This window comes from Punica granatum, chromosome 2, assembly GCF_007655135.1.
Source record: "Punica granatum isolate Tunisia-2019 chromosome 2, ASM765513v2, whole genome shotgun sequence".
Lineage (NCBI taxonomy): Eukaryota > Viridiplantae > Streptophyta > Magnoliopsida > Myrtales > Lythraceae > Punica > Punica granatum.
In genome coordinates, this window is record NC_045128.1 from 26,850,267 (window position 1) to 26,965,949 (window position 115,683).

At 37.6% G+C, this 115,683-nt stretch overlaps 6 protein-coding genes and 1 pseudogene across 11 annotated transcripts; 2 read left to right on the forward strand and 5 right to left on the reverse strand.

The window, feature by feature from the left end:
• Positions 1 to 23,568: 23,568 nt before the first annotated feature.
• Positions 23,569 to 26,357, forward strand: LOC116197137 (protein PLANT CADMIUM RESISTANCE 3-like). Its single transcript, XM_031527174.1, has 4 exons — positions 23,569 to 23,817; positions 25,349 to 25,420; positions 25,643 to 25,855; positions 26,053 to 26,357. Exons 1-4 carry the CDS (start codon positions 23,655 to 23,657, stop codon positions 26,136 to 26,138), a joined length of 534 nt encoding a protein of 177 aa, XP_031383034.1. The 5' UTR covers positions 23,569 to 23,654; the 3' UTR covers positions 26,139 to 26,357.
• Positions 26,358 to 29,411: 3,054 nt separating this feature from the next.
• Positions 29,412 to 33,983, reverse strand: LOC116197189 (glucan endo-1,3-beta-glucosidase 3). Of its 2 annotated transcripts, XM_031527242.1 has the most exons (5): positions 33,568 to 33,702; positions 32,105 to 32,231; positions 30,344 to 31,597; positions 29,991 to 30,018; positions 29,412 to 29,855 (listed from the first exon to the last, which is right to left on the reverse strand). In XM_031527242.1, the coding sequence occupies exons 3-5, from the start codon at positions 31,554 to 31,556 to the stop codon at positions 29,699 to 29,701; spliced, it is 1,398 nt and encodes a 465-aa protein (XP_031383102.1). In that variant the 5' UTR covers positions 31,557 to 31,597; positions 32,105 to 32,231; positions 33,568 to 33,702; the 3' UTR covers positions 29,412 to 29,698. The 2 variants fall into 2 exon arrangements, with proteins under 2 accessions (XP_031383102.1, XP_031383100.1); XM_031527240.1 differs by lacking the exon at positions 32,105 to 32,231 and having other exon boundaries at positions 33,568 to 33,983.
• A 10,036-nt stretch (positions 33,984 to 44,019) lies between these two features.
• On the reverse strand, positions 44,020 to 47,451 carry LOC116196403 (plant UBX domain-containing protein 2). The gene is made up of 3 exons (XM_031526095.1): positions 46,330 to 47,451; positions 45,403 to 45,681; positions 44,020 to 44,562 (listed from the first exon to the last, which is right to left on the reverse strand). Exons 1-3 carry the CDS (start codon positions 47,248 to 47,250, stop codon positions 44,329 to 44,331), a joined length of 1,434 nt encoding a protein of 477 aa, XP_031381955.1. The 5' UTR covers positions 47,251 to 47,451; the 3' UTR covers positions 44,020 to 44,328.
• A 5,868-nt stretch (positions 47,452 to 53,319) lies between these two features.
• LOC116193838 lies at positions 53,320 to 54,447 on the reverse strand. The gene is made up of 3 exons (XM_031522590.1): positions 53,959 to 54,447; positions 53,699 to 53,910; positions 53,320 to 53,569 (listed from the first exon to the last, which is right to left on the reverse strand). Exons 1-3 carry the CDS (start codon positions 54,445 to 54,447, stop codon positions 53,320 to 53,322), a joined length of 951 nt encoding a protein of 316 aa, XP_031378450.1.
• A 1,949-nt stretch (positions 54,448 to 56,396) lies between these two features.
• LOC116193839 lies at positions 56,397 to 59,413 on the forward strand (annotated as a pseudogene).
• An 11,905-nt stretch (positions 59,414 to 71,318) lies between these two features.
• Positions 71,319 to 73,421, reverse strand: LOC116197821 (plasmodesmata-located protein 6). Its single transcript, XM_031528072.1, has 4 exons — positions 72,830 to 73,421; positions 72,340 to 72,617; positions 71,846 to 71,965; positions 71,319 to 71,568 (listed from the first exon to the last, which is right to left on the reverse strand). The coding sequence occupies exons 1-4, from the start codon at positions 73,285 to 73,287 to the stop codon at positions 71,558 to 71,560; spliced, it is 867 nt and encodes a 288-aa protein (XP_031383932.1). The 5' UTR covers positions 73,288 to 73,421; the 3' UTR covers positions 71,319 to 71,557.
• A 20,799-nt stretch (positions 73,422 to 94,220) lies between these two features.
• On the reverse strand, positions 94,221 to 100,566 carry LOC116195992 (probable peroxygenase 4). 5 transcript variants are annotated; one of them, XM_031525481.1, is made up of 6 exons: positions 100,328 to 100,566; positions 100,090 to 100,245; positions 99,738 to 99,823; positions 95,072 to 95,172; positions 94,755 to 94,880; positions 94,221 to 94,582 (listed from the first exon to the last, which is right to left on the reverse strand). In XM_031525481.1, exons 2-6 carry the CDS (start codon positions 100,190 to 100,192, stop codon positions 94,432 to 94,434), a joined length of 567 nt encoding a protein of 188 aa, XP_031381341.1. In that variant the 5' UTR covers positions 100,193 to 100,245; positions 100,328 to 100,566; the 3' UTR covers positions 94,221 to 94,431. The 5 variants fall into 5 exon arrangements, with proteins under 5 accessions (XP_031381341.1, XP_031381342.1, XP_031381340.1 ...); XM_031525482.1 differs by having other exon boundaries at positions 100,090 to 100,255; XM_031525480.1 differs by having other exon boundaries at positions 95,072 to 95,166; positions 100,090 to 100,203; positions 100,328 to 100,565.
• Between the last annotated feature and the right edge of the window lie 15,117 nt (positions 100,567 to 115,683).

Below are 115,683 nucleotides of genomic sequence, written 5' to 3' on the forward strand. Positions count from 1 at the left end.
TTGCAAAATCTAATGGAAGATGAAAACTGCCATATATTTGGATCGAGATTGAGGGCCCATCTCGTATGGAGTCCAGAATCAGAAATAGAGTCGGAATTGGAATGAGACGGAATGAGGCGAAATAGGAAGCGGAATGACTGATTTCAGTTTCTGTTTAGCTTAGCATGGAATCAGAATTCAATTTCTTTGTGAAAGTTTGGTTTAATACTTATTCGGAATGAACTTCCGTATTTGAAGTTTTATTTATAGTAATCTGTAGCAATGAATGATTATCGTCAAAGTACGATAAGTGAAACTTGATACCGATGAGGCCAAAAAAGACAATCGGATGATACAAACTTGGGAAGTGTTCTACAATAAAATATCCTTAAAAAATGTTTTTTTTGGTAGGAAAAAGTAGTAATTTTTAATTTTGGCGTATATGTGCATTTATATAATATACATATATAGTATACATATATACTGTGTATAATATAGATGTATATAATACGTATGTAAATTATGAAGAAGAAAAAAAAAACTCAGAGCTGTAAGAAAGACAAAAAAAAAAAAATATAGCCAAAAGGTAGTTCCAGGGCCCATTCCCTGTGAGACCGAGGAATCCGATTCCCTTTAAAAAAAAATTCACAATCGGGATGAAGCATGCCGATTTCGATTCCCTCACATTTTTACGAACCAAACGGGGCCAAAACTACATGATTTTTGATAAACTTTCTAAACCAATTCCTTGATCTAGAAATTTATCAAATCACCTGATTCTTTAACTAAAGTAAAATACTCTTATCAGTCAGAGCATGCGATAGATGGAATTTATAGCTTGATGGTCGTTAATTGTGCAAATCATCGGCCATAATTTATAAGTTAGTAGTTTAAGAATTTATTATCACCAAATGATTTACTTTATCAAAAGTTTCTCATGTTATAACCGCTATACAGTTTCCTAAACTCCAGCTTATTCGTCACTCTCTCCAAATGATCCCTTTGCTTCAGCCTTAAGGACACACAGGCGTGTAATTTCGTTCCCCCTCAATGCTTTCCGGTATCTGAATGCATAATAAACTCGACTAAGCCAAATCAAACCAGATCAACCTACTAAGTAGTAAAACTCTCATAATCGTGTACACTCACGAGACTCAAACTCACGACGTACATGCACCTCAATTCCCTATCTGCGCATCTCTTCACACACTTGACTCATTATTATTATTATTATTATTATTATTATTATTATTTGTGTGTTTAAATACCATTTATTATGAACCGAAGAGATCATAGAATAAAGCGCTCTACTTACCTTGCATCCTGAAAGCAATGACATGCTCAGGGAATATGTGAGTGATCTTCTTTTCATCCCAAATCACATATCGATTAGGCAAAATAGGATTATCAAGTCCTGTGCCATATTCATCACTCCAAGGCCTTGATTGCGTACTGCCAGGAAAAATAACGTCGACCTTGCCCAATATGATACGGCAGAACAGCATATAGCGCACTCCATCGTCATGAACATCACACTCTCCTGCACTAAGAACCCAAAAAATAATTATAAGATCTAAGTTTATACACATTTTATCTTCAATAACTGACTGAAGAATTAGGGAAAAAAAGAAGCAAACCAGATATATGGCTGGTTCAATGCAGCCAAGTGGACTCCATGGCTATAAGCAGTCTGCTCGACCTTCCCCGGGAACACATTAACCATAGTCATAGAACTATCTATCAAGTCACCATTGGATGCGAGCCAACCATATCGAAGGATTGCATTCCCCGTTGCGTTCGTCACTATCTGCACTTGTTGCTCAAATATACTGGCTCACACATTAGCCACCTCCCCAACCATGGGCCAGATGTTGAGAATCTCAACGTCGGCATGCTTACGCATTTCGACGAGGAACACAGTCCTCATGTAGCTATAGTCCATTAAAGGTCGTGCTTGACCTTGACTGGGCTCACTAGGATTGATGTTCCATGGCATGAACGATGTTATGAAGTCATAGTAAGGGAAGAAGTAACATCCATTCATATCAATCCAAGCAATCGGCTTAATCGAGCCCGTCTTGAAGTTGTAGAAGATCATGGCAAAGAAGTCCAAGAGGAAGTTTTCATCTCCAAGGGACATTTCAAACCTGCCACAGTTTAAAGCAGCTGGGCAACCCAGACCACAGTAGGAGAGAATTTGCTTCTTATCGTAGTATAGGATCTGACTAGGAGGATTGGTTTGGAAGAAGTTGTCGTAAGGCCGGGGCTGGAAGTAGAATACCGATGATGACCCTGCACGGGAGGAGCTGGCAGAGGTGTGATCAACAGCAGCCTTTCCTTTGTCCATTAGAGTTGTAGAGTAGAGTCTGAAGCAAAAGCAAAAATTTACTTTAAATTTTCAGGACATTTCATACAAAATATGTAACTTGGAAAAAAAAATTTGTGGGATAATGTTGAGAAGTAAATGATTATCTTTATCCATATCTTGAGACCAATTATTTTACCAAACATGGAATCAATACTACCTACAATATATAAACTCTAAGACACAAAATGTCGGAACTTCCTTTTGATGACCAACAGCTATAGAAATATTCTTGATTTTTCGTTTAATTTGGTTTTAACTAACTTATTGTTAATAAAGTATCCACTAAAAATTACGACATGTTTCTATGCATTACAATAATATGTACGTACTATAAATTAAATATTTAACAAAAATTTTCAATCGGTAGAAACACTATATTGACCATACACGACTGTTATGTATGTACAATTTAGTATTTTACTCAATGTTTGGATCGATTATTGGTTGCTGCAACATTATTTGCGCACGTAGAAAGATGCTAGGGGATTTCCTGGAGAAAAAGAAAATGTTCCGAAGTTAGAAAAACTTATTGATGTATGATAGTTTTATGGATAAATAGATACACCATGTAAACGTTAATCCTTTATAGATGAGAATCTGTTTTTCAATCACATAATAATCCATTTTGTTCCTCCAGTGCAAACTCACGATGTCCCTATTAATTAATCTCATGTGATGCACACCTATTTTTTTAATAATATGCATTTTTTTACAAGCTTTTAAAATCTCTCCGTCATCCTTCACAATTTTTGATATTTTACTTTGTTATTAAGCAACCATATTGAATGTTTCTTTGCTAATAACTTTCTGTATCGGTGATCAACTAACTGTTGTAGTTTCCTAGGACTACTACCGAAATTTTATAGCATCGTTACCGGATTCACGGTATTAAATGCTTAACCACACGAAGTTTGCAAAAGTGCTTTCTCGTTAATTGGTGGATTTAATGGTGAGAAAAAAATAATAGTCTTGAAATATTTTCCAACTGGACTTTTTGCTGCCTAAATCTCCCTAAAAAACTTATTATCCAAATGTTTGATAATTCGGTATTTCAGATGTAATCTCGCAATCAAATTGAACAAATGAAAATAATTGAAGAGAGGGAAAATTTTTGATAAAAATGAAAAGGATTTCCAATATTATTCAGATCCTAACAAAATCAAATCGCAGGTCAGATTTACCTATTGATCAACAGTTTTAAGGACTGCGGTTGAATTCCTGGCGTGGACTAGCTAGCAAGTGGAGAGTAAAGAAGGTTATGAGAAAGAGGAGCTTAGGTTGTTTTCTGTGAAGGGGAATTAGGGAGGAGGATAGCCCTCGTATTTATACAGTTAAGTTTACGTATAGGCGGTTTTAAAGTTGTTAAGTTGGCGCCTCCCGCAAAAAAAAAAAATGTTAAGTTGGCTATACTTGCCATGCTTGTCCATTCCATATATATTCTTTACAGATGTGTTTCCCTTTGATCGATTCCGAGCATCTGCAGTCTCTTCGCCGACATAATTAAGAAGCTTTTACTCTAGCTCCATCTGGAAAATGGCATTTTTAGGATGCCTTTGTCGTCCGATGCTAAACAACTAACTTATTTAGAGAATCGCATTGTTTCCACACTTGTTTGATATAACATTTTATCTTCGCCGTAAAAGTCCAGTTTACTTGTTCAGTTCGGCCCTTGATTATTATATATATATATATATATATATTGGTAGATAGTTTGGCCCTTATATCCAACTCGATATATTCTACTGCGTTATATAAGATGTATACGGGAAAAGAATAATTGTAACAACTTCCATGCCATAAAGTTCGATTGGGCAACTCCTGCCGGACGTGTTAGTCAAACTATAATTATCATTGTTACAAAAGGATAAAAAAAGAGGGGGTGGGGGCGGCTGCAGCAAGTAACTTATTATGTATTTCCAACAACATCAATAATAAAAAATTTAAAAATAAAGTTTAATGTGATAGTGACCGATTTAATTTTATCATACTTACAATATTATAGGACTGCTCTCATAACTACATATTGATACATATAAATATATGTCTCTGTGCGTGTGTGTTTGAGCTTTTAGATAATGCAGATTTTAACGACAATTTTTCTTTTATCGTCACTTTCTTTCCTTGATTTTTTTTTCTGTATGTACTCTAGTATTCAGAAACCTAATTAGCACTGACTAATGCAGTTCGAGTTAAGTTGGCCCAGTAACGGATAAAACTCTCCCAATCAAAGATTTACTCCATTTATGATACTTGACCATGAGACATTGCTTAAAGGAAATAAGTATCGAACCACTTGAACCAACCCTTGTTGATTTTCCGTGATTATTTAATATCGAATTTATTAGTGAGGACACGTATCATCCTTACCTATTGACTGAAACTAATCAGTGCTGGAAGGTCAAGTTACATTGATAACAGAAAAGCTTCCATTTTAATTCTGTATTTTACTCAATTGCATGGTATATGTGATAGTATTTCTCACCAAGCAATTATTTCTCAGTTGCCCAACGACATTTTTTGAAAAAAATTCATAAAAATAACCCTTTATGTTATTGTGAGAACATACAGACATTTCAAAATTCTCGATGGATAAACATATGACTATGAAGATCTTATCTGATTACCTATTTATCACTAAAAAAAAACACCTACTATATATGATGAATTCCCTACTATGAGCTCTTACCATATGGGAAAATTTTCAATTCTCTAAATTGGCGATAATGGTTCAAAATCCATATGACAACTAGGTGGATGCATGTCGTTAAACAAGAAAAGAGTTTTAGTGCAATGACTTGGCAAGCTAAATTACATCTAGCTGTATATAGCATATATTTTACATTTTTGCCATATATAATTTTATCAAAATTTTGGTTCAAATTCCATGCCAAAATAACCAAGAACTTATCGGTGAAATATTTATCCAACAATTTTATTTAAAGTTTTGCTAAATCCACCTAATAATTCTTCTAAAAATCTTCCTAATTACTCATAATGGTATGGCTTGAAATTTCATAAACAATCAAGGACAATTTATTATGTGTAAGTGTTAGAAGGATGACCAAACACACCTGTTAGGATTATGTAGCATTTTTCTATTATTTATCCATCAATTGGGTTAAGCAAGTTGGTTAAACATATGTTTTTTTTTTCTCTTTTTGGTTAAACATATTGTTGTTGAAGCATACAAATTCTATTTTTCAGAGAGCGTCGGGGAGAGAGTAGATTCGACTGAGGTTGCCCCCGCCAATCTGCACCACCCCCGACTGTGGGATCAGCAACCGGTGGGGGAGCCCCCAACTGGGTCTACCCCCTCCCATTCTCCCTCTCTATTCAAAAACATAGAGGGAAAATGGGAGGGGGCAGACTCGGTTGGGGGGCTCCCCCACCAGTCGCCGACCCCCAATCATGGTCGTCGAAGCCCGACGACCACGACTGGGGGGAAATGACCGGCGAGGATCCCCTAGCTGGGTCTATCCCGTTAAACTTAAAAAATTAAAATAAACTAAAACGACATTGTCGTTTTGTTTTTTATTCAAAATATTATTTTAACGTTGTTTTGTCCATGTAAGCTGCTACATTATCATTTCGTTAAAAAATTTAACGTATGGACTAAATGGGTAGATGCAATGGAAACATTTGGAGCAAATTAATGACAAAAATATTCAAGGGACAAAAGTGTTGGCAAATTGAAAGTTGAAGGCAATGCGATCCAAGAGAAAGCGTGGCCTAAAGCAGAAACGTAAAATGAGGCCCTCTATTTATTCAGTAAAATTCATATAGTCTTATGTAAAATTTATTTTTCTAACTTTTTTTTAGATGCAAAATTACTTATGAAATCCTTATAACCAATTTCGTGTAATATTTATTTTTCAATTGATAATAAAGCTAATTCACCTAATTTTTCTTAAGAAATTATAAATCTTTGGTAAGATTTGATTAATTTGAATTTGACTTTGGTTGCCTGGATTAATGAATAGTGTCGTTAGAATGACAATACGAAAAGATAATTAACAAAGGTAACCAAGTAATTTGAAATTGAATTTGGGTCATGTGTGTACGGACTCGAATTTCGTCTCGTCGGGGCCGGCATGCGTGCGCTATCGCACAGCTTGGGAGTGTCCACCTTCTCATGGGGACGTGTGACGGACACGCATGAGAATAAGTCGTCACTTACTATTTTACGACTTGAAAATCGAGGGCCAGCAAGTTATTCGGGCCTAGGAGTATGGGGTACACCTAGTTGCTAAGGCATTGGTCTTGCGGAACCAAAAATTCCAGATCCGGGGTTCTATTATATGCGGGCCTATATCCCGCACGCCCTTTCGGTACTCTGTTTGTCTAGGGTTTACCATTTTATTTCATTTACCGCGTGAATTAGATTGCACACTCCTTACCCGTTTTGACACCGTAACTTCGATAGAACACTCAGACCATCTACTCACCGACTCGGGTCCTTACAACGACTGAATGAAAATACATAAAGACATCCTTACAATGTGCTCTCGAATAAATACAAAGTACAGACGCGATACAGTATATGGACCCGATCAATTTGCATTAGGCCAAATATTCCACTTCATGCTCACGACATGATTTTGAATGACCGAAACCGAAATGAAGGCAACGCGAGCTTAGAGAGCTAGGGGTCGGATCCAACCAAATCGACGGATAACTAAAGAGTCGTTTGACTCTCATGATAGCCATGGGATCGGTCGAGCTCCCGAGTCATGTCCGACCACGACTTACCTACCTAATCTGAGTCGTCTTTCACATAGACACTACTGGGAGCGAAATAATAAGTCGAAGCAAGACTCGATTCCGCACTCAGATTGTGCGCACTCGGTATGCATGGGCGTTGGACCCATGATCGACGGTGAGTGACGTTGGACCCCATGTGCATCGTATCTTCTGGACTAGGGCTCGAGCCGCAATAAAACAGGCAAAAACAGATAAAAACAGACAAAAATGACAAAATCAGATAAAAACAGATGAATACAGACAAATTGTGTATTAAGCGCCATGTTTCCGTGATTAGCTAATTATGGACCGGGGTTGCTTGGCAGACAATTTTCTAGCCTAAATGGACAAAAAAAAAATGTTTGCATGCGGTACTAATTCAACTAAAGATGCATGGGTTTATTTTATATTGTTTTGTCTGGGTGACACTACGGCTTTAACAGATTATGACATAAACATATTTTTTGTCTAAAAACCCAAAATCTATCCATTTTTGCCTAATTGCCCACATTTGATTATGCCAAGTGTATGATTAGTCAAACTTCGCATTTTATTACACATAAACTCGTTTTGAGTGCCCAGAGCTACGCTAGGATAATGGAAACACTTCAGTCAAATGAAGTGAGCAATGTAGATAAATTTGCGCCTGCACAGGCTACCCGTCTCCACCTGTTGCCCAAAATGTTTCGATTATCCTAGCCCTAGAATTGTCGATAAGTTAAGAACATATGATATTGCCCTTGTACTGAAAATGATTTTGAAAAAAGTGAGACTACGCGATGCGGGCCACCTCGGCTTGTAGCCGATATCAACCGATTCCCTAGGTCCCCTAGGGTTATGTGAGAACCCCAAAGGGGACCAAAGGAATGGTTGGTATGCCCGGAAGTGGTCCGAAGAGAACTCCCGTATCTCGACCCAAGCCGCCTGAAGTCAGGCAAATGCTGAGTCAAAACATGCGAGTTTTCCCCGGATATCCATGTTACATCGGACCACGCGCCTCAATAATTTACAAAATTTGAGTCAGAAAAGGGCAAGATTACCCGTTCTTAACCTATCGACGTGTTTACCGATTTTTGGCCAATTTATGTATTTTTCTTAAAATTGAATGATTTACTTAGCCAAGTTACGCATCCTTTTCACCGTATGTGAAGTTCTTTTAGTGATTTTTGCCCTATGCCATGAAGATTACAGGTTCACGAAGTGATTGGTGACACAATGACCAAAACGGGTCTGCGAAGGCCCAAAATGCCCGGTCACTGATGGTCGATACGCTCTTGGATCCTCGTGGCCCCGCGATAGTCATTGATACCCAAATTCATGTACCATAACCAACACGTTTGACATGCAATTTATCACCCGATTAATGCCGAAAGGGAAAATACGATTGGACACAATCCGATAACCGACTTTAAACAAAACTAGGAGGCCATGCTTGACCCGAGGCGGGCCAAGAGACACTCGACCACCATCTCTTGAAGATGGCTGTGAGGCCTTTGAGCACGAACATGGTCTCGCATGGTCTTCTAGTCCCGTTTTTTGCCACTCCTCGCATGCTCACACATCAAACACAATAATAGCACGTATTTTACAAAACCTATACCGACATTCTCTTAAGAACACGACAAACACTCAAGCATGCATAAAATACAATATTTAATGGAATCGATAAAACAGCACCTGCTCAGGAAATGAGATCATGTAAAAAAAAAAGGGAAATGATTGATATCGAAGAGGAGAAGGGTTGGAAGTGAGAAACCGTTTAGGGACTCAAGTAAAAAGGATTGGAGATCTTATTTAACCTTGGAAACTTTGAAGGAAAATATCCAAGGACTGAATTAAACAATTCCAAGAAACTAGGACTGATTTGGAAATTCGGTTAAAGTTACAGGGACTGATTTGGAACAGCTCAAGATGTCAGGGACAACTTTGAAGATGTCAGAATTTGGCCAGGGACCAAACTGGATTTATTAGGAAAGTTAGGGACTGAATTGAACATCAGTGAAAAGTTCCCTGGACTGATCTGAATTGTCAAGGTTCAGTGACTGAACTAAAAATGCTCAAAATGGCCTAAAATTCAACTAAAACAAATATGAAATTTTCGAGCTGATTTGAAAACGGTGAAAAGAATTGTAAGACTGAACTAAAATAGGTTAAAAACTTTATAAAATCGAGTTCGAAAAGATCACGGTTTGCAAGACCCACTTTTCTACTCATTCTCCGAGTTATCCTACAAACACATCAAGGGGAATCTAAGGTTGAGAATTTTATACCTTCCCGGGCTATTGTTGAGAGGCAACGCGTGAGGCTCCGGGTTATCCACGAACGATGTCAGGAACGGGCTTTCAAAGGGCTCCCCATAGCTGAAAAAAGAAAAAGAAAAAGAAAAAAGAAACAATAAACATAACGCAACGGGAAAAGGAAAAGGGTGACAAACAACAAAGAAAGAAAATGAGAAAAGAGTTAAGAGCTGGGGCTTAGCTCGGAGAAGGGGCTGAGCAGCAGTGGTATTAACTCGGGGAAGAATTGCAAAGTGGAACAGCGGTTCAGAGAGTTGAGCTGAAGTGTTCAAGTTAGCTTGGGATATTGCACGGCTGAAACTGGGGTAAAGGGGGCAGAAAGCAGGAGACAGCTATGGGGAAGAATGAACAGCAGTGGCTGTGATTGGAAGGAGGCTATGAAATGAGCGGAAAGGCTGGTTTTGGGCGACGGAAAAGGAGTAAGAGGAAGCAGCAGCATCCTGATGGCGTGAGGATCATGGATGCATGAAAAGTGAAGGGAAAGATGGTGTGGACTGCTGGCGGCGTTGGTTGCTCGAGGAGAGGTTAAGGATGGAGAAGAGCAAGTTGGTGGTGATCTTTGCTTGAGCCAATGAGGAATTGGTCGAAGGCCGTGAAGGAGGGGGGAACTCTGGTCTGTCTGTGATAATTTGTTGCTGCCATGTCCAGACCAGAGAGCCCAGAGAAGAGGAGAAAATGAGAGAAGTTGAGTGTGGAAGCTGCCGTGTGTAAGTGATAACGGAAGATTTGTCCATGAAATGGGTACAATTTAGACTTGGTTTTATGTTGTTTTCATGGTATCTGATACTTGGATGACGTTTCTAGGAAAATTTGGCTGAGAAAAGAGTTGGAGGCAATTTGATGCATGTTTGAGATGAATTGCAGACCATTGAAGTGTTAAGATAGAACTTGCAAGGATACAAGGACTTCAGATCAGTTGTGCACCAGACTGCACGACCTAAACAAGAGGGAGTTCAGAATCAATCCCCGATTTATTTGCAAATCCAAAAAATTCTCCTTCAGTTACAATGGAAGTTTTTAGAAAATCTTTAAAAATAGGCTCATTATTGTTTCCTATTTTTGAGGAAGATATATAAACCTAAGGATCATCTATGTTTAGGTTTTTTAAGTTTTTTGGAGAGGAGAAACAGGGAAAGGAGGCAGGCGGCTACGGAGTGTTCTTCCAACGATCGTCAGTTTTCATGGATTCCTGCATAGCCATGTGTGGCTAATTCATTTCGTTCGACTTGAGAACGGAAACCTCACGTTTGGTTGTGAGGAGCCGGTTTTAATATTTCGATTTCAACACTTATTCAATCTTGAATATTATCGTTACAAGTATTCTCTCACGATCGTGAATAGAATATTTGTAAGTTAGCTTATCGACGACTACTATGGTGTTTGTAGAAATTGATTTGAAGCAAGACTAATTAGGAACGAATGGTAGTTGCAGCCCTAATTGGTTAGAGAATGATAGAACGAGTCAATTAATTGAAAAATCGATTAATCGCTCAGGTTAAGGCATCACTGTGCTTCAAGCCGTTGCTTAGTTAATTAGGGAATCGGTCGATACCTCGTTAACTGGTTTATGAACTTACTAGTTAGACGGTGTTTTGACTAGTTAGAATTTAGATGCTAGTTGATTCCTTGCGGTCACGGGAACTCGACTCTTAGCTGCTGAAATTTACATTTTGATGCTTTTATGATTAACCAAACGCTAGGTAGTTTTCGAACTCAAGTTATATATCTCTTGGTTATTGATTACTCACTCTCCTCTTCACTTTTAAATTGTTTTTGCTGCAATTTAATTTCTTGATTATCAAAATTCCCCTTTTGTTACTTTTGCTAGCTCATTAGTTTAGAGAATTCCTTAACTTCCTTTGAGATTTCGACTAGGCTCTCACCCTTTTCTTACTACAAGTTTTGGGGAAATCGATTTTATTTTGGGGGCTTCGACAGGCCGTGCCAAAATTTGGTGCCGTTGCCAGGGAGGCAATTTAACTCTCTTAACTGTTGAGCTAATGTATGCCCCGTTCTTCTCGTACAGGTGAACTTATCTTTGATTCAGAGATCGAGAAGACTGCAAGGGCAAATCGGAAAGCCAAAAGGCTAGCCGACAGGCTAGTGGAGCTAACCTCTTCTTCCAGCAATAGTGAGAGTGAAGAAGAACAAGAATTGACTCCAACCACAATGGCTAGAGAACGAACATGGAGGGAGCTAGCAGCTCCCCACTTGAACCAGCAACCATTGTGTATTACATACCAAGAAATAGAGACCACCTTCAAGCTGAAATCAGGGCTGATACACCTTCTACCTACCTTCCACGAACTTTCAAGAGAGGACCCACACAGGTATCTCAAGGAGTTCCACACCGTGTGCTCCACTATGAAACCCTGAGGGGTGACAGAGGAGCAGATTAAGATGAGAGCCTTTCATTTTTCTTTAGCTGACAAGGCCAAGGATTGGCTCTATTACTTACCGCCGGGGTCCATCTCTACATGGAACGATTTGAAGAGACAATTTATCAAAAAATTCTTCCCAGCTTCGAGGCTAGTAACCATCAAAAAGCAAATCGATGTCATTCAACAATTCTTTGGCGAGACGCTATATGAATATTGGGAGCGGTTTAATCAACTCTGCGAGAGCTGCCCTAATCATCAGATCTCAGACCAGCTCCTGCTCCGGTATTTCTATGAGGTTTTGCTCCCTATGGATAGAACCTTATTAGAGGCAGCAAGTGGAGGAGCGTTAGAGGATAAAATGTTGCATGAAGCTCGAGATTTAATCTCTAGAATGGCAGCTCATTCTCAAAAATTTGAAGGTAGACAAGATTCAGTTCCCAGTAGAGTGAACGAGGTGGGAAGCTCGAGCCTAGAGGGCCAGATATCAGAATTAGCAACTTTGATGAAGCAAGTGGTATTGGGCCAAGTATAGAACACCAAGAAATGTGGCATATGCTTCCTCCAAGGCCACGCCATCGACACTTGCCCACAGTTACAGGATGAACCCCAATCCGCAAGCAAATTCCATTAGCGGGTTCTTAAATCCGCAAAGGTGGTACGATCCATACTCCAATCAGTACAATTCGGGATGGAGAGATCGCCCCAATTTGAGATATGGACAGCAGAATCAGCAACCACCACCACAGGCTTTCAGATATAAGAAACTCGATCTTCCACATAACCAAGAATCGGACTCTTAGACATCATTGGAAGATCTCGTCAAGAGCTTAGCAATTAGCACCCTTTCATTTCAAAAAGAGGCAAGGGCGAGCATTCAAAATCTGGAAAATCAAATGTCTCAACTCGCCACCACCGTAAGCAAACTAGAAGGTGCGAAAGGGAAGCTACCATCCCAAACGGAAATAAGCTCAAGGGAGAATGCAAGTGCAGTCACACTAAGGAGTGGGAAGGTGTTAGAACCTGCAGTTCCTTCTCAAAATCGGGCACAAGACAAAATTGATGAGGGTGAAACAAGGAAAGAGAAGACACCCCGACGAGACGAAGGAAGACAACATTAACACTCCCATCCAAAAGATAGTCATTCCTCCACCATTCCTAGGTCGATTCACGAAAGCTAAGAAAGAGGAAGCGGAACAAGAAATTCTCGAGACCTTCCGAAAGGTAGAAGTGAACATTCCTCTATTCGACGCAATCAAGCAAGTGCCCAGATATGCTAAGTTCCTCAAGGAACTATGCACTAACAAGACGAAGCTAAGTAAGGGCGAAAAAATAAGTATGGGGGAGAATGCATCGGCCGTCATCCAAAGGAAATTGCCACAGAAGTGCAAGGATCCATGTATGTTTACCATTCCATGCACTATATGTGAGAAAAGAATTGAAAAGGCCATGCTAGATCTAGGTGTATCCATAAATGTCATGCATTTATCCATTTACAAGACTTTGAATTTAAGGCCTTTGAAGGACACTAGAATTATCATTTAGCTTACTGATAAGTCTAATTCATACCCTGAGGGAATGGTTGAAGATGTGTTAATTAAGGTAAATGAATTCATCTTTCCCGTAGACTTTTATATCATTGACATGGGTGACAAGCACAATTCTAACTCGTCACACATTTTGCTTGGAAGGCCATTCATGAAAACGGCTCGAACAAAAATCGATGTGCATAATGGGACACTTTCTTTAGAATTTGATGGAAAAACCATTGCATTCAACATATTCGATGCTATCAGACATCCGGATACTTTGGAATCTATATCTTGTGTTGATGTAATTGATTTGTTTGTTCGAGATGTGGCAGAACAAATTTTTGTGCAGCGTGAGGTCGATTGGGCAATCCAACAAAGCAAGGATGACTATGATACCCAATGGGAAGAAGATGGAAGAGCAAAGGATTCGATTCGGCCCTAAAACTCACTTATAGACGTGTCGAGACGATTTAAAAGTTCAGTTTTACCGTTACCAACCTCCACTGATCGCATTCTCCCTTCTATTTTGCAGGCTCCTAAGTTAAAATTGAAGAGGCTTCCAGAGAACTTGAAGTACATTTACTTGGGTGAAGAAGAGACCTTACCAGTCATCATCTCAAAGGAACTAACAAGGGTGCAAGAAGAACAACTAATTCAGGTTTTGAGGGAGAACCAAACAGCCATTGGATGGACACTCGTAGACATCAAAGGCATAAGTCCCTCTGTGTGTATGCACAAATCTTATTGGAAAAAGATGCACAGCTGAAGCGAGACCCACAGAGGAAGCTTAATCCAGCGATGAAGGAAGTCGTTATGAAGGAAATACTGAAGCTCCTGGACTTAGGAATTATCTATCCCATATCAGACAGCCAATGGGTAAGCCCGATACATGTGGTTCATAAGAAAACAAGACTCACCTTGGTGAAAAACGAGCGAGATGAGCTGGTTTCGACAAGAGTACAAAACGGATGGCGAATGTGCATCGACTATCGCAAACTTAATGTGGCTACCAAGAAAGATCACTTTCCTTTGCCTTTTATCCATCAGATGCTTGAAAGACTCGCTGGTAAGTCATACTTCTGTTTTCTCGATGGGTATTCGAGATATTACCAAATAGTGGTAGCACCAGAAAACCAAGAGAAAACGACTTTTACTTGCCCATTCGGTACTTTTGCTTATCGTCGTATGTCTTTTGGATTGTGTGATGCCCCTGGAACATTTCAACGTTGCATGATGAGTATTTTTTCTGACATGATAGAAAACTGCATAGAAGTGTTCATGGATGATTTTACCGTCTATGGTGATTCTTTTGATCGCTGTTTAGCTAACTTGTCCAAGGTCTTGCACCGTTGTATTGAGTCGAACCTAGTACTTAACTATGAGAAATGTCATTTTATGGTGACTCACGGTATAGTTCTAGGTCATATGATATCTTCTAGAGGCATTGAAGTTGATAAATCCAAGGTTGATCTAATTTTAAATCTGCTATACCCATCTAACATTCGAGACATTCGAAGTTTTCTTGGCCATGTAGGTTTCTATCGGCGATTTATAAAGGATTTTTCAAAATTAGCTCAACCATTGTGCCATTTACTTCAGAAGAACACTGATTTTGTATTTGGAAAGAATTGCAAGGAAGCATTCGATAAGCTCAAGGAGCTCCTTACACCAGCTCCAATCATCCAGCCACCTGACTGGAAGCTCCCTTTCGAAATCATGACTGATACAAGCGACTACGCTATAGGAGCTGTTTTAGGGAAACGAATGGATAAACGCAGCCATGTGATCTATTATGCCTCCAAAACCTTGGATGCAGCGCAGCGCAACTACTCAATCACAGAGAATGAGTTTTTGGCCATTGTATTTGCATTATAAAAGTTTCGATCATATTTGTTGGGATCAAAAATTGTTGTGTTTACTGATCATGCTGCACTTAAGTTCTTATTGGCCAAGAAAGAGTCCAAACTTCGGTTAATTCGTTGGATCCTTTTACTGCAGGAATTTGACTTAGAGATCAAGGATAGGAAAGGATCTGAGAACTCCGTGGCAGACCACTTGAGCCGACTTGTGCGAGATGAGGAACCCCTCCCTATCTCCGACTCCTTCCCAGATGAACACCTCTTTCACGTGCAAGGAGAAGAATCCTGGTATGCTGATTTGGTGAACTTCATTGTAACAAGTACATTTCCCCCTGGATGAACTAAGACAAGACAGAACAAGCTGCGTAGTGACTCTAGATATTACATATGGGATGAACCATATTTATGGAAGTTGTGTAGAGATCAAGTCATACGTCGTTGTGTTCCCAACAATGAGATTCATTCCATCCTAGCACATTGTCATTCATATGCATGTGGTGGGCATTTTGGGCCCAAGAGAACAGCTAGGAAAATTATGGATAGTGGATTCTATTGGGAAACGTTGTTCCGTGATGCACATGAATTTTGTAAGGGTTGTGAAAGGTGTCAAAGAGTCGGGAATATATCTCGTAGGAACGAGATGCCTCAAGTGCCCATGCTATTTTGTGAAGTTTTCGACGTTTGGGGCATGAATTTCATGGGACCTTTTCCTAGTTCATTTGGTTTTAACTACATTTTGCTTGCCGTTGATTATGTCTTTAAATGGGTTGAAGCAAAAGCTACTTGGACTAACGATGCTAAAGTTGTTGTAGGATTCTTGAAATCTAACATCTTCAGCGGGTTTGGAATTCCACGAGCCATCATAAGCGATCAAGGAACCCACTTTTGCAATCGCTCCGTCGAAGCATTGATGAAGAAGTATGGAGTCCATCACCATGTAGCCACCACGTACCATCCTCAGTTCAATGGCCAAGTCGAGGTGTCCAACCGGAAAGTTAAGAGCATTTTAGAGAAGACGGTCAACCCATCAAGGAAGGATTAGAGTTTGAGATTGGATGATGCACTTTGGGTCTACAGAACTGCGTAAAAAACTCCAATAAGTGTGTCACCGTACCATTTGATTTTTGGGAAGCTTTGTTATTTACCGGTTGAAATTGAGCACAGAGCCTTTTGGACGGTCAAACAATGCAATATGGATTTGAGGCGTTCTGGTGAGGAAAGAAAATTCCAGTTGCAAGAACTGGAGAAAATCTGCCTTGAGGCATACGACAATGTGGCCATATATAAGGAACGCACTAAATTACTTCATGACAAAGTACTCTTTCGGAAGGATTTTTCCATTGGCCAAAAGGTATTACTCTTTGATTCAAGATTGAAACTCATGCCCGATAAGTTACGTTCCCGGTGAAAAGGTCCTTTCGTGGTTTATAATGTGTTATCTAATGGGGTTATTGAAATTCAAAACTTGGAGATGAACCAAATTTTCAAGGTGAATGGACATTGGTTGAAACCTTTGTTGAGAATTTTGCAGTGTCTCTATTGAAGAAGTACGTTTATCGCACCCCATCTACATGGATTAGCAGGTCAACGGCATCGTCGAGCTAACGACATTAAACTAGCGCTAATTGAGAGGCAACCTGATCTTGAACTTTTCATTTTATTTTAGTTTCCCTTATTTTATTTTTATTTTTTATTCTTTATTCTTTTTTACGCTGACACATTGTACTAAGCGGGTCTCATACCGTTCTCTAGGAACACAGTCCACTTGCTACCTTTTCACCACTGCTGCAGTATCAAACTACTGCGCCTAACTCTCCGGCTACCCATGGCGATCCAGCACAAGCCGCACCTGGACCGCTACGAGAAAGAACATAGGCACCAAGGTCGGATGTTGGAACGCATCCTAGCTCATCATGACCATCCCTATTACCATCACCATAGCCCCACCAGCCGTAGGGGAGTCTCGTTCCTCTCTCTTTTACTTTGTGTCTCTCATTATGTTTTATAGTTTGTGTTTGCATCTTACATATTTTATTGTATTGTCCACATGGAGGACCATGTGAGTCTTAAGTGTGGGGGTTTTAATTCTATGTGCATATCACTTACATCTCATCGAATGTCTCATTGACATTCACATGTTGCATTTTAGATAGTTGCATACTCATGACATTTGCATGATAGAAACCCTCATATGATTGGCAAGATTATACATGTTTGAGTGAGGTTAGCTAAGTCATGTGAGAGATGAATTGCCTAAGGGAATTAGCCCATAGCTCGAGTTGTGAATCGCGGTACCGAAGCGTGTTGATACAATAGATCAATAAATACCTGTGTGAGGTCTTGGGCCTATGATTGATACACCTCTCTATCAATCATTTTTTTTTCTTGAGTGTGTCATTTCATGATTAAGTACTCCAGAACTTGCTTGGAATCTTATTGAAATTTGTTTAGTTGCAAGCATGGAAGTGATGAAGGCATAGGATTATCGATTGAGCCAAACAACCTACCCATCATGTTTATCCCCTTAGTGACCCCCTTTGAGCCTTGATGACGTGAGCCTTTCCTTTCTTCATCCATATTGCATTATCCCAAACTATGCACAAGACGTTTTTTTTTAGATACACCATGTTCCCTTTTCCTTCATGATCATAAGGAAAGTCGAGCATTTAGCTTAGATGAATGGAGGAAATGAGTGTGTATATTTCGTGTGCGGGAACAATGGGATGAGGTTATTTATTCAAAAAAAAAGAAAAGAAAGAAGAAAAAAAGTGCTCATCCATGTCGGTATTAATTGACATCATCATGGGTTATGGAATATGAGGAGAAATGTGTTGATTTGTTTGAATCGTGTTCTAGTGGTCTAAATGCTCTACTTTTATTATGATTCTTTTGTGCTTGCATGAACCCGAATTTTTCCACCTTTTTGTCCAAGCTACATTACAACTCGGAAAAAGTCCTTCAGATTCATGCCTTGCAATTTATTTATAGTGGAGATGAGATGTAAAGGCAAGCTTATGGTAGTGCATTCTCATGAAATTGGATTTGAGTGACAAACACATAGCCTAAACACTTGAGAGAGAGTGCATACATATCCCTGGTGAGCATTTTACTGTGTCAACATGTTAGGCAACGTTTTCTTGAGTAAGAGGAAAGTTCGTGTATGCAATTCTGTGCTCTCAAATGATTTAGTTGTACACTCATTTGGGTATGTATCATTCTGTTAATACTGGGGAGCTAGATTTTTCTTTGATGTCTTGCTTGAGGACGAGCAATGTTTAAATGTGGGGGAATTTGATAGCGGAAGATTTGTCCATGAAATGGGTACAATTTAGACTTGGTTTTATGTTGTTTTCATGGTATCTGATACTTGGATGACGTTTCTAGAAAAATTTGGGCGAGAAAAGAGTTGGAGGCAATTTGATGCATGTTCGGGATGAATTGCAGACCATTGAAGTGTCAAGATGAAACTTGCAAGGATACAAGGACTTCAGATCAGTTGTGCACCAGACTGCTCGACCTATCCGAGAGGGAGTTCAGAATCAATCTCCGATTTATTTGCAAATCCTAATATTCCCCTTCAGTTACAATGGAAGTTTTTAGAAAATCTTTAACGATAGGCTCATTATTATTTCCTATTTTTGAGGGAGATATATAAACCTAAGGGTTATCAAGGTTTAGGTTTTTTAAGTTTTTTGGAGAGGAGAAACTGGGAAAGGAGGTAGGCAGCTACAAAGTGTTCTTCCAACGATCGTCAGTTTTCATGGATTCATGCATAGCCATGTGTGGCTAATTCGTTTCGTTTGACTTGAGAACGGAAACCTCACGGTTTGGTTGTGAGGAGTGGGTTTTAATATTTCGATTTCAGCACTTATTCATTCTTGAATATTATCGTTACAAGTATTCTCTCACGGTCGTGAATAGGATATTTATAAGTTAGCTTATCGACGACTACTACGGTGTTTGTAGAAATTAATTCGAAGCAAGACTAATTAGAAACGAATGGTAGTTGCTACCCTAATTGGTTAGATAATGATAGGACGAGTCAATAAATTGACAAATCGATTAATCGTTCGGATTAAGGCATCACTGTGCTTCAAGCCATTGCTTAGTTAATTAGGAAATCGGTCGATACCTTGTTAACTGGTTGATGAACTTACTAGTTAGACGGTGTTTTGACTAGTTAGAATTTAGATACTAGTTGATTTCTCGTGGTCGCGGGATCTCAACTCTTAGCTGTTGAAATTTACATTTTGATGCTTTTATGATCAACCAAACGCTAGGTGATTTTCAAACTCAAGTCATACGTCTCCCGATTATTGATTACTCACTCTCCTTTGCATTTTTAAATTGTTTTTGCTGCAATTTAATTTCTTGATTATCAAAATTCCCCTTTTGTTACTTTTGCTAGCTCATTGGTTTAGAGAATCCCTTAATCTCCTTTAGGATTTCGACTCGACTCTCACCCTTTTCTTACTATAAGTTTTGAGGAAATCGATTTTATTTTGAGGGTTTCGACATGCCGTGCCAATAAGGAGTTGACAATGAGAGAAACCTTCGGTGAGAACTGAAAGTTTTTTTTTCTTTTTTTGAGCTGTGAGTGAGCTCAGGAGTGAGCTGAGGGGAAAGGAAATTGATGAACTGAGCTGAGAGGGAAAACATGAGCTGAGGGGAAAAAAAATCCATTTGATTTACTGAGCGCAGGGGGGAAAACGGGAGCTCAGGGAAAGGGTTGTGTCAGTTGTTCTGTCCTTTTTTGCCCTTTTTTTTTCTGTTCGTCCCTCTCCTACTGTCTGTGTCCTTGGTGTGCCCGAGGATGAGGACCCGATATAGAGAGAGAGAGAACCGTGTGGGAAGAGGGAGCCAAAGCTGCCGCTGTTGACGATGGCTGGTTGCGTGGAAATCTTCGTGAAAGGGGATGGGCTCTCTGTTTTTGCTGCAGCTGACGAAAAAAGAAAAAGGAAACGACAGGTTGGATCAGTTGAAAATGAAGAAGGAGCAAGCTGCAGAAGAAACAAAGAAGAAGAAAATAGAAAAAGAAAAGACAAGGAAAGAAAATCGGAGAAATGGAGGAAACGGTCAACCATTCCTGCCCCCTCTGCCCCGAGTTTTCTTTTCTCTTTTTTTTTTCTTTTTTTAATTACTCGTGCGGGCATCTTGGGGTGAATTTCGATTTCTCGGGATCTGTTGACAATTCTGGAATGAAAACTTCGAAATTGAGAAATTCAAAAAATAATTGGCTATGTGAGAATTCCAATTCGTATCGACGGGGATCGACTCTGGATAAAAGTTGACATCGAGCCTTCGCGACGCGTAGATCGTAATTATTCGATTATTTTCGAAATTCAATCTTTTCAATAGATATCCGAAAATATTCAAGGACTACCGTTGTGTTAAAAAAAATTCGAAGATCGACATTATGCAGAAAAATACTTTTTAATATTGAGTATCGTCCTGAATTTTGAAGAAAGTCGAAATTAATGCATGTGGAGCTTGAAATTCTTGTCTTTTCAATCGATTATTTTAAAAATAACCACCATTGCATTCAAAAAAATTCAGGGATCAATATTATGCAGAAAAATATTTTTTCTATCCCTAATATAATTTTGAATTTTGAAAGATGAAAATTGATGCACGCGAAACCCGAGAACATCCCGTAGAGTATTTTCTGAAAGATATAAATTTTGAAATTAACTTAAGGAAATGTTCCGATTTCAAAAGCCGTGAATATTCGAGCAATTAGCCAAAAATACTTCCCCTTAATGAATGACGGAAACGACGATTTTGTCCCTAGAAGCTGGTGAGCCAAAATGGAGTGCTGACAATGTGGATTAATCGGAGTTCAACTAGGTTTTCGAATACAAGGGTGCGCACCCAAAAAAAATCAAGTAACGCAATTTTATTTTACAGATACAACAGTGAAAGATTAGACTTGCTACAATGGTGTATATACATCTAGAGTGTTGCATTCTGAATTTTGCCGCCTTCTTTTTTTTTCGCTGGGTAGGATTTTGCCTTCTTAGTATACGAATATGATAGCGACAAATTGATTCCTCACGTCGCATTCAGATATTCTCGAAGATCGGGGTCGAAGTTTCCGAAATGTTTCCCTCATGAACCAAAATTGAACGTTGAATTAATTAGGCGGCGGCTGAATTTAGAGGTAAGGTGTGCTCTAAAATTCCAAAACTATTCTTTAATTTGTAAGGTGTGCTGTAAGGTGTTTTGCAAAAGTAATTTTTATAATTATTATTAATTTTTTGCCTTTTTTCATCTATTTTAACTTGAACGGTTATCTGACGATGACAAGTGCTTACTGATATACCTTTCGCCCGAAGGAACGATTTGTTCTAGAGCCCCTGTTGTGTATTCAATTGCTTAAACCAAATGTTGGTCATAAACAAGGTACAAGCTTGTAAATAATTTAATATACTCAGTTATTTTCAACACAGTTCAGCTAAAAATATATTATTTGGTATTAATTCCAAGGAAGAAATCATTAAAACAAACAATTTTTTTTCTTTTTACATATATAAAAGTAGGATAGAATGGGAATAAAATCCTATGCCTGCTGTTTGATGGCGCAGATATAGGATATGATTTATGAGGGAAGCGGGATAGACATTAAAATCTGAATATTCAATATCCTCATTAAGTGTTGGGCGTATGCTAACTATTGAGACTTGGATTTGAGATATAAAGGAGAAAGGACGAGCCTGCTCACTAAATAAATTAAAAGAATTTATCAAAATAAATGATATAATGTATGAAAATATTAGAAAAGAGGAAAAGAGTCGAAGAGCAACTACTGGGGAGGGGGTTGGTCGCCTTATGCCGACGAACACCTGCCTAGGAATCATTCACCCCTCTCCGCTCCTCGAAGAGACAATGAGGGAAGAGGGGGCGATGGTGGTCTACGCCAGTCACCACCAACCCAATTAAAGCTGCCGATCTAAGGCCCTACAGCCGACCTGGCTAGAAAGTGGTCGTCGGTGTAGGGCAACCACCTATCCCTCTCCTCTCTTCTTTATACAAAATGGCAATTCCGTAAAATAAAAACAAGAATACGGGCATTTCCGTCGCTGAGCGTAAGCTATTGTCCTAATTCATGATATATAGACCAACTCCCTGGCCCTTCTAGGATTAGTTGCTTAATGATATGTTCAGCCAAATCCAATCCTTATATCTGGTTACCACCAAATGCCGGATAAGGATTTCGAAAACTTTATTCTAATTCATATTTAGTCTACCAAACATAGCTATGAGTGAGTACTTTCAATCCTTATAATGTGTTTGAACATGCAAAATAAAGAGTAGGAAATCACCATGTAATGACACGTATACTCTCATATTTTTTAAATATAGTAAATTTGATTGCTTAACAGTTCACATGGAAATTTAACAGGAACCGAAATTGCTGCATGGAGCTTCGTAAAGAATATGGCTAACTACAGGGGTTATTGGTATATATAGAAGTTAAAAAATATATAATTAATTATCATTTTGGTTTATTAAAATTTTGTGTTCTCACCAAAAATTTAAAAAGGAAAAACAAAACAAAAGGATGAAGTCTATTACTTGGATCCAAGCAATTAGTATGATTAGAACATACATTATCAAAAAACATACCACAAAGTCTCTTTCAAACTGCAATTTATAACCTTTATTATATATGGACACTACCCAAATTCCCATATTATTACCCAAAATCTGGTCCCAGAGGCGGTAGGATAGCAATGTGGGCAATTTGATATGTCCATCAACCTCCATCAAGTGAAAGTTACAGGAAGCCGACGTGCCAATGAAAATGCATACGATATGTTAGGAAGTCCATATGCGTGTTATATTTATGCTTGCTCAATAAATTACTTATGTTAATGAATCAATAGGGATAAATAATGATAATCACTATCATACAAATTCCTGATTCGTGAGATGATTTGTCCATTAAATGCGCAAATGATAGCATGAGCCTACATAGCGACACATAAACAAAAATTTAAACTGATGAGTGATAGTACTCAACTTTCTTATAAATCCAATAGTTTCTCCTTATTTTTCTAATGTGAGTCTATGGCCTATGGGCTCCTTAACATTATCAACCATCGAAGTGGTAATCATTTTTCTCGGCCTTAGCTGTGCACTGTCCGGTTCATTGTAGACGAAGTACCTTAACCTAATTTATTCATTTCACTTCGGACCTATATTAATCATCCTCGGTTGAAAAGAACATGATGTAATTAATGAACAATAATCAAGACCAAACATGACGACAGAAATTCAAACTTGTTATAAATTATAATATTATTATGACTCTTAAATTTCAAAGCCTTTTAATTTTCAAAGCCTTTTAATTTTCAAAGGCTTTTGCTTAGCTTTTTCACTCATGATAAATAGCCCATGAGCCTCCCGATTTCCCTCCGAACACACTTGAATTGTGCTATAAGCCTATAACCACCCATTTCCTATTGTTGCAATATAGGTTTGGATCCAATTCAGAAATCATGAATTCCTCATCAACCCATCCAAATGGGCAAGGAAGTTACATAGATCGGCCAGCCATACATGTACAGGAGAACTCCTCCTCCGTTTACTCCGACAATGCCAAGTATAATACGGTCCCTTGGTCAATCGGGCTCTTCGGCTGCTGCTCGGACATTAATATCTGTAAGTTCAATTCTCTTTGCTTCCAGCTTTAGTACAGACGGCAGGAGGATTTCTAGTCTTAATATCGAGATGATATTGTGTGTAATGGGTATATCACGTAACACTGTTGAATCTTATTGAAAGTATATATACATGCCATACCGTCTTATTGAATCTTTTTAATTAAGATCAGTCGGAATTTCTTGAGACGCATTATTGGGAAATTATTTAAAAGAAAAAAAGTGAATTAGAGGGGAATGCAGGAGGGAGCGGCATGAGAAGATATATAAGTCACCTGATCAGTATGCTAAACATACAAAAAAAAATTTGATTTTCTACTAATGTATTACTATTATGATCTAAATATTTTTCGATCTTTCATAATTCTATTTTTACCATTTTGACGTATCTAAACATATTTTAGTTTCTATCTTTCTATATCACTAGATCATTTTGTCCTTTAATTAATGTATTAAGACAAAGTTTATCTATTTTCATATGTTTTTCAGTTATAAGAGAAGTCAATGCGCATAGTACAAGAATATGAAAAGTTAAATAAATGAACACGAGTAATCCCACAAATGAGAATTAAAACTAAACTTCTTGATTCCAAAGCAAAGACGTGTACTACTATATTACTCCCGCTCTCCACTTTCATATATTTAGATTATTTCTTTCATTTCCAATGAATTTAGATTTTTTTTTTCATATTTGAAATCCATTGCTTCAGTATATCTAGATAGATTTGAACCATTTTGACATCACATTATTTCCATTTGCGTTGTAATAGTTGATTTTTAAGAAATTTGTTAGTATTATCAAGAGAAAAAACCACTTTTGGTTCTCCATTAATTTAATAATAAAAAAACTGTAGGTTCTATATGTTTGTTTTTTGTTTATGCATTTCTATTTTATTCAAAGAATGTTTAGAATAGAGAAAGGGGGTTTGGTGCAATCTCACGCGCTCGTCGTTTGATAATCTAGAGATTCAAAATTCAATTCTCCTAATGGAACTGCTTATCACACATCTACCTTGTTATTAAATTTTTAATATGCCTCTATCGTTTTATTAAGTTTTAAATTTCTTTATATTAAATCGATATGGCTCTTTTGTAAGAAAAAGAAAAAGGACAAAAGTAAAAGAATATTCAGAATAGTATATAATAATGTAATTATCTTGACGTGCAAAAGCCACCTGATGGTTTTCACTAGTTTTATTAGACTCCATTCAAATCCTTGACCATGTATCCTCTCAGATCTCATTTCCTTGGTCTTCCATCTTGTCCATATGAAACAAAATTTTCTAACTAACCTTTAGATTTTCAATTAAATTATGTATTGTTTGGCTGACCACAGCATACATGAGTAGAAAAACCAAGAACGCGTGCATCCTAAGCTAGTAAACATGCAAATCCAAGAAATCAAAGTAAACACGATAGAAGTTTCATTTTTTTCTCACATGCAGCAGTAATTACACGCCATCATGTCATGTTTTGATTAGCAAATGTTGATACCGATTTAACTGACGACTTTCTTGTTCATACAACTGCAGGTTGCTTGTCATGTTGGTGCCCATGCATCCTGTTCGGGCGTATTGTAGACATAGTTGACAAGGGAAATACTTGTGAGTTTAAAACCATTAATCAGTGAAGTTATCTAGAAATATCCAGTAACAATCAATCAAAAAGTTTAACTTCGTTAATTACAGAGATTTATTATTTGTAAATCTGCAATATCCAATATGTAATTATATATATATATGTGTGTGTGTGTGTGTGTGTGTGCATGCATATATATTATAATGTTGTATGGATGGTTTGATTGAACTTTGTTTGGTGGGTTGTAGCAAGCACAGCAAGTGGAGCCATTTACACGGTAATTGCATCTCTGTTGGGCTGTGGCTGCTTGTACTCTTACCGCTACCGTGCTAAAATGAGGGAGCAGTTCCACTTGAAGGAGAGTCCTTGCGGGGATTGCTGTGTCCACTTCTGTTGCGAGAACTGTGCGCTAGCTCAGGAGTACCGTGAACTCGAGCATCGTGGATTCGACATGTCTCTGGGTACAGCACATTTGATTACTTTGTCTTTTTTTCTTTTCCGAGCATCGTGAATTCATCAGTGACTTTTGGGGACATCTTGGTCCACCCGTTAACATATATAAGTCGTGAAAATCGTAAAATTTTGGTTATGGAAACAGCTCTAGCCGTTGTCTAATCTTCTTTGGCTTATTTCAATTTTGTTTGGAAATAATTGATAGGTTGGGAAGGAAACATGGAGAAGCAAAGCCATGGAGTGCAAATGACTTTGGCGCCGCCAGCGTTTGAAGGAGGCATGAGTCGTTAGATTGGGAATATATACCAAATTTTGCATTGAAATACAAAACGAAGATTACGAGTGTGTAGCAATTTAGTAAATTACATTGGAATAATGCCATTTGGGATTTAATACCAAATAAACTTTATCACTTTGTATGTTTTTATAGTGATTATTGGTTCATACCAACAGAGCACTGTAATGAATTCAAGAATAAAGTATTCATAAAAAAAAAAAAGAATTCAAGAATAAAGTAGTCGATGATTCCATTGCATCGATTTCGTGTTGAAGTGTAATTGTGATATATATGTTATCTATTATATATCTATGATATATATGATATATATATAATATCACACAAACAATTGAAACATCTATTATATCTAATATATATATATAATATGTAATAGCGAAACGAAAAAAAAAAGGTTAAATGAGATTATGCCATGTGTCATCCCAAGATTAATAAGATGGTGCAATGTGTCAAGCCCTTAACTTTATAGCATTGCTTTACCTACAAGGAAGAAGATAATCAAAGATGACTAAAAGGAAGCAAAAGTGTATTTAATCAGAGATGGTCAATGTTTACGTGGCAATTCTTCCTCGCACAATAATGCTTATGTGGTAGCTCATCGCACGAACAAAAAGCTCTCATAAGAGTAGTTTGAATTATTTAATATATATATATATATATACAAATATAAATAGATGTAGATTAGTTAAAGATTATTTAACTAGGTTGTGCTAACTGAACCTCCAGTAGCATCAACAACATATCGGGTAGAGAGCGGCGATATCTTATTCTTTTTATTTCTAAAAGTAGTTTATTAGTCAAGTGATGGAGCATTTAAATTTATGTAAAGTACTTATGTACGTAAAATTATTTTTTCATACTTTTGAAAAAAATTATTGCTTATTTATGTAAAAGTATTTTTTCATACATGCAAACCGAAATTAAAGGGGCTAAGCTTAGATTGATCCAAACTTGTTGCAGCAGATCTAGATTAACCTCTATAACTTTTGACATATACATTTCAGTTTTGCCAGTTTAAATTTATATTGTAATATAAACTAATTACCTTAATTTTGATTAAAATAATTTTATTAATTTAATTACGTAATATTATTAATAAAATATATAAATGATTCTTTTTTGAGTTAATAAAGTACTTATTTATGTAAATAAAGTACTTAATTTTGATTAAAAGTAATTTTAGTAATTTCATTTTATCGTCAATTTAAAAATTACTGAAAACTTAATTTTACAATCATAATCTAACTAATATTTTTAAAGGTCCAATTATACAATAAAATATACTATTTTTTCATGTAATAATCCAGCGTAGCGCTCGGGTGGTATTGCTATTATATCTATATCTATATCTATAAACCGAAAGCATCTTGGAAGCTCCCACAAATAGTACGTTTGTTTTTCATACCCTCAAGTTTTTATTTTATTTTTTTAAAAAAAATGCGAATAAAGACATTTCTTAACTATGAAGTAAGTAGTAGTAGTAGTAGTAGTAGTAGTATCATAAAATTATAATATAATATAATATAATATAATTGTTTTTAATTCAATCTTATAGGCCGATTTATAAAGTATTTAAATATAGATTATTACTTATGGAATTTAAATAAACCAATAATATTGTGGATAAAATGCATCAATATAATGGCATAGTAAGGTTCGGTGGAAATATACATCATATATTTTTAATAAGGATATTGAATTGTCAAAAATTTTATATATTTTATAATAATTGTATTAAATTGAAGTAGAATTCAACTATGAAACAAGTAATATTTTTTTTCATTATATATACATATATACTGTGCTTGATTTTATTTATTAATTTCTCTGTGCATTGCATCGGCAATCCTACTAGTATATATATATATATATATATATACATCATCATACAAACAATTCAAACTGGTCCGAGGAGGCCACGTGTACCTTATACTCATATTTTTGCTTGATTATAACAATTATAGTTGTTATTTTTAAAATTTCCTACAATCTTTTACTTTTTTCATTTTGGTCCTTACGACCTTACACATTCTGTAATAGCCATTCTATATACATAGGTACATATATATAATAGCCCTACCACCCGCGCGGCCGCGAGATTACTCACATAACCACATTGTCTCCCCCTTTCCATGCATGTCCTCCAGAACTACATTAAAAACTATTGTCAAAATCTTCATATAAACTTTAATGTGCGCAAGTTGTTTTTCCTCCACATCTATGTAGGTCAAATATCGTCACAATTTTGGGGGACATTTATGGAACGGAAGAATAAAAAATGGAGAATTCTAAAACAAAATGAACTCATATGAAGAAGTTATGAAGTTTTTAGACTAGTTTGAAAGACATAAAATGGAAGAAGAAAAAATAAGAGGAGGAAAAAAGTAGATTACTCGAAATCAAGAGGTCACCGATTTGGACTTCCCTGGCAATTTATTTCCTTTCTCCTATTAGGCATAACCTCCCTTACCAAAAGGGAAAAGAAGAAGAAGAAGAAGAAGAAGTAGTGATTTATTTAGTTTTTTAAATGAATGTCATCTTCCGACGCATATATTCAAATTAATTCAATCTCATATAGAAATATTTGGGTCCTCCTGAATATCTAGTACCTATAGTTTGAGGGGGCTGCATGAGCTCCAGTATCGATGGGATTCTACGAACCATATGAAGTATATCGCAAAATCAGATGATCAACTACAATATATGTTCTATGTTACAAAATCGAAAAGAAGTCTCTATGATCAACAAAAATTAGCCATGATATCAGGAAGTGGAGAATCTACCTATATATCACAAAGAACTAATGGCATAACTAGGTTAGATAAATGAGAGACCACAACGTAACCTCTGTTCTTTGTTTTATTTTTCTTTTTCTTTTTTTTTCTATTTGTTTCTTTTGTTCATGTTTCCTATTAATTTGGATGAAAAATAAAAAGTAACGGCAAGGATAAGGCACATTTTCCTTCGAGGATAGTTAAGGGGTAAATATCCTTGAGAAATAGTTTAGGGTACAAATTTTTTTCACCCTCATAGTTTAAGGACATGGTAATTTTCCCTATTTTTATCGTGTAAAGTACTCCTAGCTTGATTAAGTGAATTGTCCAGCTTACTCGAATGGATAGAATGAAATATTTACCCAATATATATATATATATATATTTTCATGAGTCGAAACGGTCATATTCACTCCGAAGCATTTACAATGATTCTCAACTCTATATGACAAAGCATGACAGCCCATCTTAACTTGGCAAACGCAAGACATGAGATTTTGAATTGAAATGGAATCGGTCGACTCCCCCAACAAGAGAATCCTACACCAACAAATTCATTTCATGATTTGTTTGTACAAAGACCCAACACCAAAAAAGTAAAAAAAAAAAAATGCCTTTGCTACGCACACATGGTCATGTCCTGAAGCAAGCTTGCAGACCCTCTTAACTCTACTCTCCCGAGTAACAAAATTGGCCCATTGTCAGCTTCCCTCGAGACGAATAAAATGTTTAGAGATGTCTAAACGAAATAACAATTACACAAAACCCGACAAGCCATTGTTCTACAAGAACACCAAAGCTAGTAGCAATACACCGACAATCATGGAGCCTGTGATTGAACCGGTATCATACAAGTATAGTCCTGCACATCCAGAACTCGTGGAATTGGAAGACGGAGCTAGCACTGTGCCGTTTACCAAGCTGCTGTTTCTCCCGCCACTACAGCCACAAATATGAACAGAAATTTGTTATCCTCAAATTGTTCGAGTTTATATTTTTTAAGATCAAAATCGATAATCAAACTGAAGCAAAGAAGTAATGGATCGCTTTATTACAAAAGTTCAAATACTGTACCTTCCGGGAAATACACAGGAACCATGACCTGCAGCAAGAACAGGGAACCTGGTCAATCAAACTGGACCAAAAAAAGTGACGTGCCTGTTCGTGGTGAGTCAAAAATTTTTAATAAACAGTCAGGAAATTCTGTATATATTTCTCAGAAAACATGCCAAAGCAAGATTATTGATTGCGATGTGTTTCTGAAGAAGATAGAAATTTCATGCATCTCTTATGCAATGTAAAAGACTAAAAGAAAGATAAGCAAGGAAATCAGGGTGTCCTCAACAACTTTGATACTGAAAAAGCTCATCTTAGCATTAAAATAAAACGAGCTGCATCATATAACATGTTAGAGAATAGTAGCATACTCGGATCAGTCGTAGTGACACTGGCAACTCCTTTAAAATCACAGCTCCCTGGAGACTTAGACATCTGCTGGTAGTAAGAGTTGAAAGCATAGGTAGCATGAGACGCCACAGTGTCTGGCTCGTAACAGGCCTGTCCCTGCAACAGGGGCGAGCAATCCACCTTCCCTGGCCCACACGCCCAGTCCAGTGCTGCCTGCAGCATCTTCTTGTCTGCACCTTCCTTGGCTACACAGAATGTTTGATTCGTCGTGTCATTCGCCAACACTGTCCCAGCTCCCGTCAAATGAAGGATATAAACCGGTTCTCCATTGGAATCAAAGAGCCCCCAGTTCTTCTCTGAAACTGGACCAGGTCTGACGTCCTCGTTGTAGAGCTCGTAAATGTAGGTACTCACAGCAACCCCAGGGTGCTTCGGGGTCCCCGTGTTGTTAAGTACATGCTTGATCAAGTTACTGTTGTAGGTGTTGGCATTGTCAAGGTTTGCATCTCGCTCGGAAGAGTCCCCCTTTGATGGCCAACCCGACTCAGTCACAACGATAGGCACATTGGTGAAATTAAGGTCAGACATGGCAAAATATGCTGCATCCACAACAGCATCAAAGACATTCGTGTAATGTAGGAGCGTGTTGGAGTCCACCGCTTCCTTATTGGGAGGTAGGGGACGAAATAGCGCATAGTCTAAAGGAATCACGTTGTTCGATTGCATGTAATCATAGTAGGGGTAAACGTTGAGCATGAGGTATGAACCAGTCGATTGGAGGAACTTGAGGAGCGGAACCATGACAGGATCCCATGTGCGGTTGAAGAAGGCCTGTGAGGGAGGGAATGAGTCGATGATGATGGAGGAAGAGTGCGGGCTTGAGACTTTGATCTGGGAGTGGAGGTTTGCGGCCACAAGAGCAGAATGGATGAAATTCATGGCCGAGACAAGTACAGGGGCTGCGTTGGGGAGGGTCGTCAGGACCTCAGATCCGACAGCAATGGCAGTGATGTTGGTAGCAGGAACATGAGCCACCACATTGCGGGCAACCCAGTTGGCAGCAGTAGCGTTGGACTGGCCGATTCCTAGGAGCTGGTCATTCGGGACAGAAACAGTCACCTTGATGCCTGTGCCAGCGAGAGCGAGAAGGAGGGCCCGGTCAGCGTCATAGAGGCGTACGTGGTGGATGTTCTGGGCCTTTAAGAGGGCCACCACTTGGGTCGGGCTTGGCATGTCAGAGAGGTCTGTCCCTATATTCACGCCAACAAAGGGGCCTACAGATGATGGACAGCATGAGGGTCAGTGAAACTGCCATTCAATAGAACAGTAAGGCTTTTTTGTACAGATTTCGCTTCCTAATTGTTTCATTTACCACACATGACATGAGAAAATGATTTCTAACAAGGCCAAAGAAGGGTTCTTAAAATAACACAGACACGAGGCAAATAGCAGTTGGAAAACACTTGTGCCTTCTTCTGAATACATCTAATAGCAGAAGCTAACTCACACAGGGACAGAAATTGTCTCTTCCATCTAAAGGTCTAACGAAATGTCGCAATAAATATGTACGAGCATTAATTGGAACTGGCAAATCAATCAATTTTGTTTTCCATTTCAAATTCAAAGAGTATCAACATTACTACTGAAGACCAAGTCAATATTAAAGACAATAATCCTTTCTTCAGCTTTATATCAGGACACATCATCATCACAATCTGTCCAATTTCCTATATAGTTTCCTGGAAGATTTTATGGTCCGGCACCCAGACAGTCCCTTGTACCTCCAGACCATCAGATCTGCAGCCCCACATCCCAGTGCAGATCTCATGACTCTTGATGCATAATATTACAAGGGGCAATCCAAGGGACGAGCTGCATAGCTTTCCTAGTTGCCCTTACACAAACCGCCTGTAGTTAAAAGCTAATCATCTTAAGAAATTAAAGACCAAAGGCCCATTAACATCTTTCTACAACGAATTAGAAGGCGCATCAGCATCAGCAACAGCATCATGTTTTAAGGAGAATGCGGCTCTAAAGTGAAAATATAACCTATATACTAAGAGTAGTGTACAATATCTCACTAAAAGCTGGAGAGAGATGGAGAGATTTACAAGTAAGTGCAAGGATTAATAAATTCAATCAAGGCAGGTAGGTGAGGAATCAGGAGCTTCTCTGCCACCTCTGTCATGCATGTTTATGACTTCTTTTGGCAAACATTTTGAATCACAGCACCGACAATTAATTTATCTAAAAACCCAGCAGGGCTGACATAATTTATTCAAACCTTCTTCAAACACATGATAGAGAAATGAATTTCAGCACATATTATCACCATTGCAGCAAATACCCTTTGTATATAAAAATGTGTATTATTGTCTGAAAGCAAAGGAAACGGCCTAAAAACCCATCAAGTTGCATGACAATCAGATCTAACTTTTGGATGAAATAATATGGAAGACAAAAGTGGTGGGGATGTGGGTGTACAACAGGCATGTGGGCATAATGGAGGTCCATTTTTATTCTCTAGAATCATCTAAGTAGATTCGGACGAACCCTGGTGGCCCATTTGATTCTTCTACCACAAACTATTAGACTGCAGAAAAATCAGTGGACCGAAGTAGACTGGACGAAGTCGATAGTTACAATTTTTGATTCATCCGGCAGATTAGTGGCAGAAACACCGCTGCATATTACCGGAAATAAATCTAATTTTCTGGATCCACTCCATCACCATCCATGTTTGCCAAATGCAATCTCAAAGTGAAGGGTAATTTGGTCCTACCATGGTAATGTCAGGGCGGCACATTTATTTTAATTTGAGATTTTCAAGGACTGTAAAATGAGCTGGGAAGCAATAGCGAGGGGGATGGCTCCAATCAAAGGCCAGGTCAGAGTTTCTCTTCTAACAATGGCTTTACATCGGAGGAAAGGGACAACCCATCTCCCTCACTCTCTCTCTCTCTCTCTCTCTCTCTCTGACCTAATGGGTGGCAAGATTGAGACTTGAACAAGTCCCTAAATCTACTTCGCCTATACATTTCCATCTATGGAAGAATCACCACTGAGCATCCAAACCATCGGACAACACCCAAGCAAACACTTAAAGAGGAAGAAAATACAACGGGCAGGCGATTATACAGGCAAAAAATGCCAAAGTAATGAGCTTTCGTGGTTGAATCGACAGAAAAGCAGGAAAGATACGAGAACCAGAAAGGAAAAGCCATTGTCAATTAAGACCACCGACCTTCATCAGTAGAGGCAAGAGAAGCTCCCGTGAACAGAAGCAGAAGCAGAGAAGCCATGGAATCTGCCCAGCGGGACCTCAGTCTCCCGAAACCACACAAACCCATTTGCAGGAGCCCGAGCCGGAGAGAGGAAGCTCACTCAAAAATAGAAATCCAAGAAAAGGGTGGGAAAGATTGATAGTAAAGAAAGAGCATAGGAGCTTCCGAGGGGAAAGTGGTAAAAGTGAAAAAAGGGAGCTGCTTTTGAGGAGAAGAATGCAGAGGAGGAGGGGGTCCTTCTCTGGTCTAGTGGGGAAGACTAGGACTGAGAGGAGGAGGAGCTGAGAGGGTAGTGATGCTGTGATTGCAGCAGCGGCAGAGGAAGACAGAGGAGAAGTGAAAGGACGGTTTAGATGTGAAAAGAGAAGGGTTTTATAGGAGAGGAGTGGAGACCACCACTGGGGCCATGGTCTTTCGCTTTTTGTCCGAAAGCAGCCATTTTGTTCCTAGTTAAGGAAGAAAGCGAACCCAGTTTGTTTGGCTTTTGCTTTCACCTGCTCATTCAATTTTAAGCTGTTACAAAACATTTTTTTCCCCCCAAATTTCACCAGAAAAGGATTAATTTCAATTTCAATAAACTCTTTATAGTTTGAGGGCGATCACAAGTTGCTCCCTATGGTTTCACTCGTCTCAATGTACTCCCTATGAATCGGCAAACCATCTTTTAACGTGGAACATGATATATTTAATAAAAGGTATGAGTAATCTCACTCAAGTATCGAACATGAAACCTCTTGATTAACAGGAGGGTGCATGCGTCACTACGCTACACTCTGTTTAACGGAATATTTGCAATTTAAATGACTCTTTAAGAGGGACATAATTGAATCAAAAAATATTTTTTTTTGAAAAGGAAATTATCTAGCAAAGGGGAGCGAAAAGAAATTATCTACCTTGAAACGATCTTTCGAACATAATTTCTCTGGCTCTACCATAGCCGAAAGATAACAATGTTATTCTACATTGTTCTTCTCTACTGCAACTCATGTAAGTAACAAAAAAATGCAGGCCACATACGTTAAATTGTTATTACGCCACTGTTAAGAGTCGTGTGAATTGCACATGACCATAGTTCCTTCTAAACTATTAACAGTGTTAGATATTTGAAGTGAACTGACATGATTTACAACTCTTGAGGAGTATTTTGAGACAAATGAAACCACAAGGAGTATTTTGAGATTGCTCTCAAATTACAGGAGTGTATTAAAATTAACCCAAAAATGTCATTTTTTTCTAATTTAAGAACAAAGGAGAAAATGCATGCATCATTATAATATATAAAAATCAAAATTCGCAAGATGGACACTCTATCTAAGCTCGATCTTAAAAATCTTAGCTCCATGACCATTTTTCTTATAGTTTCAATGAACGTATTTTGCCGCATTTTTCAATTGCATCAAGTTCCACGGATTATTTCTAATTAGTCCATATTATTGGTACATATAAGTTAATAACGAAGATTCTTTCTTAAAAAATGAAAAATATTCCTTGATAATTGTAAAGGGTATTTCAAGATAAGAATTTTTCTAGGGTTATTTATTTATATATCCATAAATTTAATTTGAGTGACATATATTTTAAATTATTTTAAAAAAATAATCTATCAATTTTAATTATAAAGTAAAACAATATAGTATTGTTATACTTTTAATCTTATTAATTTATAAATCTTGGAAATAAAATTCAGCTTTATATATCACAAAATTTCCTATGCAATGCACCAATTAACTCTTAGTTTTGTAATAACTTATCTATATGGAAAAAGTGGTTACTTAGTCCTCTATTGGGAGAAAATATTAGATGACCATTAATTTATTCTTATACCACAATGTGGTGAAAAATAACATAAAATTCCTGGTCATGTAAATTTATGATCTAATATTCATGTGGTAATAAGCACATTCAAAAAATTGATTGCAACTATGTTTATATTTTTACACGTGACGTAAGGAGGGAAGATCACGAAAAAAATATATCCTATTTTTGGAGCTTTTATATTTTATAGTGTTTTCCCCTTTTCCGTTAATTCATTTTCATCTTGAATCTTTGCACTTTGCTTGTTTTTCTAGTTCTGTATTTTTGTCATAATTTTCCCTTCAGAAAAATGTGAGTTGGATAGTCCCACGTCATGGAAAAACTAAAATCAAATGACTGAGGAAACAAAATTGGACAATGGGATGACTTGTAATCAATTTTTCAGCTCCAATATAGTTAACGTCGTCAATCGAACTGATGAAATAAAATTCGATTTAGATTGCACCCATTTTTAGAAGTGTAAATTGAACTTTTTTTGTAATTTTATTTTAAACAAAATATTTAAGAAAAACAAAAGTTAAAGGAAGAAGGACGCATGCAGTGCACTACTCAAGCAACATCAAGCTAAAAACACCCAATAAATTTATCCAGCAACAACTTTTTTTTTTTGATAAGCAAAAGAGTAACTTTAATAAGAAGTGTTTACAATAGTAGTAAGGTTCGGATATCCTTCAAAAGTACAAAGAGATTGAAAATTTGATCTTATGCCGAATTGGCTTAGATCATGAGCGAGAGAGTTATCCGACCTAGGTATATAAGAGCACAGCCATTCAAAAAAAATATTAAAGGATGAAATAATATCCGACACTATATTCCTAATCTCCCAAAGCGAAGTATGGGGATGCAAAATTGATTTAACTAGAAGCAAGGCATCGCAACGTATCCAGATCTTCATGAAACCTCTATCAGCAGCTATGGTCAAGGCAAGAAGCACTGCTCTGGCTTCTGCCTGAAGTGGTGTCCCTTCGTTGGAGATCTAGAACTATGACAAAGAGGGCGCGCAGTGTGGCTGGTGAAGCACTCCCGAGAGACATGATCCGTTACAGTTCCAGGCCGCATCTGAACTAATGATGTGTCAATCTGGTCCAGTGGGCATTTTCGATACTTCAAGTTGTAGGGATGCTTCAGGATGGTAGGTCTCTCGATCTTGCGTGACTCGGCTCTTCTTGCTATGCTCCATGAAGTTGCTCTTGATGATCTTAATGATCTCGTGGAGATCCGCTTATTTACCTGCATGTAAGACATTATTCCGTGAGTTCCACAGTTGATAAATGATGATTGCTGCATATAAGGAGAAGTTAGCCCTATCAGCGACGTTAGTGATCAAGGAGTGTGGGGGGCAAGCAGCAAAGTTAGCTAAGTCCTTAGCATTGGTGGATGGGAAGAAATTGATTGAAGGTCCCAAGGTGATTCCCTCCAGGCAACATGATAAAAGAGACAATCATCGTAGAGATGCTCTAAATTATCGGAGCTGGTTTGGCAAAGTGGGCACGGAGTGCCTGCTTCACTAAACCAGGGGAGGCATTCACTGGCTATTCTCTAGAGATGGAGTTTGAACCGTTCATATACTTTCAACTTCCATATGGCTTTCCAAATAATTCCATTGTGTTCTTGGAATCTCCGCTGCTAATCAATGAGATAAAAGGATTTGACCGAGTGCTTCCCTGAAGTGTTTGGGGTCCTTTCTGTTGAGTCTTCAAGATCTTCTTGAGCCAGGTGGATTTTGAGAATGTTCTAGACTGTGCTTTGCTCAAAGAGATTTGTTAAAAGAGGAATGTCCATCTTTTGGGATGGAAAAACATTAGGTCGCATACCTTCAACCCAGGACTTGGTTCTATATTAGATCTAGGAGAAGGTTTATGATCTTGCGTACCTGGGATCCAAGGATCATGCTATGCTGAGATCGATGAACCATTACCTACTGAGAAGCATGTACTTACTCGAATGGTGTCTTTGCACCACTGAAGACCTTTCCAGACTGAAGAGGGAGAGGAGCGGTTGGATGAATTAAGAAAGTTTTCATATTTTGCTTTTACCACTCTTCCTGCGAGGCTGTTATTGGCTTTGGTAAGTGCCCAAGCTGTTTGGAAAGCATCGCTTTATTGGAATCTTCTGCTCTATAGAAGCCTAGGCCTCCTTTTGCTCTCGGTTGACAGATGTTATCCCAGCTTTTTGGAGCAAAGTAGCTGCCTTCCTCCTTGTTTACACCCCACCAAAATCTCCTTGTCACTTTGTCTATTGCGCTGAGAGTGGATTTTAGCAGTCGAAATAGTGACATTGTATAAATTGGGGTGTTGTTGATCACTGGATTTATCAAGGTGGCTCTGCCTGCCCAAGAGAGAAGTTTAGCCTTCCATGAAGCCAGCTTGCTTTTGATCTTGTCGATGAGAAATTGGAAGGATTCTTTTCTTCTGTGCTTGATGAAGAGAGGATTTCCCAGGTACTTGGAATTGTCTTTAAGCTTTCTGATGCCGAGGATGGATTCTGAAATCCTTCTCATTTCTACCGTGGTATTTTTGGAGAAGAATAGGCCTGATTTGGTGGAGTTGACTTCTTGACCCGACCAAGAACAGAATTTGTCAAGAATGCTTTTAACATTCTTAATGTTTGCTTCAGTAGCTCTTGAGAGAATGAGGAGGTCATCAGCAAACATCAGGTGGGAGATTTGTGGTCCACCTCTACTTATTTGGATGCCCTTGATGTCTCTGTTGGATTTTGCCCTATAAAGTACACGGGAAAGGATTTCCATAGATACTACGAAGAGATAAGGTAAAATTGGGTCACCCTGTCGAATACCTCTGGATGGAGAGAAGTGACCGTGAAGTGATCCATTGAGCAATATGGAGAATGTGGTCGTGGAGATACACTGATAGATCCATGATATGAAGATTTGGTGGAACCCTAGGCTTTCTAAGATTTTGATGATGAAGCTCCATTCTAGGTTATCGAAAGCCTTCGTAAAATCTATTTTCATTTCGAACCATCCTTTACGGGCCTTCGTTTTCCTCATAATATGAAGAATCTCCTGGGCTAGAAGTCCATTCTCATTTATCAATCTCCCTTCAATGAATGCGGTTTGGTTCGGAGAGATGATCCTTTCAAGAAGTGGTTTAAGCCTGTTTGCAATGATCTTCAATATAACTTTATAGCACACATTGCATAAGCTAATGGGTCTAACGTCTTTAAAGGTGAAGGCCCCTTGACATTTAGGAACGAGGCAGATGAAAGTGTTGTTCCATTCTTGGAGAATAAAACCCGAATTGAAGAAGCTCTTGACGGTAGAAATTAGAAGAGGCTTCATAGTATCTCCATAGTGTTTGTAAAAAAGGGAAGGTATTCCATCTGGACTCGGTGATTTGAGGTTTGGAATTGAATTTAGGGCCATTAGGATTTCCTTATCGTCAGGAGTTTGAATTAGTCTTTCATTCTTGGAATCTGTGATGGTTGCATTGACTAGTTCTTCCATGTCTTCTGGGATGTCTAGGTGAAAAGAGCTGAAGAGTTGTTGGAAGTTCCTTAGGAAATAGTCGCCTATTCCATCGCGTTCATGACACCATTCCCTGCTGTCTTCTTTGATGGAAGCTATATGATTAGCCCTCTGGCGGATGACCGTAGAGATGTGGAAGAATTTAGAGTTCTTGTCTCCGTCTTTCAGCCATAACTCCCTCGATTTCTACCTCCATATGATTTCCTTCGGCATAAGGTTTTCCTCAAGATCTGTAAATGAGCTTTTGTTCTTGTTCCTTGATCTCAGAAGTGAAGGGTTTCCCTTAGATTTTATCAAGATTATCCATGATTTCTGCTATATTCGAATCACAGAGACCAAAGACTTCTTTGTTCCATTTCCTGGGGTCTTTTTTTACCGATTTAATCTTAGAGGAGAATTGATAAGCTTTAGAACCATACACTATGGTGTTCCAGGCATTTTTAACTATCTCTTTGCTAGAGTGATCTTTCTGGTCCAAGCTTCTTCAAAACGGAAAGGCCAAGGTTTATGGGTAGACTCCATCCACAATTTGACCAAGATAGGATTATGATCCGATCGAACTTGTGGAAGGTGAAGGACTCCCGCCTTAGGGTAGGTCGTTCTCCATTCATTGAAGTCCCCTACAACTAATCAAAGTCGGTTTATAGTATTAGCAATATCAATTAATTCAGACCAGAAAGCCGTTTTTGCATTAGTGTAGGGGGCCGTAAACTGCAGTGAGATTCCAAGGGGCAGGCAGAATATAATGCTCAATGGTAGCATGGATAAAATATGGGGAAGATTTTTCGATAGTTACCTGGAGTTCGGAGTTCGGAGTTCCATAGTAGACAGAAACCACCAGCTGAGTTGGAGGAATCAACGGTAAAGATGCCTTCTAGGTTGCAACTCTTTGCGATCTTTCTGCAATGGCTGGAGTTGGACTTAGTTTCAAACAAAAAAATTATGCTTGGATTATGTTTTCGAACGAGGAGACGAAGAGCTCGAACTGTCGGTTCTCCCCTTATGCCCCGATAGTTCCATGCCAGTAGACTCATGGCTATCTTGGGGGCTTGATAAGGCCCGCCTCCTTGGTCATTTGGATGTCTTTGGGGATCGATTCGTCTTCCATCTCATGAGCTTCGTAACTAGCATCCGAATTCCCTTGGTTCAGATATATAGTCGCTGAGGGGTGAAGGTGAGATGATGCCTCCCATTCTACGCTAGCTGAGCGACGCGCGTTCCAATCTTCTTGCACTGCTTGTCCTACTTTGTTAAAAATTCTAGTGTATGGGCCAGAAATCTGGATGAATTCTTCCATGGAAAAATCATTTTTCCTCTTCCTGGTGATCAGGGTAGCATCGTCTAGGTCCATAAAATTTTCGTGAAGGAGCTGAGGAGGTCGGGCGAAGAATCAGGAGCCAATTGGGTCGATATTGAGAGGGCTCGACTTTTGGGCTGGGTCTCGGCCTTGCTCACTGGTCCATTCAATTTCAATATTGCAGTAATGGGCTGGACTCGATTTTTTCTTGGGCTTGGTCTGTTGCTTCAGTGGGCTGGGCGTCTTTCCGGGACTTGATTGGAAGTGGGGTTCGACCTGTGCTTGTTCTTCTATGAGGCCCGAGTAAATAGTATTTGTGAAGATGGGCTGGATTTTGGAGGCTTGGCTATTCTTTCTGGGTGATGGGCAGAAGTCCGAGCGGTGCAGGAAGTCGAGTTCCCTGCTGTGATCTGCTCGACGAGGGTTTCCAACGGTCGGCTGTTCGACATCCACCGTGGCTGTGCTGTCAACGTCTTGCGTCAGAGGCGAATTGGCATCTGTTAAGGCTGGGTGGTTGTCGCCATCGAAAACTGGCGATTTTTGGGGATTCGCGAGTTCCCCGATGAGCTGGAGAAGGGGAATGCAATTCTGGGGGATGTGTAATTGATTTCGGTAGTGATGAATGTTGCGATACTGGAAGCTGTTCAGCCATTTGAGGTGGGAGGAGGTCAGATTGGTTGTCGAAACGGAGCCACGGACCATAGAGGTTTGGGGGTGCTGGCGACTCAGAGTCATAGTGGCTTTGTTCATGATCGATTGTCCCGCAATCGTAGCAGAACGTTTTCAGATGCTCATACTTGAAGAATACCCAGGTAGCAGGCCCTGATCTTCTGTTGATGAATCGTCCTGGGTAAAGGGATTTGGTGACTAAAATTTTGACTAGGGCGCGCGGGGTCACGTACCATTTCGGTAAGGATGGAGAGTCTTTCCAATCGATCTGTAGCGCCTTTCCCGCCTTCCCTACAAGCTTATTGATGTTGTCTGTTGATAGCATTTTAGGCGAGACTCCTCTGATTTGAATCTAGAAATCAACACTGTCAAATCTGATTTCTTCAAGGGAGAGACGTTTGTCCCAGCGAGAGATCATCATATGCGCGCCTTGTACAGCCAGGCACGTTCTTTCTCCATATATTTCATGTCTCGTTCGTCCTTGAACAGGCAGATCAGGATATCATCTAAGTATTTATTAGGCGCAATGCTGACTCCCTTTTTCGTGTTCCATGCTTGTAGGAGGCGGGGAATGATAGCCTTTGGCGATGGAGGTTTGAATCCGAAGGGTTTTATGAGGAGGGTCAGGGGGATAATTTCCTGGGTTTCTTCATCATTGGTCCGCAGGTCTAGAGCAGGTTGTCTATGAGTCATGGAGGTTTGGGAAGTGAACATCTCTGCTAGGGAGTTGTCAAGATCAGCTGATTCCATGGCTGGTGGTGGGGTATCCTGAGGTTTCAGAGGGGTAATGGGGGGTGTAAGGGGTTTTTGAGAGTGTTTGCTTTTGAAATTTTGCGAAGATGGTGGGGTATATGCAAAGTAGGAGATGATGATCATAAATGCTAATTGAAGCAAGTATCGAATGTTGGGGGATAAATTTATGGTGTAGTAGTTCTGAGATTTGCTCCCAGCTGCAAATTTGATTTGGTTTGAGTCAGAATTGATGCGGAGAGTAAATGCATGAAGAGATGGATATCTGTTCTTGGTGCAGGAGGGGTGATCAGCTTCCTGACCGCGGTGGTTGTGGGGAGTAAGTGATGTCGGTAAGCGTTGCATTTTTGGAGAGGGGATCTGATGTTTTTCCATTGAAGAGTAAGAAGATCACCAACAACGAAGAACGAAGCAGCATAGGGGGATCATAGAAGAGGAGAAAGGAACTTCCAACAAAGGGAAGGTTAGAGAGAGAGGCTCTCAACAAGGAGAGAGAAGGACGCCAACATTCCAGCAATAACTAAACAAAATCCAAATAGCAATGCTACTCCAAATATTGCTCTTTTGGTATATCTAAATGTAATTACTCTTTAACTTCTTAAAAAAAACTATTAAAACAATTTTAAAAAATGGGTTATGACGTATAAAGGCACAACCTTTGTTCGAATTCCTAATTTTAGCAGGATCTTTTAGAAATTACACAGAAAGATATGACATTTCGTTCTACTTTCAAATCTAACCCAACCTTTGTTTGAATTTTCAATTCTAACACAACAAGTCGAAAATAGTACAAAAAGACTCAACCGTTCGTTTTAATCTCAAATCTAGCATGATAAGTGGACCCCACATATTTTTTTAATTCCAAATATTTTCACTTATTGAATAATGATGTGGCATCGTTAATGCCTAGTCGGCCGCTGCTGTTAAAATTAACGGAAAATTTAGCGGTGTGCTAGATTTGATATTAAAATGAAAGGTCGTGTTAGACTTGAACCTAAAACAAAAAATTGTGCCTTTTATATAATTTTCTGAAAGGTCATGCTAAAATTGAAAATTTAAGTAAATGTCGTGCCTTTTTACGTGATTAACCCTATTTTTATTTAACAGTAGTCAAATAATACCAATTTAGTCTAAATAGGAGCAGGAAAATTGACAATAACGTCATTCTGGTTACCACTTTCTGTGAAATGGACAATCCAACTCATCAATTTAATATAAAGTTCGATGAAACAAAACACAGACTACGATACATGAGGGTTAAATAAAAAAAAACTATACTCTGATTCCTATATATATATATATATAGTGGTCAGAAATTAAAGTATGGATTTTTGATGTTATTTTGTTTATAACCATTTTTAATTTCTGTTAATGTTACCTCTATGAAAATAGAGTATTCAATACCTTTTATGCGCTTATTTAGAATTAAATTATCGAGTTTAGATTAATTTTAGTAGGATTATAGATTAATTAGTATTCATAAGCATTTTGATAGGATTTCAGAGTTTTAAGTGCTTTTTGGTGTTTTTAGGTATTTTGAGAGTTAGTTCATGAATTGAGATTTTGTAACCTCTAAGTTTTTTGTGTTTTAAACAGGATAAACTGAAGCTAAATGGTGCAAATTGCATATTAATGGAAAGCCCATCGAGCCAGGAGCGTAACGGTTTGAACAATTCATCAATCGGAGCCCAAACAAAGCAGATATGACCAAATGAAGTTTGATGTGCAGTGCAGAAAACAGAAATCCGCGGCTGTAGCCGTGAAACAGAGCGCTACCGGCTACAACCCTCCAGATCAGTTGATCCAACCATATTTACTTCACTTTGAAGTTCTACGTGGGCCCTAAGAATTTTTAGAAGAGGAAGTCAGTAGAAAACCCTCCAGATCAGTTGATCCGACCATATTTACTTCACTTTGAAGTTCTACGTGGGCCCTAAGAATTTTTAGAAGAGGAAGTCAGTAGAAAGATGTTTTGATTTCTCTTATAGGTGATGGATATCTTTGGAGATGTGGGATTCTATTATAAATAATTTTAGAGTTCAGTTGAATTGAATTTTAATTTTAATTGAATCGTAATGATTGTGTTATTGAATTATGAGAAAAAATATAAAAAAGTAATTAATAGTTAAGAGAATTTAATAATAAAAATTGAATTGAATATAATTGAAGTGTATATGAATTTATCTATGGATCTCACCTTTTTTTTTTAAGAGTTAATTTTTATTATGCATAAAGTTAAAATTAAAATTAAAATTTTAAAATTCGATTGCGAAATGAAACGTAGTATTAAATTAGGAAATTTTATTTGGATATCTTGAACAGGATTTTGGACATGAATATATAGCAGATCAGGGCTGGAAAAGAAACGGCAGAAGATACAGAGGAGAAGGGAGAGACGCGAATTTGGGAAGCCACCACTACCACCCTCACCGACCTTTTTCCTTCGACTGCAGATGATCTCCTTTACAACCAAACACAAATTCACAACAATATCAATGAATGAAACCTCCAAGAAAATGCATGTTACATTCTACAAATTGTGGGTGGAGACGTGAGAGCTTCTGGATAGGACCGAATGTACAGTTATGAAAACCCACGAACTATTGTACACAACTTTTCTCAAGGCTTGATATATCGGAAACAAATTGGACAACAAACACCATCTAAAACCCCCACAACGAGTAAGACAACACAATGAGCAAATCATTGAAGCGGTTCGCTGATCTCGAGAAGCTCATTGACGAGCCCGGTGAAGACAACAGAATCAGTTTCGATGGGCTTGAACTTGATGAGTGCAGAAGGGACCAAATCTTCATCCTCAAGGGTCGAGGCTTTCTCTCCAGGGGCAGGTGAGTGTGGGACCACACGCCGTTTGAACCCCACAGGATTCAACAGCTCAAACTCGAGGCTCGGTTCTTTCAGTGCTGAACTCACGAACTGCAGGAGGAAGAAGAAGAAGAAAGGTGCAGATATCTCCATTTTTATGTTCATTAATAAGCAAATGAGAGCAGGAATGAGTGCAAGACACCACATTCTTCAACATATAACAGGTGTACATGCATCGACTAAGAATGCACATTCTTTGACATTCTTCTACCCCTTCCCGGGAGGACTACAGACAGGATCTATCTCAACATGCTTCCGATGCTATTGAAGTGAAAAAAATGAAAAGCAAAATACCCGTTTCCGAGTCCCAAACACCTCTTCAAATTTTATGGAACTATTAAGAAATGCACCCTGTTTGCCCTGATAAGTAACACCCAATCTAATTAAACAAAACACAATGCAGCTATACAGAACAAAGTATACTTCTAATTCATTCAGAAAAGATAACAAGTCACCCATTCATTTCAGTTTAGAAGCTAAATGGCCGATTGGAACCTCTGGAATTGTAAATTCTAAAATCAAACCTACTATTGTGAGGACCCCTGATCAGACAAAACCACACAAGATGTGCGAGAGAATGAGAGAGACATGAGAACAGTTTCCAATTAAGGGCAACTAAAGCTGCTGATGAACTGGAAAGCCTAAGCAGAGTCATACAATTTCCTAAATTTTAAGATTACCTTACCAAATATACCTAGAAGCACTGTTATCATAAGTCAGGTTCTTTTTAAACAAGGGAAAAGCGCCAAGTTTGGATCTTCACCCAAAATAGGAAGGAATACACAAGCGAGAATTATCAAACAGTGTCTCCCCACCTAATGTCTTGTACCACAAAAAATGGTTCCAATGCAGGAATTACACCACCAGACAAGAAAAGCCTTTAGAACTGACCTCGTATAGAGAACCAGTTGACTCCCAAGGAGCAAAGATACCCTGAAGTACTACCCCATCAGGGAATTGAATCCGAATAACTGTTCTGTTATACCTCTTCCGAGCAGCCTTTGCCTGCTTTTCCTTAAAGGACTTAGGAATCAGAAGTTGGGATTCTGCATTTTTCTTCCTCCTCATTTCGGCTTCTCTTCTCACCTCTTCCGCTGAGAGATTATAAAAAGAATCCGGCAACTCTATTCTCGCAGCTACGCTTTCGGGAACAGAAAAATACACCCGAACCTGACTCAATAGTAAAAGAATGCATATTAGAAAAACTAAGCTACCGATAGTATTAGAAAAAGACATGATGGTCAGGCTACAGGTGGAGTGAACCAATTGATGGAATTCAACACCTTGAAGGACCTAGTTTGCAACCGTAAACAAAAAGCAGAATACAGTCTAGCAGCACTTCCTTGGAGGATGTTCTTTGAGCCAAACAGCAACCAGTAAAATTGGTGATGGTCAAAAGTTGAAACAGCGAGCAAATTCTCAAAGGGTACTTTCCAGGCTGCTGCTCAATTTCGAGTTTTTCTTCATTGGCAAGCATTTAATTTTGCAGGAAATCTTACTCAAATAGTAAAATATTTTCTCAATTTTGGCAGACAAATTTCAGAAACTTAGTATTAGTTCCTCCTATCTCCTGCAAAGTTCGATTACTGCATATCTCAGACACCTCTTACTTCTCTTCAAATTATTGAAGCGACATCCTCTTTCTTATTGCCTAGTATTTAACTGATATATCATACAATAACTCCAAAATATTCCAAGTACTTTATCCCCATTCAAGAATTGCCAAATCCATTCCAGTAAGCACCATAGTATACGATGAGAAAAAGATTCGTATGAAGTAAGGAACATTATCGGAGAACAAGTATCCGAGCAACTGACCTGCCTATCAATCTTCTTGGGTTCCGCTACTTCATTAGCAACCTTGGAAGAAGCTACATCTACGATTTTCTTGCCTTCTTCTACTCCTATCTTCTTCGGCTCCAGTAAGGCCACTGCCTTTCTGATCAAACCCAAGCCCTCCTCTCCTGGAACCTCCATCACGGCCCACATCTCGCCGTCCTCTTCTTTCAACTCGAAACCGACAAACTCCAACAGCTCAACTCCTCCTGCAACCTCCCCGACTGCCTCCCGAATTTTCGGATTTCCCATCCTTATCCTCCTGAACTTCGCATTGCCGGGTTCCCTCACTATGTTCCTGAGCAACTTAATCAGGATCTCCACCGAACTCTCCGGCAGCTTCGCAGACAGGTACACGCCGACTCGTTCCTCCAATTGACTCCCCCCATCCGAATCACCACTGGACGGCCCCCGAATACCGCCGATTTCACTAGTGTTCTCGGCTGAACCGCTGCCAACGCAGTGGTCCACATGCTCGGAGACCTCTTCCTCGGACTTGAACGTCTGGTTGCAAATCGGGCACTCGACCAGATTCAGGGAGTACCCGTTCTGGGATCTCTTCCCGGAAGTAATGAGAGAGTCGAAAGGATCGAACCCATCTGCAGGCTTCTGACCGGGTTCCCGATTCTTGGGAGACTCGGGTTTCGGCCGATCGGGAACGTCGGGCTTCCGGGGCTGAGCGGCCTTAGTGGAATTAGCTGAGGGAGGAGCAGGGGAAGGGTTCGGCCTCGGAGAGGGGGCCGTTGAAGGGCGGTAGTTGAAGGGATTGGTGGGCTCCGACGAAGAAGAAGAAGCGGAGCCCAAGACCCGGCCTTGGCCCTTGAACTTGCCGGAAGAAGAAGAGGAAAAGGGATTGTTGACTTTCTTCATGAACCCTTTAACTTTATCTTTCATGTCATCCATCGCCGAATGACTTTCTGAACTTTCGGAAAAAGTATGGCTTTTGTTGGGAGTGTTCCCCTATGGATTAAAGCGAAGGGTTCCGATCAGCAGAGCCACAGTTGGACGTTTCCGCGGGATTTTGAGGGAGCGGGCGGCATCGGAGACTGCGTGCCTTTGTTGGAGACGAGAAATTTCGATCCCAGGGGGGCGAAGACGACGACGACGAAGAAGGGGACAAATTTAATCAGGCTCATCTTTAATTTGGCCACTGAGGTTTCTTCTCTTTTCGTTTTGATCCCCATAGTTGCGGTTATCTCAGTACACTGTCCCAAAGTTCTTAGCAAATATCGGTTGATCTTCAACTCGGAGACATCCGATAAAATTGGAACGATGCAGAAAAGATCAGCATGGTCTCTCTGGAAGAACGATGCTGTAGTGCAGAACAGAACGATGCTACGTCAATTGGGGCCCCAAATCAGACATGTCTTATCTCGAACCGGCTATAATTGCTCCCCATCATGCCAACGCAATGCTACACATACAAGACGTGATGAGTATAAAAGAGCATGTTCTAGTAAACTTCATGCATGTTTCCCAACAAATGAGGTGGTAGCCGTCGATAATTGCTCTCCCTGTGATTTCATCTCCTTGTTGAAACACAGAGCTCAACTGCTCCTGAGTGGGGGAAATCTGTAAATGGGAGATGAAGACACAGTAGAAGACATGGGCACAATATTTTTGACGAACCAGATTAATAAATAATTACGTTTCACATTGCGATATGACTCGGTCCAATTTAGCCAATCATCATTAATATATAATTACCTCATTGCATTTCTTTATTGCGCCAAGTTACTGTTCTAAAGATATAATGTGAAAAACCCCTTAGGATTTTGAAAGGAAAAGAATTTCTTACCAAAATCAAAGTGGTAGCTGAACGCTGAAGGTTGTATAACTATTCAATGCTCTAATAAGTGATCAATTGAATTAGGGGTTAGTTACACTGAGGAATGAACTGTGAAATGTCGCATCGAATTAACTGTTAGTTACACTGAAAGATATATATAAACTTAAGATGTGAAAATTTGTGACATTAAGATCTTCGATTAGTCAGAACTCATTGGACACCAAGATCCCCTGAAAAAAGAAGAAGAAGAAGAAGAAGAAGAAGATATTCATTTCCTTTTTATTGAAACATCGAAGATATTATTGTCCTTTTTCGGCAAATCATATGAGACTAGTTAAATGATAGAATGATAAACATGGACATACTTAAATGACGGTCCCCAATTCGAGTCTTGTGAATTGAGAAAATTCACAACTCGGAGAATTTTATCTCTTAATGGACCAACCTAATTTGAACCTGAATTAGTTAGAACCGTCGGATTTGATATGTTATACACCGAAAAGTGACGTGGACACACGAGATTTACACAATATACATTCCAACATCAATTCGACTGGCAGATAGAAAATGTGCATGATCACGCAGGGGTCAAACAAAGGTTTGTCAACTACTTTCCGGGACTCTATTATAAAACCAATTGATCGCGCCAAGCTCTCTAAGTGAGGAAGACGAAGCATGCCTTCAATCCATGCTTTCCTCGAATGCACATGTTTTCCCGATTGTCCTGAACGCGGCCACCCAGCTCAGGCTGTTTGACATCATAGCCGGGGGAAGCCCCAGCACCCTTTTCTCACCCTCCGAGATTGCCTCTCAGCTCGATCTAAACCACAAATCCTAACGTGGGCCGAAAGCATGACAGGATGCTTCGACTCCTCCCAAGCCACTCCTTCTTGACTTGCTCTTTGGAAACCCTAGATGATGGGAGGGCTGAGAGGTTGTACGGCCTCGCCCTCGCCTCTCAGTTCTATGTAACAAAGAGGGTGAAGAGTCATCGGCTGCATTCATGGCCACTAGACTTCTGGCTAGCGCTCGTGATTTTCTTTTTGTTAATTTGTAATATATAATTAAATAAAATCTATATGCTTCTATGACTTATTGTGTTTATGGCTTATATGTAGTATTATATATCAGTAGATGTAACATTAATTGAAAGTATAGATTTGTTATTGTTATATGTGTAAGAATAATTAGCCGTAATAAGTGACAAAATTGAACGACAATTCGAATAGCAATTCAGACAAATAGAATGCTATAAAATTAAATGAATTTCACTAGTATAAGAACTTGGAAATTCAAACCAATACAAAGACGAAACCGGAAGATCTGAAGACACGAGAGAGCCGAGTCCTGTGTTAGACACAAATCCCTTGAAACAGAATTGTTCCCTCCTGGGTGCTTGAGGTCACGTGGACAATCGTTTCCCAGAGTAAAACGACAACAAGCGAAGCAGTAACACAAACAACGCTCCAGCGAGCTCGAAGTGAAGCGTGAACACTATCTCAAAAATCCGGATGCAAGTTCAGAAATCTAAGAGAAGAAAAATGTTTATGTGTATTTCTTAGATGAGAGAATTGTTGGATTTTATAGGCTAAGGGTTCAATGCTTCTATGATTATTCATGAATGCAATCCATACATCTCTTGTAACCACCACTTAAATATAATTCATTCCCACTTGAATGTAATATATTCCTCTGTCATTAAGAGGAATTTTAAGTGTGGTTAAGATAAGAAAATCAAGAGTTGTTCGCTTGTAAACAATTTCCTCGTTCACCCATTAGCCATAATTTCTAACAATCCCCTACGTGAATGGAAATTGTTTTGTTTTGATTCGCTGATAGTGTTCACCAATTGAACTTGCATAGGATAGGTAGGTGTTACCACCCTTGAACCTTCCCTTATGAAAATGCATGTATTTTACTAGCAGTCCAATAGACGCGATGTCCTTGAATTGATCCGCTGTTTTGTGTAAAGATATCACACACCTCACACAGGAGTCAACTGACTTCCTTCGGTTCTCATAGTTGTGTCCATTTTTGCCATGGAACACCGTCCTGGTTCTACAAGAGTTTCTGAAGAATTAAATCCATAGAAATTCTCCTCTGAAGCGGTTCTCATATCTCTCTCACATAGGTGATTTCACATATCATTAAAGCAATTTAGATTGCTAGCCTTAACCATTTATCACTGTTTCATCAAGAAATGGTCCAAGGATTTTCTCCCCCCACAGTGATTTAATTCGGTTCTATAACTTAGTTGTCCCATTGAACCTAGATCTTGGGATCTTCAATCAGCTAGGTTGGGTGTCCGCTATATAACCTTTCCTCTAATAGACTTCAGACACATTCCCTTTGACAACTTCTCAAACTGCTCTTTACTTAACCCTTTGGTTAGCGGATCCGCTATATTATATTTTGCATGCACGTAGTCAATAGAGATAATTCTAGTTGAGATCAGTTGTCTAACGGTATTATGTCTACGACGTATATGTCTAGACTTACCATTATACGTATTACTCTGTGCCTTTCCAATTGCCGTTTGACTATCACAGTGAATACAAATGGTGATACAAGTTTTTTCCATTTAGGAATGTCCTTTAGAAAATGACGCAGCCATTCGGCTTCTTCTCCACATTTATCTAGAGTAATAAACTCAGATTCCATTGTGGACCTAGCAATAACAGTTTGTTTCGAGGACTTTCATGACACTGCTGCACCTGCTAGTGTGAACACATATCCACTAGTGGATTTAGAATCTGTTATATCAGATATCCAGTTTGCATCACTATACCCCTCTAGGACAGCTGGATATCTAGTATAGTGTAGCCCGTAATCTTGAGTGTATCTAAGGTATTTGAGTACCCTCATAATTGCCTCCCAATAGTCCCTACTTGGATTACTCGTATATCTGCTGAGTCTACTAATCGAGTATGCAATATTCGGCCTAGTACAACTCATCTGATACATCAAACTCCCAATGACTCGCGAGTATTCTAACTGAGAAATACTCTCTCCTCTATTCTTTGATAGATGAAGCTTATTGTCTATTGGAGTCTTTGAAGTTCCATAATAATTTTTGGTAAATTTTCCAGAATTTTATCTATGTAGTGTGACTAACTCAAAATTAGTCCATCTGATGTTCTTATGATTTTTATTCCTAAAATCACATCAATGAGTCTCATATCTTTCATGTCAAATCTCGAATTCAGCATATTCTTCGTAGATTTGATCATTCTGTCATCACTACCAACAATGAGTATGTCATCCACATAGAGACATAAAATGACGTGACCATTTTCCGTCTCCTTAATATATACACATTTATCGCACTCATTGATCTTAAATCCTTTGGAAATCATTGCATTATCGAATTTTTCGTGCCACTGCTTTGGCACTTATTTCAACTCATACAATGATTTGACCAATTTACAGACTTTCATTTCTTTTCTTGGAGCCATGAACCCATTGGGTTGTTCCATATAGATTTCTTCATCTAAATCTCCATTTAGGAAAGCTGTTTTCACATCCATTTGATGAACTTCTAAATTACGCAATGCCGCAATGGTAAATATCATCCTAATGGAATTTATTCTCGTCACAGGAGAATAAGTATCAAAATAGTTCAAGTCTTCCTTTTGCCTGTATTCCTTAATTACAAGCCTGGCCTTGTACTTATCAATTGATCCATTTGCTTTTATTTTCCTCTTAAAGATCCATTTGGATCCTAAGGGTTTACAATCAGTGGGGAGATCCACTAATTCCCAAGTGTGATTCTGCAGAATCGAATCAATTTCACTTTTGATTGCCTCATTTTAGAGAGTTTCTTCAGAAGAATTCACTGCTTCAGTATAGTTTTGTGGTTCCTTTTATAACAAATATGTCAGAAAATCATTCCCGAATGATTTTTCAATTCTAGCTCTTTTGCTACGTCTAAGTTCAATCTCTTGATCTGAACCCTAGCTTTCATGATCTATGTCATGAAGTCCATCATTTATAGTGTATGAGGTTCGTTTCAACGAACTCAATACCTCATTCAGTTTACATGGGAATACATCTTCAAAGAATGACGCATTCCTTGATTCCATTATCGTGTTCTTATGTATATCGAAAATCTTAGATTCATGCACAAGAAATCGATAAGCACTGCTGTTATGTGCATAGCTAATAAAGATGCAATCCATCGTCTTAGGACCGATCTTTACTTTCTTTAGTGTCGGAACAACTACTTTTGCCAAGCACCCCCACACTCGCAAGTGATCGTGGGATGGTCTCCTACCCCTGAATGATTCATAAGGTGTCTTTTCCTCTTTCTTTCGAGGTACCTTATTTAATAGGTAATTGCTTGACAACATTGCTTCACCTCACATATTTTGAGCTAATCCTGAACTTAATAATATTGCATTCATCATGTCTTTCAACGTGTGATTTTTGCGTTCAACAACATCATTCGATTGAGGTGAATAGGGTGCAGTCACTTTGTGTATAATTTCGTATTGTGCATAGAATTCCCTAAAAGGCGTTACATATTCACCTCCTCTATCACTCCTCAATCTCTTGATTTTCTTGTTGAGTTGATTCTTAACTTCATTTTTATAGAGAACAAATTTCTCTATGGCCTCATCTTTGTTTTTTAACAAATATATATAACAGTATTTTGTACTATCATCGATAAAGGTAATAAAATAATTATTACCACCGCTTGTTGTTGCGAACTTTAAATCGCATACATCACTATGAATTAGATCAAGTGGCTCAGTGTTCCTTTGAATTGTTTGAAATGGTGGCCTTTTCAATTTTGCCTCAACACAAATTTCACATTTGTGCTGTGAATCAATTTGGAATGTAGGTATGTGATTCAAGTTAATTAATCTACGCAAAGTATTATAATTAACATGACCTAGTCTTTCATGCCATAAATCAGGAGACTCAATTAAATACGCAGAAGAACGAGAATTCTTATTGATTATGGTCATTACATTGAGCTTAAAAAGCCCATCACACACGTATCCCTTTCCTACGTACATTTCAGACTTGGACAAAATAACTTTATTTGACTCAAAAACCATCCTGAACCCATGCTTGTTCAACAATGACCCAGAGACTAAATTCTTCCGAATCTCAGGTACGTACAATACGTTGTTCAGAATTAGCTCCTTTCCTGAAATCATCTTCAGGACCACCTTGCCTTAACCTTCAATATCAGAATGGGCAGAGTTTCCCATATAGATCCTCTCCCCAGTGACCGATTCGAGTACAGTGAACAGGTTTCTGCTTGAGCACACATGTCTGGTGGCACCGATATCGAGCCACCATTCCTTCAGGTTGGACCAAATGAGGTTTACCTCTGAAACCACAGCAGATAGGTTGATGTCTGCCACATCTCGAGCCATCTCATTAACCACGTTTGCTTCATGGTCCTTTTTCCTCTTTGGGAGCCTGCAGACAGTAGATCTGTGACATTTCTTGTCACAGTTGAAGCATTTTTCTTGAAATTTGGGCTTGGAGACTCCTCCATTCGTACCCAGCTTCTTCTTGCCTCTTCTGTTCTTGAAGCTTTGCCCTTACTCCATGACATTTACCTTAGCAGCAGCAGGAATGATGAGATCTTTTCCGGAGTTCTTATTGTCTTCTTCAATTCGAAGCTTGACAACAAGATCCTCCATTGTCATCTCCTTTCGCTTATGCTTCAGATAATTCTTAAAATCCTTCCAACCAGGAGACAACTTCTCATTGACAACATCCATTTGGAAGGATTCACTTAGAGCTATCCCCTCGGCCTGGATCTCATGCAAGAGCACTTGAAATTCCTACACTTGACTCATTACGGTCCTTAAATCGACCATTTTAAAATCGAGGAACCGTCCGACGAGAAATTTCTTCGCACCGGCATACTCTGGTTTATATTTACGGTCCAAGGATTCCCATAACTCCTTTGCCGTCTTAAACTCCTGATAGACACTATACAGGGAATCATGAAGACAATTCATTATATAATTCCGACAAAGATAGTCGAAATGCTTCCAAGCATCAACCGCATTGAGAGCCTGCACATCTGACTCCCCCACAGATAGGGTTGGAGCATTTTCAGTCAAAACCCTTGAAAGGTTCAGAGTTGTGAGGTAGAATAGCATCTTTTGCTGCCACATCTTGAAGTTCAACCCATTGAACTTCTCGGGCTTCTCGACATGGTTGACAGGAACCATCGAGGGAGCAGTCACATTTTGGCTAACCAAATGGTTAGGCAACATAGGAGCAGGGCCGGAGCCAGTAGCCTGGCTTCCGTTGGTTGCATCCCCATCGTTTCCCGAAGCCATTCGAATCGTTCAAATAGAGAATCTGTTTCAAGATTGTAAGAATAATTAGCCATAACAAGTTACAAAATTGAATAACAATTCGAATAGTAATTCAGACAAATAGAATGCTATAAAATTAAATGAATTTCACTAGTATAAGCACTTGGAAATTCAAACCGATACAAAGAGGAAACCAGAAGATTTGAAGATATGAGAGAGCCGAGTCCTGCGTTAGACACAAACCCCTTGAAACAGAATTGTCCCCTCCTGGGTGCTTGAGATCACGTGGACAATTGTTTCCCAGGGTAAAACGGCAACAAGCGAAGCAACAACACAAACAGCAACGCTCCAGCGAACTTGAAGTGAAGCGTGAACACTATCTCAAAAATCCGGATGCAAGTTCAGAAATCTAAGAGAAGAAAAATGTTTATGTGTATTTCTTAGATGAGAGAATTATTGGATTTTATAGGCTAGGGGTTCAATGCTTCTATGATTATTCATGAATGAAATCCATATGATTATTCATGAATGCAATCCATATATCTCTTGTAACCACCACTTAAATATAATTCATTCCCACTGGAATGTAATATATTCCTCTGTCATTAAGAGGAATTTTAAGTGTGGTTAACATAAGAAAATCAAGAGTCATTCACTTGTGAACAATTTTCTCATTCACCCATTAGCCATAATTTCCAACAATATGCTACTCTTTTTTAATAAATGCTCTTAAATTTATTTAAAATATATTCGTATAGATGGTTTATTCATTTTTTATAGAAATTTATTCAGAAACAATATGCGGTATAATGCTAAATTCAATACAACTTCCCATATGAATAGTTATATTAAATAATACATATTTCGCGTTTCGATATTATAAAAATAGGACAATTTGTACTTTTTGTAATAATAGGAATTACATATTTGCAACTCTTATCTTAAAAGTTCCATATCCATATAATATCCATATGATATATTTGTCACTTTGCAAGGGCCCAAAAAGGGGAGCCCCTGATCCGGTCCCCCTCTTGGCGACCATCCAGCCCCTCGACGTTATTTTTTTAAGGTTTAATTAATTTTTTTATTTTAATTTATCATTTTTCTTTTACTTTTAAAATAATTTTATTTTGCAACAACTGATAAATTACTATGTAGGAAAAAATAATAGTGGCAAGTCCACATTAAAATTTTCTTTTTAAAAAATAAAATAAGAAAAAATAAGAAAAAGTGGATGAAAAGTTTTGAATACAAGACAATTGACACAACTAACAATGTTTCTACTACTACAATACTAATAAGCTTATGCTCATCTCTCACATTCTTTAATCTTTTATTAGTTATTTTCGATGGGTTATTAAATTAAAGAAGATGAATAAAAAAACAATTAATCAGGAGTTGAGAAATTGCTCAAAACTCCTACGTGGCAGACTCACATCACACGAACGGAGGCTCCTCATCGCACAGGATCCAAGAGCCTACTTTAAATACCTATAATAGATTACTTCCCATCTGGCTCCACGGGAAGTACGGTAATAATAGTTTATTTTATTTTATATATATATATATATATATATGCCAGTCGTCTTGCACGTGCAGATTTTAAATTATTGTGCAAAATTAATATTTATTCCATGAGCATTTTCGTTGAAATTTAGGAGAATTAAATTTGATCTTTTTTTTTTTCAGTGAACTGATCCTTTTGCTTTTATTTTTTGAATTGGCCATTGCGTGGAAATCATATGTAGTTATTTGTGAAAGGATTGGGAGGTTATTTTTTATTTTATGAAATTGGCCACATCTTCATGGGATCAAATAAATTACTTTTTTTTCTTTTTAATAAGGTTTCTCTTGAATAATGGAATGAGATATATGTGCCAATCTTTTTTCAAGGAGCTAATACTGTGTACAGGTGAAACTTCAAGGATGCAGTAGTTGGAGGAGGAAACCAATTCAAGAAAGTTCACGGGATGTCGATGTTTGAGTACATGGACAATAACCCGACGTACAACACCATCTTTAACAAGGCAATGGTGGCTATTTCTACTATAATCATGAAGAAAATTCTTGAAGTATACAACGGGTTTGAGGGACTCGACTCACTGGTTGATGTGGCGGGAGGGATCGTGAAGTGCCTCAGCATGGTCGTTTCTAAGCACCTTTCAATCAAGGGCATAAACTTAGATTTGCCCCATGTCATTAAGGAAGCTCTGTCCTATCCCGCTACCTTCTACATTACTTTCACAATAATAATGAACTACACAAATTAATTAAGTTAACAGCAGACCTAATGGGGTTTTAATTAAAGGGGATGACATTATAATTTTTTAATATGTTTTAGGAATTGAGCATGTTGGTGGGAGTATGTTTTCAAGCATGCGCAAGGCAGACGCAATCATGCTAAAGGGGAGTCTTAAGATTCAATTAATATCAACAGAATATATACGATTTTAGATTGACATGAATAATTACTTTTGTTAATTACTAGCGGTGCAGAGGTCTCTATGGAAAATATGGAAAAGTAAAATAATGAGTATAAGGGAGTCGAATTGAAAATCACATTTTTCTTTTTACAAATATCCATTAATTTTAGATTGAAATATGTGTTACTGTAGAACTCTCTTTCTCTATTATATGAATAATTAGTTCGCCAATTAATTTGTATTTTTTCCTTCTTGCGATTATAAAGAAAGCATTGAGCCAAGTAAAATAAAAAGGAAAAGGAGTACCACAAGTACCTCCAATGAAAATAGACTATCAAAACTTGTAGTTTATCAGTATATTGATTCAAACAATTCAATACTGTCTATTTGAGAAAAGTCTTGAATTTAAATCTTGTATATGAAAAAATTTATTATTAAAAGAGTTTTACTCTTAGTAGACTGATCCGCCTTGAATTAGATAAGTGGGGGCTGATGGATTAATTTGATCCCATGATAAGCGGGTGCGGCACACCGAAGAATATCAAAACTTTCCTGTTTCAGGTTGAATGTTAGTATCGGTGAATTAAAAGCATTGTCTCTCTACTACAGTGTTTTTTCTTTGGTACGGGGAAAAGCAATTTCTAGGCATATATTTATAGAACTCAATTCAATTGCCTGGAGATTCTGCTTTATAATATATATTGAAAATTATATAGTACAGTACATATAGTTAAAATCCATGCATGAGATACATATATAAGTAATATATGAAAATTTTTCAAATAATTTACTAATAACTCAAGTTAATTATGTAAAAAGTAAACAAATTATCGGGTATAATGAAATTGTCCGTTTGAGATTTAGGGAAATGGCACTTAGCCGCATTTATTTAAAAAATATGCACTTAACCCCAATTAACCTGTTTGACCAAATCTTTATTCTTTGCAATAATAATTTAAGTCATTATATTTGAATTTCTTTTTCTTAAGGCCATAAAATTATTTATTATCGAATAAGGTCACCACGTTATGTAAAATTTTAGTATAAAAACCCTTCATATATTTTAAATATTTTGAATTTGAGAATTGAAAAAAGAATAAGAAATAAATACAAAAAAAGAAGAAGTTGAAAGCATGGACAAAAAAAAGAAAAAGAAAAAAAGAAATGAGGAGTAGAAATGGCGGCGGTGGCCTGCTGCCGGCCTCCTCATCCCCAAGCAATGTTGATCACCACACGACGCCAGAGACCTTACTTGGGCAACGGTGGTCAGCCCATCTCCCTTTGAAGAGAGAGGGTAATAGAGTATGGAAGGGCGTTAATGGCCCATATCCAGCCATCACCGCTACAAGAGGTTGTCGACAGTCTTGAAAGCCAACAACTATCTCGTCTAGGGTGGTGGGCCACTACTCCCATCTCTCTCTCTCTCTCTATATTCCGTGAGAGAGAAATATTGGTGTTGGTGGCCAGTGGTTAGCTACCACTAGCCCAAATAACATTGCCAAAACTTTTCTCCTCTACCTACAACCATTTTTTTTCTAATTTTTCGTCTGATTTTTCAATTTTTTATTTCTCAAATTAAAGAAAATATTTTACAAAAATAAGAAAGGTCTTATACGAAAATTACTAGAAAATGTTTTATGTAACAAATAATTTATATGGCCTTAAGAAGGAAGAAACCCAATTATTTTTGCAAAAATTAAATGTTTGGTCAAACTGGTCACCTGAGATTATGTGCATATTTTTCAAAGAAATGGGATTAAGTGTCATTTTCCCAAATCTCAAGATAAGTCTTTGCATTTTACCCCAAATTGTTTGAAATCCTAGTAATTTACTTGGACAAAAAACGGCAACAAAAAATCTTTGTCCTGTCTGAGCTTTTCCAATTTTATTGATAAGTATAGTTATGACTCTTTCAGTCTATCTATCTATTTAGCAAATAAATAGAGGTTCTATCTATCAATATATCCATATTTTACTTAAATGTACCAGCCATCATTTTTTTCAATCCAATATATTATTGAACAAAAGCATAGTTCCGAAAACAGGAAAAAAAAAAGTGTGAGGATTTTTGTTGAGTCTACGCTTCCATGGTTCCCGTCACCTAATACTTGGTTATCTCCCGAGAATGAGTACTTGTCCCCTATGTTGTGTGAAATCCATGAGTTTTGCACTTGATAGAATCGCCAATTCTAGAAAATGAAAAGTACGTAAGTATAGACCTAATTAATACTGAAATTGCCTACTCTTACGGTTTTCTTTGGTTGCAGGAAACCCTCCATAATTGGAGCGACGATAACTGCGTGAAAATACTCAAGAACGGCTAGGAAGCTCTCCCTAGCAAGGGGAAAGGAATCGTGCTGGAAGTCTTGCAACCAGAGGCTCTAGAAACAAGCATGTCATTGATGTACATGTCGAGGCTCGACAACATGATGCTGATGCATCTCAGCAGGCACGAAAGGACAGGGAATTCAAGACGCTGTCTGATGCCGCCGGCTTCTCTGGTTTTAAGGTTGTATCTTGCGCTTGCACACTCTTGGTCTGTTATGGAACTATATAAATCGTGACAATTTTAGACCATGTTTGACAAGAACGAAATGGAATAGAGTGAAACGCAGTGCATAAAATTGAATGGAATTCAAAAGGACTGACCAACTTCTAGTGAAGTGGTATGACTACTACAAAGACAACAATATTTCACTGGGGTGGGCAACTGCAATATCCTATAATCAATAATCTCTGATATCTGTTATTCTGAACAGAAGATTTGATTTATTGTATGGACGTATGAGAATTTGTCTAAATCCCTAGGAACCTTCTCCCTACCATGCTAATCATAGGATCATTTTTTTTTTCTAGTGTATCCTCGTATCCGGAAGTTCAACGAATCCCGACTAATCTAGTTCGAGACGGGTCGGCCCATTAAGTATAAAAAAAAAAATTTGGGATGTATTATATGGTTCACACACGCTAAAATTACATATTCTTGCTTTCCTTTTAAAGAGAATCTAACCTAAAATCAAATGGGACTAATATAAGTAAATTAAAAATCTAATAAAATAATATGAACAACTCTACCATGAGAATTGAACATAAGATCTCTAGATTATCAGGCAAGAGAGTGTACTAGTGCACTGCACCTCGTTTCATGTCTCATACAATTTCTCGGTGTGAACCTTGATATTCGAAAACTCAATTAGTCCTCAGCTAATCCAGTCGAGCTGAGTTGATCTACTAATGGGTAAAACTTTTTCAGCGTTGATTTTTTACATTCATAAAGAATCGAATCCGAGACTTTACTTAAGTGGATCAAGCACCGAACTGCTTGAACCAACTCACATTGGTCACGTCCTCTACAATTTTGTAACAGATTTCATCGCAGCCGTGGGTTAACTTTCCAAAATGAAATGTTTGCCATCCAAAATCACTGTCTTTTTTCCATTTGCACCCTAGTCTTTATTTTGCCTATTTTTGCTCCTCCACACTCGATCGAGCTCCAACCAAGTCTCTATTCCTTGCTCGGCTCTCCTCTACTGAGACTAAGAAACTCAAAACAATCCGACCTCCTCTTAAAATCTTCTTTGTTTGTAGCAGACGAAGATGTAGAGCGTATTTGAATAGGCTCGGCCCTCAATACCGTCCTAGCTCGGAGGTGGAATAAACTCTAAAACTTAGCAAATCTAATACTTCTTTGATGATTCGGTCTATTATTGATTCGACGATTGGTAGTGATCTGTTCGTGTGATGCCGTGTTATTATTTGTAAAAATCGGAGAAGAACAAAAACTGATTAACACACAAACTCAAACATAAAATGATATATTCGAAGTTCTTGAGGAAATGATGATCATATAATGATGATGTCGTTGCGTTAATATGTTGATGATGGTCATAATCGAACTAATATGACCTTGGACTAATCATAAAATTGACTCCAGAAATGCAGATAAAGCGAGAGCTGATAGATAAATCGGATGTGGTTGTCGTGATGTTCATGTGATCAATCATGTAATTATTTGAAATCAAAATCGTCGAATTCATGAAATTATTTGAAAACCGAGCCGAGATGCTGAAATCAAACAAACGAACAAGGGACCCGATCAAGGGGTTGCCCGGCTTGCAAGCCCAGTAACCATGACACCGACCACCTAGTCATAGGCACCTGCAGCTGTAGCTGGGTAGAATGTAAGCCAAGCGACTGTAGCCCCAGCCGCCCTTTTGGGTTGCCTGGATTGTGACTATCTAGCCCCTAGGCCGACGCCATGATGCCAGCCCCTTCAGCTGCCGCGGCATCTGCTCCATCCTCTTCTTTTTGAAAAAAATAATAATCAAAAGAATAGATATTTTTGCGGGTAAAATCGATTTGTCACCTTTCGCTATTCCAACCACGATTCAAGAGCCCCGAGCATGTCCATTCACGAAATCAAATTATGCGCATTAGGCCCTTTATAGGTAACCAGTTAAGGGCTTTTGGTCCACATTAGGCCTATTACAGTTTTAGGACTGCATAAGACCCGCATTAGGTTTGTCAAAGGTCCTAGGTCCGCATTTAGACCCATCTATCTATATATATCTATAAACTTGAATACAAGTACATTAAAATAGTGGTCTAATTATAAATATATACAATCATTCATATTAACAAAATATTTATCAATAAATAAATAAATAAATATGTTCTGAAAATATATATACATATACTTATACATATATATAAGAAAAATTATTTTGGTAATTATTTTTAAAAAATCTATATTTGTTAGTTTATATGAACTTTTTATATTATTAAAATATAATGCAACCTTTCACTTTGTATAATTTTAGAAAAATAACACCACACAGTGCATAAGTTTTATGGAAATCACACTCCAACATAAAACAAAATCATTTCACGAGACAACACATAATTTTTTTTTTATCATCGTGCAGCACTTCATTGGTATTCCATTATGAATTGGACGAAATTCTAATATGGCAACCTCTTTATGGATACTTTCACACAAAATGGAACTTGAGGGACTAAGTTACGTTAAATAAAATAAAAAATATAACACTAAATAAAAAATTAAAAAGGGGAAAAGGCCGGTTGGAATCGGGGGCTTCCCCACCGACGATCCAGCCCCAATTGGGGTTGTCAGCTTGCTCAGACAAGGCCGGCGACCCCAATCGAGGGGTCAATGGCAGGGAGAAGAGCCCCCCGTCCCCTCCAATTTGGGGGGTCCCAGCCACTAGGTCCTCTCGAAGGGGGGTAGTGGTGGGTGGTCGGGGGCACCAACCCGGCCACCTACACCTTGACTGGAGTCGTCGACCTGGCCTGTGCCAGCTTATGACCTCAATCGGGGGACTGGTGGTCGGTGAATAGCCCCGTCCATCTCTCGATCGGCCACCACTTCTCTCTTTTTTTGTAAAATAATTTTGTATTTTATTTAATGTAATTTAGTCCCTCAAGTTCCCTTTTGTGTGAAAGTACCCCTAAAAAGGTTGTCATGTCAGAATTTCGTCTAATTCCTGACGGAATACTGACGGCGTGCTGCACGGTGATAAAAATAAAAATTTCTGTGTTGTCTCGAGAAATGATTTTATTTTGTTTTGTAGTGTGATTTTCGAAAAAAAAATTGTGCTCTGTGGTGTTATTTTCCTCATAATTTTACACATTTACATAACTATAATTAATAAATAGATCTAAAATAAAAAGTTCACTTTTAGAGTTAACTATTTTTTGTATTATAATATAATTCATATAATCATCATGTGATTTCAAAAAATTCATACGGTATATCTTTAAAAATAAATATATCCTCACATACGTACAAAGTAAATATAATTTATTAATACTATGTAAATATGAAAATAGTGGAGAATATTAAATAAATTAAGTATTTTCATACTATATTAAAATTTATATAGTATAAAACAAGTTTTCTATGTTATATATATATATTTTACTATAAAAATTTCACATTAACAAATATTATTAAATTTAATATAGAATTTTCTATCATAAATTTTTATTTATAAAACCCGTGCAATCCAAAAGTCTAAAACCCCAATTAGGAATAAATGAATCATCACAGGCCCACTAGAGGTGCTAGGCCCACATTTAGGTTTGGTTTTGTAGTGTTTTTGCTCAAATAAAAGTGTTAAAGTATAATTACTAAAAAATATGTGTTCATTTTAGCATAAGCAAAAGTATTTGGGAGACAATAATTGAAACTATTAAAATTGAGAATAAGCAAAAACAGTTTTTATAAATACCTATTAACCTGTTAGAAAAAATATCATGTTTCTAACCCCTAAATTTAACAAAATCGTAATTTTGAAATACCTTACCAAGCGCTGCTTTAGGCCAATTATGGATAAAACAATCATCATAGGTCCATTAGGGGTATTACGCCTAGGCCCATCAAGGGCAGTAGACCTACTTCATATATGACATGCACTTCACAAATTATATGTGTTTCATATTCGTTTCTTCGAGCTAAGTTTTCCCTAATCGAGCCCAACAACAAAATCAATTACGTGAGTGTGGAAATGACGACATAAGCACGATTAATCAATTCAGAATATATATTGTTAGGATCTCGATTTTTTAATATTGATCACATGCAGACCACGAGCCTCAAGTGATCTGCAAAAAGGAAGAGAATGGAAGGGAATCTCAATTTCCCTCTCCGATACTTAAATGAGAATGTAACGAAGAAAGGTAGAAGAATTGAACTTAGGGTTTAGGGTACCAGGAGAAGTATTTATAGGAGTCATGAGAAATAATATGAGAGATATTATGAGATATAGGTAAAGAAATATACTTAATAGGATTTAGTTACCCAATATAGAGTATCAATGTGGGCCCAGGATGATAAGTCGGGACAAACGAGTCGGACCAATTTTTTGGTCCCTATCATAAGCTCCCAACTTCTGTGAACTCGAGCTTCGAGAGGTTGTGGGAGTGGATTAGCGTCGTTGTTGATGTCGCATTGTAGGCGATTGCCTTTTCATGTTGTGGCTAGACTAACGTTATACGTTGAGTCTATCGTGCCGTTTGAAGCAAGGAATCTCGTCGTTGTAGAAAGCGAATGCCAATATTCCATCACTGTAGAAAGCGAAGGTCATGGTCTTCGATGCGGACATGAGGAGCTCTACCAGTGTAGAAAGAGATACACCCCTCACTGTAGAAAAGCGAATGCCAAGATCCACCGTTGTAGAAAATAATATTCGTGGTCCCCAAATGGATGTATTCCCAAGCTATAGAAAGCAAGAGGCCCTTCGCTGTAGAAATTAAAGGCCATCATATCCTCGATGTAGAAAGCGAGGAACGCGGTCATCAATGGGAGGTGAGAAAACCCATCGCAATAGAAAGCGAGGGTCCATTCGCTGTAGAAAACAAAGGCCTATCGGGATCCTTTGGTGTAGAAAGCGAAGGCCCCTTAATCTACTTGTGTAGAAACAAGAGGCCTAGGTCCTCAAAGAGTTGGGCAACGGTGTCAACAATCATGTAGAACAAGCATTTTGTCAAAGCTGGAGCTAGGGGTGATCGGTTCCGGGTACCCTGTATTTTTCATAATACCCGAACCCTACCCTGTAAGGGACATGTTCCAAGATTTGGGAACCGGACCCTACCCTGTTGAATTATGGAACCGGAACCTACCCGGAACCTGTATTATACCACAGGTTCCGGATACCCTGTTGGAACCTGTAAATTTTTTCTTCTCGCTAAATAAAATCGAAAATATCATATACATAATCAGTAATTACGCCAAATAGAATATCAACAAAATTTAGATTAATTCACAACAATGAAATAATAATATGTCTCATCAATCCATCGACAAAATTGAACATCCATAATACGACCTCACAAAACAAAGTGCCTATGTTCTGATTCATTAGAGAAGATAGTAACTTTACTCTTTCCTCTTTTTTTTTTTAATAAATAACCGGTTCCGAGTACCCTGTCGGCAGGAACCGGAACCGATTTTCACAGATTCCTAATTTTAATACCCGGAACCTACCATATTTTCAATACGAGCTACCCGGACCCTACCCGTTAGGGTAGGTTCCAACCGGTTCCGGGTATACCCGGTACCCATGCACACCCTTAGCTGGAGCTTTAAAACTAAGGCTGATAACCAAACACTCAACATGCATTGTTAATTATAAGCAAATCCTCAAAGTAAAAGAGCTATCAAATGAAAAGGAATCCTATGCCTAGAGATAAGCGAAACAAATAATGCATAAAAAGTAGAATCACTAATGAATTACTCATCACGATACTCTCTGATCAAATGTGCGAGAACGAGGAGGGTTTCACGAGTGTCCTTCTTGATCCCGTCGCCAAACAAATGACCGGAGGTGTCCCGCTTGAATCGGCTTCTCTATATCGTTCTTCAACGCCTGGAAGCGCTTAGTGTCATTGTCCCCAAGTTTTATGGTAGTGACAGTACTTGTCGAAGTCGCGTCCTAGGTCTCCTTTCTTGCAAGCCTTTGGTGGAGTGGCTAGGCCTTGGCGCTCAATTTCACAGAGCACAGTTGACCTGGATGATATGAGGGGTGTAAACTTCTCAAACTGTGGAGGTGGGTGTCGCTCCACCTTTCTATCACTTCCAGGATGGTCTTTTTCGCTAAACTGCTCAAACTGTGGAGGTGGGTGTCGCTCCGCCTTTCTGTCACTTACAGGATGGTTCTTTTGCTTCTCTCTCACACGTTCATTCTGATTCAAGAGAGATTCTTCCAGGGTTATGAACTTCTGGGCATGAGCTCCAAGAGCAGCAAAGTCCTGCGGAGGTGTAACAATGAGACTCTTCTTGAGCCCCCCTTTCTTGAGACCTCTTTAGAAGGCAGACATTGTTTCGCGAGGGGTCAAGCTCTCTATCTCGGTAGTGACCTTGAAGAAGCGCTTGTACCATGCTTGAAGTGTTTCTCCCTCTCTCTTATGCATGGTGAATAACTCGTTGAGGTTACGCCTCACTCGTCGAGTTGCCGCAAACCTCTGGATGAACAACTCTTGTAATTGCGTGAAGCCGGTGATAGAGCCAGGAGCCAACGAGTGAAACTAGTCGGAGGCAATCCCAGTGAGGGTCCCAAGAAACAGCAAGCATTAGAGGCTCTTAGAAGTCCCTCTTCCGAGAAGCAATGTGATGTGGCGACACACATGGTTGACTGGATCTGTTTTTCCATCAAAAGGAGTTACTTGAGAAAAATTAAGTTTACAAGATACCTTGGTGTTGAGGATATCCTGCGATAGAGGGGATTCAAGGTTCCCGTTAGGAGATGGAAGTCCTAACTGCTTTTGCTCAGTAGCCTAAATGGCTTTTGCAACCTTATCCATGATGAGGCGTTGAACTTCTTCCGGAAAGGGAATTACAGCTGGTCCAGAGGGATTGTGATCAGCAAAGGCACGATGCGGGGCAAACTCTCGGAGCTCTCTCCGCGAAGGGGTTTAGGCAAACGCATTAGAGGAGACAACATCTTATTCTACTTGGCTCAACCTTCGATTCGCCGTCGCATGATCGTCCAAGTTAGCCTAAGGCTCCTGAGAGGTTATGATGATTGTCTCCACTGCTGCTTGAACATCAAGCGCTAGTTGATCTAATCGAACCACGCTTGGATTGTGCTTTGGTGGTGGTGGATCTTGATGAGCCGACTGTGCCGGATTGTTGGATACAGGCTACCATTGAGGGTTTGGAGCCCCCCGAGTCCTATCATTCTCAGCTTGAGAGTTTGCTGCACTCCTAGTCAAAGCCAGTGTTTATTCTTAGTGGTGGAAAATAACCGATGTGATGAATTTTCGTGCCGTTTCCCACAGACGGCGCTAACGTTAGGATCTCGATTTTCGGATTGATCACGTGCAGACCACGAGTCTCGAGTGACCTGCAAAAAGGGGAAGAACGGGAGAGAACGATTTTCCTCTCCGATACTTAAATGAGAATGTATCGAAGAAAGGCAGAAGAATTGAACTTATGGTATAGGGGTATCCGGAAAGGTATTTATATGAGTCCCGAGATATTTGTATGTGTAGAATATTTAATAACAACTAACAAGTATATGTACTTGTCATACATGTGATTAGAGATATTAGAAAATATAGATAAGAAAATATACTTAATAGGATTTAGTTACCGAATCTGAAATATCAATGTGGGTCCAGGATGATAAGTCGAGCCAAACGAGTCGGGCTAATTTTATGATCCATAACATACATACATATATTGAAATTGGTGAAACCCAGTAGCCGAATGATTACCAATTTAGGGCGACCTGCAGACTCCAAGCCATCCGATCATAATAGAAATTATATATCCAATCTCCAGTTTCAAAGACCGATTAGTAGAACCTGAATTGTAGTATCTCATACCTGGTAGTGAAATAGGCGACTAACCAAACTTAAATTCTCGGGCCAACTATTGGTAGTGGCAACTCCTTTCCCTTTCCACGAGCGATCATATCCGGTGCCGATATTAGGATATTGTTTATCTAGAGCTAGCTTCCAATCTGCCCAATTAATTTCCGGGAAGAGTAAAAATGAAATCAATTTTCAGGCAGAAATTAAATATATCCATATTCAAGGACAAAACAGGCACAAGCATCACATTCCCTTTAGTAAAGTGGCCCTTTTTCTTTCTCAATATTGTCCAAAACCTCGAAAAAGTTGGCGTGCAAGGTGTCTCGTCAAACCCAAGAATATGCTCAAATAATTTGCAAATCTGAAGTGACAAATGAACCATCCGGCCTTTCTCTTTATCTTATTCTACGTTCGCACTATTTGCCATGGCCATAAGGGTCCATTTCCTCCCTTTTTTTATTCTTCACGTCATTGAGCTATTCAATTTTGAAGAATATGAATATCCACCTATTCTAAAGGGCTAAAGGGCAATTTCATTCACCAATCCAAAAGGGCAACTTGAATTCCTTTTGTTCTCTAAATTTATTCCGATCCAATCATGTACCTTCACAAAATAAACATAGTCGATTACAAAATGCAACACAATTGAGTGGAGTGAAGGGTTTTAGAGCGCAGTACACTATATGTACTTTAGCAGTCGATTGTATTTAATTGAGTTCCCAATGGTACAGGACATGACTGAATAAATTTCCTTCGTTCTCTTGTTTAAAGAATTAGCCTGAAATACTGTACAAAACCTGAGATACGATGATTATTATATTATTAAGGCATCTAAGCCTGTAATATGTGCCCGATCATTAACACTGTTCATAACAAGTGATTTGACTTTGTTAAACTTAGAGTATCGCGTACTTATCTTTATGCCGTACATACGAGTCTTGTAATCCAATTGACCAACTGATGCGACATACTCCAATCGCATAATTAGATCGATGGTTGATTTTAATATGGTCACACACTGACAAATCTTTTTCCATGTCTCCGATTTCCGGTTGTAATGAGATGTGATCATTTTACTTTGTTTTGCTTTATGATGGAATATAGAAAGCCTTTTTGAGTGCATTATTGGAGCTAATTGTAGATAGCTGACCCCTATGCAGGTCCCTCACTCATGAAAAAACTATTCAATTCACATGATATGGGAAGACATTAATTAAATCACAATAAATATGAGAATGACTGTTAATTACTTAAATAATTATCATATTTATTCTTGATTGATTCTCCATCGCTTAACATAATCAGACATGATCAGGATTCTCAGTCCACATTCCTTAAAAAGATGATCCCGTATATGGAACTCACATATTTTCCATTTTCATTAATAAAGAAAGAGTGATTAGATTAGAAACTGGCTGACCCATTTGGCAGAAAAAGCATAACTAAAAGCAATGGATCATGAGAGACATGGAGCGAGGATTCTAGACAATTCCTACACTATAATTGACGTGTTTGTACGCTGACCCAGCAATCGATTTCGATACCCCCTTTATTTGGGCCATCTTTGGCACGAAATAAAATAATAAATGCAATTATTAGCTCTTGCTTAATATTTGATGCATGTTTTTACGTGATATATATGAGAAAAGTGCAGCAAAAGTTCTATAAGTTTGAACTTTTTTTAACATCAGTCCTATCAGTTTCAATTGGAATTTTTCATTCTTATACATTTACTTCGTAGCGTGGTTTTAGTCCTATCCATTAATAATTATTAGAGATATGCTTATGTGAATTTCACACCCTCAAATCTTCGTAGGTAGCTATTAATTGTCCAAGTGGTAATTTTCTATTTGCTATTAACATTTTAAAAATTAAACTTTAATTAATTATTATTTTTAATAATAAAAATATTTTTGAAGATAAAAGAATTTTTAAAAAGAATATCGAAATTGAGGGCAGAAGCCGGCGGTGGGGGTCTCGATTCCGGTCGCCACCCCTGATTTAGGTCCCCAGTGTCCTCCCCTTTCGATTGGTTTTTTTTATTATTTACTAAAATATTTTTATTGTTAAAAATAATAATGAATTATAGTTTAATTTTTAAAAAGTTTTAAGCAAATAAAAAATTACCATGTGGACTTCTTGTGCTAATTTCTGAATTTCTTTTTTTAATTTTCTAACATTTTAATTTTCAACCAATAGAAAATTGTCACGTGGACAATTAAAAGCCATCTATGACAAATTTGACGTTGTGAAGTCCACGTCAATAGATCTCTAGCAGTTGTTAGCAGATAAAACTAAAAGTGTAATGCGGAGCAAATATATAGGAATGAAAAATTCAAATTGAAACTTATAGGACTGAAATTCTAAAAAATCCAAACTTATAAAACATACTGCACTTCTCTTTATTTCTTATTTGTTCGTCATGGCCCATTTTGACCGGCAGCAAGGCACAATGGTTGTGCCTATAATTTACCTTAGACCCTTTGGATGTCTTACTATGGCTGCGAAATGGTTTAGTAGCAGTTCAAGAACGGATTTAAGAATTTTGTCCAATGGGGTGAAGTTCCAAGAAACTTTGTATCGTAAAATCAATATGGCGAAATAGAAAAATTGATAAACTCGACAAATTTCAAATAGAAGTTTTGTAATTTTTCCCGAGTCCAATGGGGTGACCGCCACCCCCTACCTAAATCCATCCATGAAGGAGAGACAAGATGTCTTGCGTAAGAATTAGTTAAATTCGCCAACACATGATCCCGAGAGAAGTTTTGCTTTGAGAATATTTAAGAGTAAGAATCATATATCAGAAAATCAACGGGAACACCAAAAGTATATAAAGAAAATTCAGTTTCAGAATGCAATTTAAACTTTTAAACTAAATTCTATTAATATTTTAGATTAAACGATTGTCATGATACCAAATTTTACACCCATCTACTTCTAGGTCAAGTGGAAATTGTAAAGCGAAATATCTTTACTCTTCCCAGATCAAACGGTATTACAAATGGAACTTAAAATTTCAAATAATAATGAAAAAAAGTAAAGGTAAAAAAAAAAAAGGATGATCATTTGATGGTTTGTTTACACTGAATTATGAAAGGATATCTTCTCCCTTCATGAGTGGCCTCAAGATAACAAAGGAAATTTGCTTACTTTATATTAAAGAAAGCAAAAGATTTTGGACTGATAACAACTGCAAATCACTGATCTGTTCATAATTAGAGGGACAAACTAAACATTTCTTAACATTATTCATAATATTAACAGGTGGGGTCCAAGGAAAGGAAGGTGGATATGTTGTTGATGCAAAGTAAGAATATTTTCGCACCCAAAAAAAGTGAGAGAATTTCTTGAAAAAGTATATAGTATAATGACATGCATTCTTATTTAAGAATTAAGAGATTGCAATTTTGGTTAGTAAGTATACTAATGCCCCTTTATTTAGAGAAAGTATTTCTTATAATAGGTATATCACGTGACACTATATCACTAGACATATAAAAAAATTTATTTTTATCAATAGTAATTTTTTTGTGATATTACTAAAATCCAAGAGGAATTGGAAAATCCTATTGACTTGTGACATTGTCACATAGTAAATCCGGTAAAATATTAATTTTTTTGGGTTAAGGAAGATCTATAAATCTAATACAAAGAAAGAAAAATTCTATAAGTTAATTAAAGAGACACAGTTAGTCAACGATGAGTATTGAACGTACAATCTCTTAATTGACAGGCGATGAATTACGTCACTGCGCTATACCTTCTTTCTTAAAAAACAAAAAGAAGTATATATTAGATCGAGTGAGAATTCCACCATTGAAAATTCCATGTAATTAGTGCAGCTGCAAGTATCTTATGGCAAATAACTGCCTACCATCAGAAAGATCTTATCCTAAATAACAATCATTGTTCATAGCATCCTCACAACTGCACTAGAAATCGCACTAAATTGTAACTGCTTAGGCCTACATTCCTTATGAAATCGGGTTTGGTGCTGTGAGCTTATTTCCTTTCTCTAGACGTTAGCCAAAGGTCCAGAATAGATCAGGCGCTCGTGTAGTAGTTCGGCAACGAGTCCAGATTATTAATCCCGGTGCAGTAACTAAACATGATGATTTGGTGTGCAGGAAGGAAAACCGGAAAAGCCGACAAGGACCAGAAGGTATCCTATTCCAACACTTCTAGGTCATTTTTTACACAGAGAGAGAATACCAAAAGACGAGGATACAGAGATAGAAAGCAACTCCACTGGACAGGATGGAGAGAGGGGGGATAAATAAAAGTGCAGCAAATGAATTACAGAAAAAAAAATATAATTAATTCCACAGGAAAAAGGGATTCTATGCGGTTCCTGAATTGGCCACGAGTTGCTATTTACCCCCTGCAAAATGTTAAAGCAAGAAAGATTAGAAAGTGGTCTTATTCGCAACATTGTTTCAGTCGATAAGTCGAAAAATCTATGCTGATAAACCTAAGTAGTCATTTATGTCTAAACTGGACATTCTCCCCTGCAGTATGTGGGTTCCATATATATTAACTAACTCATTTGTTTTCGATAGATTCATTACGACAGACTGAATCTGCGACGAATTCTTTTGAACTTAAATAATGGGAAAAAAAATTTAAAAAAAACGAGGAAGGGAAAGTGGAAGGTGCACCTTTGCCTCTATCGCACACTCTAGCGAGGAAAGAGAGGAAGACGATGATAAGTGCGACCCCGGCAATGAGTCCGATGAGTATTGCGAGTGTCTTCTCAATTTCATCGTCGTTGCTAGATCCTACGTTAAGACGACAAAAATCATCAGCCAATCTGTGGATTCGATCCAATCAAATATGGAATTAGAATAAAGAATAAAAAAAAACAGTGACATAAGTTTGTGGGACCAAATCGTTGCGGAATCTTTGATTTCAACACAAGCAAATCGTTCTGTGACAAAAGGAGGGGCACGGTACCAGAAAACATGGACCTTTGGTTAGCATAATAGTGACATAAGATAAGCTGCTTTAAAACAAGGAAATCCCTCCAAAATTAAGGATAATATACCAAACGGGAATCCGATGAAAAATTCGGTTTGAATAATGATCATCGAGGGAAAAAAGTTTTTAAGATTCAAGATCATGGCTAGCGTCGTGATGGTGATGGCATATGTACCATGTCCGTCGTGTGAGTGATCCCCGCCTTCTGAGTAGCGGACGTAGCACTTGCCTAAGAACATATCTCCCCACTTCGCAGCCTGGCAGTTGGTCTTCAGCTGTGTGATCGCCTCAGTCAGGCAGTCCTGGCACTCGCTCGCGCTCAGATCCTGCACGCACTGTGCGACTGCACGGGCATCGCCGGACCATCCCGCCCTGTACGGCTTGTAGGCACCATCACTTCCTACCACAGAGCCCAGCAGGGAGTCGCGCTCCGTCGTGCCTTCAGAATCGAGCCTGGTGAATTTATGTATCGAGTGATCAGCATGCTCAAAGGATACACTAAATCGAACATAATATCGAATTTGTTCTCGAAAGGTCGGAAACATTGCTTCCCCAGTAGGAAGTCAGATTCTCTGCTGTTGAATACAAGGACAATATCACTTCTAGTCTTAAACTGGGGGAGAACAATGAAATGATATGGCTAGGAGTTATTCGGGATGTATTACCCGATAAGTGGCCCGCATTTCTTGAATAAGACTGCCTTGTCCTCGACGCCGAGGAATGAGGTGTTGTCGTACTTGATGAAGCAGCCATCGAGCTGCATGGCGCCACCGCACGAGCCAACGCAGAGAGTCCCGAGCCGGCTCACAGCTCGTGTGACACACTTGGAGCAGTCATCAGCACTGAGGTCTCCCCGGCACTGGAAGAGGCCATAAACCGTGTCCTCCGGGGCCGAACCGGGGCCGGGGACGGTGAAGTTGTTGTAAGTGGAGAACTCGGCCGAATTGACGAGGGAGGTGAGGAGGGAGTTGACGGCGGTCTCGTAGGGCGAACCGGGGGTGTACTTGAGCTGCGAGCAGCCCCCAAAGACAAAGGAGTCCGTGGAGGAGGTAGCCGTCGAGGCCAGGAGAAGAAGAACGCAGATACAGGGTAAGAGGAGAGGCGCTTCTGCAGGGAGGGACATGCTCTGTTTCCTCTGTTTTTGGCTTGAGTAGACAGACAGCGGGGAGACGGAGACGGAGACGGAGACGGAGAGAGAGGAAGCCAGAACTAGATGAAGGCGAGGAGAGGCCAGAGGGAGGCATGTGTGATGAATTCATGTAATCATTTCTTTTTCTAGGGTGAAATTCAAGTTATTTTTAATTTATTAATTGAAACTAATTTTTATTCAAAACGGTATGATTTGATCACAAAATATTTCTTAATAAGTTTTAAACTCTTATTATAAATTCTGTTCACTAATAATGTAATTGGTCGCCATTACATCTCGTGATTTTTTCTTGACATGTATCATGATATTTGAAATTCTAATTCTAATTAATCAGACAAATCGGGTCGGCCATTAAGATTTTTTTTCTTTTTTTCTTTTTAATGTGAGAATTTTTTTCTGTTACAAGAGAAGTCCATAAACCTAGTACATTAAAATAAAAATTCTAAATATCTAATAAAAAAGCACGGATAATCTCACTGAGTATCAAATCTGAGATCTCTTGATCACCAGGTGAGAAGTGCACTACTGTGCTATTTCATTTCTTGATTTTAATGGGAGAATTTACAGGCAGACTGCAGAGTAGTACTTCCGATAAAGGCTGGTTCCTTAGAGGGGAATTTACGCAAGGAAGTGAGGAGCTCGATCGATGTGGGAACGATTGATTGCTGGGAGAGTTGGGGGAGGGGCCCACATCATAAAATGATTATGACCTGTTAGAAAGATAGGATTATAATTAACTCGGGTAATTATTCAGCAATTATACACGTCTCGAGATTATTATTGTTGATTGATTGCTTTCAACTATACTGGATAGGGATGATTATCTATTGCTTTTGAAAAACTTGGTCTTACGTTGGTACATGTTGATCCATCGTTGGAGGGGCAGCGCCAGAGTGGGAAGCTTTTGCTCTAGTATTGTCTTCGAGAAAGATAAGGTTTTGGTCTTACCGATCATGGCCAGCGTGCGTCAATACCCACTATCGAAGAAAAGGGTTCCGCGTACTAGAAAAATCTATTAGGAGAACATATTGATGATAGATGATCGATCACAATTATGTTGTACTTGGAATGAAACCTGTAACATGAATTAATGGCCATCTTCCTCCCTCCTGGACAAACAACTATCATTAAAGCGCATTCATCTGGTACCATGGAGTAAAACAGAAGACAAAAAGAAGACAAAAACTCACATTGTGATTTGAGATCGGGACAAATCACACTATATTTTTTTGTTTGGGACAATTAGTCATTTTGAAGTTTACTCCGTTAGACATAAAGAGTTACGACATTAATTTTTTTCAATTTTCAATCCTCAATCTTTAACATTTTAATAATTTTGGTTCTAAATATTTTTTCTTTTATCATTCATATCCTCAACTTTCCATTTTATTTCATTTTAGTCCTATAAAGAAAATCAAAAGGGAATGAGGGGTCGGGGCTGTCGATTCGACCGAGGTCGCCGATACCCACAGAGGACGCCGGAAACCTCGGTGGAGGAGTCGGGGTCACCGATTGGAGGCCTTAACCCCGAATCGACCGAGGACTACGAGTCGGAGGTCCCCGGTCGATTCGAATTGGCGGCCCCGACTCCTCCACCGAGGTCGTCAGTACCCACGGAGGACGTCAACGACCTCGATGGAGAGGTCGGGGCTGCCAACGGCGACCCCCACCCCGAATCGATCGAGGACTCCGAGTCGGAGGTCCCCGGTCGATTCGGGGTTAGGGCCGCCCATCGGCGACCTCGACCCCTCCACCGAGGTCGCCGATACCCAGGGAGGATGCCAGCGACCTCGGTGGAGGGGTCGGGGTCGCCGATTGGTGGCCCCAACCCCTCCTTTCATTTTGATTTCTTTATATGACTAAAATGAAATAAAATGGAAAGTTGAGGTTATGAATGATAAAAGAAAAAGATTTAGAACCAAAATGATTAAAAAGTTAAAGATTGAGGACTGAAAATGAAAAAAAATTAACGTCGTAACCTCCTATGTCTAACGGATCAAATCACAAGGGGGTTAATTGTTCCAAACAAAAGAACATGGTACGATTTGTTCCAATCCCAAACTATAAGGGAATTTTTATTTTTTTCCCAAGAAAAAACACATATAAACTTCATTATTGTGAGCATCATGCTTCATATAGTAGCACAAGTCACCGGTTTTGAACCATGAAATTGCAGATTTAATTCTCTAATAAAATTTTCGTATCTTCTTATTTCGCTTTCTCTATTGTTAGACTAAATTCATTACTCTCTTATAATTGAAAAAATAGACTGCATTATCATGGAATGCCAGGTTTTCATTTTTCCTCCTCGACATCTGTCTACCAAACCACGCATAAAGGTATATGACTAGGTACTTATTTGACATTGCATGCGTTAAACTGGGAATTAGTTGGATTACTTTTTTTTTTCATGGCGTACATGATATTCAGAAGCTCGACGGATCCTGATTAATCCAATTCGAGTCGGATCGGCTCATTAAGGAAAAAAACTCTTCCAACCAACGATTGTCTTCATTCTAAAAACTCGAACCCAAGATCTTAGTTAAAAGAAACAAATGTCAAACCGCTTGAACCAATCATTTTTTTTTGTTTAGTTTGATTACTTTAGATTAGACAATTATTAGTAGCTTTTGGAAGAACATGGGATTACAATTTATCAAATGAAAAAGAAAAAGGGTACAGTGATTGGAAAGTGAGAGAGGATAAGGATGTGGTTTAGGGCCAAAGTGAAGCAAGGAGACTCAACTCCGTGTGTTCTAGTAGAAAATTCTATGGTGCTGGGACGAAACCGTGCCTATTACGCCTTCCATCATCAGATCACCCCAAGTAGGGAGACGACAGACGAGTCAAGAGCGAGGTGTGATCCGATGGCGTGAGGCCGGATCGGGCACGGTGACTTCCCACTATCGTAGAAGCTCTTATTTTCTTAGTCAGTGTCCTGAAAGTCAGTTATACGGTTTAAAAGACTAGCAATGGGTTGACTAATTCGCCTCCATACGTTGGCTTAGGAAGAAGCCTAAGAAAGTCAGCAAGGAGCTTACCTAATGCGTCGAGATACCTCTAGCTTATTCATTGGAAGTCATTTGATAAGTGGGTCATATAGATCCTTAAAGATTCTTCACAAGAAAAGCCTACGGTCCTCCTCCGATCAATTTTTCCACGTAACATTTCCATAGGCTTCTTCACCAATAAGATCAATGCCCTACTTGGTACATTTTATTGAGGCCACATGGTGACCGATGAGAGAGCGAGGCCGAACTCGCTTCGTAATCGAATCAATTACAGTAAAGAAAACTGATTAAGATGAATTCCCGTTATAAATGAGTTTGAATGGGCGTCCTCGAAATGTCCTCAGCTTAGTATATCGTCGCTGTTTTTATAAGAACCAGCGGAATGAAGGGTCTCGAGATTAATCGGGCAAAGATCTAAGAATTGGTAGTTGATGATTTGCTGGTCTCACTTTAATGTGGTAGATACGTAGAAGGGCGGTGGAAAGGGTCTTTTCACTTTTAATAAGGTTGAACGTATTGATTATTGCCTCAAAATATAGACTTAGCAACCCTACGCTTTGACTATGCTTATTATTTAGTCGGTAGGTGCTTCTTATTATGAGGATTACATTTTCTAAGAAGCCAATTTTCTCTTTTCCGTAAGCAAATTTAAAATAAATAAAAGAAAAAAAACAACGAAAGGTTAGTGATCTTCCAATTGGCCGTCTTTAATTTCAACCACATCTTCGACTATAATTTTTGCTGTAAGATTTTCCTCATTGAGAAAAGATATTCCCAGAGCAATTGAACCATCACTGATCAAGATAATCACTTATCCCTGCCAAAGTTTGGAAAGATATTTCTTCCTTGGGTATTGTGAAATTTTACTTACCCAAAATTTGTCTAATAAAAATTATGAGATGTGATACAATTAACAAATTGTGTTGTTCAATGACGAGTTCTAGGTGCAGTGTAAGAGTTCAAAAGTCACAAGAGATATTTCATGAGCAGGGTTAAGCTATGTTAAAGCAATAATTAATTTCAGCTAATATATTACAGATATTCAGCTTTTCACTTGAAAAATTGTTCCAAAAATGACTGTGCCTAAAAGTAATGGATAGAAGAAAACGAGAGTTCAACGTCCTTGGCACTCGTTCCCGACTCAAAATTAAGAAAACTAGCCACTTTACATGCGCTGCGCGGAATTATTATTGGACTATATATAGATCATTAAATAATAATTCTATTATATTTTGAATGGAAAATATTGTTTATTTTGAGAATTTTTATGGTTCAATTATGTGGTGGTTTAGTTGATATGTTGGGTTAATAAATGTCACCGTATAATAAATGAATGTGCTTAATTAATGTCAGAAGAAAATGGAGGTCAGGCCTTGAAGAGGTGAAAGTTTGAATATTGGAGCGAACAACATTAATTCTCCCTCTTTGTTTTGTAATTATATATTATATATTAAATGTCAACAGTGTTATAAATGAAAGGGCTTAATTAATGACATGAGATAAGTGATGGTCGAGCCATGAAGAGCCGAGGGTTTGAATGTTGGAATGAGATGTTATTCCTCCCTCTCCATTTTGTTATTATATATTATAAATAAATTTGGATTTAATTCTTACAGTAAGTGGTACTTTTTAATGCTCATTACTTTAATTTTCATAATCCCTCTTAGGTTCATTGGCGACCCCTATTGTCCGTTTGTTTTCAGAATTAAAATCACAAAAATTTTAATTTTAATTTTAACTCAACCCACTACATAACAAAAATACACATTTTTCAAGTCAAAAATTTTAATTTTAACTTTAACTTAACATACTATACAACATTTGTCTTTTTTCACAGTCAAAATCAAAGTTACTTTAACTCTGAAATCAAACGCACTGTTAATAACCGAAAAAAATTAAAAGAGTTCCCATTGAAAAAAAAAATTATCATAATGTATACACATTATGTTCAATTTATTTTTTGGATAAATTACATCATGAAATTTTAATTTTTTACTTTGTCTCAAATTTGACTTCGTATTCGTTTTGTCTCACAAAATGGTGCACTTTCAATTTGTCTCAGATTTAGCCTCAATTTTAATTTGTCCCATAAAAATGCTCATTTTGTCTGAAATAGAGCTCGCTCAGAGTTGCCTCTGACATTTTCTTCTGTTTACTTACATGGAATTAATGTATGACACGTGTATAGCGCCACTAGTCTCTAGTTAAGCAAAGATAATTGACGAAATCGAGAACTAGTTGGAGACACACGTGTATGACCGCAGACTATTTGAAGACAAAATCGAGAACTAATTGTATTTTCGTGATGAGACAAACAGGATAAATTTAAGATAAAAGTGAAAACTCGGGTTCTTTGTTGTCATGTTTCCCATTTTTACGGCGTACACCACCTGAATAAATTCAATGGACCTCGTCTAATACGAGTTTAAGTTTAAGAAGTAAGGCTCTCGCACTCGTAAATATTCTCTATTTATAAAACTTATACAAGAAATATTTTAAATAAGAGGAATATATGTCAAATTACTTGATTTGCTTTGATACTTTACACGCAATTTTCTAGTTTTACTAAACTTTAATGGCAAATTATTAAGCGTTTCATTTCTAGATCATTGCGTTTCATTACTAGAAAATGGATCAAAGTACAAATAACATAGGGAAAATCTCCACATAAGAGGGTGATGTTGGTGCTTCTGAGTTTGACCATTAACAAAGAATTAATCAGACATACCCATCTGATGGGTTCCACGTTTCGTATTATACGAGCATTTGGCAGGAAATTGCAGAGAAGATGCACATCTATGAAAACTGGACCGGGCGGGTGTTGGGATGGCAACTTGGGATGTCCTCACTGTCTCTTTGTCCAAAGCTGCTAATTTTGCGGTTAAAATATCCCAATCACATCATCGTCACATTGCATTGTACAAAAGGGCAAGGGTGGGAAAAGGGCATAACGTAAGAAACAAGCCACAAGGGTCTCATCACACCGACCGACCTATTCTTGTCAATTTCTTCGTGACATGAATTTACTGGTACATTTACTAATTAGTCGAATAGTTCGAAGGATTTTGCTCGACAGAGAAATTAGACGCTAACTGACGACTAGCCACCCGTTATTAGTCCTAAAAGAAGATGGAGTTGCCAGAAAAAAGAATTGCGGAGAGAAGTGGAAAGTGGTGCAGTGACATTGGATTCTCGGGATTGCGAGGTCATTTTCTATCCGGTCATAACAAAGGTTCATGTGCATGGTAAAAAGAATCGAAAAGCTAAGCAAGTTTTACCGATAAAAGAGGAACTTTGTAACTCATTGGTTTTTTATGTGTCCCATTGCACGGGGTCCCTCTTTCTCCTCATTCCAATTATTTTAACTGAAACTTTTCTCTCTTTCCATGTCCAGTACCTAATTCTTGAATAAAGTTTCAAAGCCTTTCTTGTAAATATATATATATATATATATATATTTTAATAGATATATCTGACATGATTTTATGAATTGGCTGTGTAAAAATCGAATCAGAATCGTCTGTCTCTTAATCTCCAGGTTATCAACTTTCATCCTACGTGAAAACTAAGAGTTATTAATTGTTAAACAAGTCTTCATGTGGTCCCAACATTTGACCGATGACTTTACTTCTATCATGCAATACTTCTTTATTAGCTATTTATATTCATTTATTAGTTATTAAAATTTCGATTTCATTATACTAAGTCAACAACCTCCTTTATAATTGATAAAAAAAAATGCAATACTCCTTTTTTTTTTCCAGAAACATGCAATAGTTATTAACAAAGCATATTTCTGGATGAGAAGCCAGATCCTGCATTTTGTCCATATTATTGAAGCAAAAATTGTATTACTGTTATAAAATTATCGAATTGCATAAAATATTTCTCAATTTTTCTTAATTTCATACTCTTTTAGTAAAACTAGATGGAAAAGCTATACAGTTCGTCCTCTAAACTTGATTGCTTTTCTATTTTAGTCATTTTTTCTATTTTTTCTATTTTTATATTCTATAGTTTTGACTACTTTTCTGTTACAGTCCCTTTCCGTTTTCTTGATTTTTTTTCATCCAATTCCTTTGCTTACTTTTCTGTTTTAATCCTTATATCACATTTTTTATCAGAGAAATTTTTTATTTTGGTCCTCAACCTTTTGTTGCTACTTTTTTATCCTAATTATTTTTTTAGTTCATCTTTTTCTTAATATTAGACGTTTTATTCTTATAATTCTACTGCTAAATTTTCCATAAAAATGCTCACAACACTTTAGAAATAAAATATTTTAAAAAAATTTTCAAACAATAAATTAAAATATCAAAAGTAAAATCATGAATCTATTCGAGTTAATGAGAGGGGAGGGAGCATTTAGGTTGTAGGCAATCTTGGCAGGGACAGTTTGCGTTGGAACTATTCGTACTCAAATTTGCAAGCAAAGAAACGAAAAAATATCCCTCAAGTGTCGAATAGATTCATATACTTTACGTTATTATTTTAATTTATTATTAATTTTCTTAATTTTAAAAAGTATTTGTTTTTGGTGGACAAAAAATAATGAAAAAGTAATTTTTATTTCAATATATGTCACGTTGGTAAGAAGTTTAACGTTAAGCCAATATTTGACGAACAAAAAAGAATTAGGACAAAAGGAATAGTAAAAAAAGGTTGAGGACAAAAATTAAATTTTTTCTTAATAATTATTTTGATAAAAGGATCTAAATAGAAAAACAATCAAACGTCTTGAACAAATTCGAACCAAGAAAAAGGAAAAGAATTAAAACAGAAAAGTACATAAAGGTATAGGATGTAAATGATAAAAAAAAAATAAAAAACGACTAAAACATAAAAGTAACCAAACTTAAAGGGCCAAATGTATATTTTCTCAAACTAGATGTATTTCAATTCTATACTTTACCCATTCGATAAATCTAGCCACTTACATATTGAATATATCAAAACAAAATTTAGTTCATTGCCTTATAGAGATATGATTCTTCTCTACCAAAGACATGCATCTTCACGTCATCTACAGTGACTAAATGTGCTTTCCAACAAAAAAACAAAGTAACAAAAATTGCTTTTTCATACTTAAAAACACGTTACTTCGCTTCATCTATATATGCATATGAAATGACTAAAGGATGCGTGCTTTCATAATGTAAATATTTGCCTATACACTTCATCTAATCTAACATACTCCATATAATATAATTCTCTTCTTCTAACGCATTTCAACTCATTTAACTAAAGAACTTAGAATAATTTCTTATTCATATTCGAATTAATTGCGTCAAAAATCATGAACTTTGCTTAATATTTTTGAATCTAGCATGAACTTTTCTTTTTTCGATAGAAATATACTAACAATCATTTTAATCTCAAATCTACTGTTTATCGATTTTTTCTTGATATGGAAATCATTTGGTGATATGGTAACAGAAAAATATTGAAAGTACAATAAATTGCATAAAAATTCAAAGAAGAAAAATTTTTTAATTAAAAAAATTAATTATAATTCTAACTAACTTTCAATGAGCGAGGAAATTTTAAAATAAAGTCCGAATATGAAAGAAATTTTTAATTATTTTTAAAATTATTAAAAATATTAAAGAATTAATTACCTAAGAGAAATTTAAATGTAAATACAAAAGAGGAAACAACGTAGGATTAAATGGATACATTCTTAATTGACATTACGTGCAACGGACGTGCATTTTTACTATATATATTTGGATAAGTAATTGAAGGGTTGAAGCAAATATTATTGACAATAACTTCAGAAAGACAGTATATTATTTATATGAAAAGCTTTTTTGCGATTTACATTTCAAAATCTATAGAAAATGCAGTGTGCTTAAAAAAAAATTTTGACTCAGTAAGGGTGGTTATCTTTTCGGTTCCTGCTGCTTATTCATCATTTATGACGAGGACTTACCAATATCATGCATGTTAAAATGACATTATTATGGGAGACATTGCTATAATAATTTTGAAATATTGAGAATTAGAAATTATTCCCTTTCTCAATAAGTGTGACTTTCCTAACTCGAAATTACATTTTTCTCCTTACAAAGGTTGATATTGCTTGCCACTCAACTAAAATTTTATTGGTAAAATAGTATAAGCTGTCTGCAAATTTCGAAAATTGGTCATTTATTTAAATAATCCTATTTTTTGGCCAAGATTGAAATAATCCTTTAAATTAGCTACAATTACATTTATTTATTTTTTCTATGATAAGAGAAATTTATAAATCTAGAAAATAAAAAGTCTTTTCAAGAAGTATTGGCCTTCCCTCTTTAGCAACGAAAAGAAGAAAAAAATCCTTCCCCTTTGTCCTCTGGCGCTATTATAGGCGAAGCTTCGTTGTTCAATTTCTTTGCTAAGTCAAGCTTCCCCTGTTCCTTAGTGTAGTCTAGGTCCAGAATTTTAAGACATTGTACCTTACATTATAGCCTAGTCCATATCCATAGTTGACGTAACCTGGACCGTAGCTACGCTTTCGTAACTGTGACGCTAAATTTGAATCAACAAAAAATGATAGCTATAAGGTGTAAGGAAAGTCTCTTATCCACGTTACGCTGACTGCGATATTAATGGCCTATTTGGTTTGTTAGTTAAAATCACTTTAATTTTAACTTTAACTTTAACTCAACACACTACACGATAAAAATACACGTTTCCCAAGTAAAAATTTTAATTTTAACTTTAACTCAACACACTACATAACAAACACACGTTTCCCAAGTCAAATTTATAATTTCAACTCATTTGTCATTTTTCACAATCAAAATCAAAATTACTTTAACTCTGAAACCAAACGCACCATAAGAATCCCATGTCGATGTGGACAGATAATTTTAAGGCTATATGAGAAGATCTATCAATTGAAACTCTTTGCAAGTTCGATGCATCCCCACGTTCTTTCTCCTCAAATAAAACTGAAGATGCAATCCTCTATATATCCACAAGCATCAGCCCTTTTTGTTGGAGTTTATTGTCTACTATTTCATTCACCATTGAATCCGTAAGACGTAGAAAATTGAATAGTTTTTTCGGTGGAAACGGGGCAAAAGCCCTAAATCTCAATTAAACAGAAATAAGGCGGGGTATGGAGGCCCCTGAAATATCGACTAACAAAAGTGGTAAGACCCCATAAGGAGCTGAATGGAGAACATGAGTGCTCAAAGGGAAGTCGATCGCCCTCCTAGCAAGCCAGTCCACGCACGAGTTTCCCTCCCGATAAGTGTGTTGAATACGGATTTCCCAAGTTTGCCGGCAGAGTTCTTTAATACATTGGAGTAGGGCTTGGAATGTGAGTGCACAGCTACCCTCCCTGGAGATAAAATTGCGCACCACCAAAGAGTCCACCTCAAGTATCACTTTTCGAAAACCTGAATTCTAAGCCAGCTCTAGACCCGTAAGAACTCTCATTAATTCCGCCATCGTGACAGACGTGATTCCAATATTTTGCACAAAGCCGATCACCCAACCACCATTGTCATTGCGTATTAAGCCACCAGCCCCTGCTATTCCTGGATTCACATGAATGGAAGCATCGGTGTTCAACTTGAGAAAATCTTCGGGTGGCTTCAACCAGCGAATGTCCATCCATTCGAATAGTTAATTGGGAAGAAAGTGTAGGAGCATATCACTCCCAAATCTCACTAAACGATTCCCCTACATAATATCTTTTATGTTTCCATTTATTTGCCATGTAATTTGGCTAATTTATTATGTAATTATTTCATTCCTTCTTCAGTCAGTCAATGTATTATATATATACACTACACATTTGTATGAAATACTACAATTCCTTGCTCTCATTCTCCTCTAAATGGTATCAGAGCTGTAAGTACTCGAACAAGTCAATCCACCGAAATATCTGAGAGCACCTAGCAAACCCCACAAAGTCTTTCGGCCATTGTTCCTCTTAAAACATCTGAAACCTTGATTTCAATTAACACCTCCTCCCAATTGCCCGTCAAGCTAACAACAAACAATTATGCATCATGGAAAACGCAGTTTAACTCCTTGCCGATCGGCTATGATCTTGTGGGCTTTATTGATGAAAGTTTTCCATGCCTGCCAGAAACTATAACCAAAGATGGCCAGACAATCGAAAATCTGGCCTACATCCTATGACGCCGTCAGGACCAGCTTCTTCTTCATGCTATTATTGCATCAGTTTCTAAAGGAATAATGGGACTTATTTCCCAAACCAAAACCTCCGCGGAAGCGTGGGCCACATTGGGAAAACTATATGTTAATCGGTCACGCACTCGGATTGAAAGAAACTTTGCAATGAAGTCCTGGGGAACTTGAACTGTTTAGGATTATCTTCAGTCGTTCAAGGCCATTGCAGATAAACTCGCCTTGGCTGGGGCACCAATTACTTATGATGATGTAACTATCCATGTGCTGAACAACATTGGGCCCGAGTTCAAGGAGTTGGCAGCAGTTATCTGTGCAAGAGAACAACCTATTGAATTTGAGAATCTATATGATAAGTCGACTGATTACGAGCTTTTTCTTCAACGAGAAAGCTCTCGCACTGATGGCCAACTGATCACCGGCCCAATATTTAAGCATATCATAAAATGGTCAAAGTCTACTGAAATAAACAAATATTTGAGCATATGTTTCCTTTATTGCCACCAAAGCCTCATGTGAAGTTTAGGCTATATGAGCCTCCGGAAGAAGTAAAGAAGAATGCCGATCAAGATTCAATAGGGGTAAGACCCAGAAAGAATGTCGATCATGAACCTTCGGAAGAAGTGGGGAAGAATGCCAATCAAGATTCTAAAGGGGTAAGACCAAGAAGAAGCAAACGCTTACAACCCAATGCTGCCGAGGAACAGTGCAACTTGAATGAAAGTTTTGCTGCTGCCTGGTCTGAGAAGCCGATTAGGGAAAATCCTGCACTTCTTTTATTTGTAGGCTATGCAATTGAGGTGCTATCTCAAGACAGTGGCATGAGGGGTTGTTGGTTTAGAGCTTCAATTATCAAAGTTTCCAAAGATAAAGTCAAAGTGCGTTATCTTTGTGACCAGTTGAGAGCAACTTGGGGATGTGTTGTTATGGTTTTTATGGTTTTGTAGAAATTATTTAATTCTAAAGAAATTTCTGTTATGCTTTAGATAGTCTTGTTCTGTCTCTATTACTTAAAAATAATTAATGCAGTTGACTTTTACTGTTATCTCGTGATTTTGTAGAATTTTGGTGTACTAGAGAGGCGGATATTTTTGCTTATCTGCGGAAGTTTCAGAAATTTGCAAAAGGCCCTTTCCGTAGAGAGTGTGCCTTTCTTGTTGTGATATAATTATTATGATTCATTTTCTATGTATGGTGTAAACTAATATTTGCGGTGACAATGTGTCTGCATTAAACATGAACCTCCATAGGATCTTATTAATTGTATGCAGTAATTATAATTCATTTTCTGCTTTTGCATTAATTATTCTTTGCCTTGTAAAATGAACTTGTGCCCATCACCTTTTTTTTTTTTTTGTTATAGGTGACTATTGGTACCGGTACATGATTCATTCCACATTATGATTATGGAGGTTTTGATTGAAAGCTTTAGAAAGGCAGCATCGAAACCTAATTGATTCTTCCATTATTTTGGGTAATGCATTCATGTGTTTCCCAAATTCTCACTTGCTAAATTATCTTTTTTGAAGCGATTATAATTTGTTTACTCATGTATGTGTATCTTCTCAAATGTCCGTAGTGATGTTGTTTCGTTTAATTGATTTTATTTATAGTGTTTTTCATTCATGTTTTAATTATATTTGAGAAAAATGTCATTAACCATTCCTTGATAAAGTTTTTTTTATTAGTTTTGCAGTTGCTATGACTTTTGTCTCTCACCAGTTTCTTCTAAATGAATTATCTATGATAATTTATAAAGCAAATTACGCCATATATCATATGGTTTTACCATTTTTTTAAATCTATCAAGTGCTTTTAAAACTATCAAAAATATCACATGGTTTACATTTTTTTCCCAAATCTATCTCGTCGTTATATCTTCTATTAACATTTAACGATATTGCCACTGTGGCCCTTTACCTGGTGTCAGCACCCCATTTTGGCCCGTTGGCTCCCAACAGAGAACATCTGACCAAAGCTCAGGTTACTATTCACGGTCGGACCGACAGAAGCGAACACGCGAGCTCAGGGACATGAGCTATAGAAGAGAAGCAGGGACAACCAAGAAGACACATGGAGCAATCAGAAGGGCAGACAAACGGCAAAACCTCAGAACAGCAGAAACCGGCACTGTAACATTATTCATCGCTGGGTCACCAGAGCGTCAGAAGGTATCCAATATGGGACTCTAATGGTGCGTTTTGTTTCAGAGTTAAAGTAATTTTGATTTTGATTGTGAAAAATGACAAATGAGTTGAGATTATAAATTTGACTTGGGAAACGTGTGTTTTTGTTGTGTAGTGTGTTGAGTTAAAGTTAAAGTTAAAATTTTTAACTTGGAAAACGTGTATTTTTGTTGTGTAGTGTGTTGAGTTAAAATTAAAGTTAAAATCAAAGTGATTTTAACTTACAAAACCAAACAGGCCATAAAAATCCCTATTGATACCAAAATGACCAATGGCACCCCCAAGCGCATTTCAGAAATCTCCTACTTAAGCCGGGGCACTCCCAAACATTTGTAGGCGCCTTCCTGATGGGGCTCCCAGGACGCCCGATCCACGAACCAATAAACGGCACCCGGAAACAAGTCTGCACATACCCGAGGGTCATCAGGACTAGGGAACAGGTTTCTGACTGCTTTTCGGAACTCATCTTGGTCTCCCGAGTGGATCCCGACCCGAAGAAAGGGGCCCTTTCTACACAGAAACATAGCCGGAGACCCTTTTAACAAATCGTCAGTACACGAAATCTATGCCAATCAATCCCAGGGACCTCAAGGGCTCGAGAGATAAACTCTGATCACATTGCACAATCCATTTAGGTCTCCCGAGTACCATTCCGGCAACAAAAAGGCCCATTTCAGACGGAATCTCACGCTTAGAGCCTATTCAGGGAAATATTGACATCCGAGCTCCGCACCACCCATTCCCAACAACCCCCAGGGGCTAGGAAATCATTTCGGCTTGGACCAAGAAAATCATACCGAGCTCACAAGTGACGTTTCAATGGTCACGAACACCTCCTGTCAAACCTTGGGGACTCGTTTCTAACAAACGGAGATCACAGTAGTCTTCAAACATATCAGAACACTTGGGAAACACTGAGAGAACCCCGTTCACGGATTCCTAGGTCATCTCCGATTATCGATCTCTAGCCGGGGTCAGGGAGTAAGCCGTTCCGCTCAATGCAAAAATACACCGGTGCGAGCCTTACAACACGCAGAAGTGCAAACTCGTGTCAGAAGCGGACAACTTCGATCTGATCACCCAAACGGAGCAAAACCGGCTTTCGAGTCCCCGGGTCACTCGCGCATCCGCTTATAAGAAGCATGTCAATATTAGGCTCTTTGAAACCGTATTCGCGCGTACATTGATAATTTGTCGTTCTAGTGAACCACGGAAATCGGACGCACGATCAATCGAGCCTCGAACTTCTTTCGGCTTTCTTCCTAGTCAAGTAGGACCCTTGAGCTAGCCAAGCCAAGCCGCAAGCCGCAAGCCATGGCTCTCCTCTAGAGGCAAGCCAAATGAGCCTCCACCACTCAAATTCAAAATATCTTTTTCACTTATCAACTCCACTCTTTCATCCATCACTTCCCATCAACCTTTTCAAGACAACTTCCCCTCCCTAATCCCTCTTAAAAATTCGGATCTCCTAAGCACCCCCTCTAATTGCACTTTATTTCACTAATTATGCCTCATTAAGCTCACTATAAGTTCTTATGCATCATTAACCTTAATCACAACTCGATTCCCATAATCTCTCTAGCTTTCTCACTCAAGAACACTCTCCCAACTCCTCTCATTTCCATAAATTCGGATAGCCTCAGCTCAGCCCGAAACCAAGGCCTATTTGCCCGAAAACTTAACCGTTTTTTTTTCGACGACCGCCACTCAACTAGAACCAAACTTGACCAAACTTCATATCCCACATGTACTTGACCTCCCGAGTCAATTTTCGATGTTAGTTTCTTCATTTGAGGCTCCCAGTACCTCGTTCCAACTCTGTCCAGAAACAGTCCCTTACGTGTTTTTTCGGTTCCTAGGCGAATGCTTCCCTCCCGACTTACCCGAGCACTAAACAAACCACATATCCCACATGTTTTCGACCTCTTAAGTCCATTTCCGACTTTAGATTTTCATTTTGAAGCTTCCAGCAGTCTGTTTTGCCCCTGTCCACAATCGGGCTACCTAGACGGTTTCACTGCTTCCCGGGCTTCTTCGACGCCATTCCTTCCCATGACCATGGCGATTCGTAGGACGTATCATTTGGTTAATTAAATCATTCAGCTTAAATGGGACGTATCATTTGGTTAATTAAATCATTCAGCTTAAATAAAATCATATGAACATCAATTTATAAACGCGTCGACGAATTATGAAATATCTGAAACGCCCTTTTAAAACCCACAATTTCGAAAGCATCGAGACACTTAATACGCGTAGCATGGACATCTAGGGAATGCTCGTGCGCCCCGACTCAAGTCCGAGCCCGATTTGAGGCGGCTCGGATCGGGGTGTACGAACATTCGTTAGACCACTCCCGGGCGGAGCGATCATTTTCTCGGCTCTCTCGGGGTCCGCATGACCTTGATGGACCCAAGGGATCGATCGACACCGGCTATCGACTTTCGATAGTCCGCGTCACGTGATCTCAAATTTTGCATGAACACTTTACACACTTTACAGTTCAAGGGCATAACCGTCTTTTCGTGAATCGCCGACTCCATAGCCGTTAGGGTGATTTAAACACTTAGATCCATGGTCGGAGACAGGTAGGCCGTTCGAGTGCAAGTGTCATTTGCATAGCCCACTTTGTCCGGTTTCAGTGTTTCTGTTATCCTACCGTAGATTCGGGTAGTGAGATCTGTTTTTCTGTAGTAAAATTTGTGAAATCCGACTAACCCTTTACCCGACTTAATAAAAAATTAGACAATGGTCAGGCGGAATTCTAGGCTCCAAATCTAGAGTTAAAACACGAGTTTGGCATATTCAGTGAAATCACATTGTCATCTACAAAACAAAGCCTTAAAACAAACACACTCACATAGCGGACCTCGAACTGCATTCTAGCGCATTTATTTGCTTGCCTAGGGCAGGGAGATTGTTTGCAAATTAACACCAATTAATAACTGATTAAGCCACGTAAATTCAGTTTAATACACAACTTGTCTGTATTTATCAGTTTTTGTCTGTTTTCCATCAGTTTCTTTTTGTTTTTTGCAATTGTTTGTTACTTTGTTGCGGTTCGAACCCGAACCCATAGATCACGCTTATCACGGGTCCAACACCTCAAACCATCGACCACGGGGTCCAACACCTCCATGTACACTGACAGCGTGCAACCCGAGTGCGGAACAGGGTCTATCCCCGAGTCACCACTCTACTTCGAGTAATGTCTATGTGGAAGACGACTCGGATCAGGTGTGTGAATCGCGATTAGACATCACCCAGGAGCTCGAACGGTTCAATGGTTATCGTGAGAATCGATCGATTCTCGCGTCGCCCGTTGGTCCGGTCAGACCCAACCCTTAGCTCCTTGAGCTCGCCTTGCTTTAATTTATTTTTCTGTTATTCAAAAAATCTCACGGTAAGCCGAAGCGGAATATTGGCCCAATGCAAACCAATTGGGGTCTATTTACTCTATTCAGTAGTACTTTGTAATTATTCGAGTGAACATTGCGAGGATTTCATTTGTACATTTATTCATTCATTTGTAAGGATCCTCGATCGGCGAGCGTGAGGTCCGAGTGTCAAACCGGTCAAGTTGGTCCACTGCCACCTAGAGATGAGTAAGCTCGAACACTCGCGGTCTCGGTTCGTGCAGGGATTCAACCACCACGGTTCGATAAACTGTAACGAAAAAAACGGTGAACCAATTCCTCGAGATGTAAGCCTACTCTTCTTTCGGGGCCTTGGCCCGAAGTGATCATTTCACCGAATTTACTTTTCAAAACGGACAAGGAGAACGCATCCCTAAATCACACGGTAAATAAATAAAATGGCAAGCCTAGCAAACTAGAGTACCGAAAGGGCGTGCGGAATATAGGCTTGCGTGTAATAGAACCCCCGAATTCGGAATTTTCGATTTCGTACAGACCATTGCCTTAACAAATTAGGTGTACCCTGTACCCCTAGACCCGGGCAACTCAATGGCCCTCAACCTTCGGGTCGTAAACAGTAAGTGGCAACTCCTTTTCACGTGCATCCATCGCGCGTCCCCGGGAAGGTGGACACTCTCAAGCCGTGTTACATAGGCGCGCGCATGCTTGCCCCGACGAGATGAAATTCGGGTGTGTACATCCGGGATAGATTTGAGGAAAAAAATTAAAACCATAGGAGCGAGATAGATTTGAGAAAAAATTAAAATCATGAGATATTTTTGATAGTTTTAAAATCATATGATAGATTTAAAAAACCAATGAAACCATGGGATATGCTCTCAATAGGTTGTTGGGCATTTGTCTCGTATAAACTGCCCATTTTTCTTTCTCTCAATCGGTGTGAGACATTCTTTGTCTACGCACGTTATGAGCACTACACCGCACATAGGCAGCCTTACGCATCTGGCATTGTAACTATGAGCTTTGATACCAGTTGGATTAATTTTCAAAATAAAATGAATCTAATTTAGACTTGAGCCTATCTGCAATTTAAACAAATAAGCCAATCCGTTGTTAGGCTTTTTTCTCATATAAGCTACCATTTTTCTTTCTCTCAAACGGTGTAGGACATGCTATTTTCTCCAACATAAACTATGAGACTATGCTGCCTGTGGAAAGAATAAAGGCAGCTTGGCTTGTTTGGTTTGCAAATGTGATTTTAAAATTACAACTTTAACCTAATTCTACCCATAACAAAACAATATAACTCATACAAAGTCAAAGAGTGAACTCCATTTATATCACTTTTTTTCACAACAAAACAAAATAACTCATACAAAGTCAAAGGGTGGGCCTCATTTATACCACTCTTTTTCAAAATTAAAATCTGATTTTAAAATCCTATTTTGAAACCAAACGCAGCATAAATGTACAGTCTCAAGCAACAAGAGAACTCGCCCTTTCATGCTGCGGAGGAAATTGAGTACCCATTCATTAAGTGATCCAGCTCTACTAACCAAATGACATTCGAAGCCTTCAAGATTGAGAAAGAATAGTTTCTTGGGCCACCAAGGAGGAAAACTCATTCGACAATTTCAAGGAGCTAATCAACGAGATGTTGATAATAGACGATCACCAAATCTCATGCTGCATAGGAAATGGATATAGACCTATAAATTGTTTGGTAGGGTTATACTTTGCAACAGTTTCTGTATGTACTCGTACTATGTTTATTTCGTAATATTTGTTTTCCAACTGTGATGCTTCTTCTGACTAAACCTATGGTTCAGCTTAATTGCATTTTTCACCCTTGATAATGTGTCTTATTCATTGATCTTCCCAAGGTTTCTCTTTCATTAGTTGAGATCAAAATTTAGGTGCACTTTGTTTACACATTCAAAAATTATAATTGAAATAAAACGATGGTGTAGTATAGTGGCGTACGCCTCGTCTAATAACTAAGAGGCTCCTAGTTCAATACTCATTGGAACTACTATGACATTCTTATTTTGAAAGAAAATTTTATATGTGGACAATTCATGAAGATGCATACTATGCAACGAAAAATATAAAAATATATAAACCTATGGCTTCCAACTAGTATTATATAAATATAAAAAATCATGCATTTTTTTATTTTTCAAATGATAGGATACTTCTAAGCACCTCTTGACTTTTTTTTTTTTAAGATTTCGAAGTAATTCATCTGTTAAATTTTATACTCAATCTAAAATATAACATGAACAACGAAAAATAAATCAACATATTAATATGTATAATTAAATATAAAATAATGGAAAATATTCTTAAAATTAGGCTTTTATATGTATTACGAAAGGATTTTGTATATACAACGGTTAACAAACTCCCTATTAGAAATATGTGAGAGTTGTTTTTCTTATTTAATTAAAATTAGAATATTAAAATAAGAAATGGAAAGAAAAGAAGTGAAAAGAAAATTAGGTGATATATTCTAAAGATTTTTTTTTTCATTCAACATATGAAAATATTTGTAGTTTCATATTCAATAGTCATTATATCAAATATCGATCATCTATTAAGAACGGTTAGTGTAGGAATTTTCAATATTTTGGTTTAAGATGACTCCAAACGATAACACAGTTGCTCGAGAAGACCACTAAAATGAACAGAACACCTCTCAGTAAGTACACTTAATAACGAGTCAGACCCCTAAAAGGTCAGATCTCTCCGAAACACACCATATGTACAAATCTCACGGCCAACATACAAACACACAACGGGAGTTTCATGCCGTATGGCCGTGATTGAAATTCAACTTCGTCAAACAATCCTGTGCAGTTTGCACAAAAGATTTCACGGTTTCTCAAACCAACCTTAATCGAATTTTAGAGATCGACCTACCTCTTCGACTACTGAAATTCAGACTTTCTCCGTCCTGGGTGGGCTCACTTTAGAGGAAGAATCTTTTGGAGACTTTGGACTCTGCCGCTCGAAGGAGAAGAAGAATCTTGCGATGCTCGAGCTCGAAGGAGAAGAGGAATCATGCGAATCTGCAATGCTCGAGCTCGAAGCAGAAATCGGTGATGATGAGCGATGACAGTCACTGAACGGAGAAGTGAGAAGAGTGAAGATGATGAAGAACAAAAGAAGACTAGGGTTTCAAGATTCAATTCTTGCTCATTTTCGATTCGGGTCGAGGGAATTCGGTTTGGATTTCCTTTAAAAATTACAAACCCATGAACCGGCCGGTTCGAATGGGTTCGATGGGTTTATAAAAAAACCGGCCGGTTTTTTGGATTCACCGGTCTATTAGTGCATTTCCGGTTTTTAAGCTAACCGGACCGGATAGAGGTCCGATTTCCAGTCCGACCGGTCGAACCGGCCGGTCCGGTCCGGTTCTGATAACACTGCTTCTAAGCACCTCTTGACTTTTTTTTTTTTAAGATTTCGAAGTAATTCATCTGTTAAATTTTATACTCAATCTAAAATATAACATGAACAACGAAAAATAAATCAACATATTAATATGTATAATTAAATATAAAATGATGGAAAATATTCTTAAAATTAGGCTTTTATATGTATTACGAAAGGATTTTGTATATACAACGGTTAACAAACTCCCTATTAGAAATATGTGAGAGTTGTTTTTCTTATTTAATTAAAATTAGAATATTAAAATAAGAAATGGAAAGAAAAGAAGTGAAAAGAAAATTAGGTGATATATTCTAAAGATTTTTTTTTTCATTTAACATATGAAAATATTTGTAGTTTCATATTCAATAGTCATTATATCAAATATCGATCATATATTAAGAACGGTTAGTGTAGGAATTTTCAATATTTTGGTTTAAGATGACTCCAAACGATAACACAGTTGCTCGAGAAGAATCTTTAACATTAATTATTTATTGAAAATATGTTATGATTGCCACAATACAGTATTATTAGCACAAGCGACAATTAATTTATTAGTTCCAGAAATTCTGGGTGATGATTTCCTGGTTTGCTCAATTAGCAGCCGATATCCCCACGCCTACATAACTTTTATGGCCTTGTCAATTCTGATACCATTTCTTGTACTGGCCGATTATGAGATTTCAGCAAACATGTGAAAGAAGCAAAACAAACCAAAACCGACTAACCAAAAGTATGCAAAATTTAATTAGCTAGCAATTATATATTATCACGCAGCAAGCCCAGGCCATAATATGTTATTATTGCCACAATAGATAGTTAATAAATTAAGTTTCCAGATCAAGTCTTCTGCTCTAAGCCGTCGACATTGAGCATCTGCATGGGATAGAATTGAAAGTGGAAAGAATGTCGTAGGAACTTTTTCGTGCAACAATAAGAGAAACAGAAGCCAAATTATGATTTCTTTGTGCTCGACTCTCTCTCCTTCGCCATACGCTCGAATAGGGAACCGTCATAAACGCCATGGATGGTTCCCTTGGGCAGTAGACCCTTATTGTCCTTGCATAGATAGTACAGCACCTGCCACTCTGACCAACTAGCAACCCTGCGTATCGAATGAAGACGGATCAGTTAGTCTATATTGCCTGCGGTTTGATTGAGAATGTAAAGCCATTAGGTTCAAATTTCTACCCATTTGTGGGCTAGTACCGAGCGGTTTTATTATTGACTCGTGATAAAAAGAAAATTGCTGACTGGATAAATTTCGAAGGACTGACCATCCTTTGTAGTCTTTAGGCTCCCTATTAGACCTCAGCATCTCTAGCAGCTCATCTGACGTCAACGCATCTGGATGAGTCCGTGCATGCCTGCGGAAGATTGCTTCAAACTTCTCAGGTACAAACCTGTTAGTGTATACAAGAACTAATCAGTTTCGAAGAAAATTGATACATTTAACCTAGTGGAAAATTTAAAACCGTGACTTGAAATCCCGATCTTTACAACTTCCAAAGTAATGCTTCCAATATGTCATTTATGAGCATCTGTCCGTATATGCATCCTCAGATAAAACGTATACAATTGAGGAAAAACTTACCTTCCTTTGGAGTCGTATACTCCAGAATCACTCCCGTGTTTGGCTTTGTGGATGTTCGCGACCTCTATCGGGAAAAGTAAGGATGGAAATTTCCCCTGCTCCTAACACCAAGAAATGAATCCAATGAAATTCTAAAGCCGGAAAACCTCTTATGTGTTTTCACAAACGGCAAGTAAATCTTGCTCGTTTCAACGTAAACGAGGAAAGTTGGTACCTCAAATATACTGACCTAAGAAATATTAATTAGCCTAGAGAATTACTCCAATTTTATAACTCCGTTAATTTCTTAAGGAACACTTCACCAGTCTACCACTGTTCCATTACGCATCACCACTCACTTCAGCACTGTCTAACTGATTCTGTCATATCAAATGTTATATAGGAATTTCAAAACGGTCCGATCCTATCCCATGAGCTCAAAGGCTTTGCTTAGGCAATATTCTCTTGCTTGTAAGTAAAAAGAACGCTATCAAGGTATACTTGTACACGAAGGAGAACTGTATTAAGCAAAAGATTTGAAAGAACTGTAGTAAGCAAAATCATGAAAGGCGAAAGACAACTTGTTCAGTTGTTTGGGACATATTGTCAGGGTTTTGCCAAAGAATGTTTCTTTTCCCAAAATCCGTGTTCAAAATCAAGTTTTTCGGGAGAAAGTGTCTTCTGAGTTGCCCTGAGCAACGAATGGTTTGATTAATTTTTCATGTCACCCGATCCAACACTGTGGATGGCTAACTTCCATTTGCCATCCGGTGGGTCCAGATTTATAGAAACAAAAATTAGAGACATAATGTTTTGTTTCTAAATCTTCACTTTTAAAAAAAACATAAAATATATGTCTCTATATATGTTATTTGTCTCTAAATCTTTACTTTCAAAAACAAATAAAATTGTGTCTCATTATGATATATTATTTGTCTCTAATACAATTGATTCGAAAAAAATTGTTGACTTTAAAAGAGTATGGTTAATGTATGAGCAATAGAGACTAATTATACGCTCTTAACTTATAGAGAACATATATGCTCTTAAATCTTTACTTTTAGAAACAAATAAAATTGTGTCTCTATATGATATATTATTTGTCTCTTATACAATTAATTAAAAAAAATTTGTTGACTTAAAAAGATTACGGTTAATGTATGAGCAATAGAGACTAATTTATATGCTTGTAAAGTATATCAATGTGTAGAGACTAATATAGAATTGCTAAATTGAATTTTAAACTATTTTTTATGATAAAAATTTCTTAAGTTAAAAATAAATAAGCATATAATTCGTTGTTTTTAATTTACTTTTTTTTTTCAATTTTTCACTCTTTCATCTTTTTTTAAGAACCACTTCTCATACATATACATATACATATATATATATATATATATATTTCTTCATTTGGTCTTCTCTTCAATTCAAGTATTTTATCTTGTCATTCTTCACATGTTTTTCTTGATTATTTTTTCTCATCTCCATCTCTTCTTATTCTCTACTTAAATTTGATGAACACAAGAATTTCTGGCCTTTCCGCTCGACCAACAAATTGTTTACAAAATTTATATCAAAAATTTTACGACATAATTTCAAAAAACAGACTATCAAAAGTTTTTCTTTAAAAAGATAAATCCTCACAAAATATTTGATTGAAATAAATATTGTTATTTCATAGGTTAATTAAAAAAACTTATAAATATAAAATACTAATAATTTATTTATAATATAAATATTATCATTAAAGTAAAACAAAAAATAAAAGTTACAAATTTAGATAAGGAGTATTGGTACATTGGATAAAGTGATGTCATACTAAAGTGGAGGTGGAGGGTTTGAATCTCCCTATTGTAGAATCAATTGGGTTGGTGGATTTGATGTTGGTGGATTAAGTTGGTTTGCTTGATTTGATAGTTGCCACTTGGTTCCATAAAAATATTTATTTTGTATAGAACTTTGTATCTGGGAACAAAAAGCATCTTGAGGCAACTACATTTGCTTCTAAAAAGTATATAGATACAATTTTATGTGATGTTTTTACTTATTTTTAGAGTCAAATCATTTGTTTCTAATTGCGCTAGTTAGAAACAAATAAAAATCCATTTCAAATTTGTCTCTAAAGGTCTATAGAACTAGCAGTAACATAGTCAATTAATTTATCTGTCTCTGAAAGTTTTAAAGGCAAATAAATAATCTACAAAGACATATAATGACTTTTCAATAGCTCATTTATGTAGTAGGGAATGATGATTTGGAATTGGAATGTCTAAGCTGGTAACCTTGAGAACGAGCTTTACTACCGTTGGATTCTTCTAGCTAGGGACGTGTAAAGTTATAATATTTTTGCCTATAAAAAGGCATGCCCTTATACATCTATATAATTTATAACCAACCCTTAGAAAAATTTAATGGCGAAGATGCTCATCCCCATTTAAGCTCAAACTTATAAAATAAAAAATAAAAGCATTCCTTTTGAAATTTCAAATGGAGTTTTTCAATCCAATAGGTCCGGGTGCGTATTGTGCATGGCTGCGCACATATGGGGTTCGACTACAGAGGTTTCTACCGCAAGGTGGGATCGACCCTCTGAGTGAAATATATTCAGATGCTCGGTCCACCCTCACTAACCTCAGGAGATTTTTCAAATGGAACTTCAAACGGGCCCCAAGTACGACTAACTCAACCAGCAAGCAGCTAAAAACAAAATAAAAATTTCCCATCCATTCACGCCCAGAAATTGCGGAAGCACCTCTAGTGAAGCAACTCCATGGGCCCAGAAGACAAGATGCTCATCGGAAAGGAATGGCATTACTTTGGAAGTGATGTTAGATATTAAGTTGTTATCAATAGGATTCTTCTATATGAGGTTTGCCTCTTTAGAGCAAGAAATATGCCTTGCAAAATATATTCTTCACATAACGGACTGTATTATGAGATTGAGAGGAAGTCGTGCATGCACAAATTAGACTGGGACTGTGCTCGTGAAATAAGAATGTGTACAAGAACTTTGCTAGTATTTTGAAGCAAGTTATTGTTGCCAGGACGCCTGGAGAAAGCTCATGGACCGGTCGTTATCCCGAACCATGAACTCCAGTAACTAAATTGTACATGATGGCGGCACACGCACAAGCTTTGATTAGAGAGGTTAACAAAATGCAGCTAAATGAGTATCTCCTTTGTGTTTTTTCGGTGTGAACCCCGGTATCCGAAAGCCCAATTGGACCCCGACAAATTCAGTCGAGCCGGATCAACCCATTAAGGAGTAAAACTCTCCCAACGTGGATTTTTTATATTCACAAGGACTCGAACCCGAGACCTTGCTTAAACGAAACAAACGCCGAACTTCTTGAACCAACCCACGTTGGTATCTCCTCTATGTGTTTATCACAGTGGAAGGTGATTGAAACATTTGAGCTTTAGGGCTGATGAAACTTTGGTTTCAATCGCATGCACTCTGAATTTGAGAGATTAAAATGGAGGAAAAGCATAAATTCTTTGTACTTTTCTCGAAATGAATGATGACGCTGCTTAATGTGTAATATCCCAAGAAAAGCACGTCTCTTACCAGGGGAACAACAGGAAAGGCACACATGGAAAAATATATGTACATATATATATGTACATGTATGATGCCTTTTCCAGATGGTGCCTTGGGGCCCCTCTAGACTGGATGAGCACTAGGGATAGAATTTGTGCTGATCTGATGGATCAGAGATCCCAAGAAACCATCCAATAAAGAATTGGAGAATTTTTCATGAAAATTAGAGAGCTGCAAATGATATATGAAAATCTTGAAGGACCATAATCATTGAGTTTGAAGTGGTTATATAATTTGGTTCCGGTTCTTTCTCATGAAAATATTGTACAATGATAAAGACATTAAGCCCTGTTTGGATTCAGGAACAAAAAATTTTAACTTTAACTTTAACTTTAACTCAACACACTACACAACAAAAATACACATTTTCCAAGTCAAAAATTTTAACTTTAACATTAACTCAACACACTACATAAAAAAAATATACGTTTCCCAAGTCAAATTTATAATCACATCTTATTTGTCCTTTTCCACGATCAAAATCAAAATCAAAATCAAAATTACTTTAATTCTGAATTCAAATGCACCCTAAACATTTTTTTTCCCATCCTGAAAGGTAATTGAGAAAGACAAAAACATATTTTTGTTATTTAATTTAAGGGTGTTTTAATATACTTTGTTTAAAGTAAACAGTTTATTTATATGACATTTTTAATTCGAGGTTCGATAAAAACCCAGTTTTTGGGCCCACCTTAGCAGGAAAAATTAAAAAACCACTGAAGAACCCTGTCGGGTGTCTGTACCCAGTTTTATTTATGTCTTATAATAATTTTTTATAAGCTATTTATAATAATTTTACTGGTCAAGGCCCGCAAGTAAAGGGCTAATTTACTAATTTAGGCTCGCAACAGTCCCACAAGTTTTTGCTTACAAACATTTGATTGATTATTATATACCTACCGCGGATGAGTAACATTTAATCCGTTGTTTTTTATCTCCCGGTAGGCAAACGGACTTAAATCATTCAAAAAATTTATAATTAAAAAAAAAGTCATTTATCCACCGGACAGAAAAAACGATGACGCCGAGAAGAAGAAGCTTATAGAACATCAAAGAAGCGCGAGGAAAGCTGGGGGGAGTCATTACCGGGCGAGTTTTGTGGCTAAGAGCAAGGTTGATGAGGATCGCACTGATGGCTGACAACGGAATTCCGCAGCCAATTGCCCGAAAACCTGTTCAATCAATCAAAAAAATTTCCGTGAAAAATTCGTAATCATATAAAACCAGCAATAGCTAGATCAGTCGACTTCTTCGTCGAGAAATCGAATCGATAGGTATGGATGGAGACGAGAGCTCCTGGCCAATCTCGGGGTATGAAGCACGAGTGAGGAAATCGCACTGTGTCAAACGATGGCCAGGGTGACAAAAGCTGATCATATGTACATATGCATGATTTTCTTTTAGCAAAAGAGGATATCATTTGCAAGCACGTACGTACCTTCGTATGTCTCCCAAGGATAAACGAGGCCGTCGTGGTTCCTGTCAAAGAAGGCAACGTGCTTCTCCAGAGCATGCTCTTCCCTCTCGCAATTTCCCTCCATCGAGTCGTGAACTGCTCTTAGTTACATCCACAAGAAGGAATGCTCCTTACTCTCTATCATTTTCTTCGGTAACATCGTCATCACATACGGGGAAGAACAAGGAAGAACGTAAGGCGACTGAAATTGAATACGTACCTTCTTCTGGTTTTATGTTGGGCATTGTGGGAGGAGAAGAGGAAGCTAAATCTGTGTCGTCCTTCATGTTTTGTTCGAAGATGTTCTCCAAGGAGTCGAGATGAGGGGAAGATATATACCTGGATTGAGATTCGAGACAGGTACAAGAGAGGCTTTACTAGCAGAGAAAGCAAAGCTGTTATGAAAGTCCGATGAGAAGGAATCCGCTGTGTATATATTAATAGCGGTAGTTGTTGCCTTGGGGCTTAGATCTCTATTTATAAATGTAAATATATCAGATTTCAGAAATGCGATGGGGTCGCGACGGGGAAAACGACGTGGCCCTTGATAATTCATTATTCGAATTATTGTAGGGTCCCACAATGTTTATGTGTGATTGGAGAAAGACGATTTTTTATTTAATTTTACAATATAGTAAGGGAATAGGACAGGATGGAGTAATATTTTTTCGTTATAAAGGAGGGCTGTAGGTCTAATATAATAAAATAGAAAATTTAATCTCTAATAAAATTGCAGGGTAGTTCTACTACGTATTAAATATAGAATCTTTTAGTTATTAGACGAGAAAATACGTTACTATGCTACATCATTTTTTACTGTGACAAAATAATCTCTCTCATAATTTTATGAATAGGAAGATTAGGACTGGGATGGAGAGCTACGTTAAGTTTGGGGATGTAATTGCCCCCCAAAACTTTACTATTCTTCAATATTTAGCCCCAAAAATTTAATTGCTAAAATTCTGCCTATGACAAAGAAGGTTACCCCATTCACTCAAGATATGTTTTGCTTCCCCTGGAATTTATCATTCTTTGCAATTTTGCCCCCAAAAATATATACGATCTTTAGAGTTTTTCCATCTAGGGGTGTACACGGATACCGAGTATACTCGAAACTGATCAGAACCTAACCATTAGTATAGGGTCCGAGTAGCTCGTATTAAAAATATAGTAGGATCCGGGAATTAAAATACGGAATCGATGAAAAAAAGGTTCTGATTCCGATTCTTGCATATAGGGTACCCAGAACCGAAACCGAAACTGATACCCAAACCCAGATAATAATTTCCTCCATTATATATATAGTTATATTTAGATATTCTTATATTTAGATAATATAGTCACTAATTTAAATATATATATATATATATATATATAAATCTAAATCGACATTCTATTTTACGTGATTACTGATTATGAATGTGACATTTTTCGATTTTATTTAACTAGAATAAAAAAAATTATAGGTTCTAATATGCTACCCGAAACCTGTGATATAATATAAATTCCGAGTAGGTTTTGGTTCTATGACTCAACAGGGTATGGTTCGGGTATCGTGAAAAAAATAGGATACCCGGACTAGCACACTCCCAATTCCGTCTCATTCTCTCAAATATCCTCGGGAAACACTTCAGTTTCGCCCCAATTAATAGATTGCTACCATTATAATATTTCAAAATTTTAGCCCAAGTAAAACTATAATTCGCATGTCTTGAATTTATCATTAAACTTTTTATTGTTTATAAGACTCAACATGAAAATAAAATAGGTTTCATTACATACTAATTTGCTGTACCGAGGTGTGGCAAACATCAACCTATCCGCTGTGGTTTCAGAGGTGAACCTCATTGGGTCCAACCCAAAGGAATGGTGGCTTGATACCGGTGCCACCAAACATGTGTGCTCAAACAGAAACTTGTTCACTATGCTCGAACCGGTCACTGGGGAGAGGATCTATATGGTAAACTCTGCCCATTCTGCTGTTGAAGGTCAAGGCAAGGTGGTCTTAAAGATGACTTCAGGAAATGAGTTGACTCTGGACAATATATTGTACGTACCTGAGATTCGGAAGAATTTAGTTTCTGGGTCATTGCTGAACAAACATGGGTTCATGATGGTTTTTGAGTCAGACAAAGTTATTTTGTCCAAGTCTGGAATGTACGTAGGAAAGGGATATGTGTGTGATGGGCTTTTTAAGCTCAATGTAATGACCATAATCAATAAGAATCATGGTTCTTCTACGTATTTGATGAGTCTCCTAATTTGTGGCATGGAAGACTAGGTCATGTTAATTATAATACTTTGCGTAGATTAATTAATTTGAATCACATACCTACATTCCAAATTGATTCACAGCACAAATGTGAAATTTTTGTGAGGAGGCAAAATTGACAAGGTCACCCTTTCAAACGATTGAAAGGAACACCGAGCCACTTGATCTAATTCATAGTGATGTATGCGATTTAAAATTCGCAACAACAAGAGGTGGTAATAATTATTTTATTACCTTTATCGATGACAGTACCAAATACTGTTATGTATATTTGTTGAAAGGCAAAGATGAGGTCATAGAGAAATTTGTTCTCTATAAAAATGAAGTTGAGAATCAACTCAACAAGAAAATGAAGAGATTAAGGGGTGAAAGAAGAGGCGAATACGTAACATCTTTCGGGGAATTATGTGCACAACACGGAATTTTACACCAAGTGACTGCACCCTATTCCCCTCAATCGAATGGTGTTGTTGAACGCAAAAATCGCATGTTGAAAGACATGATGAATGCGATGATATTAAGTTTAGGATTACCTCAAAATATGTGGGGTGAAGCAATATTGTCAAGCAATTACCTATTAAATAAGGTGCCTCGAAAAAAAGGGGAAAAGACACCTTATGAATTATTCAGAGGTAGGAGACCATCTTACGATCACTTGCGAGTGTGGAGGTGCTTGGCAAAAGTAGTCGTTCCGGCACCAAAGAAAGTAAAGATCGGTCCTAAGACAGTGGACTGCATCTTTATTGGCTATGCACATAACAGTAGTGCTTATCGATTTATTGTGCATGAATCTAAGATTCCCGATATACACAAGAACACGATAATGGAATCAAGGAATGCATCGTTCTTTGAAGATTTATTTCCATGGAAATTGAATGAGGCATTGAGTTCATCGAAACAAACCTCACATGCTATGAATGATGGACTTCATGACGTAGTTCATGAAAGGCAGGGTTCAGATCAAGAGATTGAACCTAGACGCAACAAAAGAGCTAGAATTGAAAAAACATTCGGGAATGATTTTTTGACATATTTGTTAGAAAAGGAACCACAAAGCTATGCTGAAGCAGTGAATTCATCTTAGGGACCTCTTTGGAAGGAGGCAATCAAAAGTGAAATTGATTCGATTATGCGAAATCACACTTGGGAATTAGTGAATCTCCCTACTGGTTGTAAACCCTTAGGATCCAAATGGATCTTTAAAAGGAAAATGAAAGCGGATGGATCCATTGATAAGTACAAAGCCAGGCTTGTAATTAAGGGATACAAGCAAAAGGAAGGCTTGGACTATTTTGATACTTATTCTCCTGTAACGAGAATAAATTTCATTAGGATGATACTTGCAATTGCGGCACTGCGTAATTTGGAAGTTCAACAAATAGATGTGAAAACAGCTTTCTTAAATGGAGATTTAGATGAAGAAATCTATATGGAACAACCCGAGGGGTTCGTGACTCTAGGAAAAGAAAAGAAAGTCTGTAAATTGGTCAAATCATTGTATGGGTTGAAACAAGCGCCAAAACAGTGGCACGAAAAATTCGATAATGCAATGATTTCCAAAGGATTTAAGATCAATGAGTGTGATAAATGTGTATACATTAAAGAGACAGAAAATGGTTACATCATTTTATGTCTCTACCTGGATGACATACTCATTGCTGGAAGTGATGACAGAATGATCAAATCTACGAAGAATATGCTGAATTCGAGATTTGACATGAAAGATATGGGACTCGCAGATGTGATTTTAGGAATTAAAATCATGAGAACATCAGATGGACTAATTTTGAGTCAGTCATACTACATTGATAAAATTTTGGAAAAATGTACCAAAAATGATTCTAGAATTTCAAATACTCCAATAAATAATAATCTTCATCTATCAAAGAACAGAGGATAGAGTATTTCTCAGTTAGAATACTCGCGAGTCATTGGAAGTCTAATGTATCTGATGAGTTGTACTAGGCCGGATATTGCATACTCGGTTAGTAGACTCAGCAGATATACGAGTAATCCGAGTAGGGACCATTGGAAGGCAATTATCAGGGTACTCAGATACCTTAGATACACTCGAGATTACGGGATGCACTATACTAGATATCCAGCTGTCCTAGATGGGTACAGTGATGCAACCATGATATCTGATATAACGGATTCGAAATCCACTAGTGGATATGTGTTCACATTAGTAGGTGCAGCAGTTTCATGGAAGTTCGCGAAACAAACTGTTATCGCTAGATCTACAATGGAATCTGAGTTTATTACTCTGAATAAATGTGGAAAAGAAGCTGAATGGTTGTACCTTTTTCTAGAGGACATTCCTAAATGGGAAAAACCTATGCCACCAATTTGTATCCACTGTAACAGTCAAACGGCAATTAGAAGGGCCCAGAGTAATATCTATAAAGGTAAGTCTAGACATATACGTCGTAGACATAATACCATTAGGCAATTGATCTCAACTGGAATTATCTCTATTGACTATGTGCAGTCAAAGGATAATATAGCGGATCCGCTAACCAAAGGGTTAAATAAAGAATAGTTTGAGAAGTTGTCAAAGGGAATAGGTCTCAAGTCTATTAGAGGAAAGGTTTTATAGCGTACACCCAACCTAGATGACTGGAGATCCCAAGATCTAGGTTCAATGGGACAACCAAGTTATAGAACCGAATTAAATTACTGTGAGTAAGAAAATCCCTAGACTATTCCTTGATGAAACAGTGATAAACAGATAAGGCTAGCAATCTAAATTGTTTTAATGATATGTGAAATCACCTATGTGAAAGAGAAGTGGGGCCGCTTTAGAGGAGAATTTTTATGGACTTAATTCTTTAGAAACTCTCGTAGAATCAGGACGGTATTCCATGGCAAAAATGGACACAACTATGAGAACCGAAAGAAGTCAATTGACTCATGTGTGAGGTGTGTGATATCTTTACATAAAACAACGGAACAATTCAAGGATTTCGTGTCTATTGAACTGCTCATAAAGTACATGCATTTTCACAATAGAAGGTTAAAGGGTGGTGACACCTACTTATCCTATACAGGTTCAACTGGTGAACACTATCTACGAGTCGAAACAAAATAATTTCCATTCATGTGGGGGATTGTTGGAAATTATGACTAATGGGTGAATGAGGAAATTGTTCACAAACTAATGACTCTTGATTTTCTTGGTGGTTACAAGAAATGAATTGATTGCATTCATGAATAATCAAATACTATTAACACATATATTGAATATATGTGAGTTATTCTCCATAACGGGAGAATGGGAAGAGTCAAAGAAGCATTGAACCTAGCCTATAAAATCCAACAGACCTTTCAATCTGCTTTCGGGACAAAAATTGATTAATTGCTTGTGTTGGGAATGATGAGCTAGTGTGGAGTTTTGTCTTCATGCACAAGCCGAATTTCCACTCGAAACCAACGGAATTCGGTGAATTAAGGTTCGAGGGATCCAAGTCTCCCCTTTTTCTCTTATGTACCTTTTGAGATAGTGTTCACGCTTTACTTCGAGTTCGTTAGAGCGTTGTTGTTTGTATTGCTGCTTCACTTGTTGCCGTTTTACCTTGGGAAACGATTGTTCACGTGACCTCAAGCACCCAGGAGGGGACAATTCTGTTTCAAGGGATTTGTGTCTAACACAGGACTCGGCTCTATCGTATATTTCGGTTTCGCCTTTGTTCCGGTTTGAATTTCCAAGTTCTTACACTAGTGAAATTCATTTAATTTTATAGCATTTTATTTGTCCGAATTGCTATTTGAATTATCGTTCAATTTTGTGACTTATTACGGCTAATTGTTTTTTATTTGATACAATTATGGCCATCAAGAATGAGCTGAATGGGCTGTGCAACATCATTCATCGGTGGGACCTAAGTTGACATGGTCAAACACGAACAATACAACATAGAATCAAAAGAAAAATCCGAGTTTATAAGTTGTCAAGGCGCGAAAGTAAGAAGTCAACTTCAAGAGAAAAAGCAACTGGAGAAGATCATATCGGACTGAATCAGGCCGGAGAAGATCAGGCCTAATCGAACCTGGTTGGGTCGGGTCGGTCCGAGGTCATGTCAGAGTCGGGTTGCGTGTTGGCGTGGTAGGACCGAATCTGAGTGTCAAGGTTGCCTCGTGGCGGTCAACTATTGGTGCAGGTCAGCAGGAGGTGCACTCGTGGCAGCTGACGTGGCGCGTGTGGCGGCACATGGACAAAGGCTGCCGAAAATGGAGCCACTTGTGTGGCGTCGGTCGGTGATGAAATTTCACCGGCGGCTTCCTGACGATAACGTGACCGGAGCTTCTGGAATCCGATGAACAATGACAATGACTCGAATTGTACTTGAGCTTATGGAACCCAATGAACAGTGACGACTCGAGAGAAAGAGCTCCTCAACCTCTTGGATCGATAATAAGCCCTAGGGCTCTGATAGCATGATAATCGAGAGGAGAATTTTGTAATCAATTGTCGTATCTAAAATACAATGAGAGCCTCCAATTTATATAGTGGAACTCGAGCATATAAAAGGAAATACATCAACGCAGTTAATTACACAAAATCAAATCCTATCTAATATACATAGAGAATCAGTCATAGATGAATCTAGACTAATGCATATATACATATACATTCACAGTATTAAGTTGAAAAGAAATTAATAGTAACACTCAAACAGGAATTGTATCGAAAATCTATCATATGAACCCAGTCCATCAATGTCCCTATACCGAGCCGAATTTTTTTGACAAACATACATGTAAAAGTTTTCAATCATCTATCACTCAAATGGAATATTTTTATGTGTTAACCAATGATTGAATTAGTTCGCCGATGGCGCGATGGAATGGGTTTTTGCTATAATCTCCGCTGGCGCGATGATCTTCTTTTGACTGCTTTAGTCTTTCTCTTTATTACGTGTTGATTGATAATGATGATTAATTAAAGATAATTAGTCCTTGCTTTTGATTATTTACTATATAAAATGAAAAACGACAAGAGAAAGAAAAGAAGGAATACTCGGTAGTTGGCTTTGGTCGTGCATGCTTTTGCTTGACAAGTAATGATGTTCCATATGCTTACACGTCAATTCTATAGCTTGCTAGTGTGAACACGATAGGCTCTTTGTTGTTGAGAATTAGAATTGAATATTAAAATATCAATGAAAAAGTATTATTTTATAAAATAATTGAGAGGAAAACCCTCCGACTTTTCACCATGCATGGAAATGGCAAAAATTCTTCGGTGCGTGCTAAAGACAAAATATGGCTAGATTGATTGAAAAATCTTCGATCAAAATGGCCGTATTTCTTTAGAGCTATGCTAGTTTTGCCAACCAGATATTTCGAACTTTGTGCCGAATGAGAAACAGTGGCACATGTTGTAATTTTAACGAAGTTCAAGTGCAACTAATAATTATCTATTGTTCGGTACATTCAGTAGCATTAAGGGATTGTTCGGAAATTGAGTTTAGTTAAACTCAATTCCATTTCAATTATATATATATATATATTTAATTGGATTATAATATAAGGTAATGGGAGAAAATTAAAAAAAAATTGTATTGTTAAATTATGAAAAAAAAGTGAGAAAAGGTAATGAATAGTTGAGAAATTTTAATATTAAAAATTAAATTGAATGTTAGTAAAATAAAAAATTGAAAAAAAATATATAATTAAATTGAAAATAAGTAAAATTGAAAAAAAAAATTCAAAACCGAAGAAAGCCTAATGTAGGCAGAAAAAGCATTTCTGATTTCTTTATGCAATGCAATTACAAAATCGACACCACGCAGTATTCCACTATGCCGAATCCGTATGACGTGGCACTGCTCTAAAAAATATGCTCACCAATGACAATGGCAGTATTCCGCTCAGACATCAAAGAAATCCCCATATGAATTTAAAAGTATGACTTTAGTTAAATTGTCCTAAATATTATTCTTGTTAAGATTAAACTTTTCGTAATTGCAAAAGATATAATTTTATCAACATTTAGTGGCATTTTACTAAACGTTAATATTAGAATGATGATTAGAATAAACTCGTAAGTGATTATGTCTAATCACGTGACGTTAGAAAGAATCAATTAAAATGCAACAAATTGATAAATTTAATAATTATTGCCAATTAAAATTTTCTATTAATCTTTCTTATCATATTATTTTGAGATAGAATTATTTAAAAATTTCTTCATGATTGGACATACTTTGTTTAGATGTGTACCCCAATATCAAAAAGTTCTACGGGTGTCCACTAATTTGATTCATGCGAACCTCAAAGTCGCTAGCAACCCTATCCTTGGGGTGGAGGCCACACCCCCAAGATTGAGATTCCAATTTGAAATTTCAATCTTGTTGAAATTTCAAAAGTGGCAATCTCAAAGGCGGCTGACCACCGCCCACTGGATTAGGTTGTCGATGACTTCTAAGTTCACAAACAAGGTAACCGTAAGGGTTGGAAGCCGCTAGCAAGGCTACTACCCTGCGCAAAGACACACCCTCTACAGAGGCAGGGTTGATGGAAATTACGGCGTGCAAGACTCGAGATAAATGCGATATTATAGGTATTTGTTAGTAATATTGAAAGTATATGTTAAATTTGAGAAAATGTCGTGGGTTGCAATTTTTCCATATTTTTATGAGAAAGTAGTAAGGTAGAAGAAATATGTTCTCATGGATTATTTTTACTTTTTGTGATATAGTTGAAAAAATTTACGGGATTCTATAGTTGAGTTTAGTTTAGATGAAAGAAAGAATTAATGCAAATGGGAATTTCAATTACAATGAAAAGGAAAAAATTCTAGAGCGGGGCGCAAAAGAATGTCCCATGGTGAACAATTAAATTTTTATTATATATAAGTCCTCCAAACATTAAAATTATATTTTAACCTATAAATGTCTCAATCGATCACAAATTAATCGGGTCATATCCGAAACTCATGAAATTTTTTGGATAAATGACATGTCTCCTAAAAGCTTATCTGGTTTAATAGTGAACTAGCCAGAAAATTATATATCAAAAGGGCAGTTTCAAATTAAGAAAAAAAGATGGGGAGGGTGGGTGGTGGCCGGTGCCCGAGCCACCACCACCAAATCACCCCCACTTGAAGAGAGAGAGTGGGGAAGATTCCGCAGTGGAGGTAGGTGACAAGGAGCCACCACCTCCCCTCCCCCATCTATTTTGCAGCGTTTCGTCTATTTTTCCCCTTAATCTTCAACTTTGTTTTATTATATTTCCACTGTACAAATTTTTATTTACAAAAAAATAATATATACAATAAGTATTTATATAAAAATATTCCTTTTGCAATAAATTTTTATTCAAAAAATATTTTTATTGCAAGAAATATTTATTTCTCAGCAACTATTTATTTTACAATATCTTACAATCATTTTATAATATTTATTTTACTTATTTTACAATTGTTAGTTGTAAATTGATAACTAGTTTTTGCTATTATTTTATTTTCATAATTATCTACAATTGTTTATTTACAATTATTTCTGAAATTATTTTACTATAATTCCTTTTAAAATTATTTTAGCTAAAAATACATAAAATAATTTTTTTAATCTAAGATTATTGCTTTTAAAATTATTTTATTTGCAATTATTATATTAATTGTAATTACAATTAATTTTTTCTTATAATTATTGTATTCCGAAATTATAACTTGTAATCATTCGATTTATCAATTTACTAATTCATCCGTCTATGCGGCCTGTGAAAGTAGACGAGGCAACTTGCAGTCACCGACATATGACCATGAGGAAAAATGTCAAACAAAACCGTTTGGTCAAGACCGGCGCTATCACCGGTTAAGGAAAATAATAACAGTTATCGCAACTTATGAGGAACATTGCTCGCCACCAACTTACTCACAATGGTCATGACACCTACACAATGGCCTTATTTATATTTGAAATAATACACATGTTCAACTATACAACATCAAAAATATAATACGTAATACAAATGAAATAGTCCTTGTATATTATAAGAAGAGTGACTAAATGATAAGGATGATGATACGTTTTATGAAGGAGAAAGGGCACCAATTAGTGAAAAATGATATATTTAATTAAGATTGTGTTTGATAAATTAAATGCTTAAAAATTAAACATTTAATTAGTTAAGAGAAGAAATGTATAGAAAGAGGGAAAGAATGAACAAGGACGAGAAAAGTTTTGCAAGAGATAAAGAGCACCAATAAGTGAAGAATAATTTGTTTCATTAAGTCAATTTTCTACGTATTTCATTAAGTGATTTTTTGCTTAATAATTGAGTAGTTTAGATCATTATCTCTTATCTTTCCATCTTTCCTACATTCATTTTCTCTTATATCTAACTTGTAACTAACTTTTAAGCACTTATTTGATTAAGTTGAAACAAACACACCCTAAGTCAAATATTTTTACATAACTCATTAAGTAATTTTTGACCTAATAATTAAGTAGTATAGAACCCTTTTTTTCATCTTTCCCTCTTTCTCCCATTCATTTTCCATTATATTAACTTGTAATTAACTTTTAAAATCTTTTTTTATTAAATTGAAACAAATATACCCTAAGTGTTTCATGAATTAAGTGCTTAATAGAATAAGTCAATCTTGTCTGATTACTGCTTGGTTTGGGAGTATTGTTGCTGAAATAAAAGTGCTAAAACATAATTGCTAAAAAATAAATGTTGATTTTATAATAAGCAAAAGCGTTTACGATGTAACAATTTGAAACTGCTGAAATTAAAATTAATACTTAAAATAGAAAATAAGTAGAAGTAGTTTTTTATAAGCACTTATCAATTTGCTGGAGAAAATCATGTTTCCAATCGTAAAAATTAACCAAACCATGGTTTTGAAATAATTTACCAAACACTTTTTTCTTAAAACACAACAAAATAAGCACTTATTTAAACTAAGGCTTGGTTTGGGAGTGTCGTTGCTGATGGAGAGTATTAAAACAAAATTACTGAAAAATAAGTCCTGATTTCAGAATAAGTTAAAGTGATTGGAAAAAAACTAATTTAAAACTGATGAAAGTAAAAAAAGTAATTATTAATACTTGAAACAGTATAAGCAGAAACATATTTCATAAGTACCTATTAACCTACTTGTGAAAAACACGTTTGCAACCATAATTTTGACCCAAACCATGGTTTCAAAAACTCTTATCAAACACCAAATCTACTTAAAATTATAAGGAAAAGTGATTATGAAACCTCTTACCGCATTCCCAAATGAACTTTGAGTGAATTTCTAACTTATTTCAATTTTTGACTTATTTCGCTCAGACATGGGGTAATTTTCATTTATTGCACTAGTGTCCTCAAACTTTTCCCATTTTGCATATCAGTCCATCCTTGTAACTTCCATACCCAAAGAGAGAGAAAAGGGACAGGTGACCTCTGCCCCCCTCACATTGCCACCGTCGATTACGAGAGATGGTGGCCTCATCACCGGCTACCACTCCTCCGACGAGGTCGACTGTGTCTCGCGACCATGGCAGAGGGGTGCTAGCGGCCCCTCATTGCTGTTGTCAATTCCCAACGGTGGTGGCCGACGATGGGACCACCACCGCCGGGAATTTTCCCGGATCTACTCCCCTTTCTCTCTCTCTCTCTCCCTACCAGAGGAGTGATGGCAGGTGATGGAGCCACCACCGCTGGGAATCAACGGTGGCAATGAGGGGGCACTGGTTCGCCTCTCCCCTCTCTCTCTCTTCGAGAGTGGGAGGGAAGGGGTGGACTGATTTGCAAAAAGCAAAAACGTTTGAGGGCAATGGTGCAATAAATGAAAAAAGACCCCAGTTAAGTAAATTAAGTCAAAAAATAAGTATAATTTTTCTACTTAATTTATTCACCCATCATTATAGTATTTTTTACTTAACTTAATCAATTAAGTCAATCTCATTTGTATTTATCAAACAAGTCGAATTGAATTAAGTACTGAAAAATTAATTTCAACACTTAATTTTAGTTATCAAACACACCCTAACAAAAATTAAACCCATAAACAAACTTATCCAACAAGGCAACAACTATATGCTAAAAGCTTCTCCTTTGCTAACAACAACACAACTATAGCAAAAAGATAGATTGGGATACATCATTCTCAATGTCTCCAGTCTAGCAACCTCAAGGCTTGAAGGCTAAGAACTAATTAAGAAAAAGAGTATTTCTACCCATGGAGAGGATTCGCCGTACTCGATAAGTAGTCGCCAAATGATAATTTATCACGTTATTCCCCGCGGAATGGATATATTCAATCAGAGCTTACTATGATCACGCTTCTATCAAATTCGTTTGATTTGATTAATATTTGTATATTTAAAAACTTTTTTTTTCTTTGTTAAAAACTGCCATTTACTCACATTTTAAAATGTCAATACTACATATTATTCAATTAATAAAGTCCACTTGTGGGTTTGAAGTAAATAAAATATATTATTTCGGGGTAAATAAGCAATTAAAATAATTATCCACTTCTAAATCCACTTTGAATTGCGCCTTTTGCTTATTCTCTCCAGCGCCCTCTCTCTGTAAATCTCTCCGTCCAGCCTATCTTTTCCTTCGTTTCTTGACTAAAAGCGCTATTAAACTTGAGTTTATGAACAGGAAGTATAATGTGCGCGACTTTAGTCGGCTCTCGGTGTCTTCCCCGGCCTAAATTACTGGTATGATCTGTCGACCCGACACCATGATGAGCTCGTAATGCACGAGAATGGCTCAAGGTCCCTCCCGCTTTGCTCTAATATCGATGTCTTTTCAGAACGTCAAGTTCAGATGGCCGACACTCACATAAATTATGGCTTGAGGATCCTCCCCTTGGTTTATACCGCGGACCATGTGGGATGGTAGGGGTTTTGATCAGCACTTCGGATTAGTTATTGCATCTGTTTTGTGGTAATTTGCTTGGTGTTTTTTCACCTATTTTTTCCATATAGTTGCCAGGAGGACCCATCCATTTGTTTCCATCTTGTAATTTTCATTTTCTTGGGCATTTTATAATTAACTCTTTCCCGTATTGAATATATACTCATTACTTTCCGAGGAAAAAAGAAAAAGGATCAGATTTCTATAAGAATATTGTAATTTGGTCCTCCAACAGTCCAACTTTATTTCGAGGTTGTTGGGTCAGATGGTCACGGAGTTGCAACGACATAAATGTGGTTGGCATATCCATTTAGGGAGTCATGGATATCGAAGCTCATCCCAATCTCTCTCAAAAGCCATCCAAAATTGAATAGGTCATCTATGCCGTACCTAGCATACTCGTGGAGAGATTTTTTGATATCCTGCCTTGTAATGTGATGTGAAAAAATACCAATTAAATTGCAAAATACGAGAAGATTGGTATTAATAACTTGACTAATTACCCAATTGATTTTAATTTTGACAATCTTTTTAATTATTCCTCACTGCATTATTATTTTCTAGTAGTGTTAGGAGGCGCGAGGTCCTTAAGGTGCAAATAATAAAATGATACCTTTTCTAAGTTAGGGGAAGAACATAGAGAATTTTATAAAAATTTGAAGAACAGTATGCAAATTTTTTTAAGAACTCAAAATTTTAGGGGAGAATTAGCTATCCTCAATCCAATCCACCCTTTAGGATCTTGTGAAACTCGTGTGATGTAGATTCCATAAATTTCCTGAAACATGTTCGATTAATTCCACATGTACGGTTAATCTTAATAGCGGAGAAGAGAGATAGGAAAAGGTATCTCTTCGGGCACTTCCCAGCCACATAAGAAAAGGCAGAAAGCATTAATTTTCCGAGCATATGTCTAGAAGCTTGAACAACTTAAATTTAAACGACTAGTTCGGTACTTATTTCCCTTAAACAAAATCTCAGGTTCGGGCTTTGTCTAATAGAGAAATTTTTTTATTGAAAAAATATTATTCCTTAGTGGACCGACAAATTTGAATTGGATTAGTCGGAAGTTTGACTTATTGATGCCATATTATTACAAACCGAAAAAGCTAACAACTCATTGGAATCACACGCTGTATTTGCCCTTTTTCGACCCTTGCAGCTGGATAAAATTGGTCGGGGCCTACATGACAAAAGGAAGAAGCTTCTGGTCTTGCCGTTGCTGGAGGGATACTCCAACAAAAGATAAGTTTGTATTGCTTCTAAGAAGTTGCTCCGAATTATGCCAATGGCCGGACAAAGGAAGATTTGAAAGAACAAAACTACCAAGCGTACGATCTCTCCATGAAAATTTATTTTGCCTTGATGTTCGACTAATGTAGTCCGTCTTGTAACTGTCAGAGTTACCCTTACGGACAGTCCGAAAGCTCCGACAACTTTCCTTGTGCTCCTTTCATCCTTTCCTTTCTCGGACCTGTGGTGAAGTACTTGAGACGTCGTGGTCCAAGGCACATTGATTATCAAATCTGGGATGGTCATGAGGCAGCCAAGACGATCCGAGGAAGCTTAACATTGTGTTTCCTTGAAGGCAAATAAGACCGCCATTGTCACATGATGTTCAGTTGCATCGAGGGAGCGCGTTTGGAATGAGCGATTTTATTTCTCCTAATATTAATCCTTCGTCTAGTCCAAATAGCAACTGTTGTCCTAAACTGATAATAAATGGATTGTTTCTGTCGGACCAAAAAAACTCCTAATGTGCATAGATGGATTATTTGAAGGAAGAAAGACACTCTTTATCCGAATACTTTTCCTTCCTCCCCTCCAAATTTATATATATATATATATATATGACCTTCAATCCGAAACACCTTGTTCGAATCGGGGGGGTTTGTAGTCCGATTTTACCCTCAGATGCTTAAGTAAATTATGTACTTGCGACTCAAGAGAAAGTAAAAGTTTGAGATAAATATTCGATAATGGAATATCCTGAAATCAAGGTCATACCTCTATTTATATGGAAATTTAAGGACCTCACACACATGAGCAATAAGGTTGAAGTAGATGCGTCAACGTGGGTTGGTTAAAATGGTTTGTCGTTTATTTTCCTCAAGTAAGGTCTCGAGTTCGAGTGTTGTAAATGGAGAAAATCTACACTGTGAGATCAGTTTTACCTCTTAGTCGACCGACCCGACTCAACCTGGATTAGTAGGTGCCCAATGGACTTCCTAATATCGGGGTACTCACTCGAAAAAAAAAAAGTTCCCATAGATGCAGTCTTAATTACGCTTGAACCGCGCCATTTAGGGTGTGTTTATTTTTAAAAAAATTTTCAACTCAACCCAACTCCACTTATTTTCAATTCAACAATACAATCATTATTTTTTAAAATTTTTTAATTTTTTTAATCATTCAATTCAATTTTTAATATT

Bases quoted from the DNA above. Each gene is read 5' to 3' on its own strand.
- LOC116196403 (XM_031526095.1), bottom strand. From the start codon at position 47,250: ATGGATGACATGAAAGATAAAGTTAAAGGGTTCATGAAGAAAGTCAAC. The intron at 45,682-46,329 runs GTCAGTTGCTCG...CTATTGAGTCAG, and splicing joins CCAAGAAGATTGATAGGCAG to GTTCGGGTGTATTTTTCTGT. The intron at 44,563-45,402 runs GTCAGTTCTAAA...TTCCTCCTGCAG, and splicing joins CAACTGGTTCTCTATACGAG to TTCGTGAGTTCAGCACTGAA.
- LOC116197137 (XM_031527174.1), top strand. From the start codon at position 23,655: ATGAATTCCTCATCAACCCATCCAAATGGGCAAGGAAGTTACATAGAT. The intron at 25,421-25,642 runs GTGAGTTTAAAA...GGTGGGTTGTAG, and splicing joins AGTTGACAAGGGAAATACTT to CAAGCACAGCAAGTGGAGCC. The intron at 25,856-26,052 runs GTACAGCACATT...AATAATTGATAG, and splicing joins TGGATTCGACATGTCTCTGG to GTTGGGAAGGAAACATGGAG.
- LOC116195992 (XM_031525479.1), bottom strand. From the start codon at position 100,394: ATGAAGGACGACACAGATTTAGCTTCCTCTTCTCCTCCCACAATGCCC. The intron at 99,824-100,089 runs GTACGTACGTGC...TTGATTGAACAG, and splicing joins TCCTTGGGAGACATACGAAG to GTTTTCGGGCAATTGGCTGC. The intron at 94,881-95,071 runs GTAAGTTTTTCC...ATACACTAACAG, and splicing joins GTATACGACTCCAAAGGAAG to GTTTGTACCTGAGAAGTTTG.
- LOC116197821 (XM_031528072.1), bottom strand. From the start codon at position 73,287: ATGTCCCTCCCTGCAGAAGCGCCTCTCCTCTTACCCTGTATCTGCGTT. The intron at 72,618-72,829 runs GTAATACATCCC...TAAATTCACCAG, and splicing joins AAATGCGGGCCACTTATCGG to GCTCGATTCTGAAGGCACGA. The intron at 71,966-72,339 runs GTACATATGCCA...GTCTTAACGTAG, and splicing joins TCACTCACACGACGGACATG to GATCTAGCAACGACGATGAA.
- LOC116197189 (XM_031527240.1), bottom strand. From the start codon at position 33,673: ATGGGTTTGTGTGGTTTCGGGAGACTGAGGTCCCGCTGGGCAGATTCC. The intron at 31,598-33,567 runs GTCGGTGGTCTT...CATCATCTGTAG, and splicing joins TCTTGCCTCTACTGATGAAG to GCCCCTTTGTTGGCGTGAAT. The intron at 29,856-29,990 runs GTACAGTATTTG...TTGTGGCTGTAG, and splicing joins TCCTGTGTATTTCCCGGAAG to TGGCGGGAGAAACAGCAGCT.
- LOC116193838 (XM_031522590.1), bottom strand. From the start codon at position 54,447: ATGGCTTCGGGAAACGATGGGGATGCAACCAACGGAAGCCAGGCTACT. The intron at 53,911-53,958 runs GTAATGAGTCAA...CATGAGATCCAG, and splicing joins AAATGGTCGATTTAAGGACC to GCCGAGGGGATAGCTCTAAG. The intron at 53,570-53,698 runs GTAAGGGCAAAG...TACTGTCTGCAG, and splicing joins GCTAAGGTAAATGTCATGGA to GCTCCCAAAGAGGAAAAAGG.